Raw genomic sequence first — 144,179 nt, 5'->3', positions numbered from 1 at the left:
AGGAAAACCTGCAAAACTGGCATGGCAGGTTTAAAATCAGCAGGAAACTTCCCACCCACCCCCATCCCCACCCCCCAATTTGAACAGTAAGATAGTAAAACCTGGAGCTGTGAGAAAACCTGAGATGGATCCAGAAACAAGTCAGAAGGTGAAGAGCAACTGTTGAGATAAATTTCACTCTGCGGTCCTTTCAGAACTTGTGTGTTTGTTTTGTTTCTCTTCTTTCTGTTTATTTAGTTTTTGTTTTGTTTGCTTGTTTTTATTGTATGATTTGTTTTTATTTATTTTTTATGTTTATTACTTTTTTAGATCTCTTTCCCAAGGTTTATTGATACATTCTCTTTTTTTAAACATTTTTTCTTGTTGTTCCAGTACAGTTTTCTTCCATTCCCCCCACCACTACCCACCACTCTAGCCCTCCCACCTCCCTCCCCTATTTCCACCCCCCCCGTTCTTATTGTCCGTATGTCCTTTATAATTGTTCCTATAAACCTTTCACCCTTTTCCCCCATTATCCCCTCCCTTCTCCCCTCTGGTCACTGTCAGTCTGTTCTCAATTTCAGTGTCTTGGGCTATACTTTGTTTGATTGTTCATTTTGTTGATTAGGTTCCTGTTAATGGTGAGATCATATGGTATTTTTGTCTTTCACCACCGGGCTTATTTCACTTAGCATAATGCTCTCCAGTTCCATCCATGCTGTCACAGAGGGTAGGAGCTCCTTCTTTCTCTCTGCTGTGCAGAATTCTATTATGTAAATGTATCATAGCTTTTTGATCCATTCATTTACTGATGGGCACTCAGGTTGCTTGCAGAACTTGGCTATTCTAAGTTGTGCTGCTATGAACATTGGGATACATAGGTTCTTTTGGATTGGTGTTTCAGGGTTCTTAGGATATAATCCTAGCAGTGGTATTGCTAGGTCAAAAGGCAGTTCCATTTTTAGTTTTCTAAGGAAATTCCATACTGTTTTCCCCAGTGATTGTTCCACCCTGCAATCCCACCAACAGTGTCCTAGGGCTCCCTTTTCTCCACAACCTCTCCAACACTTGTTTGTTGATTTGTTTATGATGTCCATTCTCACCAGTGTGAAGTGGTATCTCATTGTGGTTTTAATTTGCATTTCTCTCATGGCTAGCAATACTGAGCATCTTTTCATATGTCTCTGGACCCTCTGTATGTCCTCCTTGGAGAAGTGTCTGTTTAAATCCTTTGCCCATTTTTTAAATTGGGTTGCTTGTCTTCTTAGAGTGGTGTCATGTAAGTTCTTTATGTATTTTAGAGATCAAACCCTTGTGTGAGGTGTCATTGGCAAATTTGTTTACCCACACAGTTGGTTCTTTTTTCATTTTAATGCTGTTATCTTTAGCTGTGCTGAAGCTTTTTTGTTTTGATGAGATCCCACTTGTTTATCCTTTCCTTTATGTCCCTTGCTCTAGGGGACGTATCAATGAAAATATTGCTGTATGGAATATCTGAGATTTTCCTGCCTATGTTCTCTAGGATTTTAATGGTGTCATGACTTATATTTAAATCTTTTATCCACCTTGAATTCATTTTTGTATATGGTGTAAGTTGGTGGTTGAGTTTCATTTTTTTTTTGCATGTAGCTGTCCAGCATTCCCAACACCATTTGTTGAAGAGGCTATTTTTGCTCCTTTTGATGATGCTGCCCCCTTTGTTGAATATTAATTGACCATGGAGACTTGAGTTTGTTTCTGGGCCCTCTATTCTGTTCTATTGATCTATGTGTCTGTTCTTATGCCAGTACCAGGCTGTTTTGATTACAGTGGCCTTGTAGTATAGCTTGATATCAGGTATTGTGGTCCCTCCCACTTTGCTCTTTTTTCTCAAAATTGCTGCAGCTATTCGGGGTTGTTTATGGGTCCATATAAATTGTTGAAGTATTTGTTCTATATCTGTGAATTTTGTCACTGGTATTTTAATAGGTATTGTGTTGAATCTATAAATTTTTGGGGTTGATGGACATTTTGATGATATTAATGTTTCTAATCCATGAATATGGTATATGTTTCCATTTGTTTGTGTCTTCTTTAATTTCTTTCTTCAGTGTTGTGTAGTTTTTTGAGTACAGGTCTTTTATGTCCTTGGTCAGGTTTATTCCTAGGTATTTTACTTTTCTTGTTGCTATATCAAATGAGATTTTTTCCTCATTTCTTCTTCTGATGTTTCACTGTTTTTGTTATACAGAAATGCCTCTGATTTCTGGATATTGACTATGTACTCCACTGTTTGCAAAATTCATTTATTAGGTTGAGTAGTTTTTTAGTGGAGTCTGTAAGATTTTCTATGTACACTATCATGTCATCTGCAAACAATGACAGTTTTTTTTCCTCCTTTCCAATTTGGATGTCTTTTATTTCCTTTTCTTATCTGATGCTGTGGCTGGGACTTCCTATACTATATTGAATAGAAGTGGTGAAAGTGGACAGCCTTGTCTTGTTCCTGGTCTTAGTGGAAAAGCTTTTAATTTTTGCCCATTGAGTATGATGTTGGCTGTAGGTCTCTCATATATGGCCTTCATCAGGTTGAGGAGTGCTCCCTCTGCTCCTACTTTGCTGAGTGTTTTTATCAAAAATGGGTGCTGTACCTTATCAAATGCTTTTTCTGCATCTATTGATTTCTGCATTTATTGATCATGTGATTTTTATCTTTGATTTTGTTTATGTGATTTATTATGTTTTTTGATTTGCAAATATGTTACCATCCTTTCATCCCTGGGATGAATTCCCCGTGGTCATGGTTTATGATCTTTTTAACATATTGCTGGATACAGTTTGCCAAGATTTTGTTGAGGATTTTAGCATCTATGTTCATCAGTGATATTGGCCTAAAGTTTTCTTTGTTTGTTGTGTCTTTTTCTGGTTTTGGAATTAGGATGATGCTGGCTTCATAAAAGCAGTTTGGGAGTCTATCATCTTTTTGGATTTTTTGGAATAGTCTGTGAAGAATAGGAATTAGCTTTCTTAAATGCTTTGTAGAATTCGCTTGTGAAACCATCTGGTCCAGGGCTTTTGTGTGTCGGGAGATTTTTGATTACTGCTTCAATTCGTCAGCTGTCATTGGTTTGTTCAGGCTTTTTGCTTCTTCTTCATTGAGTTTTAGAAGATTATATTTTTCTAGAAATTTGTCCATTTCACCTAGGTTTTCAAATTTCTTGTCATAGAGTTCTTCATAGTAATTTCTTACAATCCTTTGTATTTCTGTGGTGTCAGTTGTAATTTCTCCTCTTTCTTTTCTGATTGTGTTCATTTGGGTTCTCTCTCTTTTTTTCTTGATGAGCCTACTTAAAGGCTTGTTGATTTTATCTTTTCAAAGAACCAGCTCCTGGATTTATTAATCCTTAGAATTGTGCTTTTAATCTTTATGTCATTGAATTCTTCTCTGGTATTGGTTATTTCCTTCCTTCTACTTGCTCTGGGCTGTTCTTGTTGTTGTTCCTCAAGTTCTTGTAGATGTAGGGTTAGGATGTTCATTTGAAATGTTGTTGTTTTTTTTTCCTAGGTAGGCCTGTATTGCTATGGACTTCCCTCTCAGGACTGCCTTCGCTATCTCCCATGAGTTTTGGGTTATTGTGAGTTCATTTTCATTTGTTTCCAGAAAGTTTTCGATTTCCTCCTTGATCTCATTCTTGACCCATTCACTGTTTAATAGCATGCTTCAATCTCCATGAGTTGATTGTTTTTAGTTTTTTTCCTTGGTGTTGGTTTCTAGTTTCAGTCCCTCGTGGTCAGAGAAAATGTTTCAATTATCTTGAATTTGTTGAGGCTTGTTTTGTGTCCTATCATGTGGTCTCTCTTTGAAAATATTCCATGTGCATTTGAAAAGAATGTATATTTTTCTTTTTTGAGATGAAAGGCTCTATATATATCAGTTAAGTTTATTTGATCTAGGACATTGTTCAATGCCACAATATCTTTGTTGATATTTTGTTTGGAAGATCTATCAATTTTTGATAGTGGGGTATTCTAATCCCCTAGTATATTTGTGTTGCTGTGAATATCTTTATTGGAATCCTCCAAGATTTTCTTCATGTATTTGGGTGCTCCTATGTTAGGTGCATGCATATTTACAATGTTTGTATCTCATTAATGTATTCTTCACTTGAGTATTATGAACTGACCTTCTTGGTCTCTCTTTATGGCCCTTGTTTTGAAGTCTATTTTGTCTGATATAAGTATTGCTATCTTGGCTTCTTTTCCCTGTTCAGTCACTTGGAATATTTGTTTTCAGCCTTTCAGTGTCAGCTGTGTTATTCTTTTGTTCTGAGGTATCTCTTGTGGGCAGCATGTGTTAGGGCAGGCCCAGCGGCCTCCAGTTTGGCAGTGGGTAGGGTATAGTAACCTTTTAAGAAGATAATTCTGCAATTCGCAGGAAGCCACAGGACAGTATTTACAGCATTTAAAAGATACAGTTTTGTTGGCCATTAAAGTGGGTCTTCTTAGAATGAGTTTATAGAATACATTGAAGAGAAAAAAATGCTGAAGAACTACCCTATCTTATTTGGACCAAACTTCTGCACTTTCCACAGCTTATTCATTCAGAGGTGGGGTGTTCAATTATTATTCAGCTTTTCAGGGTGTGGACAGTAGGGGAAGTAGGCATGGGGCCTGGAAGCTGGGAAGCCTGGTATCCTCATTTGGACACGTTCCCAAGTGCCTTTTGGGCCTTCTTGCAGAACTGTCTTCACTGTCCAGCAGCTGGAACAGCTGGAGAAGGGATTTAGCAAGGCACACTACCCTGACATTTATGCCTGGGAAATACTAGCCATGAAAACTGAGCTCCCTAAAGACCAAATACAGGTGTCTGGCGTTCACTTCTTCTTGAAGACACCATAGAGAATATGTTAATAGTATACACAGTGTGACCCACAGCCAACTGTAAGCAACCAAATACATTCCCTTGCACAGGCAAACTGAGGGTTACACAGCTGCAGGCACCATAGTGCCAGAGCCTTCCTTTGCATTTATTATAAGAAGATATCCCCTGTAATCTTCTTGCCTTTTTTCCTTTTATTGAATCATTCTTTAAAATCACAGCATTGTGTGCTGCAACTAGAAACTACATAAAGATATATCAATGAAAGAAAGTGACCATTGTCCACTGTAAACCCTCAAAGAAACCAATATAAGTAGCCTGATATGGTCTTTATGCACATTGTCTCCAAGTCATATATATCTGGCCATGAACTATGTAGATTAGATAGATCTACATAGATGATAGATTTATTTATATTCACATACATATAAAATTTTGTTTTGTTTTTCCAAAAGGTATTTTGTTATAACACTTTGCCTCTTTGCTTGACAACACATCTTGGACATTTGTCTAAGTCAGAAGATAGGCCACAAATCACTCTTTTAATAGCTATATAATATCTACACCAGGGGTGTCAAACTCATTTTCACTGGGGGCCACATCAGCCTTGTGGTTGCCTTCAAAGGGCCAAATGTAATTTTAGGACTGTATAAAAGTAACTACCCCTTAACTAGGGCAAAGAGCTTGGTGCTGCTGCTCGGTAGAAACAAGGTTCTGGGTCAGATAAAATGAGGTGGAGGGCCAGATTCAGCCCACCAGCCTTGTGTTTGCCACCTGTGTTCTATAGTATTTCTTAAGCTAATAGTTTTCCATAAGAAATATCACCAGCAACACAAGAAGGGATAATCTTTTCCCTTCCCTTCCCTTCCCTTCCCTTCCCTTCCCTTCCCTTCCCTTCCCTTCCCTTCCCTTCCCTTATCTTCCCTTCCCCTCCCTTCCCTTCCCTTCCCTTCCCTTCCCTTCCCTTCCCTTCCCTTCCCTTCCCTTCCCTTCCCTTCCCTTCCCTTCCCTTCCCTTCCCTCTCTTCCGATCTCCTCTAATCTCTTTTGAGATTTGAAGGACCATTGACTGAGTGAACTCTTTCCAAGCCATGAGAAAAATCAGAAAAAATTACACTTGATTTCTTTGCATAATGCAGTAAAGAATAATTTTATTTTTATCAATTCCATGGGAAACTTCAGTGGAAGCTAGTCACATAATGATGAGTTCCTGTGCATTTTGAGTGAATGGTGGGCACAGTTCCTGAAAGTTGTGTGTACTATGAGCTTCCCCAGTTGACCCATTTTATTTATTCATCTTTTTAGGAAGACTGAGGAAGGAAGAGAGAGGAGGAGTCAGGGGGAGAAAGAGAGAAAGCAAAAGATACATTGATTTTTGTTTCACTTATTTATGCATTCATTTGTTGCTTCTTATATGTTCACTGACTGGGAATTGAACTGCAAGTTTGGCATATCAGGATGATGATCTAAATAACTGAGTTAGGTAGGCTAGGTGTCCCATTTTAGAATTCTCCACTCAGGGACACCTTCAAGCACCTTAGTCACAATGTTTCCTTCTGCCTCATACCAGATCTGGTTTCAAAACCAGAAGGCCAAATGGTGGAAGCAGGAGAAGCACTGGGGTGGCAGCAACGTGATGGCCCATTACAGGTTTTACAGAGCCATGGTGCAACACTGTTATCCCTTTGCCTAACTCCATCCTCAACTCTGCCGAAGGCAGCGTGGAGTTTCTGTGAGCCTTAGCTCCTTAGTAAGAGGGTCCTGCAGTCAGCAGAAGAGCCAGAGATGTTGGGAGTGGTGTCCCCATGTGAGGCAGCCACTTGCAAAGCAAAACAATTTAAGTGTTTACTCAGATCCAGGCCCAGAATATCACATCAGATAAGTTTTGGTCAATTGCTTTATTTTTCATTGGAACTTTGTAGAGAGTGTGTGGTAAGTTTACAACAGGCCTTGGTTTTAAGAGTGAAATTATATACTTCTATTATATAAAACATGTTCTCAAAATGTAAGTGCTTTAGAACTTTTTAAAACTACAAGATTTAGAGCTCATGGTAATAAGAAACAGGACAGTGAAGAGTAAGCAGTGAAACCTGGAGATGCTGAACATCCTACATGCTCAAGTCAGGTCTGGTTCCTGGCAGAGGTTTTACCGTTAAAACCTGCCACATAACTTTTGTTTCCCTTAGATTTTTGGTACTAGAACAAGGTGTACTGGTGAAGTTCAAGTTTTGGGGCTAGGAGCTCTGAGGAAATGCCACCCTTATTGGTCTATTTGTTATTACTAGAGACCAAGGGGTAGGGATCACAGGTTGGAGAAATGAGTCACAACACCCTGGGTAAAGTGGGAGATTAGAGTTAGGGGTCTGGGGTTGACATTTTAGGTTTGAAAGGGAGAAAGTTTTTGTTCATCAAACATTTTTTGAGCCTGTTCCATCCTGACACTATGCCGGAACTAGAGATACTAACTGTAAATACAGCATTGACTTTGCCATCAAAGACTGAGGAGACCGAAAGAGAAAATGTTCAGTGGGAAATTAAGCCCACCCCTCTGAATTTACAGGACTGGAAGGGAGGATGGAAGGGCTACCTACTAGCATTTGCAGGTCCATGACAATGCAAAGAAACTGGGCTCAGTGCTGCCAGACATTTTGGCTTTTTGAGAGAAGCTGGAGGTCTAGCTTTTGATGTATAATCTCCTGATTTTAAAATGTTGGTCACAATTTTTTAAATAAAATTAAAAAATCACTGTGTCACACACTTCAGTGGAAACTGGTCACACAATAATGAGTCTCTGTGCATTTTGAGTGAATGGTACGAAACAAGGAAAATTTGCTGGCTGCATCTGGCTGGCACACACCAGTTTCAACTCCTAAGAGTGAGAGTAACCTACATGACTCTCCTGAGGACGCAGAGAGAGGTACTGACAAGGACAATTCTAATGGGACTTAGAGAACAAGAACATAGAAGACATTTATTTAATTGCTGGACTTAGAAATACTGATTTTTAATATTTTCTTTTTCTTTTTTGAAAGGGATGCATAAAAAAATCCATGGGGATGATAAGAAAGTCAGAAAATGAAGAAAAGCTCAGTGGACTCTGGGGCCTTGACAACCTCAAGGAAGGCTCTAGTCTAAGTCAGGCAAGATCCCAGAAAGTCTTCAACAAAGCCATCCCTGAAAACAATTTGGAAGATGTTGCCATTGAGCTCCATGTGGCAGGAGACCAAGAAAGTGCACCCGGAAGCCAATGCTTAAGGATGCTCAGATTCTGAGGGGCTGGAGGAACTCCAGCCTGGGAAGGTGGGAGCCTTATGAAGCCCACAGGCCCCACTCTCAAAGGTTGGAAGTATGCAAATTATTCAATTTGGCTTTTTCAAAATATGAAAGTTATCTAAGACAAATCATCTCAGTTGTATATTTTTCCTACCGTTAGGATAAAATTCAATACTACTTGCTTTAAGAAGACAAATGGGTGACTTAGGGAAAACTCCATTTCCTTCTAGAGTGCAAACCACTCTTTAAAGGCACTTGAATTTGGTATAAAAAATTATTGTCTTCTGTAGAACTTGAGGAGGGAAGATTTTTATTCAAACAGCATTTTCCTGCTTGGTATAATTTGAGATTTGGTTCAATATGCTGTATCATTTAAAAGGTTAGGTCTGATACACTCACTCTGAAGTCAAAAATAGAAAATACTTAACCTCCAGGGAATCAGGTATCTTTATAAAGAGTGAGGACCCCATACAGACATATGAATGAATTATCTTTGTCTTGAACTTGATTTCAGATATTTCAGTTTTCTCATTAGGCAAATATTTTGCATTCTCCTTAGGAAAAAAAAAACATAGAAAACCATGTTTTCCCCTTCCTTTCTGAAATAATGTGGGACCATATTTAAACAATTGTTGACTATTTATGAACAGTGTTTTAAGATTGGACCAGGTTTCTTGGTCTTTTAAAATTTATGTTTGAAAGCACTTTAATGACTTGGATTTCATTATTATTTCCTTTCATGTATTTCCTTTGCCATTTATTTATTATGTAAAAATAAGTACTGCGTAATGTGTTTGCCTTTCAAGGTACTCCTTCTATTACACACTTGCATGTCTTCATATCTTCGCTGACCCCTGACAGCCTCCCCCACCACTATCCCCTTTCAGTCGAGGAACATCTAAAGCATTTCATTCTTCAGGCTGCAGCACACATCATTTGTTGCTTTGTAAACTCCTATGAGGCAGTGACCATATCTAATTCACCTTTTAGGGTTCGGAGTCCAGAGAAAGCTGAGGGGTACATGTAGAGCTTCTTGAAGGAGGCAGAGCTTGAAAGGAAAACAGAAACACTGCTTGCAAGGGTTTCCTCTGGAAATTGGTGCAGTCATCTGTCAGTTGAGGCCAGGTTCTCTCATTTTTCTGGATGAAAAAATAAGGACTCCCTTTCTTTGGCCTACTTCCATACTATTGTAAAAGTTAAATGTCATCTATCCTTATTGTAAAATCAGGAAATGAAAAATTTGTCTCATTTGTCAATATTTGTCTTCCTCTGTTTGACTTACTTGGTTAGCATAATGCCCTCAAAGTCTATCCATGTTGTTGCAAATGGCAAGATTTCCTTTTTTCCTCATGGCTGAATGCTCAATTGTGTGTGTACAAGCATATGTGTGTGCATGCATGTGACATTTTCTTTATCCATTTATCTGTCAATTACCACTTAGTTTGTTTCCATGTACTAGTATTTTGAATAATGCTGCAATAAATGTAGGAGTGCAGACAATGCTTATAGATCATGATTTCATCTCCTTTGGATATAAACCCAAAAGTGGGATTACTGGATTATATGGTAGTTCCATTTTTAATTTTTTGAGGAACTTTAATATTGTTTTCTATATGGCTGTATCTGCCTCTTTATCTCATAATATGTGTACTTCCTAAGAATAAGGATGGTATCTTATGTAATCTGGGTAGTTTTCAACTTCAGAAAATCTGAATACAATATTTTAATGTAAATCTAAGTACAATGATCTAGCTCTGGCAGTGTGGCTCAGTTGGTTGGAGAATCATCCAGTACATCAAAAAGGATGCAGGTGTGATTCAGGGATCAGGACATATACCTAGGTTGATCTCCGGTTTGGGAGCATATAGGAAGCAACTGATTGATGTTTCTGTCTCTCTCCCTTCATCCCTTTCTCTCTCTGAACATATCCTCAGGTGAGGATAAAAAATATCTAAATACAGTATTCTAAACTTGAATAGAATACAGTATTCTAAAACGGAATACAACACTTTAATATAATATAGAATTAATTTGATATAATATCTAATAATAAATACAGTATTTTAACAAATACAAAGCTTTTATTTAATACAAAACAGTATTAATTGCAATATTATAAATCTGAAAATAATACAGTATTCTAAATCTGATCAAATTTTGACAATTGACTCAATAATGTCTTTAACAGCAATTTTTCACATATAGGTTCCAGTCTAGAATTATGTATTGCATTTAGTTGGCATATCCCTTAAATCTAGAACATTTCTCAGCCTTTCTTTGTCTTTCAAAACATTGACATTTTTGAAGAACACAGATCAATTATTTTACAGAATATTCCCTAAATTTGGGTCTGTCTAATGTTTCTTTATGATTAGATTTTAGGTTATATATTTTTGGTGGGAATACTCCTCAAGTAATCAGCAAAAGTATTGAAAGGTTGATTCAGCTAGAAAGGTGGGGTGGGAGATAGGAGGGCAGTTTCTCCTGTTATTGTTACTGAACTCACAGGAATTTATGCTTGGGGTGTTCTATTCAAGAACCCGCTATAGTTGTTGCAAGGTAGTTTTATTTACTTGCAATAAGTAAAAGAGGGAATTCACACTCAAAACCTTGTCCCCCTGAAGGGTGATTAGCCACTGCTTATATACACTGTTTGATCAATTATACATTGATTTCTTCTTTGCAATTGACTACACTTATCAGGTTGAATTCCTGTCAAGCTAATCCTGTTTACAACTGTACTGCAGAATAGCACTTAGTGAAAAAATCCCAGACCTTGAGACCCTTGTCCTATCTAATAATTCCTCTCTGATATTTTTCACTCATCCTTGAGGGAATGGGGACAAGGGTCATACTTTTGTAACTACCTCCCGCTGAACATGGGTGGAGTACATACTTGAATCAGAGGAGTGACATTCTCTGGCTGCCTGACTTATAGGTCCCCTTGGTTCTGGGATTTCTGAGAACAGGAATACATATATTCATCACTTATATTGTCTTTTGAAGAGCAACTTGAGGTAACATAGAAGTTGGTAGGAGTACTGTGGATCTGGTTCATTATTCTCACTTGGTGGTATAGTTGGCTTACTTCAAGAGTGGTATATCCAAGAAGCTATAGCTTGTGGTTTAAGAGATGAGTGAATTATTAATAACACCAAATAAGAACTTGTCCATATTGGGTTTGGTTGATCTTGTAGGAATCCTGATTTCTAAGGTTTTGTTTTGTTTTTGTTTTTAAATATCCAGTCTCCTGAATTATATAGGTGTATCTTAGTATTAATTGGTGTGGGTGAAATCAGATTAGCACATTTGTTTGTGTCTAGTTACTCTTCATAATTGGATACTATATTTAATAGCCTGTTCTATCAATGAGTCTGGACATCCTAACATTTGAAAAGAGCCCAAAAAGGGCCTACTATATGTAAATTCAAAATTACTTAATTTAAGCATTCCTTTAGGCACTGCCCTGATCTGGATCAGGGCAACTGGTAGTAATTTAGGCCAGGTCTCATGGATTTCCTGGCACAATTTGGCCAGAGTCTTTTTGAGTATTTGATTATATTATTTTATTTTTCCTGAGGACTATAATCTCCATGAAGAACATAAGGCCCGCTAATTTGGAGGTTCCAGCCAAGATGGAGGCATAGGCAGAACTGCTTCATTTTCTTACACAACCAAAAGAAGGATAACAACCAATTTAAAAACAAAGAAAAACCAGAACTGACAAGAAATCAAACTGTATGGAAGTCCAACAACCAAGAAGTTAAAGAAACATTCATCCAGACTGGTAGGAGGGGTGGAGATGGACATCCAGGGTGGAGAGGACATGCAGCAAGGCAAGGTGGCAGACCACATGGGGGATACCACATTTGAGGCAGAAAAACCAGGATAAACAATGAGGGAACAAGACAGACAGTGCAACCCAGGGTTTCAGCACAGAAAACTAGAGTCTCAAAACCCCTGGCTATAAAAAATCTGTGGGGGTTGCTGAAGCAGGGGAAACTCCCAGTCTCACACAAGAGTCCATTGGAGAGGTACACAAACCCACCCACCTCTGATTCAGAACTGAAAGGGCACAATCCACTTGTAGAAAGTAAGGGACATGACAGAAAGTGGGATGAGAGCCCAGGGAGTGGCATTGTTCACTCTCTGACCCCTCCTCTATAAGAGCACCACAATGAAGCAAAGAGGGTTGCCCCATTGTGGCGAATACATAAGGCTCCACCTCTTATCACATAATAGGTGTGCCAAGAAAAGAAATATGGTCCAAATAAAAGAACAGATCAAAACTCCAGAAAAAGAACTAAGCAATGGAGAGATAGACAACCTATCTGATACAGAGCTCAAGACACTGGTAATCAGGATGCTCACAAATGGATTGAGGTTGGTCACAAAATGAAGGAAGAAATAAAGGCTATACAAAGTGTGAAAAAGGAAAATACACAGGGAAATAACAGTGAAAGGAAGGAAACCAGGACTCAAATCAATGATTTCAAACAAAAGGAAGAAACAAACATCCAAATGGAATAGACAGAAGAAACAAAAATTCAAAAAAAAAAATGAGGAGAGGCTTTCACTTAGCATAATAGTCTCCAGGTCTATCCAGGAGCATCTGGGACAACTTCAAATTCTCCAAATCAGAATCACAGGGGTGCTAGAAGAAGAGGAAGAGCAAGAGCAAGAAATTGAAGACTTATTTAAACAAATAATGAAGGAAAACTTCCTCAATCTGGCAAAGGAAATAGACTTCCAGGAATTCCAGGAATCCCAGAGTCCCAAAGAAATTGGTCCCAAGAAGGAACACACCAAGATACATTATAATTACACCACCCAAGATTAAAGATAAGGACAGAATCTCAAAAGCAGCAAAGGGAAAGAAGAGAGTTACTTACAAAGGAGTTCCCATTAGGCTATCAGCTATTTCTCAAAAGAAACCTTGCATGCTGTGGGAGGCCACTCTGCATGGCATGGGCCCAGCTCCCACTGGGAGATGCACAGGACCCATGCCCACAGACAGGTTTTCCTGTGGGGAATCAGGCCTGCAGTGTAGGTAGGCCGCTATGAGCCTTGCTTTCTGCTAAAACTCCCTCACTCTGCATTGAGGGCATTTACTGCAAAGCAACTTTCTAAAATCCATGCTAAACCTTCCAAGGAGGAGTGTAATTGGCCCAACTACTTTTGCCCTTTCATTTGCAAATATCCCTCTTCTGTGATGTGATTACCAGCATCCTCTCCTTTGTTTTCTGTATAAGGTAGCCACCTAAAATGAGCCTGTGCATAGTTAATGAGGGCCTCCTTGTAATATGCCCAGTAAGACAATAAAAGCTCATTGGAGTGAGGGCCAAGGCTTTTGCTCCCCTTGAGAGAAAAGCCATGCTGCCCTTTTCCTCCACAGGACTCAGTAGTCCGTGTGAATTTGTTTCATATTTCATCCATAATGACACGGTCTACATCAGCATGCAAGAAGCAGCTGGAAAGAAATATTCAAAGTCGTGAAAGACAAGGACTTACATCCAAGATTACTATATCCAGCAAAGCTATCATTCACAATGGAAGGGCAGATAAAGTGCTTCCCAGATAAGGTAGTTATCAAGCCTTTATTTTATGAAATGTTGAAGGGACATTTAAAATTTATTGTACATTACATATATTGAGTTGATTATGCTATTACAGTTGTCCCATAATTTCCACTTTGCCCTCCTCTGTCTGGTACCCCTGTTCCCTCCAGCAATTGCCCCCTTAGTTCATGTCCATGGATTGTACATGTAAGTTCTTTGGCTTCTCCATTTCCTATAATATTTTCAACCTCTCCCTGTCTATTTTGTGCCAATGAATTATGTGGGTTTTGGGTTTTTTTCCCCATTTATTGTTGTTCAAATACAGTTGTCTTCATTTTCTCACCACCACTTTCCCCTACTCCACCAACCCCACCTCACACCCATCATCCTTTCCACCTTTGGCTTTGTAGATGAGTCCTTTACATGTACCTTGTTGAGGTACATCCTATTCCTTTTTTTCCCCTGTTATTTCCCTTGCCTCTGCTTACTGTCAGTATGTTCTTTATTTCAATGTCTCTGGTTATATTTTTCTTGCTTGTTTGTTTTGTTGATTAGGTTTCACTTATAGGTGAGATCAGATGGTATTTGTCTTTCAGCGCTTGGCATATTTCAATTAGCATAATACTCTGCAGATCCATCCATGCTGTTGCAAAGGATAGGAGCTCCTTCTTCTTTCTGTTGTATAGCATACCATCATGTAAATGTACCATAGTTTTTTGATCCATTCATTTACTGATAGGCACTTAGGTCGCTTCCAACACTTGGCTACTATAAAATGTGCTGCTGTGAACATTGGGGTGCATGGGATCTTTTGAATTAGTGTTTTGGGATTCTTAGGGTATAACCCCAGCAGTGGAATTGCCAGGTCAGAAGGAAGTTCCACTTTTAGTTTTTTTGAAGAAATTCCATACTGTTTTCCACAGTGGCTGCACCAGTCTTGATCCCACCAACAGTGTCCTAGGGTTCCCTTTTCTCCACAACCTCAGCAGCACTGATTTGTTGATTTGGTTTTGATGGGCATTCTGACTGGTATGAAGTGGTCTCTCATTGTGGTTTTAATTTGCATCTCTCTGATGGCTAGTGATGCTGAGCATCCTTTCATTTGTCTGTGGGCCCTCTGTATGTCCTTGGAGAAGTGTCTGTTCAGGTCCTTTGCACATTTTTTAATTGGATTGTTTGTCTTCCTGGAATGGAGGCATGTGAGTTCTTTATATATTTTGGAAATCAAACCTTTGTCAGAGATATCATTGGCAAATATATTTTCCCATACAGTTGGTTCCCTATTCATTTTGCTGGTATTCTTTAGCCATGTAGAAACTTTTGATTTTGATGAAGTCCCATTTCTTTATTCTTTGTTTTATGTCCCTTGTTTGAGGTGATATATCAGTTAAAATGTTGCTGTGTGGAATATCTGATATTTTCTTGCTTATGTTCTTCTCTAGGGCTTTTGTGGTGTCGTGTCTTATATTTAAGTCTTTTATCCATCTTGAGTTTAGCTTTGTGTATGGTGTGAGGTGGTGGGAGAGTTTCACTTTTTTTCATGTAGCTGTCCAGATCTCCCAACACAATGTGCTGAAGAGGCTATTTTTACTCCATTTTAATCTTCTGGCACCTTCTTTGAATATTAATTGATCATAGATACTTGGGTTTGTTTCCGGGCTCTCTTTTGTGATCCATTGATCTATATGTCTGTCCTTATGCAGTACCAGACTGTTACTTTTTTGATTGGCCTTGTAAAATAGTTTCATGCCAGGTATGGTGATCCCTCCTACTTTGTTCTTTTTTTCTCAAAATTGCTGTGGTTATTTGGGGTTGTTATGGGTCCATATATATTTTTTATTTTTTTCTTCTATATCTGTGAATTATATAATTGTATTTTAATGGGGATTCCATGGAATCTATAACTTGCTTTAGGTAGTATGGACATTTTGATAATGTTAATTCTTCCAATCCATGAACATGGTATATTCTTCCATTTATTTCTGTCTTCCTTAATTTCTTTCTATGGTGTTTTGTAGTTTTCTGGGTACAGGTCTTTTACCTACTTGGCTAAGTTTCTTCCTAGATACTTTATTTTTCTTGCCACTATAGCAAATGGGATTTTTTCCCCTGATATCTGTTTCTGACATTTCATTGTTGTATACAAAAATGCCTTTGATTTCTGAATATTGTCTTCGTATCCTGCTGTTTTGCCAAATTCACTTATTAGGTCAAGCAGTTTTTTGGTGGAGTCTATAGGGTTTTTCTATGTACACTATCACGTCATCTGCAAACAATGACAGTTTTACTTCCTCCTTTCCAGTTTAGGTAACTTTTATTTCTTCTTCTTGTCTGATCTCTGTGGCTAGGTGTTCCAATACTCTCTTGAATAGAAGTGGTGAAAGTGGACATCTTTGTCTTGTTCCTTATCTTTGTCAGAAAGGTTTTAATTTTTCCCCATTGAGTATGATGTTGGCTGTAGGTTTTTCATATATACCCTTTATTATATTGAGGTATTGTCTCTCCTCTTCCACTATGTGATTGCTTTTATCATAAATGGTTCTTTTACCTTAGAAATGTTTTTTCTACATCCATTGATATGATCTTGTGGTTTTTGTCTTTTCTTTTGTTTATGTGATGTATTAACATGTATTGATTTGTGAATATTGTACCATCCATGGTGTATGGTCTTTTTGATGTATTGCTGAATTTGGATGGCTAATATTTTGTTGAGGATTTTAGCATCTACATTCATCAGTGATATTGGCCTGTGATTTTCTCTGTTGAGTCTTTAGCTTGTTTTGAAATTATGATGATGCTGACCTCATAAAAAGAGTTTTGGAGTCTTCCCTCTTTCTGGATTTTTTGGAATAGTCTGAGAAAAATAGTGGTTAACTAGTTGTTCCTTAAATGTTTTGTAAAATTCTCCTGTGAAACTGTCCAGTCCTGAGCTTTAATGTGATAGAAGTTTTTTCATTACTGCTTAAATTTTCCAGCTTTTATTAGTCTTTTTAGGTTTTCTGCTTCTTTTCAACTAAGTTTTGGAGGACTATATGTTTCAAAAAAATTGTTCATTTTGCCCTGTTCAAATATCTTGGCATATAGTTTGTAACAATACCTTACTGTCCTTTTTATGTCTGTGGTATCATTATAAGTTATCCTTTTTCATTTCTGATTTTGTTTATTTGAGACCTCTCTTATTTTTTGATGAGTCTGGTTAAAGAATTGTCCATTTTGTTTATGTTTTCAAAAAGCCAGCTCCTGGAATAGTTCATCCTTTGAATTGTTCTCTTAGTCTCTATATTATTTAAGTCAGCTTCTATCTTCATTATGTACTTCCTTCTATTTATTCTTGCTTTTGTTTGATGTTTTTCCTTCACTTCTTGTACATGTCGGTTTAGGTTGTTTATTTGGAGTGTTTCTATATTTTTTAGGTAGGCCTTTATTGCTATCAACACCCCTCTCAAGACTGCCTTCTCTGTGTCCCACAGGTTTTGGACTGTTGTAAGTTTATTTATATTTGTTTCCAGAAACTGTTTGATTTCTTCCTTGATCTCATTTTTAACCTGTTCATTGTTTAATAGCATGCTATTCAATCTCCATGAGTTTGAGTGTTTTTGAGTTTTTTTCCTTGAAGTTGGTTTGTAGTTTCAATCTCTTATGGTTGGAGAAGGTTCTTGGTATGATTTAAGTATTCTTGAATTTGTCAGGGGTTGTTTTGTGTGATATCATGTGGTCTATCTTTGAAAATGTTCCATGTGCATTTGAGAAACATGTGTTTTCTTTTTTCTTTGGGATGAAAGATTCTTTATATATAAGTTAAGTCCATTTGATCTAATGTCTTTCAGTTCCACTATATCCTTATTGATATTTTCTTTGGAAGATCTATCCAGTTATGATAGTGGGGTGTTAAAATCCCCTACCATGATTGTGTTGCTGCCTATACCTTTGTTGAAAAGTTCTCTAAGATTTTCCTTATGTATTTAGGTGCTCCTATGTTGGGTGCACATATGTTTACAATATTCATGTCTTCTTGATGGATTCTTTTCTTGACAATTGTGATGTGTCCATCTGTGTCTCTTCTTATGGCCTTTGTTTTGAAGTCTATTTTGTCAGATATAATATTGCTACCTCAGCTTATTCCCTGTCTGTTTGCTTGGGATATTTTTTTTAACCCTTCACCTTCAGTCTGTATAGGTCTTTTGTTCTGAAGTGGGTTTCTTGTAGGCAGGATTTGTGCAGGTCATGTTTTTATCCATTAAGCTACCCTGTATCTTTTGATTGGTGCATTTAATCCATTTACATTTAAGGTTATTATTCATAAGTAGTTATTCATGACCATTGTATTCCCTTTGTACCTGTGTTCCTCTCTCACTTGCTGTTTTTCTTCCTTTTCTTAAAGCAGTCTTTTTAGCATATCCTGCAATGCTGGTTTGGTAGAGGTGTATCCTTTTAGCCTTCTTTTGTCTAGGAAGCTCCTTCTTTCACCTTCCATTTTAATTGAGAGCCTTGATGGGTAAGGTGGTCTTGGTTACAGGCTTTTGATTTTCATTTTGAAATATTTCTTGCCATTCCCTTCTGACTCCCAATGTTTCCATTGAGAAGTCAGCTGCTAGCCTTCTCAGGGATCCCTTGTATGTTACTCCTTGATTCTACCTTGCTGCCTTTAAGACTCTCTCTTTGTTTTTGAATTTTGCCATTTTAATTATGATGTGTCTTGGAGAAGGCCTCTTTTGGTTCCTCTTGATTGGGACTCTCTGTGCTTCCTGCACTTGTATGGCTTTTTCTTTCATCAAATTAAGGAATTTCTCCATCATTACTTTTTCAAACAGGTTTTCTATTGCTTACTCCTCTTTTTCTCTGTCTGGTATGCTTATTATATGGATATTATTATGTTTCATGTTGTCCTGAAGTTCTGTTAACCTCTCTTCATTCTTTTTAGTCTTTTTTTCATTTTCTTGCTTCTTCTGGGAGTTTTTTTCTACCTTGTTCCCCAGGTTGCTCATTCAATCCTCTGCTACATCTGGCCTGCTTTTGACTCTTTCTATTGTGTCCTTCAATTCAGATACTGTATTCTTCATTTCCTCTTGGCCCTTGTTGATTGTTTCTACATCCTTTTTATGCTGATATAGTTTGCAGTAAGTTTCTTGTAGCATCCGTATAGAGTTTGGTAATTCCTGCTGAGCTTATTGAGCTTTGTTATAACCAATGTGTTGAACCCAATATCTGATAGGTGACTTGCCTCTATTTCATTTAGCACTTTTTCCAAGGATTCTTTTTTCCCTTTCAACTGGGTGTTGTTTCTTTGTCTCCTCTTTATTTTTTAGGTTCCTTTCCTTCTGGTTCTTAATATTATCTGTTTTGCCTTCCTCACTTTATGGTGTGAACTACTATGGTAGGAGTCCTGTGAGATTCAGTGCTGCAATCTTCTTGATCACCTGAACTAGATGCTCTTGGATGCCCTTTATGCCATTTATGTTTGTACTCTGGATGTAATTGGGTTTTTATTGTTGTTTTGTTTTTCTTTGGTGGGTCCTTCCCTCCAGCTAGTTGACTGAAGGTCACTCCGCCCACCACATCTTGTATGTTGTTGTGCAGATACTTCCAGAACAGAATCACAAAGCCCAGAGAACAAACCCATCCCCCCCAAAATAACTTCCTCCCCTGTAATCTCACTATCAACAGCAAATGAATCTGTATTAATAAGGAGGTAAAGAGATTAAGACTATTATAAGAGAGGAGAGCAGATAAGAGATTACCTTCTGAAAGAAAAATGATGTTGAGTGGGTACAGGTAGGAGCACTAATGAAAGTTGGGAGTTGGAGCAATGCAGATAGTGAAAGTAAAATTTGCATCAGGAATAAAAAAGGGAATGAAGAATGTAGAATGGAATACAAGAAGGGAAGCATATAATATTAGATTTAAACAGAAATTAAAGTGATATAACATAAAATAAAGTGTGAGAGAGAAAAGGGAAGGACAAGTAGTAAATAATTAATAAAATATATAGGATCCAAATTGAAGAGAAAGATCCACCATAGTACTATCAACAACAAATGATCTAAATTTAGTATAGGTGGTATGGGAGAAAGAGGGAAAGAAGAAGCAAAGATAAGCTTAAGAGATATCTAGAGGAATGGGAAGTGGTTTTGAAATGAGAGAGGGAGAGGGAATAGCAAGAGTTAGCAACAAAAACCAGGCTAAGGCAGGGAAAAATTAAAATTTGAAATGTAGGGAAAAAGAATGAAAAAATTTTAATGAAGAAAAATAAAAGGGCAGGATGACATAGAAATAGAAGAAAGATTAAAAAACAGGCCAAGATGACAAAATTAAAAATTTGATATGAAAAAAGAGTAGGAGAGGGGACCAGTAATATTTGATACCTTACGTACAAAGTTAGTGAAGCTCTGGAGATAAAATTGAAAAAAATGCAACAACTGCTCTATCCTCAACCAACTAGCAAAGATTGCTAAAGGTGGGGAGAAATGTGGGTATTTGAAGAGTGGGGGGAAAGGATGTGAGGTGATCATTGACAAGAAAATCAGTTTTGTGTGTCTGTATGGGAGAGAAATAGTGAGTGCAGAATGGAAACAAGTTGTAGTAAGAGAGAAAACAAAATTTAAAATGAAATAATACAGGGAAAGCCCTGGCTGGTGTGGCTCAGTGGATTGAGCACCAGCCTGCAAAACAAAGGGTCACCAGTTTGATTCCCAGTCTAGGGCACATGCCTAGGTTGTGGGCTGGGTTCTTAGTAGGGGGCATGTGGAAGGCAACCATGCATTGATATTTCTCTCCCTGTTTTTCTCACTGCCCTCCCCGCTCTAAAAAGTAAATAAATAAAATCTTCTAAAAAATGTGAGGAAATAGGAAGGTAGAATGGGGTAAGAGAAAGGAGGGGCAAAATATGTAATACAAATACACTGTAGTATATACTCTAGTGACTTAATATGTACAAACTTTCTGGACAAGAAATGAATTTTAAAAACCTATGCAGGAAAGAAAGTATTTCAAATCATGGAGAAGACCACAGTGGATTTTGTCTCAGTAGCCTCTTGTTTGTATCACTTTTTTCTTTCTGGATCTATCTCCAGTGATGTCCAGTGTTGACCCCATCTGACCTTAGGCAGCCTGTTCAAGACTTCCAGGGATCTAGTGTCTGTGGCTATCTCCTTCAGTTGTTAATCTAGTCACCCTGCACTCAGCAGCCACTGTAGGGTGGAGCAGAATCCCTCCTGAAATTGGGGCTATTGTTTCCCCTCAGGCTGCTGCTGCTTGGAGGGGAGTGGTCTTTCTGAGCATGAAGGCTGCTGCCTTATGGGGATGACTCAGCTCAGGGATCCCAGTGGCTACTCTCTCAGTTCTCCCCCCACAGCTTCCATCCAAAGTCTCTCCTCAAGCATCTCTACCTCATTCTGCCCCACCCCCTTTGCTGGAGCTCAGGGTAAGTGATCGCAAATGAAAATTTGTGTGTTGGTCCTTTAAATGGTTCTTTGTGTCTCCAGCCATCTCTTTCTGACAGACAGTAACCCTGCCACTTTTCACTGCTGGGTGTTTTCTGTGTACTTTTCAGGCTCTGGTGCTCTAGGCTGAGGATCCCAGCTCAGGGTATAGACCCGACACTTCTCAGGGGGATCCAGCTGGGTGCTTAAGTATCTCTCTGGCACTGCTGCCTGTGGGTTCCCAGCCAGCATTCTTGTGTCTCTACCACATTCCCTTCCAGTCAAGTTGTGCTGAAGCTAATTGTTCTATCTGCCTGAGGTTATAAGGCTTCTCTCTCACTATTATTCAGTTGTTTGTTTTGGGTGATTTCTCCACATTTTAGTTATAATTCCAGATTGGTCCTAGGATGAGGTTAGTGTGACTTCCATTAACTCCTCCACCATCTTGGGAGATCTCTTCTATTGCCATTTTTAAAAACTATGTTCCTCTTCTTCCTTCCTTCCTTCCTTCCTTCCTTCCTTCCTTCCTTCCTTCCTTCCTTCCTTCCTTCCTTCCTTCCTTCCTTCCTTCCTTCCTCCCTCCCTCCTTCCCACCTTCCCTCCCTCTCCCTCCCTCCCTCCCTCTTTCTTTCTTTCTTTCTTTCTTTCTTTCTTTCTTTCTTTCTTTCTTTCTTTCTTTCTTTCTTTCTTTCTTTCTTCCTTTCTTCCTTTCTTCCTTTCTTCCTTTCTTCCTTCCTTTCTTTCTTTCTTTCTTTTTCTTCTCCTTCTCCTCCACCTCCTCCGCCACCTTCTTCTTCCTCTTCTTCCCCTTCTTCTTCTTCTTTCCCTCCTCCTCCTCCTTCTTCTTCCTCCCCCCTCCCCTTCCCTCTCTCCCTCCTCCTCCCTTCCTCCCCCCTCCTCCTCCTTCTTCTCCTCCTTCTTCTTTTCTTCCTCTTCCTCTTCCTCCTCCTCCCCCTCTCCTTCCTTTTCATCTTCCTCTTCTAGCAGACTCTTTAACATTTCTTGTAATCCTGACTTGGTGGTAACAAACTCCTATAGCTTTTTATTATCTGTGAAGATCTTAATTTCTTCTTTAATTTTAAATGATAGCCTTGCTTATTAATTGTCTTGGTCAGAAGTCCTTGCTTTTCATCATTTTAAATATATCATGCCAACCCATTCTGACCTGAACTGTTTTTATTGAGAAGCAAGCTGACTCTCTTGTGGGAGCTCCTTTGTTGGTAACTAACTCTTTGTCTTGCAGCTTTTAAGATTCTCTGTCTTTGATCTATGCCAATTTAATTATGATGTGTCTTTATATGATCCTTTGTCATTCATCTTGTTTGGGCCTTTCTGCACTTTCTGGACTTGTGTGTTGTTTCTTCATCTGGTTAGGGAAACTTTCAGTCACTATTTCTTCAAATAGGTTCTCAATCCCTTGCTGTCTCTCTCCTTATGGTACTCTTATAATGCAGATACTGTTATACTTCATGTTGTTCCAAAGGTCCCTTAAACTATTTTCATTTTTAAAAATTCTTTTTTTCTTCTCTGTTAGGGTGTTTTTTTCTGCCTTGTCTTCCAAATCATTTATATTATTTTCTGCTTCATTCAACCCATGGTTAATTTCTTCTGGTGTATTCTTCATTTCAGATATTGTGTTGTTCATTTCTGACTCATCCTTTTTATGGTTTCTATGTCCTTTTTCATGCTGTTGACCACTTTAATAGCCATTGCTTTAAATTCTATATCTGATAAGTTGCATGCTTTCATTTCATTTAGCCCTTTTTTTCTGGAGATTTCTCCTGTTCTTTTATTTGGGTTCTGTTTCTTTGTATCCTCATTTTGGCTGCCTGTTTGTGTTTGTTTCCATGTATCAAATAGATCTGCTATGAATGCTAGTCTTGATGGGGTGGCCTTATGTTGTAGGTGCCCTGTGGAGTTCAGTGGTCACCTGAGCTGGGTGCTTCAGGAATATTCCTTGTGTGGGTAATGTGGACTCTCCTGTTGTAAGTTAGCCTTATTGCTATTGGCCTTAAAATCTTGTGGATTTTAAGATTCTCTCCTTATTTTTTAAATATATTTTATTAAATGTATGGTACATTGGATTGACTCTCAGGCTGTCTATCTGTGAGGTTCAGCTTAACCATGGAATAGAAGGTGATGTGCAGGTGCTGACCACACAAAGCAAAATTTGCCTCACAGGGTTTGGTGCTTGCTGAGCTCTCCATTTGGAAATACTGCTTGTGATAGTTATTGGATCCTGATCAAATTTTTTCTAAAGTTGACCATTAGGAGACTTAGTTCTTTGCTTCTTGGGAGGGACTCTGGAGTATGCCACTGTAAGATAGTACCTGTGACTGACCCTCAGCAACTTGTTTGGAGAAATCTTAATGTAGCTGCTTCTGTAAATTCATGGTTATAAGATTTCAGCTTTTCTAGTTTTCAGTTGGTTATTTCAAAACTACCACTTTTATAATATAAATGATCCAGTTACTTTTCCAATTTTAAGTATATTTTATTGATTTTTCTGTTACAGTTGTCCCATTTTTTCTCTTCTTTTCCCCATCTGTCCTGCACTCCTCCCCTCCAGCACCCCCCCCCCACCTTAGTTTATGTCCATGGGTTGCACATGTACGTTCTTTGACTTCTCCATTCCCTATACTATTCTTATTCTTTCCCTGTCTATTCTGTACCTACCAATTTTGATTCTTATTCCCTGTAACTTTTTACCTATTCTCTCTTTACCCCCTCCCTGCTGATAGCCCTCTGCGTGACCTCCATTTCTGTGAATCTGTTCTTATTCTAGTTGTTTGCTTAGTTTTAATTTTTTTATGTTCAATTGTTGATAGTTGTGAGTTTGTTATCATTTTACTGCACATAGTTTTGACCTTTTTTTTTCTTAGATAAGTACCTTTATCATTTCATATATTAAGGGCTTGGTGATAATGAACCCTTCTAACTTGCCCTTTTCTAGGAAACACTTTATCTGCCCTTCCACTCTAAATGATACTTCTGTTGGATAGAGCAATCTTGGATGTAGGTTCTTGCCTTTCATGACTTTGAATACTTCTTTCCAGCCCCTTCTTGACTGTAAGGATTCTTTTGAGAAATCAGGTAATAGTTTTATGGTCACTCCTTTGTAGGTAACTCTCTCCTTTCCTCTTGTAGATTTAAAGATTCTCTCCTTATTTTTTAAAATATATTTTATTGATTATGCTATTACAGTTGTCCCATTACCCCCCCTTCATTCCCCTCAACCCTGTACACCCTTTCCCACCCACATTCCTCTCCTTTAGTTCATACCCGTGTGTCATAAGTTCTTTGGCTTCTACATTTCCCATACTATTCTTGCCCTCCTCCTGTCTACTTTCCACCTACCATCTATGCTACTTATTCTCTGTACCTTCCCCCGTCTCTCTGCTTCCCACTCCCCTGTTGCTAACCCTCCATGTGATCTCCATTTCTGTGGTTCTGTTCCTGTTCCAGTTGTTTAGCTGCTTAGTTTGTTTTGCTTTTGTTTTAGGCATGGTTGTTAATAATTGTGAGTTTGCTGTCATTTTACTGTACATGTTTTTTATCTTCTTTTTCTTAGATAAGCACCTTTAACATTTCATAAAATAAGGGCTTGGTGATGATGAACTCCTTTAACTTGATCTTATCTGAGAAGCACTTTATCTTCCCTTCCATTCTAAATGAAAGCTTTGCTGGATAGAGCAATATTGGGTGTAGGTCCTTGCCTTTCATGACTTAGAATACTTCCTTCCAGCCCCTTCTTGCCTGCAAGGTCTCTTTTGAGAAATCAGCTGATAGCCAGATGGGAACTCCTTTGTAGGTAACTGTCTCTTGCTGCTTCTAGGATTCTCTCCTTCATTTTTATCTTGGCTAATGTAATTTTGATGTGCCTTGGTGTGTTCCTCCTTGGGTCCAACTTCTTTGGGACTGTCTGAGCTTCCTGGACTTTCTGGAAGTCTATTTCCTTTGCCAGATTGGGGAAGTTCTCCTTTATTATTTGTTCAAATAACTTTTCCACTGTTGCTCTTCCTCTTCCCTTTATGGTACCCCTATAATTCAGATGTTGGAATGTTTAAAGATATCCTGGGGGTTCCTAAGACTCTCCTCATTTTTTTAAAAATTCTTGTTTCTTCATTCTATTCTGGTTGGTTGTTTTCTTCTTTCTTCTGGTCCATTCTTTTGTTTTGAGTCTGTTTCCTTCCCATCACTATTGGTTCCCTGTGCATTTTTCTTCATTTCTCTTATGGTAGCCTTCATTTTTTCATCTAATTTGTGACCAAATTCAACCACTTCTGTGAGCATCCTGATCACCAGTGCTTTGAACTGTGCATCTGATAGGTTGGCTATCTCTTGGTTGCTTAGTTGCATTTGATGTGAAGCTTTGATCTGTTCTGTCATTTGGGCCATTTTTTCCTTGTTTCTCCTCTTACGTAGTGAGCAGCACAGCCTTAGGTGTTCAGCAGGGCAGGGCAACTCAGTTGCTGGTTTGTGATGCTGTATGTGAGTGCAGGGTCCGAGAGGGAACAATGATGCTTGCTCCACTCTCCATTGGACTTGAGTCCCTTCTGCCATTTCCTCCAAGCAAACTGGGCCTTTCTGGTGATAATTCCCATGTGGGTGGACTTGTGCATACTCTAGGACCCCATAGGTCTCTCCAATGAACTCCCCTGTGAGGCTGGGAGTCTCTCCCTGTGCCTCAACCCCCATAGGTGTTTTCAGTTAGTGCCCTGAGACTCTATTTCACATCGCTGGGACCCTGGGTTGTGTGTAGTTCCTTGCTTCACAATTGCCAACTTGCTGGGTCTGCAGGTTAGCCTGGGGTCTGCCAACCACTGCCTATGCATCCAGGGTCTGCCTGCTGTGGTCTTGCATGCCAGGATGCCTTACTCTCCCAGTGCCACCAATCTTTGTGCCTGGACCCCTCTCCACCAGGCTGCTTGACTCCGCCCTTCCTACTGGTCTGGATGAATGTGTCTATTTTAACTCCTTGGTTGTCCAACTCTCATATAGTTCAATTTTCTCTCAGTTCTTGTTGTTCTGTTTCTAAATTGTTGTTGTCCCTATCTTGGTTGTGCGAGGGGGCACAGTGTGTGTACCTACCCCTCCATCTTGACCAGAAGTCTGTCTCCTTATTTTTAATCATGGGTAATATAACTATGATGTTCCTTGGTGTGTTCCTCCTTGGGTCCAACCTTTTTGGGACACTCCGAGCTTCTCGGACTTACGTGTCTATTTCCTTCACCACATTGGGGAAGTTTTCCTTCATTATTTTTTCAAATAAATTATCAATTTGTTACTCTTCTTCATCTCCTTCTGGCACCCCTCTTATTCAGATATTGAAACATTTAAAGTTGTCCCAAGAAGAGGTTCCTAAGCCTCTTCTAATTTTTTGGATTCCTTTTTCTTCATTCTTTTCTCATTGAATATTTATTTCTTTCTCTCGTTACAAATCGTTGATTTCAATCTGTTTCCTTCCCTTTACTATTGGTTCCCTGTGTATTTTCCTTTATTTCACTTTGCATAGCCTTCACTTTTTTCTCTATTTTGTGACCATACTCAAGCATTTCTGTGAGCACCCTGATTACCAGTGTTTTGAACTCTACATCTCATCAGTTGTCTATCTCCTCATTGCTCAGTTTTTTTTTCTTGGATTTTGATTTGTTCTTTCATATCGGCCATATTTATTTTTCTTGGAGCACCTGCTACATTGTAAAGGGCAGATCCTTAGGTAATCACCAGGACAGGGCAACCTACTTGGCTGTTTTTTGTCAGTGTATGTGAGAGAGGGACCAGAGAGAGAGCAATACCACTTGCTTGGCTCTCACCCTACTTTCAGTCACTTCCCCCCCTTTCCACAGCAGTTTGGGCCCTTCTGTTGTTCACTCCCTGGTGGGTGGGTTTGTGTACATTTTAGGATCCTGTGGACCCCTCCAATGGACTCTATTGTGAGAATGGGAGTTTTTCTCGCTGCCACAACTCCCACAGGTTTTTACATCTAGAGGTTTTGAGGCTTTGTTTTCCTGTGCTGCAACTCTGGGTTGTGTGTTCTGTCTTGCTCCACAGTCATTCCTCCTGGTTTTCTGCACTTAAACATGGGACTTCTACCAGTTGCTGCCTTGTCTATCTTGTTGGCTGGTCACTGCCTAGCTACATGTCCTCTCTTCCCTGGCTGCCTGTTTCCTCCCCTCCTACCAGTATAGATGAATGGTTATTCTTTAACTCCTTTGTTGTTAGACTTCCATGCAGTTCAACTCTCTGTCAGTTCTGGTTGTTTTTTGTATGGAAGGAAGCAAAATGTATCTACCTATGCTTTCATCTTGGCCAGAAGTCACCACAATCTGTTTCAATTTTCAAGAGAAAGTTTTGAGTTTCTGTATACATGGCCTGAAAATATTATGATGGTCAATTTGTAAGTTTCTTTCTGTGTTTCTCTCCATTTTGATTTATATTTTTGAAGCTATATTATTCAATACATGCACATTGCAAATTGTTAACATCTCCCTGGTGGCAATTTACTATTTTTAGTTTTTCTTTTTATTTCTCCTTTTACATTTTGAGTCACTTTCCACTTTGTCTAATATTTTATTCATATTTATTTGGTAAATATTTTCCAAATTTTCACTCTCAATATTTCTGGATGTTTATATTTTAGGTTTAGGTATATCTCTTGCAGGAGTATGTAGTAAAGACTTAAAAATACACTGAAACAATATTTGTCTTTAAATAGAGAAATTATTCCATTTACATGGGATTTAATTATTAACATTTTCCATTTTAAGTTCATTGTCTTATTTTTGTATATATTTAATTTTTCCCACCTTTTTTTTCTGTTTCTTTTTATTGGGTATTTTATTATTCAGTTATAGTTTTCCTGCCTTTTTCACCATTGCTCGCCCCTACTCCATTCCCTGCCACTCCAATAGTCAATCTCCCACACTGTCCATGCCCAAAGTCTTCTATTTGTGTTCCTTTGCTTGCTCCTTCCCTTTCTTCCCCCATTATCTTCCTCCAACTTCCCCTCTGGTCACAGTCAGTTTGTTCTTTATTTCCATGGCTCCAGTTCTATTTTGCTCATTTGTTTGTTTTGTTCATTAGGTCCCACTTATAGGTAAGATCATATAGTATTTTTCTTTCACTGTCTAGCTTATGTCACTTATCATAATGCTCTCCAGTTCCACCCATGCTGCCATGAAGGGTAGGAGTTCCTTTGTTCTTTCTGCTACATAGTGTAAATGTACTACATTTTGTTTTTTTATTCTAAGTCAGCTGTGAAGTAGCTGGAAAGTACACCCTCTTCTTCCTAGCCCCAAACAAGATTTACCACTAAATTACAGAGCAATCAACCTGAATAACCAACTGAAGAAAAATCAACTGAGATATTATAAACAAAGACTTTCAGAAGAAGTCATATAAAGACTGATAAGAAGGACAGAGACATAGAAAATGATAGCATCCAGATGCAGGTGTGATGGTCCTTAAAAGCCAGAAGGATATCATAGCTGAAGAACTCCCTCCCCCTAAGAGCACTGGGTCTGAATCCTACACAGGGATCCTCAACCCAGAGGAACAGAAATGGAAATTGGAGCCTGTGTAGCACTTGGTGGTAGTAATGGGTGGGAATTCAGTCTGTCTGGGAGACTCAGACTGAAATTTTCCAGGAATGAGCATTCCCTATTATTACAGTGCCAGCCTGGAGAGCTCACAGTTTGGACTCCAACTTCTGATGAGGCTGCCCTGCCATACTTGGGTACTACAAAGGGGTCTGATGGCTACACACAGCAGTGACTTTAAGGGGTCTATTTTTTTTCCTGGGGAGGATTTTTGTGGAGATCCAGACAGGGACTAAACTGTATGGCTGTGGAATGAGGGCTGAATTATTCACCTAAAGTGTGTAAATAGATTCCTCATCCCCCTGAGTCCAGTAACATAGAGAAATCAGTGCTGCATGGAGCTGGAAACTTTAGCTCCTCTTTGCTTGGTTCATTGGCACAGGGGAACCAGAAAGCCATGTAGAGCTGGGGTTTTCAGACTGTTTCTCAGAAAGGCTTCTGTCCAGGTGCCAGATGTGTGAGTGCAGGTTCTGTGACTACATTGTGGGAAGGTAAATTCAATATCCCCTGCAAGTATTACTATCACTATCTCAGAAAAAAGAAGTGCTAGACTCCTTCCTAAAGGCTTCTGGACACCACTTCAGTGAGAGACTGGGTCAGCCCTGCCAAGTCCCCGAAACCCCCACAGAGTGCAATGTGTGGGGTGAAGGGAAAGCAGCTCAGAGCAGGAACATTCAAAGTGTGAGACCACAGGAGGCTACTGTCTGGGACTGAGACATAGTGTTTGGCCTTTTCCTGTGGGATGGGCCATAATCACCATAAATGGAAGATTGTTTGATCAATCCTTCTGAGCATAGGGTAGCTGAGTATTCATATGCAGAGGGAATGACTGGCTCCACTCAAAATGAACCTGCAGTAAGCTCTCCTTAGGAGTAACTAGAATTGGAGACTCTGACAGAGACTTAGTGATTAGGCTTTCAAGCAGGAGCCATTTTCCCCCCATTGAGTTCCAGACAATGTGATTCCCCAGGAAGGGCACCCATTAGCCCTGTCCTCCAATTTTAGTTTTTCTGTCCAGTGAATCTCAACCTGGGGAAGGAACTGAGTACTGCATCTAGCCTGGGCTCATGCTACAGTTTTTCTTCAAAAGGCTCTGAAAAGACTAGGAAACCTCAGGGAAAGAAAAAGTAGTAGACAGGTGGATGCAGACCTCAGAGACCCTTGTTACTTTTGTAGATAGTTTAAGTTGGAGAAAGCCAATCCTTTTACACAGATTGGCCCCTACTATGTACATGCAAGTCCATTAGATACAAACAAAAATGATAAACAGCATGGTAGCCCTAGAGAGGTAGCCTGAGGCCAACTGCATACAACATCTGACAGCAACCTGTACCTGAATCACACTCAAGTAGTCCCAAAATGAATACAACTAGTGGTGGGCTTCAACCACATCAGAGCCCAAACCAACTAGCCACTGAAGCAGCACATACAAGGTTCTAGCACACACCAGTTCTTCTGAGAAGAACTCCACCTTGGGGGCAGCCCAAGACAGTGCTTCATACATGGTAATTGAGTTTGCCATTACAGTCACCCAACCTGAAGGGTTACCTCCATCCTTGAAAGGGACAACAGCATTCAAAACTTAACTACAGCAGGGGGTGCACAGAACCCACAAGAATATTCCTGAAGCACAGAACTCAGGTGATTTGGAAGATTGTGCCACTTAGCCCAATTAGACACATTCATATTAAAATCATCATAACAACTAATGGTGTCATAGCAGACCTACCTAATACAAAGAGACTAAATGAAAAGATAAAGAAAATATCCCAAGTGAAAGGACAAAATAAATTTCCAGGAAAAAAATAAATGAAATAGATAAAATGGAATTAACCAAAATAACAGATGCAAAATTTAAAACAATGATCATAAGGAAGCTCCAGGACCTTAGGAAAAGAATGGATAATCTCAGTGAGAACTTAAACAAAGAGAGAGTAGGCATTAAAAAAGGCATAGAAACCATAAAAAAGAACAAGCCAAAAATAAAGAATATACTATCTGAAATGAAGAAGACACTGGAAGAAATCAACAACAGGTTAAACGAAGCAGAGTATTGAATAAGTGATTTACATGGCAAGATAACAGTAAGTACCCAAGCAGAGCATCTAAGAGAAAAAAGAAATTTGTTTAAATGAGGAAAGTATAGGGGACCCCTGGGACACCACCAAACACAACAACATCTGCATCACAAGGTTACCAAAACAAAAACAAAAAAAAAAAAGAAAAAGAGAAGAAGAAGGAGGAGGAGAGTGAGCAAGATATAGAGAATCTGTTTGAAGAAATAATAGCTGGAACTTCCCCAACCTAGTGAAGGAAAATGTCATCCAAGTTCAGGAAGCACAGAGAGTCCCAAAAGATAAACCCAAAGAGACCTACACCAAGACACATTACAGGAAAATGGTGAAGGTTAAAGATAAAGAGAAAATCTTAAAGGCAGCAAGATAGAGACAGTTACCTATGAGTGAGTTCCTATAAAGCTCTCAGTTGATTTCTTAACAGAAACACTTCAGGACAGAAGGGATTGTCAATGAAGTATTCAAGGTGATAAAAAGCAAGAACCTACAACCAAGATTACTGTGTTCTAAAAGGTTATCATTTAAAATTGAAGGCAAAGTAAAGAATTTCCCAGACCCACCCCCCAAAAACAAAATACTAAGGGAGTTCAATAGCACCAAACCAGTATTGCAATAAATGTTGAAAAAGAAAAAGAAAAAGTAGAGACAGAGGAACAGATGTGTAAAGGAAAAAATGAAAATACATAAGTACTTATTAATAATAACCTTAAATATAAATGGATTAAATTCTCCAAGAAAAAGACATAGGATAAATGAATGGATAAGAAAACAAAACCATATACATGCTATCTATGTGACCAAATTCAGAGTTAAAGATACACACAGACTAAAAGTGTAGGATGGAAAACATATTTTATGCAAATTGAAACAAAAAAGCTGTGGTAGCAATCTGACAAAATAAACTTTAAAACAAAGACCATTACAAGAGACAAGAAGGTTACTTCATAATACTAAAAGGATCAATCCAAAAAGATGATATAGCTCTTGTAAATATATGAGCACCCAATAAAGGAGCACCTAAATGTTTTTTTAAAAAATCATGGTACAATTTAAAGGAGAGAATGACAGCAATGTAGTCATAGTAGGCAATTTTTTAACAACCCAGTGTGATCAATGGACAAATCATCCAGGCAAAAATAAAAAACAAAACAGCTACCTTGAAAGACACACTAGATTGGATAGATTTCATTGGTGTTTACAGAACATTTTACCCCAAAGCAGCAGTATAGACATTGTTCTTAAGTGAACATGGAACATTCTCAAAGAAAGACCACATGTTAGGACAAAAAACAAGTTTTAATAAAGTCAAGAAGATTGTAAGGAGAAGGAAAAGAGTGAGAGACAGAGAGAGAAACAAATTACAAAGTGAAAAATAAAAATTAATAAGAACCTATTAATAATAACCTTAAATGGAAATAGATTAAATGTTCCAACGAAAATATAGGGTAACTCAATCAATAAGAAAACATGACCCACACATATGTTACCTACAGGAGACCCACCTCAGAACAAAAGACCTATACAGACTGAAAAGGAAGGGTTAGAAAAAAATATTCCAAACAAATAGACAGGAAAAAAGAGCAGGGTAGCAATATTTATATCAGGCAAAACAGATTTCAAAACAAAGGCCATGGAAAGAGAGAGAAGGACACTTGATAATACTTAAGGGAAGCAGCCATCTAGAAGATATAACTATTGTAAATATATATGCATCCAATATAAAGGAGCACCCAAATACATAAGGAAAATCTTGAAGGACTTCAAGAAAGATATTGACAGCAACACAATTATAGTAGGTGATTTTAACACCCCACTGTCAACAATGGCCAGATCTTCCAAAGAATCATGAGGATATTATGGCACTGAACAACACACTAGATCAAATGGACTTAACTGATATTTACAGAAACTTTCACCACAAAGAAGGAAAGTATTCAGTCTTTTCAAATCCACATGAAACATTTTCAGATAGATGACATGATAGGATGCCAAACAAGCCTCAACAAATTCAAGAAAATGGAATCATATCAAGCATTTTTTGGACCAGAAGGGCTTGAAACTACCAACCAACCTCAAGTAAAAAAATTAAAAACAATCAAATCCATGGACACTGAATAACATGTTATTAAACAATGAATGGGTAAATAATGAGATCAAGGGAGAAATCAAAAGCTTCTGCAAACAAATGAAAATGAACATATAACAGTCCTGAACTTATGGGAAACAGCAATGGCAGTCCTGAGAGAGAAGTTCATAGCAATATAGGCCTACCTAAAAAAGACAGTAAAATTTCAAATAAGCGAACTAACCTTATGTCTACAAGAACTACAGGAACAGCAACAAACAAAACCCAGAGCAAGTAGAAGGAAGGCAATAATCAACATCAGAGCAGAATTAAGTGACATAAACATTAAAAGAACAATTCAACTATCAATAAATCCAGGAGCTGGTTCTTTGAAAAATTAAACAAAATCGACAAGCTGTTAATGAGACTCATTAAGAAAAAAAGAGAGGACCCAAATAAATAAAATCAGAAATGGAAGAGGAGAAATTATAACCAATACCAGTGAAATACAAATGATTGTAAGAAAATTACTACGAACAACAATATGCCAAGAAATTTGAGAACCTGAGTGATATGCACATATTTCTAAAAATATAATCCTTCAAAATTTAGTCAAGAAGAAGCAGAATGCCTGCACAGACCAATAACTGTTAGTGATATTGAAGCAGGAATAAAAAAAACACCCATCACACAAAAGTGTGGGACCAGACAGCTTCACAGGAAAATTTTACCAAACATTTATAGAAGAGCTAACTCCAATACTTCTCAAATTATTGCTAAAAAAAAACAAGAAGAGGGAAGACACCCAAACTCTTTTAATGAGGTTAGCATAATCCTAATTCCAAAACCAAATAAAGACACAACAAGTGGCTATCATAAATCAACAAACAACAAGTGCTGGTGAGGTTGTGGAGAAAAGGTAAGCCTTGTAAACTCTTGTTTGGAATGCAGACTGGTGCAGACACTGTGGAAAACACTGTGGAATTTCCTCAGAAAACTAAAAATAGAACTGCCTTTTCACCTGGCAATTCCACTGCTGGGATTATACCCTAAGAACCCTGAAACACCAATTCAAAAGAACCTATGCACCCCAGTGTTCATAGTAGCACAATTTACCATAGCCAAGTGCTGGAAGCAACCTAAGTGACCATCAGTAAATGAATGGATAAAAAAACTGTGCTACAATTACACAATGGAATACTGCACAGCAGAAAGAAAGAAGGAGCTCCTACCCTTTGCAACAGCATGGATGGAACTGGAGAGCATTATGCTAAGTGAAATAAGCCAGGTGGTGAGGCACAAAAACCATATGATCTCACCTTTAGGTGGAACCTAATCAACAAAACAAACAAGCAAGCAAAATATAACTAGAGGCACTGAAATTAAGAACAAACTGACAATAACCAAAGGGGAGGTAGGAGGGGATAATGTGGGTAAAGAAGGGAAGAGTTTTCAGAAACAACTATAGAAGACAGATGGACAAAACCAGGGGGTGGGATGGAATCAGGAAAGGGAGGTGAGGATTGCTGGGGTGGAGGGGGGAGTGGTAGAGGGAAAATACAGATAACTGTACTTGAACAAATAAAATAAAATAAAATAAAATAAAATAAAATAAAATAAAATAAAATAAAATAATAAAATAAAATAATTAAGGAAATGGTTATAAGAGTGCTCAAGGAACTCAGTGAGAAGTATAAGGAACTGAGTGGGAACTACAACCACATGAAAAAGAAAATAGAAACTGTAAACGACAACCTGGAAGAAGTGAAGAATACAGTGTCTGAAATAAAAAATACACTAGAAGCAATTAAGTGCAGGCTGGATGAAGTAGAGGACCAAATTAGTGAGCTGAAAGACAAGGTAGAAATAATACGCAGGTAAAGCAACAGCATGAAAAAGTCTCAAAAAGCATGAGGATAGCTTAAGGGAACTTCAGAACAACATGAATTGTAACAACATTTACATCATAGGAATACCAGAAGGAGAAGAAAAAGAGCAAGGGATAGAAAACCTGTTCGAAACAATGACAGAAAACTTCCCTAATCTGAGGAGGGGAACAGCCATGCAAGTTGAGAGGGTTTCAATCAAGATAAACTCAAAGAGGCCTACTCCAAGGCACATCATAATTTGACATAATTAAAATGCTAATACTAAAGACAAAGAGAGAATCTTAAAGGCAGAAAGGAAGAAACAGATAGTAACTTACAAGGGAACTCTAATAAGGCTAGCAGCTGATTTCTCAACAGAAACACTACAAGACAAAAATGAATGGCAAGAAATAGTCCAAGTAATAAAAAGCAAAGGCCTGCAACCAAGACTACTCTACCCAGCAAGGCTGCCATTTAAAATGGAAGGTAAATTAAAGAGTTTCCCAGACAAAAGAAGTTTAAAAGAATACACCTCCACCATACCAGCACTGCAAGACATGCTAAAGGACTGCATGAAGATGCAGTTATAGATGAAGGTGTAGAGTGAAAGTGAGAGGAACACAGGTACAAAAGGCAAAAAATGGCAATGAATAACTACCTTTCAGAAGTAACATTAAATGTAAATGGATTAAATGCCCCAATTAGAAGACATAGGGTAGCTGAATAGATAAGAAAACATAACCCACATACATGCTGTCTACAAGAGACCTACCTCAGAACAAAAGACCTAAACAGGTTGGAAGTGAAAGACTGGAAAAAAATTCTACAAGCAAATGGACAGGAAAAATTACAAGGGTAGCAATGCTTATATCAGACAAAATAGATTTCAAATAAAAAACCATTAAAAAGAAGAAGAAGGTCATTTCATAATTCTAAAGAGAAAAATATATCAGTAAGCTATAAACATTGTAAACATATATGCACCCAACACTGGAACACCCATATATAAGGGAAAGCTTGGAGGACTTCAAGAAAGATGTAAACAGCAACACTCTTATAGTAGAAGATTTTAACATCCCACTGTCAACAATGGACAGATCTTTGAAACAAAGAATCAACAAGGACATTGTGGAACTGAATGACATGCTAGATCAAATGGACTTAACTGATATATACAAAACTATTCACCCTGAAGAGGCAAAATATATATTCCTTTCAAATGCACATGGAACATTTTCAAAAGTAGACCACATGATATAGGACACAAAAGAAGCCTCAACAAATCCAAGAAAATTGAAATCATGTAAGCATTTTCTTGGACCACAAGGGCTTGAAACTAGAAACCAACCACAAGGAAAAAGTTCAAAAACAGTCAAATCCATGGGGACTGAATAACATGTTATTAAACAATGAATTGGTAAACAATGAGATTTAATAAGAAATAAAAAAGTTTCTGGAAACAAATGAAAATGAACATAAAACAGTCCAAAACTTATGGGGCACAGAGAATAAAGTCCTGAGAGTCAAGTTCATAGCAATACAGACCTACCTAAAAAAAAAAAGAAAAATTTCAAATAAATGACCTAATTGCACATCTACAGAAACTGGAGAAATAACAACAAACTAAATCCAGAGCAAGTAGAAGGAAGGAAATAATCAAGGTCAGAATAGAATTAAATAACATAAAGACTAAAAGAATAATTCAAAGGATCAATAAATCCAGGAGCTTGTTCTTTGAAAATATAAACAAAGTTGACAAGCCTTTAACCAGGTTCATCATGAAAAAGAGGGGGAGGAACCAAGTAAATAAAATAAGAAACAGATTTCCAGCCAAGATGAAGGCATAGGTAGACACACTGTGCCTTTTCACACAACCAAAAGAAGGACAACAAATTTAAAAACAAAAATAACCAGAGCTGAGAGAAAAATCAAACTGTATGGAAGTCTGTCAACCAAGGAGTTAAAGAAGAAATATTCATCCAGACCAGTAGGAGGGGTAGAGATGGGCAACCAGGCAGAGAGAGCTCTCAGCAAGGAAGTGGCCAGAGAACTCGGGCAGGCAGTGGATTGCGGACTGGGTGGTACCACATTCGCGTGCAGATAAACCAGGAGGAACAACTGGGGAGCAAGACAGACCAAGTAACCCAGGGTTCCAGTAAAGGGAAATAAAGATTCAAAGCCTCTGACTGAAACCTGTGGGGCATGAGGTGGCAGCGGGAGAAACTCCCAACCTCACAGAAGAGTTTGTTGGAGATACCCACAGGGTCCTAAAATGTAGACAAACCCACCAACTGGGGGAATCAGCACCAGAAGAGCCAAATTTGCTTGTGGGTAGCTGGGGAAGTGACTGAAAACTGGCAGAGAGCAGAGTAAGTGGCACTCTTCCCTCTGGGACCCCTGCCCTACATACAGCATCACAACACTACAAAGTGCATTGCCCCACCCTGGTGAACACCTACAGCTCCTCCCCTTCCTACATAACAGGCACACTGAGACAAAAAAAGAAAGAAAGAAAGAAAAGGCCCAATGAAAGAACAATTCAAAGCTCCAGAAAAAATACAACTAAGTGATGAAGAAATAGCCAACCTATTAGATACATAGTTCAAAACACTGGTTATCAGGATGCTCCAAGAACTCACTGGTACTTCAACAGCATAAAAACAAACAAACAAACAAACAAACAAACAGACAGCAATAAATGTTGCATTATGTGAAACAAAGAAAAATCTACAGGGAACTAAGAGTGATGGGAAGGAAACCAGGACTCAAGTCAATGGTTTGGACCAGAAGGAAGAAAGAAACACTCAACCAGAAGAGAATGAAGAAACAAGAATTAAAAAAAAAAATGGAAAGAGGCTTAGGAACCTCCAGGACATCTTTAAATGTTAAGATTTAGGATTTGAATCCATCTTTAAGATTTGAATTATAGGAGTCTCAGAAGGAGAAGAGGAAGAGCAACAAATTGAAAACTTATTTGAATAAATCTGGCAAACAAATAGACTTTCAGGAAGTCCAGGAAGTTCAGAGAGTTCCAAAGAAGTTGGACCCAAGGAGGAACACACCAAGGCACATCATAATTACATTATCCAAGATTAAAGATAAGGAGAGAATCCTAAAAGCAGCAAGAGAAAAGGAGACAGTTACCTACAAAGGAGTTCCCATTAAAACTGTCAGCTGGTTTCTCAAAAGAGACCTTACAAGCAAGAAGGGGCTGGAAAGAAGTATTTCAAGTCATGAAAGACAAGGACCCACATCCAAGATTACTCTATCCAGCAAAGCTATCATTTATAATAGAAGGACAGATAAAGTGCTTCCCAGATAAGGTCAAGTTAAAGGAGTTCATCATCACCCAACACTTATTATATGAAATGTTAAAGGGACTTATCTAAGAAAAAGAAGATAAAACATATGAACAGTAAAATGACAATGGACTCACAACTATCAACACTGAACCTAAAACAAAAGAAAGAAAGAAATGAAAGAAAGAAAGAAAGAGAAAGAAAGAAAGAAAGAAAGAAAGAAAGAAAGAAAGAAAGAAAGAAAGAAAGAAAGAAAGAAAGAAAGAAAGAAAAAGAATTAGGAAGAAAGAACAACCAAACTAAGCAAACAACTATGGCAGGAACAGAACCACAGAAATGGAGATCACATGGAGGGTTATCAACAGGCGAGTAGGAGGGGGAGAGAGGGGGAAAAGGTACAGAGAATAAGTAGCATAAATGGTAGGTAGAAAATAGTCAGGGAGAGGTTAAGAATAGTATAGGAAATATAGAAGCCAAAGAACATATGTGTATGACCCATGGACATGAACTAAAGGGGGAATGCCAGTTGGAGGGGGTTGTAGGGCAGAGGGGAGTAAAGAGGGAGAAATGGGACAACTGTAAATAGCATAATCGATAAAATATACTTTAAAAATCAGAAACAAAAGAGCCAATACTTCAGAAATACAAATACAAAGGATGATAAGAAATTAATATGAAAAAATATATGCCAAGAAATTTGAAAACCTGGGTAAAATGGGAAAACTTCTAGAAATATATTATCCTTCAAAACTGAGTCAAGAAACAGAGTTCTGACCAAGACGGAGGTGCTGGTAGAAACGCTTCGCCACCTCGCATAACCAAAAGCAGGATAACAACCAATTTAAAAACAATAAACATCCAGAAATGCCAGAAAATACAACTTCATGGACTTTCATCAAATAAGGAGTTAAAGAAACACTCACCCAGACCATAGAAGGGGAAGAAATGGGAATTGGGCAGCTGAGTGAAGAGCATGCACAGCAAGGCAGTGGACCACACTGTGAAGCAGGGCTGGCTGAGAGGACTCATGGCAAGGCAGCAGACTGCGTGGGTGAGGTAGGGATGGCTGAATGAGAAACTAAAGCCTCAAGGTAGCTGTAATCTACTGTGGAGGTTGCCACAGTGGGAGAAACTTCCAGTCTCACACAAGGAAGTTCCTTGGAAAGTGGGGCTACAGCAGAATGAGCAAGCAGCATTATTACCTCTCTGACCCCTCCCCAACAGAGATTGGCACAATGCAGCAAAGAGGGTTGCCTTGCCCTGGTCAATACCTAAGGCCCCAGCTGCTTACAACATAACAGGTGGGCTGAGACAAAGAAATGTGGCCCAAATGAAAGAACAGATCAAAACTCTAGGAGATAGCCAACCTATCTGATGGAGAGTTCAAAACCCTGGTAACTGAGATGCTCACAGAAGTGATTGAGCTAGGTCACAAAAAGAAGGAAAAAATGAAGGCTACCCAAAGTGAAATGAAATAAAATATACAGGAAACCAACAGTGAAGGGAAGGAAAACAAGACTCAAATTGACGATTTGTAACAAAAGGAAGAAATAAACATCCAACCAGAACAGAATGAAGAAACAAGAATTCAAAAAAATGAGAAGAGGCTTAGGAACTTCTAGGAAAGCTTTAATGACTCTAACATCAGAATCATAGGGGTGCCAGGAGGAGAAGAGCAAGAGCAAGAAAACAAAAGCTTATTTGAACAAATAATGAAGGAAAAATAACCCAATCTAGTGAAGGAAACTGACTTTCAAGAAGTCCAAGAACCCCAGAGAATCCCAAAGCAATTGGACCCAAGGAGGAACACATCAAGACACATCATAATTTCATTACCGAAGATTAAAGATAAAGAGAGAATCTTAAGAGCAGCAAGAGAAAAGAGGAGAGTTATCTCAAAGAAGTACCCATAAGACTATCAGCTGATTTCTCAAAAGAAACCTTACAGGAAAGAAGAGACTGGAAAAAAGTATTTGAAGTCATGAAAGGCAAGGACATACATCTAAGATTACTCTATCCAGCATTATTTAGAATAGAAGGGCAGATAAAGTGCTTCCCAGATAAGGTCAAGTTAAAGGAATTCATCATCAACAAGCCTTTATTATATGAAATATTAGAGGCACTTATCTAAAAAAATAGAAGATAATCGACATGAACAGTAAAATGACAACAAACTCACAACTATCAATAACTGAACCTAAAAACAAAAACTAAAACTAAGCAAACAACTAGAACAGGAACAGAACCAGAGAAATGGAGATCACATGGACAGTTTTCAGTGGGGGAGGTGGAGGGGAAGAATGGGAGGAAAGGTACAGGGAATAATAAGCATAATTGAAAGGCATAAAATAGATGGAATGAGGTTGAGAATGGTATAGAAAACAGAGATGTCAAAGAACTTATATGTACAACCCATGGACATGAACTAAGGTGCGGGTAACGCTGGAAAGATGGGGGTGCAGGGTGGAGGGGGATAAAGGGGAGAAAAAATTGGGAAAACTGTAATAGCATAATCAATAAAATGTACTTTTTAAAAAAGCAGCAGCAGAAACCCTGAATAAACCAGTATCAGCTAGTGAAATTGAAACAGTAATCAGAAAACTCTGGGCACACAAAAGCTGTGGACCACAGATTTCACAGGAAAAATTTACAAAACATTTAAGAAACAGCTAACCTTTCTTTCTCAAATTATTCCAAAACATCCATGAAGAGGGAGGAGTCCCAAACTCTTTGGATGAGGCCAGCATCATCCTAATCTCAAAACCAGTTGACACAACAAAGAAAGGAAATTAGAGGCCAATATTGTTCATGAATATAGACGCTAAAATCCTCAACAAAACATTGGCAAGCCGCATCCAGCAGTACATTGAAAATATTATCCACCATGATCAAGTGGAATTCATTCCAAGGATGTAAGGATAGTACAACATACACAAATCAATAAATGTTATAAACCACATAAACAACACAAAAGACAAAAACCACATGATCACATCAATAGATGCAGAAGCAGCATTTGATAAGGTACAACACCCATTTATGATAAAAAACACTTCTCAGTGTGGGAGTAGAGGGATCATACCTCAACATAATAAAGGCTATGTATGGGAAACCTACAGCCAACATCATACTCAATGTCCATACTGTCAGTTTGTTCTTAATTTCAATGTCTCTGGTCATATTTTGCTTGTTATTTGTTTTGTTGATTAGCTTCCACTTAAAGGTGAGATCATAGGGTATTTGTCTTTCATCACAGGACTTATTTCACTTAGCATAATGCTCTCTAGTTCCATTCATGCTGTCACAAAGGGTAAGAGCTCCTTCTTTCTTTTTGCTGAGTAGTGTTCCATCGTGTAAATGTACCATTGTTTTTTGATCCATTCATTTACTGATGGCCACTTAGGTTGCTTCCAGCACTTGGCTATGGTAAATTGTGCTGCTATCAACATTGGGGTGCATAGGTTATTTTGAATTGGTGTTTCAGGATTCTTAGTAGAGTGGACAGTGGAGACCACATAATATTTTGTTTTCTATCACATCTTTACATTCAATCAGTCAATAAATATTGATTGAGCACTCAATCAAAATACATCATCTTGGATCCCCACCTGGTCTATCTGGGGTGCCTGTTTAATTTCTCCTTGAAATCCACAGGGTCTGGCCTCAAAGATAGCAATGTCCCTCCAGGCAGCCCCTTCCCTGTTATGGTCTTTGTCTCAAAGTCATTCCCATATCTTAAACCCTCCCTTTTTGTTTGAAAAGCTTAGAGGCTGGGGCCATAGGCAGCAATAGCAACCGTGAGAGCAGGAAAAAGGGGCCCCATAGCTCAGACCTTCCCAAAGGCTGCTTCCTGGGTCCCCTCCCTCCCTTCATAGCCTTTTATGAAGGAACCAAGCAACCAGAGTGATGACTGCCCAGCAAGTATCTGAGCAAGGATATCTGCAGCACTGAGACATTGAAGGGGTCAGGCCAGGCACTGGGACCATGGGCTCAGAGAAAGTGGACTGTACAGAGTTCTGCCAGATGATGAACCTGTAGGATGAACCACAAGGACAAGTGTCCACTGAGCCTTTCTGGCATGTGTGACAAATCCATGTGCTGTTCAATATGACTTGAATGTTTGGCTTGTAAGTCTGCTTCTTCAAGTAGTGTTGAACTTGGCCATTCCATCCTATTTGCCCTGTGATGTATAAACATCTTCCTCCTCTCACCTCTCCACTGTGAATCCTCACTCAAACTCAAATTAAAGGAAACTCCAGGAGGTATTTGAAAGCCCCTTTTCTAGCTTCCCACCACTTTGTTTGTTTGTTTGTTTGTTTAATGCAAGCCAAAATGCAAACCTTCTAAGTCAGACCTGGATGCCATTCTTGGAAGCTACTGGACCAAAAATTCATCAAATCATTAAGTGAATTGAATTCAAAGATGGAGTCTGTTCTAGTTGGCCATCTTTAAAAGAAAACCACAAAGGGTATTCCTGACTGCTTCACTAGAGTCATGTGATTCATCTGGAGCAGTGGCTGGTCCAGAGACTGCACCCTTCAAGGTGGGGTGGGGCAGTCTACTGAACTGGAAATTAAGTCAAGGAATGGGGAAGGGGTTTGGGTTTGAACTCTCCAAAGCTGAAACAAAACACCCCTATACACATTCACAGAGTCCCTACACTGGCATTAGCTGAAACTTATGGAAACAGAAGAAACTTGGATACTAAGGCTAACAAACCCTTATTGGGATGAATGCAACACTTGGAATTTTAGAGCTAAAGGATTCAGAATTTGGATCACATTTTTTTTATTATGTAGATGAGAAAATTGAGAATTAAGATATTTGGAGACTGGCCCTATGGCAGGCTGGGTCAGAACCCAGAACCTAGTCCAGGTCACCTGGCTCCCTGTCCAGCACTCTGTCCACTCATCTTCCTCAGGCTATTAAGACAGGGTTTTATCCATGTATGAGGGTAGCCACTTATAGCTTGGCCTTGGAGTGACTTGTGTGTGTCTGTGTGATCACCATTAACAATGTTGGCCTGGCCTTGAGTGAAAGCAGGAGCTGGAGATGCTGTTGCCCCAGCAAGAGGGTCCACTCAGGAGATCAAGGAGGGGGGTATGGCATTGGGGTCCTGACTCCCCTTTTCCCTGTACACCTGGGAGTTAGGGGACTGGTTCTTCCAGAGGTCAATGATTAGCAGTCACAGGAGATGCAGTGGTCTTCTCTAATGGTTCTCTCAACCACTGTGGGCCAAGGGTGTCTCATAGAGGCCACAAGCAAATACAAAAGTGGAAGTCTTTTCAGTGAGTTCCTGAATGAATGACATCCAACCTAACCTTTCATACTCATGGAGGGTTAGAGCAAGTTAAGAGTTTACAGGATTTGATTTGAGAAAATTTAGCATGTTGCTAGAACTGATAGAGAACAAGCCTCACTATCAGGTCTGGCTATTCCACATGCAGCTATGCCTTCAGATGGGGGACTCCCAGTTCCAGGAGGACACCCAGCTGCCAGCCTAGTGCCACCTTAAGTTGCTCCTGGTTTTCACCTCCTGTCTTTCTGCTCTTTGATGAACACGCTTATCCTGGAATTGCTGTGTGTTGTTGAAATCTGATGTGGTTTTACAAGACACAACGGTTTTGCAGCAGCCGTATGGGAGTCCTGGAGCCCCCACCACTGAAGCAGATTACATAGACTCCCCTTCATGTCATTGCTACCACTGAGTTCATGGGAACATCAGAAAATGGCAACTGGAAGAGGTGAGCCCTTCAATCTCATGAAGCTACTCCCAGGCTCCTAAACAACTGGGTCCTCTCCTCCAAACCTCTTCAGTGTTCCAATTATGGATTTTTTGTTTTTGTTTTGCTTTGCATTTCAGCTATTTGGGCTGGTGTCTGTCTCTCTATTCCTCCCCACACTCCTCCCCCAGTCATAACCTTGACTTCAGGGACTGTGTTGGGTTCATTCTTGTTGAGCTGACAGCCCCCCCCCCCCCCGGGCTGTGCACACAGAAGGTTCTACACAGATATCCTTTTTGTGTAATTGAAAAGAAGAAATGGGGAAATGAAGAGAAAAGAAAAGTAATAATGTAGGGGAGAGGAAGGAGAGAGCTTTACAGGTTCTTTGAAGGCACCTGGCTATGGTGAATGGATTTGGTGACTCCATGTTAGTGTTACTGCATAGGGCCATACCTGGAGCAGGTCTGCCTCAGGTGGGCATGGAGTGTGTGTGTTCTTGACTTAATGTGGGAAGGATTTCACAACACAAGTCCAGGTGATTTTGAGAATATGTTTATTAAAGCTGGGGAGGGTGAAACAAAGACAGGGCTTAGGGTAGAAGAAGCAAAGGAGACAGCCTAGACTGTGCTCTGCTTTAGCTCCTTAGAAACATTATAGGAAAGAAGTGAGCCAAAGTGGGGAGGCTATTAGCTCACTGGGAAGTCAGAGGAAAAGGGGGCCTTGGAGACAAGATTGAGGGTAAGCCCAGGACAAGTTGCTAATGCCCATTGCTCTCCTGGTTGCCAAGGGTCTCATGAGGACCTTTAGAGCTTATGAGGAAGTACAAAGTTCATGCCCAAGAAGAGACATGGGCATGCTCTGGAGGAAGCCCATCCCCAGTCTTTGTCATGAGGGATTTTATCTCTTTTCTGTGGGTGAGAATCTCAGAGGAGGGTTTCAATAGAATATTCATTCGCTTTCCAGGTGTGTTTTTAATATTCTGATGCATCAAAATGAACATAGAGAGGAATTTTGGATTATTCTTTGGTCTGCTTTATTGTTTTATTTTTAATCTTGAGTCTGTCTGAGTTTTAATTGAGATTTTGTTATTTGTTCCCTGATCTTATCTGTCCTTGGGTTTAGCTGACACAAATAGTATTAATTGGGTCTCTGTTCTCTATTTCCAGACCAGAGTGATTTAACCTATGTATTCTCTAGTGAGGGAAGAAAGGTATAAACCATTTTCTCTCAAATGTCCTTGTTAGGGAGGAGAAGGTGTTGCAATTCATGAGCTGGTTGTAAGTTCAAATTGTTTGGCCTTATTTAATTTTCTTGTCTTAGTTTCCATATTTCACTTGCCCAGGAATTTTCCTAGCTTTTTCCTATCCTTCCACACTAGGTCTTTAAAAAAAAACAAAAAACGAACAACCTTTTTTAAATTAATAGTCGAATACAGCTATCTCCATTTTCCCACCACCACTTTTCCCCATCCTACCCACCCCGACTCCCACCCTCAATCCTACCCTGCTCTGGCTTTCTCCATAGGTCCTTTATACATATTCTTTGAAGATCCTTTCCTTCTGTCCCTAGTTTTCCCCCTCTGTATCCCCTCTGGTTGCTGTGAGTTTAATTTTAATTTCAATGTCTCTGGTTATATTTTGCATACTTGTTTGTTTTGTTGATTAGGGTCCACTTAAAGGTGAAATCATATGTTATTTGTCCCTCACTGCCTGGCTTATTTCACTTAGCATAATGCTCTCCAGTTTCATCCATGTTGTTGCAAAGGGTAGGAGCTCCTTCTTTCTCTCTGTTGCATAGTATTCCATTGTGTAAATGTAACGTAGTTTTTTGATCCACTCATTTCTTAGACTGCTTCCAGCACTTGGCTATTGTAAATTGTGCTGCTATGAACATTGGAATGCATAGGTTCTTTAGAATTGGTGTTTCAGAGTTCTTAGGATATAATCCCAGTAGTGGAATTGCCAGGTCAAAAGGCAGTTCCATCTTCAGTTTTCTGAGGAAATTCTATAGTGTTTTCCACAGTGGCTGTACCAGTTTGCATTCCCACCAACAGTGCACTAGGGTTCCCTTTTCTCCACAACCTCACCAGCACTTGTTGTTTGTTGATTTGTTTATGATGGCCATTCTGACCAGTAGGAAGTGGTATCTCATTGTGGTTTTAATTTGCATCTCTCTCATGGCTAGCAATACTGAGCATCTTTTCATATGTCTCTGGACCCTCTGTATGTCCTCCTTGGAAAAGTGTCTGTTCAGGTCCTTTGCCCATTTTTTAATTGGATTGTTTGTCTTCCTGGAGTGGAGGCATGTGTGTTCTTTGTATATTTTAGGGACCAAATAGTTTGATGTCAGGTATTGTGATCCCTCCTACTTTCTCAAAATTGCTGAGGCTATTTGGAATCCATTTTAGTTCCATATACACTTTTGAAATGTTTGCTGTATATCTGTGAAATATATCATTGGTATTTTAATAGGATATCATTTGTCAGAGATATCATTGGCAAATATATTTTCCCATACGGTTGGTTCCCTTTTCATTTTGCTAATGTTTTCTTTAGCTGTGCAGAAGCTTTTTATTTTGATGAGATCCCATTTGTTTTCTCTTTCCTTTATATCCCTTGCTCTAGGGGACATATCAGTGAAAATATTGCTGCATGGAATATCTGAGGTTTTCCTAACTATGTTCTCCTCTAGGATTTTTATGGTGTCCTGACTTATAATTAAGTCTTTTATCCATCTGGAGCCTATTTTTGTGTATGGTGTGAGTTGGTGGTCCAGTTTCATTTTATTTGCATATAACTGTCGAGCTCTCCCAACACTATTTGTTGAAGATGTTATTTTTACTTCATTTTATGCTTCTTCCCCCTTTGTCAAATATTAATTGACCATAGAGACCTGGGTTTATTTATGGGCTCTCTATTCTGTTCCATTTATCTATGTGTCTGTTCTTATGCCAGTACCAGACTGTTTTGATTACCATGGCCTTGGAATACCTGACATAGTTTGATGTCAGGTATTGTGATCCCTCCTACTGTGTTCTTTTTAAAAATTGCTGAGGTTATTTGGGATCCTTTATAGTTCCATATATACTTCTGAAATGTTTGCTCTATATCTGTGAAATATATCATTGGTATTTTAATAGGATTGCACTGAATCTATAAATTGCTTCAGGTAATATGGACATTTTGATGATGTTAATTCTTCTGATCCATGAACACAGTATATGTTTGCATTTGTTTTTGTCTTCCTTAATTTCTTTTTTTAGTGTTGTGTAGTTTTTTGAGGACAGGTCTTTTACTTCCTTGGTTAGGTTTATTTCTATGTGCTTTATTTTTTTTTGTTGCTATAGCAAGTGGGATTTTTTCCCCCTGATTTCTGTTTCTGATATTTCATTGTTGGTGTACCAAAATGCCTGTGATTCTCAATATTGACTTTGTATCCCATTATATTGACAAATTCACTTATTAGGTTGGGCAGTTTTTTGGTAGAGTCTATAGGGTTTTCTGTGTATGTACACTATCATGTCATCTGGAAACAATGATAGTTTTATGTCCTCCTTTCCAATTTGGATGCCCTTTTATTTCTTCTTCTTGTGTGATTGCTATGGCTAGAACTTCCAAAACTATGTTGAATAGAAGTGGTGAAAGCAGACACCCTTGTCTTGTTCCTGATTTTTGTGGGAAAGCTTTTAGGTTTTGTCCATTGAGTATGATGTTGGCTGTAGGTTTTTCATATATGGCCTTTATTATGTTGGCGTATGACCCCTGTACTTCCACTTTGCTGAGTGTTTTTATCATAAATGGCTGTTGTACCTTACCAAATGCTTTTTCCACATCTATTGATATGATCATGTGATTTTTGTCTTTCTTTTCTTTATGTGATATATTACATTTATTGATTTGTGACTATTATACCATCCTTGCATCCCTGGGATGAATCCCATTTGATCAGGGTATATGATCTTTTTGAAATACTGTTGGATGTGGTTTGCCAGTACTTTGTTGAGGATTTTAGCATCTATGCCTTCCACACTAGGTCTTGGTGACTGGTGGCAGGTGATTCTCCCAGGGGATCAATTATCAACACAGACTGTTTCTTAGGGATAACAAACTACTGCAAATCTCTGAGTAATGTCAGTTGTAGAACCTATGAAGACAAATAGCAAAAGGGGTGTTGGTAGGCTGTATCGCTAAAGCTGTTAAAACTATAAGCTTTGAAGGCAGAAAGCTGAAGCTCTACCACTGACTAGCTTTGTGGCCTTGAGTGAACATCTCCCTGTGCTTGTGTTCTCCTATATAAAGTGATGATCAAAGCATCTATCTTTAAGGATTATGAGTGTCAGCAATCATGGCTGTACCATGATTGCTGACACTCATCTTGAACTTAAATAGCAGGCCTGAGATATAAGGGTCCTGCAGGAAACCTCCCCAGTCCTTCCTAATTTCTGTGCCTACCAACTACAGCTTTCAGTACTGGAAGGTTCTTCTCATGTTAAGGTCGAGGGTGTGTTCTGGGGGAGAAAATGTGATGCACGTAGTTTGGATAACCTGCTACCCTCTCAGAATTACCCAGGCACCACAAGACACAGCTGGCTAGGGCAGGGGCTGATTGGCTCCACTTTGTTCTAGTTTAGGGAGATATGCTTCTAAGACATAGGAGGGATGGCCCTTGGCCTCAGAAGACTGTGACATTCAGGAGGAAATTCTTGTAACTTGGGCTGTAGGAAGTGCAATTCTGTACCACCTGATGGGTTTTGAAATGTTTTTGAAATGTTTGTGTATACACAATCATTTCTTCATCCAACCAGAAGGAAACGGGAACTATGTAGTTCTTTATTTTAAAGAAGAGTCAATTCTAGATATAGTTTTTATTGTTCTCTCCATGGGGTCTTCTCCTCTGGAAAGCTATCCCCACTCCCTTACAGCATGGCAGCGAGTTCCAAGACAGCAGGGGCTGCAGCTGTGGCTTCACAAGGCCCAAACCTGGGGTTGTCAGAGGGGCACTGTCACCACATTTTGTTAGAAAAATCCAACAGGCTAGATTCAAAGGGGGATCAGCTCCTCCTCTTGGAGCGCACCTCTCACACATTTACACAAGGGGATGCAATATTGGTGGCCATCTTTGGGACACCCTGCCACAATTATGGCCTTTCTCTATTTACAATTTTGTATATTTCATTTAAAATGAGGACTCTGCCAAGTGGTGATATGATATTGAATAGGAGGAGTAGAAGATGCTGGGTGTTGATGTTGCTACCCCATCAGGCAGGTGTTCTTTAGTAAGTCTACTGATTCATTGGGTCTCAGTCTCCTCATTTGTTCCACTAAGGGTTAATAGTCGGCAACAGTTGATAGCACTAAATAATTTTTAAATTCAGTTAAAAGTGCAGGTCAGGTACTGGGCACAGGTTTAGAGCTAGGTTTTATCACTGGTTCTCCAGCCTTAAAGTCCTCTCCTCTCTGGCAGGAAGCAGGTATTCAACATGGCCTGGGCCTAACTGGCAGCAGAAGCTCCTTGGAGTGGTAGGGACTTTGCCTCTGCAGATCTCACTAAGAGGACAGAATCTTTTTCAAACCCAAAGAACTCAACAAACCAGTTTTCAAAAATCCTCTTTCCTATGTGCTTACCTTCTTTATTATGTACTTATTCTTGGGTGTTGAAATATTTAAGAACCTGGTTGAGGCAAGTTTCTGTGAGTTCCCTTCTGTCCTTTCTGGCTTGACAATATAAACACTGCCTCCACTATTAAGCTCCCTATGTGCTGATTCTAAGTGTGGACCCTGAGAAAGATGACTATTAAGAAAGGCTCCTGGTGGCTAACTGGGTTCAAACAAACACAGAGCCCAGCAGTTATTTCTGTGCAGGGGCATCTCATGCAAATGGCACTTTAGGGAGAAACCTGCACTGAACTGCTTGCCTGCACTGTCTTCCTGCCATCTGAGTCACCCAATATAATATACAAGAGGTTTTTTTAAAATTTTTTTTAAAATATGAGGTTTCTGTTGTTCATATATTTTTAAAGATTTTATTTATTTATTTTTAGAGAGGGAAGGGAGGGAGGATGAGAGAGAGCGAGAGAGCGAGAGAGACATCAATGTGTGGTTGCTGGGGGCCATGGCCTGCAACCCAGGCATGTGCCCTGACTGGGAATTGAACCTGCGATACTTTGGTTCGCAGCCCATGCTCAATCCACTGAGCTATGCCAGCCAGGCAATATACAAGAGTTTTTGGAATCCTATTTCAACCAATAGGACGGAGACTTTTCCTTTCCAACTGGAGCTCCCTATCCAGTTGGAGCTGCGGGTTATATCCCTGGCAGCATCTTCACTGACCAATCACAGAAGCTCCATTCTGACCAATTAGGACAGTGCCTTTTGGGCCAACCAAATTGGGAGGATTTGGAGTCCTCATTTGTATGAGGATGGACCAATCAGGGACCTGATGAGGGGACTTCTATCTATGTAAGTCAGCTTTCCTCTGGGTCTGGGAGTGCAGTTTTGCTTTTCACATCAAGACTTCCTTTTCCTGGAGCTGAAATATGGAAGGTGTCTCTCTGGAGAGTGAGCAGAGCTGTCTAGCTGGAGAGGTGCTACTGTTCCATAGCTGTGTTGTATCACAATTCATCTGTTTGTGTTGAACAGTCTCCTCCAATGCACCTCAGACTGAGGATTCTTATTGGGCTTGATGCTTCAGACACAATCTCATTTATTCTTTACTACAACAGGGAAGGGAGATATTACTTCCATTTTTCTGTAAAAGTAAAATGAGGTATGAAGAAATACAGGAACTTGCCCAATGTCACAAAGCTAGAATATTCAGGGTTTGGTCTTGGGCCACAGAAGCTGGAGCAATTGGTGAAAACTCCCAAAGTTACTCAGTCCCAAACCAGTGTACCTTAGTGGAGCATTTGCTTGTCTGCTACTTTCCCCCTTTCCCATACCTTTCGTCCCTCAGGAGAAGACTCCCTTTGGGCTGAGGTGACAGCTGGGTGATAAAAGCATTGGATCCCAGGTCACCACAGTCTCCTTGCCCTTGGGCCCCAGATCTGCCCATTTAGCCCACAGGGGGCTTACCTGCATATGTGTTTTAGGAGGTACAGACCGGCCTGGCAGATGACGTATTCTCTCTCAAGGACACACAAAGGAATTAATATTTTCACTTTAGCACCAAATGCATACCGAACTAACTTTGGTTCTCGTACCCACCCGTGCGCTTCGCTGCATCATTTGCTTCTGTTCTGAGGAGGGCTCAGAAGACTGAGAGCGCTGAGCCAGACTGCCTCCCGGATGCACAAGTCTCTAATTGTTGGCTGCGTGGCGCAGTTGAAGGAACTTGAAGAAACATGAACTGAAACCAAAACGGCCCCAACGCCCCATAGGGCGATAACACAGATGAGGGGAACCCCACCCACAGCCCGGCCAGGGCCGAGACCCCGCTCTACACGGCTCCCCAACGCCCCTCCCCAAGCTACTTATCCTCCTTCTTTGGGGTCCTCTTCTCTACAGCAGTGAGAGAGGAGGTGAGGACAGGCAAGGCCCCGCAGGCAGCTTCAGGCAGAGAAAGGGCCTGAGGGGTGGGTGGTGGCGGGAGGGCGGAGACAAGGCGGGTCTTCCTAGAGCGACTGCTGCCCCAGCCCCTTCCAACAGGGTTGGCAGTCCGGCTGCAGAGACAGAGGCCTTGGGGCGTCGGGGAGATGGCGGTGCGCAGTCTGGGCTGCAGCGTCAGGCGGCTCCTGGACATCCTGCAAGGGCGTGCGGGACTGCGGGGGTGGCCGCTGCCTGTACTGAACTCGCCGTGCAGGGCCACCTCCCGGCCCCCAGGCAGCACACCGGCCACCGCAGACACCACACACCCTGCCTCCTACCACACGCTGAGAGAGCAGGCGGCCCGGCAGCCTGCAGCCTTTTGGGGGCCGCTGGCGCGAGACTCGCTAGTGTGGGACACCCCCTACCATACAGTCTGGGATTGTGACTTCAGCAGTGGCAAGATCGGCTGGTTCCTGGGAGGCCAGCTAAACGTGTCTGGTGAGTGGGCTACGGGGACCCTGGGTGTCCCCCACTCTTGCGTCCAGAGGTGACTCACAGAACATAGCGGCGCAGCGGTCCCAGGCAGATCACTGGCCAGTGGGCCTTCACCTCCGGGGCCCAGAGGATCCAGCTTTCCTGTCCGCTGCAACTCCGATTGCTGATCCCACTTTCCCCGCTCCAGCCAGCGCCCGCGGAGACCTGGCCCAGCGTCAGCTCGGGTCGCCCAGCTGCTGGCCTTGCCCCAGCTGCCTCCTCCAATGGCGGACTCTCAAGTTTAACCTCGGGGTTCCACCGCCGCGCAGAGCGCAAGCCAGCGGGGAGCAGCAGGAGACACTTGGGCCAGGCTGGGGTGGTGGGTTTCCGGCGCCCAGAACTGGGGACTAACATACTCCTGTCCCCCGGGCTGGAGGCAAAACTGAATAGCATTAGGCTGTTGCTACCTGCTGCCTGCCAAGCGACTGACCTGGGGAGAAATGTAAACAAACCAGGCTGTGGAGTGTGGCTGGGGAGCAGGAAAACCAAGGCCAGCAGCTGGAATCACTTAATCTCCTTGCTCCCAGGCAGCGCCTGAAGGAGGGAAGAAAGGAGTGGAGGGACTCTCTCCCCAACCCCTCTCCCACCCTCTAAAATGACCCAAGGCTTGTTTTAAACTTGGTTCTAATTGAGGTCCTAGAAACCAGCTCCACCAGCCACTCAGTCCTTTGGTATCTGCTGAGATAGAATTTACTACTTTTTTGTTAGGAATTGGGAATTGCATGGTGGCATGAGTAGACTGCCCTGAGGCAGCAAGGAAAGAAGGCCCAGGAACTGGAGGCAGTAACCAGCCAAGCAGAGTAGGTGGAGTGTGGGCAGGCAAGGCAGCCTAAGGAGTAGGGGACTCACAGCCAGGTAACCCACCTGGCTCAGGGGGCTCCATGGTCAGGGAGACTGGGGTATTGAGTCACCTGGGGTTTAAGGGGTGTTTCAGGGAAGAACTTGCAGATTGTAATAGCAGGGTCAGGCCCTGGCCAAGTCCTGGACATGAAGCACAGGATCTGGCATGTGGCACAACTCCACCATTTACTGGGCCTGTAATTACTCCTCTGAACCTAACTCTCATTTGTAAACTGGGAACAGTAAGCCCTCCTGCTAGGCTGATTGTGAGGACAGAGTGCTGGAGGTGTGGAACACGCCCAATACTTATTGGTGATCAAGAAGTCGTAGAAGTTTTCATTTATACTTAGAAGTAGCAAGACAAGGTAGTGTCTTGCAATTATTTCTCAAACAAAGAAACTTAGGAAAGAACTTTGGACCAGATGTTTTTTCGTATTGTTACTACTTTGATGGTTTAATCAAAATCACTTATTAGATAAGTGCTTTCTCTAAAATTGAGTCAGCAGCAAGTGTCCTTGAGTTAGTGGGAAAACAAAACAAAACAAACCCTTAGGTTTGTAAAGTTGGTGACATGTACCCTTGAAGGGAGGAGAGCAACTGATTGAAGTACAGAGCAGAAAATGTGCAGCTTCTATGCAAGCTGACTGAGACTGGAGGGCCTGAGACTGCTGTGAATGGTCAGGTTTGGTGGCTCATGCACACTTGTAGCCTCTCAATACCAGATAAGTCACTGGGGATGGACCTCACGAGGAAGACAGAAAGGGCCTCTTGAGCCTCTCTTGGTCAGAATCAACATGTGCTTGGCTAGCAGAAGTGCTTTTTTAAAAAAAATTTATTTCTCCAGAAATTGAGCTTCAGAAACTGCCTTGTGGAAAAAAATTCCAGCAGCATTCTTACCCTGAATGTGTGTATATGTCTACCCTCTCATCTCAGAAATATCTGTGCCCAAGAAGGGGCTGGAAGTCATGAAAGGCAAGGACCTACATCCAAGATTACTCTGTCCAGCAAAGCTATCATTTAAAATGGGAGTGCAGATAAAGCACTTCTCAGATAAGGTCAAGTTAAAAAAGTTCATCATCACCAAGCCCTTATTATATGAAATGTTAAAGGGACTTATCTAAGGAAAAGAAGAAGATTGAAAACTATGAACAGTAAAATGACAGCAAACTCACAACTATCAACCACGAAACCCCTCAAAATCAAAAACTAAAACAAACTAAGCAAACAACTAGAACAGGAACAGAACCATGGAAATGGGGATCATATGGAGGGTTATCAACAGGGGAGTGGGAGGGGGTGAGAGGGGGAAAAGGTACAGAGAATAAGTAGCACAAATGCTAGGTAGAAAATAGACAGGGGAAAGTTAAGAATAATATAGGAAATGTAGATACCAAAGAACTTATATGTATGACCCATGGACATGAACTAAAGTAGGGAAATGTGGATGGGAGGGGATATATAGGGGGAGGGAAATAAAGGGGGAAAATGGACAACTGTCATAGAATAATCAATAAAATACATGTTTTTAGAAAAGAAAAAAGAAATATCCTGCATACCCTCTTGACCTGTTTCCCAGTGTCTGCAAACCACAGAGGTGATGATATAAAAAAAGGCTAAACCCAGCCATAGCTGTCCTCGGAGCCCCCTAGAATGTTGTGGAATGGTGGGTGTGTTTTGGACTGATCTGATCTGTGTGATAGTATGATGATGACTTATTCCAAAGGAGTATCACTTTTGAAACCCCCATTATCCCTTCAGGAAAATCTGTACCAGTAGTTCTCAAACTCTGGTCCCCAGACTGGCAGCATCAGCATCGCCTAGGAACTTTATTAGAAATACAAGTTCTCAGGCCCCATCTTAGACCCACCAGAACCAGAAACCCTGATGGTGGGGCTCTGCAGTCTGTGTTTTCAAGCTCTCCAGGTGCTCTTGAGGCATATACAAGGTTGAGAACCACTGACCTCTGTCCCCTAACCTAGGGCAGACAGAGACATTTCTAAATGGGTAGAATTGGGATTAGTGTCCTGGTAATGACTCTAGTAAACAAACAAAAATAGCAGATGGGTGTAGCACAGCTTAATGGTTCTTGGTGTGTCAAGAATTTCATCTAGGTTTGAATCCTTGCTTTCCCTTTACTGTTCTTTGCACTGGTTTCCTTGTTTATACAATTAGGACAGTCTGAATTCGGTTCTATTTGCTACTATTGCATATCAAATGACCCCCAAGTGTCGTATTATGCTCACAGTTCTGTGGGTCAGGACTTTGGACAGGGCCATGTGGGCATGACTTGCTTCTGCTCCCCACTGGTCTATGTCTGGGGCTGTTGTTACAAGTCTGGGACCTTGACCAGGATGATTCAGGCTGGGTTCAGCTGGAACTGTGTCCCAAAACACCTACATAGGGCTTCTCACAGCTTGGCAATGGCTCAATGAATGTCAACCAGAGGTCACAGATACCACAGCAGGAGCTGCTAGGTGTCTTTGGACCAGCAGTGGATGGCCTGGGAAATCCTAGGGTTGTTGTTAGCATTAAATGAGAAAATACATAATAAAGCTCACTTTATAATCCATTTTTATATAAATTTTGTATTTATTGATTTAAGTGAGAGAGAGGAAGGGAGAGACAGAGAAACATTGATTTTGTTGTTCCACTTATTTATGTATTCATTGGTTGATTCTTGCATGAGCCCTGGCAGGACCAGGGATTGAACCCACATCCTTGACATATTGGGGATGGGATGGTGCTCTAAACAACTGAGCTACCTGGTCAGGGTTCTTTGCACAGTCTTTAGTGTGTTATTCATGCCCAATCACTGGTCTTTGTTATTTATTAATGAATGCTGTAGGGGTAGAGAGGTGTGTGTGTGTGGAGGACTATGACATTGAGCCTGGTCTTCAGCAGTGCTGCTGAGAGTGCTGTGTTTCCTCTGAACAGGACCACATGGGCTTGTGTCTGATAAATCTGGGATAGGCAGGAAACAGGTCAAGAGGGTATGCAGGTGGCCAACAGGGCTCAAAGACCATTCTGGAACTCTGGATTGGTAGCTAGGTCACCAGGTTTGTCATGATGTCAGAGATGGGCATAAAGATAGTCACCACCCCATTCAGTGTCTTGCTTCTATTACCTCTACATAAAACTGCTTTACAAAAGGTTCTTTGGAAAGCCAAGATCTAAAAAAAGATTCTTTCCAGTTTTTGAAATTTGGCTTTATCCTCAGTTATGGCTCAACAGATGTTTTGCTCTGTGGCGTATAAACTCAAAATGTCAGGAAGTTGCAAATGCAGAACCAGAAGGTAACAACATGTGTTGATTTTAAACACACAACTACACTCTATTTTCTAAACACTGGGTTCTGAGTCTGATGTTTTTTTAAAGTGTGTGTATTCTAACTCTCAAACAAGGGTATAGAGTAATAATTTTTAACTAAGCGTTGAACACAGAGATTTCTGGATGCTTTTTGAAACATTAGTTGCAGCAATGGGAACCATTTTGCTGTACCTTTCTCTTCTTTATGACATGCTTCCAGTAATTTAGAAGGCAGATACACTGACAGTTAATCATAAGATGCTATACTCCTGTGCTTCACTTATTTCTCAGTGATTGAAATACCTTATCTAAGGTTTTTCAAGGAACTCTAAATGAAAATAAAACCCCAAGTCTTAAAAGAAAGTCCTCCAGAAGAGACTGAATTCTCCATAGTTGTCAGAAGCCTGACTTACTTTATAAAGCACATGCAATGGTAATGGAAAAAAAATTTAATTAATTTGTAAAAATCAGGTGCTTCTGGAAATTTGGAAAACACAATTTTGTGATTGATGAAATATCTTAAATTGTGCCAGGAAGATTTTTTATTTAAAGAAAACTCATTGTGAATTCTGTTGTGAATATAAACTCCTGTGTTTCTTTTGATTAAAGTAGAATTTCTGTATGTGGGTTTACTTAAAGTTGGGGAGGAGGATTGGTGCGTTTAAATAACTGACAAGATTTCTTGAAAATTCCTATGCAAGTGTGTGCCATCTTTATAATGGAAATGATAACCTCTCATAGTCTTTATAAATTTTGTTTACTTACGTATTTATTTAGAGAGAAACATTGATTTGTTGTTCTACTTATTTATGCATTCATTTGTTGATTCTTGTGTATGCCTCAACCAGGGTTCAAACCTGCAACCTTGGCATATCGGATAATAGTCTAACCAACTGAGTTACCCAGCCAGGTCCTTGTAGTCCAAACAAACAAACAAACAAACAAACAAACAAACAAAAAATGCCAAACCTATGAACAATCAGCAGGCATTTACTTAGCTTTTTGCAAGGCTGTGCTTGTCTCTATGTTAAACTGCCTTGAGGTGAACATGATGGAGCCTCTTCTCATCTCATTGTCATGACACCAGTGTGAAGTGGTCACATTGTACAGGTGTGGGAATAAAGGCTCCAGCTCATATACAATGGTGAACAGTGCAGAGAATGCCCTAATGCCACAGAGTCTGCATTTTAATGAAGAGATGAATCACAAATTAATAAATGAGCAAATCCATACTAGGGTAACTTGCTCAAGGCATTTATAGTTGCTAAGGGAAGAATTATGATGTCACTCCCCAACCCACACCTATGATATGTGAAACTTTTTTTTTAAGATTTTGTTTATTTTTAGAGAGGGAAGGGAGGGAGATAGAGAGAGAGAGAGAAACATCAATGTGCGGTTGCTGGGGGTCATGGCCTGCAACCCAGGCATGTACCCTGACTGGGAATTGAACCTGTGACACTTTGGTTTGCAGCCCACGCTCAATCTACTGAGCTACGCCAGCCAGGGCGATATGTGAATCTTAAGGGACATGGTTCCTACTCTCAGTGATTTTGTGACCCAGACTGCAGAGAGTTTAACAGAGCCAGCATTGTGTCCCAGAATGAGACCACTGGGCAGATTAACCGGACCACTGATCGATGCAGAAGGAGAGATTACTGTGTGCTGGGAAATTTGGGAAAGGCTTGAATTAGGAGGTGAGGCTTGACTTGTGCCTTAAATTGCACCTAGGGCCCTTCCCAACTCTTCTTGGAAATGCTTGTAAATGTAATTTTCTTGTCTTACTTCCTAGTTCTCTGGGTGGAGACTTTTTTTAAAATGTGGAGAAATAAGAATTTCTTCTTTTTATCCTCACTCTCTCCCTTCTTTTTCTCCCTGCAATTGAGGCAATAGCAGGACCCATAAATATGGGTTAAAAGCCAACATATACATGTGTTTTAGGGCCACTGTAACCCGGACCCCACACTGTGCTTTCTCTAAGTGTCCATGTCATCTGAGTGTCAACCATAGCAGCTGTGAAGTGCGCTTCTCTTGGGAACATGGCCACAAAATCTGACACTGTGACCAGAAACTCTCCAATGGCATCTAATTCCTGCCATCACTCCCAGAGCTAGAAACTGTTATCCCAACTTCAGATTAGAAAAATGAAATTTAGATTAAATAATAAGAGTGTTATTTCTGCTTAGTGAGTGTTTGGACATGGCTGGACTCTGGAGGATGGATTTGACCTGTGACTCATGCTGCCATCTAGTGAGGGTGTGGCCAAATGTCTTACAGAGCTGGCAAGTGTTTTTGATCACTCCAGTCCCCATAGGAGAAAGAAAGTGCCCTGGAATTTGGAAAATATGTATAAAATAGAATGTGTTTAGATGTGCACATGCATGCTTGTCTGTGGGAGCATGGTCCTGGACCAGCAGCAACGGCATCACTGGGATCTGTTAGAGGTGAAAAGCTTAGGCCCACCCAGACCTGCTCATTCAGACATCCGGTTGGGGGGCGGGGGCTCACAGTCTGTGTGCTAAGAAGCCCTCTAGGAGTTCTGGGAGATTTAGAAGTGCTGATTTAGACCAACAAGAGAACTTCTTGAGGAACAAAACCATAAAGACAGGAAGAGGTCTGTACCCTCCCTGGGGCATGGTGCCAACTTAGTGCCATTTAGATTCCATTGTTGCCCTTTAGCTCAAGGACTTGAGTGGGCTGTCCATCATCCAGAGCTGTGGTGCTTCTCTGCTTTCTGCTCTCTGATCTGCATTAGGCCACATGTATACAAACATGAACAGGATATCTGGTCCCTGTCCACAGAGGGACAGCAAGTGCAAACATCACAGGTGAGTGAATTAAAGGTCAAAGGGATGCAAAGCGCTCACCAAGAGAGTGAGAATGTGTAGGTTGGGACCCGCAGGAAGTTGGGCACCAGGTGAGAATAGCAGTAGGGAGAGTGGTACAGTGTGCCCCAGGCAGGGAGAAACCATGCAAAGGTCTCAAGGCAGGAAGGTGCTTAACAAAATTGGCACTGCCAATGGGGAGAGGTACATCACTCAGGGCCTTAGTGGTCATTTGTTCAGCACTTCCCATATGCAAGGAAGGGAACTAGGGACACTGCACCTGGGGCTCAGTGCTGACCTGCCTGAATTCCTGTGACTTGTCAGCCTCAGGAAGAGGTGGACATAGGGCTCTCTTGCTCTCCACCCAGCCACATGCTGGATGCTATCAATCCTGGGGCAGGTCTTTCCCCTCCACCTTCGGCCCCTCTGCCCTCCTGTTTGGTGTAAACCATGCACAGGATGCCCTGCTGGGCTCCAGGCCACTGAGGATCTAGGTTAGAAATTGGGCAGTCATGTGTGGGCACCCTAGCTGCCATGGGAGCAGGCAATGTGGGTACATGAGCCCCAGCAGGGGCCCATCTTTGCTTTGAGCCCTTTTGCTTTGAGGCCCTTCCTATTGCTTCCTGGCTAGGCCTTGGGCGGGCCAATCGACCACCTGTAGATTGTTTCCTAAGCTATATCTGAGCCAGCCTTTTTCCAAGGTGACTCAGAAGGTACAACTCAAGGTGGAATAAGATGTTTTGGAGCAGGCTTCTCAGATAAGAGTATGCACACCTCTCATCTGGAATTTTCTCAAGGCTGCTCTGGAGTGGCACCAAGGTTTTGTATATGTTCCCCATTAATGCCTAGGGCAGCCAGGGTCCAGTGAACACTCATGTACACATAGAAGCAACACTCTTCTGCTCAGGGCACAGTTTTAACTCACTCTGTTTCTCTCCTCCATCCCTTCTTAGTATCTGTCCTTAGCATCAAGGAGCTGGGTGCTCCAAGGCTTGTCATGACCTGCTTAGGGTCACTGCTTCCTGTTCCATCAATCAGGTCCTCCAGGGCCAGGCAGTTGGAGGGGGGACAGGACCTGCTCTGCTGAGGCGTGACTACCACCTCAGCTCCCAGGGTAGGGTGTGTCCTCATCTGCTGCTTGTTCAAGAAAAGTCAGAAATCCCCAGTTTTAGTGTGAAAACTTCATATCTCAACTTTGGAACATATTGAGACACACACAAACATACACACATTGATTTTGGGTTTATTATATAAATCGAGGTTCTGCCACCAAGCGCCTTCTCAGTTTCTCTTCTTTCTCTTCCTCTCTTCTGTTTTTGGGCATTTCTTCTCATCTATTTGTTTAATAAGTCAAAGAACTTTTCTGAGTCGATAAATAGTAACTTTTTTCATGACATTTATCTTTATTCATTGTATATTTTTGCCATATAATTTATATGCCTGTTAAGAGTCAGAAATGAAAATTTTATTATAAGAATAAATAATAGATAACATAACCCAAGAGGGAAAAATGTAATTCACACACACTCACACACATATTAGCTAAAGTATATAAATATTTTCATGTAAGTTCACCTTCTCAAGAATTAAAGAAATCATGATTTTTTGGTATCTCCCATAAATTTTGTCAGAATGGTTATATCCTATTTAAAACTTTCTAACTCACCCTGGATGGTGTGGCTCAGTGGATTGAGTGCTGGCTTGCAAACCAAAGGATTGAGAGTTGATTCCTAGTTGGCACATGCCTGGGTTGCAGGCCAGGTCCCCCAGTAGGAGGTGCGAGAGAGGCAACCACACATTGATGTTTCTCTCTCTCTCTTTCTCCCTCCCTTCCCCGTCTAAAAATAAATAAACGAAATCTTTAAAAAAAAGTTTCTAACTCATAGCATGGTATTTATCAGTTGGCAATAGTACCTTGTATTCATATAACAGCATTTTAACATTCAGTATTTCATTTGTTTTTGGCCATAACCTTGTGAGTTAGAAATGATAGATAATGCAGCTCCCATTTACACAGGAGGAGATTGATTTGAAGAAGATAAGTAACTGCCTTGAAAAGAAAACAAACCATTTATATACCTGGACATTGGGGTGACCTTGAAGACATGATGGACAGATAGCTGCTGCCCCCAGCAGATATTTGTGGTGATCATTTTCCCTATTGATGGAGAGGTGAGCAATGAAAGCCTGGCTTTGGAGGCCAGCATTGACAACCACAGCTAAGCTCACTTTGAACAGGATGTCAGCAAATGAACATGATTCTACTAATCTTCAGGTTTACAGTAAACTGGCAGAATTGACCTGTTTTTTATGGGCAGTCATGTGACCAGAGTTTGGGTAATGGAGGGGGAGGGGAGCAGAGTCTTTTGGAAAACCAGCATTGCATTTCCCCATTGCTGCAACACTCCTTGGAAAAGAGGCTGGTTTTAGGGTGTTGGCTGGACACCTGAGAAGGGATGTGGCTCCTTGACCTGGACAGTGTGCATCTCTACCACTTGTGAGAGCCCCTTGCATGAATGTTGTATTGGATCAGAGACATCCTATTTGTATTAAATATTCTTTCCAGCCTTGGCCAGGTGGTTCAGTTAGTTGGAGTGTCATCCCATACACCAAAATGTTGTGGGTTCAATCCCTAGTCAGGGAATATACCTAGGTTGTGAGTTTGGTCCCCAGTTGGGGAGTGTAGTGCAGGCAACTGATCAATGTTTCTCTCTCACATCAATGTTTCTCTCTTTCCTCTAAAATCAATAAATATATTCTCAGGTGAGAATTAAAAATATATATATAAACATTCTTTCCAACACCATGTATAGCTATGGTGCTCAGCCCCAGCTATACAACAGAACCACCCAGGAGCCTTGAAAATTACAGGGTCTTTTGGGTCAAGGTTTCTGGGGGTGACCCAGACAACACCAATGTGTGGCTGGGATTGGGACTGCTGGTGTGAAGTGTCTGCTTTATACCATTCACAGGGGATCAATCACCCTGTACCTGTGAGATTGTATTTGTGTAGTTATTATCTTATTTTTACAGGCTTTGACAGTCACCCTTCTCCTTGCAAGGAAGTAGAAACCTCACCTTTGATGAGGGAAATGAAAGTATCCATCTCAGCAGAGAGTAGTGCAAGTCACAGCACACAGACCCTCCCCTGATTCTGACTCCAAGAGCCCCAAGTTTAATGTTTGTTAACATGTTTTTGTGCAGTCAACTGCTTGGATCAGCATGTTCGGAAGTCCCCGGAGAGCATTGCTTTGATCTGGGAGCGAGATGAGCCCGGAACTGAAGTGAGGATCACCTACAGGTACTGTGTGTCCCCTGATGGCAGGCATCTCAGTACCCCACAGGGTCTCCTGGGCCTTTGTGTCTTTGCTGTAGATGCTGGCACTACACCTCTGCTGGACTGTGTTCCAGGAGCAGGATTGCCCAACTTGGAAGAGGCCTGGCCTTCCTGTTCACTTGGCAATACTTCAGATTCCCGTAGAAGGAATTGGATCTTTGAGAACAACTACAATGAATGTTCAAGGTATAGGGAATCTATGGGTGCAGACCCATCAGTGTGTTTGGTCCTGGGCAGGGGTTGTCTGAATACCAAGGAGCATGTTCAGCTTTGGAAATGTTCTCTCATCCCAGGAAAAGTAAGCATGAATGCAAGCTGAATAAAATAGATGCTGGCATAATTATTGTAAGATCAGCCTGCTCAGCCTTTTATTCTTAGTGCACTTATAAAAGTGAGACTGAAAATAAAATCAAGTCTTTTACAGAGGGGTACACCTGACATTCGTATTCTTTGATTACTTAAATTCTTCACATATTCTAAGTGCCATGCACCTTTCTGGATATTATGTGTATGTCAGAGGATTCAAATAAACCCAGTGTCCAGGAATAGTAACTGGCCTCCTGCAAGTGCTGCCTCCTGTGGGGAATGGCCTTGCTTGGGGTTTCTGTGGCTGGTCACTGCAGAGCTTTGAGTCTTCTTTCCTCAGGGGTAAAACTCCCTTTTCTAAAGCCTCTAGTTCCCTTCACAGTACTATCTCACATCCACTATGAACCTTAGTTGTGTGTCCTTTCTCACCACTCCCACTCCCCATCAAGGAGTCATGATCATGATTATGCTCCTGGTAGGTGCTTACAGCTTTTCTTGTATAATCATTTAACAAGTTTTATTGTGTGCCACTATATTAAACAATCCCCAAATACATAGCAGTGTGGCTGGACATCTTTGAAGAGGTGATATTTAAGCCGAGATCCTATTGCTTAGGAGAAGTAGCCATGAGAAGAATGGGGGAAGAACTTCTCAGGCCAATTCAGAACCCTGAGGGGGAATAAGCATAGGTACCCCAGAAACAGAGAGAAGGTACATGTGGCTAGGGTGATGGGAGTGAGAGAATGCAGTAGGAATGTTCAGAGGAGTAGATCCAGGTCCAGGGGCCTGAAAACAGCAGTTCTTCCCTTGCCATTTGGATGATTAGGGAGCCACTGGGCACCCCTAATTTCTTGCATGTCTCTTAAACTTGGGATTTATCACCAAAGATGGTAAAATTCACCAAAGATGATAAAACTACTCAGGTTGACTTTTGGATGTGCTGCAGCTTTTAGTGGGTACTGCCCTACTTGTTTTCTCCTGTTTTTGTCAACACCCTCAGCATTCATAGTCCATCATGGCCTTTCCAGCTTCTGTGTGCACCCATCTTCCACCAGCCAAACTCATAGCCTATACAGATAAATGTTGGGCCCTACTCAGACAACTGAGGCAGATCCCCAGGACCCCTGTGCACACTAGAATTTGAGGAGCACTGCTCTAATATATAAACTGTCTCCATTGTTCCTTACTATTATTGGCCCAACTTGATTCGTGTGTGATTCTTTAGTAAAAGATTGAGACTCTATGGGTCACAGTGGAGGAGCTAACCAACTGGATGCTGGAGATAAAGTGGGTCAAGCCACAGACTGATTTCCTTCTATCACTGCCTCAGGCATGCCTGGATCCTTGGAGGGAGGGGGTGTGGCGATGTGTGACATCTCATTGGCTGGACATTGCCCATGCACACACCTAGTGAATGTTCAGTAGTCTTTTATAGTCTGAAAGGTGGGCTGGGGCTGGCCTGTTGAGATGTGTGATTAATTGCAAACCACAGGGGAATTTCCAGTACTGCCGCCAGTGTGTTAAAGCTGAGAACAACTTTAGTTCCAACATACCAAAGTAACCCTGGGCAAGGGACAAACTTACAAGTGTAGGCAAAGTATTTATTGTTCTCTCTCCAAAAAATTTACAGATTGAACTTAGAACAGTTTTACAGACTTCAGCCATCTTAGCACCAGATGACTATTACTGTTTAGTGTTTAAGTAAAAAGAAAAGTGTGCATACAGGTTGTCTATAATTGCAGTTAGTTTTTGAAAGACTTGGGCTAATTATTTTCCTGGTCATTTTAGTTTTTTGGTATGATTTTCTTCCTCTCAGTATAGCCACCTAGACACTGGTGCTAGCTGTCCTCCAGCATACAAACTTTCACTAAAATAAAGTGCTTTCCTGCCCAGTGTTCCATGTAGTGGCACCCAAGGTTCCCCAGGATGACCACAAACACAAAGACCAAGTTCTAGACTCACAGCTTGAGTCCTTTATGGAAACCTTTTGGGGTTGTGGTTCTTATAGGCTGGGGTGCTGGTGGCAGTGCAGTTTCCTGGGGGCTATGTTTACCTTGTCTGTCTCAAGCTTGGGTGACATGTCTCATTTCTTGGGTGCCCAAAGCCTCTCACTCCTGTGCCTTCTTTTGACAAGGCACATTTCTGAAGCCACTGTTGACTTTGTAACATGAACCGACAACTCCTGCCCCAATAGTTACCATTAGTAACACCTTCAACCCACTTGCAAGAATTGCCACTGTTTTCCATGTGTCTAGGCAGACACACATGTGCATGCCCACAGGGGTATGTATATATGTGTGTGTGCAGTACATATACTTGCACACATATATTTTAAACTGTCCACATGCTCATTCTCCAGGTATATTTCTACAAGCTCCTGTTAGTGTTAAAGGATCTGTCCCAGTAATGTTTTCCAGGTTGCAGGCACAGCCCTTCTGCTCTGTTAGTCTTGTCTGCGATTGCTTACCTGTGTCCTTCAAGTATCCCCTATTCTGAATACTGCCATGTGTTTGTAACCTTATTTCCCTTGGGTGGAAGAGGCCTGGCCGGTTGGCCTTGGGAACCTAGGGGAGGCCCCATGTCCTAATCCTGTCTGCCATCCTCCCTGCCCCCCATGCCCCATCAGGTCCTTCCTTTTGTGCCACCAGTTCTGAGATGGGCCAAAGCTGCCAAGATGGGGCTACCTGCTGTCAGCAGTGAAGGTAGGCCTTATGCTGGTGCTAGCCACCTCTCTGGTAGTAGAACCTCATTGACTGGTTTTCTCGAGCTTCCTCCTTCAGAAGTGTAATGCTCACTTCCCTATAAGAAGTGAAGGAGCAGGAATGCTTTGCTTGGTGAGGATCAACCTGGGATGGCCTGCACACATCTCCCCATCTTCCAAGAAAGAGGGCAGCCTGTGACCTGAGGCAAGAGCCAGGGTCAGAAGGCCACCCCATCCCAATTTCAGATGTGTGTTTAGGGATGGCCTGAGGAAGCTATTCTCTCCTAGTGAACCAGCAGGACTGCAAACCCTGGGCCCCTTTTGTAATGCTTGAGGCCTTCTAGATAGGGTATACAAAAGCCAGGTGGGCCCAAGTAACCTGGGTGGCTCCCCAAGGCTTTGCAGCCGGATAGCCCTTTGGGCTCTGCTTCTTTCAACTGTCCACGTGAACTTCTTCAGCTTGGTGCCTATTTTACAAGATTGTCCTTCACATGTAATTCAGGTTGGCATATTCCAGAGGCCCTTGGGGGTGGGATTGTAGAGAAACATATATCTCTTTCCTTTAGGAAGGTGGTAGGTTCATGAGGTTAAGACTCGTGGTGTGTGTGTCTGGATGCCCAGAAACAGAGGGGAGTAAAGACTGTGGGTTCCATGCTGAGAGTATTTACCAAAGATCTTAACCAGCTCATCTTTTGTCTGAGTCCAGATGTGACCCTTTTAATTAAGCTGTAACAGGTTTTAACCCTGGCCAGTACTGTAGACTTCAGCATCCTCACCTGTTATACCAGGGATTAGAGGAGACCAGTGATATTCCATTACCAGTGGCTATGGGGCAGCACATAGTAACATGCCCAATGTAAACACAAGACTAGTAGAGCTGGGCATAGTGCTGCACCTGAAAGGGCAGTCATCATCTTGTGTGTGCCCCCCTGCCATGTGAGCTGAGTATAGTTTTCACTGTGAGTTAAGTTCCTGGAGGGGTATTTCTATGGTTATTCCATGTGGGCCTTTTTATTAGGTAGGGGCTCTCCAAAATAAGGGTCTCCTATCCAGAGGACCAGGGGGATGTCAGGCCCTCCTCCCCCTGTCTGTCCCAGAGCTCAGGTGCTGAGCGGATGGCTTTCTCCCTATGTGTGTTGGGCCAGGCATCAGATGTCATTGAGACTTAATGTAGCCTGGTACCTAATGTGGAAGCCTGCTGGGAATATAAGAAGGGGCCCAGCCCTTCGGGATGACCCTCTGTGTGGGGTAGCTAGACCAGCACACATGGGCAGAAGGAACCAGTTTTGCCTGTAGCCTGGAGGCACCTCCCCCAGAGGCTCGTTTGTGTCCTTGGGCCTAGGCTTCAAACTGGGCCACTTACTAAGGCCATAGGAGTGGCTGGTCCCTGTGGATACCAGTGGTATGAAGTAGGAAGTCTCACTGTGGACACCTGGTTGATAAGTCTCTGGGGAAGTCCTGTGGAAGGTTAGATTTTGGAAGGCAGCAGAGTGGGGAGATGTGATGATGGAGGCAGAGGGGCAGTGGTATGTGAGCAAACCATAGGGTGAGGCACCCAGCATGGGTGTAGGAGGGAGGTTGGTGCTCCACGCCCACCCTGTCCCCTGGCTGTGTGTGTGTGTGTGACCTTAAGGAAATCACTCCAGCTTTCTTTCTCTATTTTTTATTTTTTAATTTTTATTTTTATTTTAGAGAGAGGAAGGGCAAGAGGAAAAAGGAAGAGAAAGAGAGACATCAATTTTTTCAGTTTATGTATGTATTTGTTGGTTGCTTCTTGTATGTGCCCTGACCAGGGACTGAACCCACAACCTTGGTGTATCGGGATGATGCTCTAACCAACTGAGCTAACCAGCCAGGGCCACTCTAGCTTTCTGACCCTCAGTTTTCTCATCTGCAAAGTGGAAACACTTCTCTATTAGGAAGCAGGACATGGGGCATTAAAGCCCAGAATAGTGTCTGGGATGATGAGGGTCAGTTGAAGGGAGGTCAGTAGAGGATTTCAGATTTGACAATGGGAAGGGCACAGGGTATTCCTGTGGCTACTGGTGTTTGGAGGATAGGGTGGCATTTTCAAGGTGAGGACTTCAACTCAGGAGAAAAATCTCATTAGCTAACAGGCTGCTCTTCCCTCTTCTCTTATGCCTGACCCTTGCACCTTGCTCTTCTCATCCCCAAAGTAATTACTTTAGTGAGCAGACTCCTTTATTAAAATATTGGGGCAATTGAGAGAAGGATCATAAACTGGCGTAATGAGGTTGATGGGTGTGGTGAATGGCCACCTGTCATGCAAGGCAAAGTTGATTTGTTCAATGGGCTCCCCTGGGTAGGGCAGAGAGGCCAGTGGATTCTGGACTTCTGTGTGCTGTTCCAGCTTCTAGCCTAAGAGGTATCTGCATGCTGACTCCCAGAATTCAGCAGAAACCTGCGTTACTTGGATTGAACTGGTTTTAAAGACTTTCCTTAAGACTTTGGCTTCTGATTTTGAAGCTGGGAAGTGTTTTGAACCTTTCTTAAATGACCACTTATTTTTTCTTTGTCCTTTTGGGCAAGCTAAGGCTCCTGGAATTTCATGTTTTAGAATGACCATATCTTGAGACTGCTGCAGAAATGACTCACACTGACAGAATCTGTCTATGTCCAGAGAAACCTAATGGGGGCTTTCTGAGCACAGTAGTAGAGACTTACTTGGGAGCATACCTAGCCAAGCACATCTCCCTTGGTATTGGATCTTTGCCTTTCTGAACCACTTTCTGCCACCCAGAGGTGTTGGGGATTGGTTGATTTTGAGAAGAGAAGAGGCACAGCCTGGTGAGGGCAGAATGCAAGCTCTAAGGGTGTTGGTGAGGGCTGGTGCTTGCCTTTGGTAGAGGGCCGGAAGTGTGATTGCATGGGCTCTGGGGTGTGAGGGGAAGGGTATAGGCTTTGCTGTAGCTGGCACTTGGAGCTGTGGCTTCTAGGAAAGTATTTTGTTGTTCCCGTTTGTGTTTGCCTTTCTGCTTCTGGAGGCTCAAGACAGTGGGGTAAGCCTGACTCATAGCTTTGCTGTGGACCTCACTGTTGGGTCACACTGTGCTGCCTGCTGTCTTGTCCCCATCAGGACTTGCCTAGACAAGGGCTGCCAAGAATGACTGGGGAAGGTTGCAGTAAAAATCCCACAGCTAAGCTGGAAATAGGACATCCCAACACTCTGTCCTCCTGAAGTTATTGGCTGATCCTTTGGCCTGGGAACAGGACTGGACATGAGCTCACACTGACAATCTTAGTTCACATTCATGGTGACCCTTAGTTTTAAAGCCCAAGACCTGACACCAATGAGTTTTAGGAGCTCTCAAGCTCACTCAACTGGAAAGGCCAGAAATAAGATTTGGACTAGCTTTGCCTCACTCTTTGGCTGTGCTGAGGAACCTGAGTCTTCTATCCCCATCTGAGAGAGAGGTAAAGATTCAAATGGGGACCCTGCTGCTTTACAACACTAACTTGATGACAGGCTCAGAGGCAGTTTTGTCTTTCTTCAAGCTATGACAGAAACACCAGGAAAACAACTTGGGCCTGAGGCAGTCACACCAAGTTTTTGTGCCATCTGGATTCCCCTCTGTGTGGCTGTGTCTGCAAAGCAAACTGTCCCTTCTTAACCTTCCTCTGGGTGTTAACTTGGAAATCTCTGTGGATTCACCTTCAAGCCTAAGAAACAGAGCCATCTCCACCTGTGTCTGTGTGAACTCACTTGCTTTGTTTTGTCATTGCTGTTGGGGCCCAGGGGACTTGCATGCAGCAGTGTAGAGAGACTCACCAAATTACATGTGGGCATGTAAACCTGAGGAGGAAACTGAACAACATCCTGTCGCATTTTTTTTCCTTAACTACAAGGAAAAGTGCATGTATTTATAAAGTTAAAACCTATATCCTCTCCCATACACTGCCAGGGAAAGACTGTTACTTTTGTGGCTTCCCTGGGAGGTAAACAAGTCTGCCAAGCAGTAGAATGCCTTGTCAGGAAACCAGGAATTTTCAGGGATGGGTTCCAGACTGGAATCTACTAGTGTCTCCTGTTCAGGCTGCCAGTGTGATGACTCCTCTGGAGCTCTTTGTGCATGGGTGCCCTCAGTGATAGAAGCTGGGCTTTGTTTGGTTCTGGAAAGGAAAGAACTTATTTTCAGGAGACAAGACTCTGGCTGAAGGCCAACTGCTGGGGTCTGAGGGGAATTATGCCAAGTGGGAAATTAGGCATTAGTTGCAGAGGAGGACAGAGATATTCTGAAGTCTGACTGTTACTTCCATTCCACAAGGTTAATCTAGAGGCCAACAACATACTAGGCTGTCAGAGTAGAAGAGAAACTATTGAGATATAGCATTTGGCCAGACATGCCTAGGGAGACATACCCTGGAGGAGGTAGTCCTGAGTATAAAACCAAACACTGAATTGTGAAGGAAAAGGTTACTTCATCCTCAATCTCACTCTCTCCATTCTTCAACCTGATTACAAGAAAGGGTGGATGTAACTGCAGTGAGTTGGCTTTTAATACTTCCTAAATTCCTTTTTGAATAAGGTTAGCTTCAGGTTCAGAGCCTTTGGTTTATTTTTTAAATAAATTTGCATAAGAATAAACCACCTCCCAATATATTACATAAATAACAATAAGGGGCCAGATGACAAAAAAATTCATGAAATCTAGGCACCTTTGTAGTAGAAAGCAAGCAATTCTGATGCTGAGGGTTATAGAGGAACTGGTTAAAACCAGACCACTGGAGCCAGGTCCTTTCAGTTGAAGAGTTATGAAAAAGTCATTTAAGTGTTGTGTGCCTCAGTTTTTTTTATCTGGAAAATGTGGGAAGGAGATGGTAACTCATAACCCATAAGTTGTGAGGGTTATATGGATATGCAAAGGATTCAGAGCTGTACTTGGCACAGGACAGTTACTGTACTTGGCACTTAATATCAGTTACTGTTGTCATTCCATGAGCAGGAAATGTGAGTGGAGGGTAGGTAGATAGGAGGAGGGTGTTCTAGATAGTAACATGTAGGGCTAGGGAAGGGAGCAGCCCCCTTGATGCTGAGGAGGTAGGAGATGGTGGTCCTGATGGTGCTGCAGTGGCTTAGAGAAAAGGTTTCTTGTGCTCTAGCAGATGGTGAGTCTGGAAGAGGTGGGGTTGTTCATGCAGACTGTGGGATGACACAGAAGGTGATGGATGGGTGGGGTGCCCAGAGCATGGCAGGATGGGGATATCTGCCTTCCCTCCAGCCTTTTAGAACCACGGGTTATTGGCTAAGTGCCTGGAACCTGCAGGTCAGTAGCAGCCTGACTGTGAGTAACAAACCCTTTTCAAATCCTCCTGCTACATGCTAAGGTGTGGGCTTCCCAACAGCACCCACCACAGGGATGCAGCAGATGGGCCGTGTAAGTTAGGGCTTCATGCATGGCATTTAAATACTTGTGAGCCTCATTCACTCTGAGTCAATGAATGACACAGATATTTGTAACTTACACAAAACTAAACTGGCATTTTCCTTCTCCCTTCTGAGAAGAGGCACTTGAGGTGACCATCTTTTTTTAAATTTTTTTCTTCCACTTTCTGCAATAATTGTGCCTAGGGCCTCACATTAAATTCTTAAGTCTTTTCCAGCTGCTGTAACAAAACACCACAGGCTGGGGCCTTACAAATAACAGAAACCTACAAGGTGTATCCAGAAAATGCCCAGTCATTGTTGGAGTTCCAGCCAAGATGGAAGTGTAGGTAGAAAACTTCAATTCCTCACACAACCAAAAAAAGGATAACTACTTTAAAAAACAACCAAAATTGCCAGAACATCAAACTGCATGGAACTCTGACAGTCAAGAGTTAAAGAAACATGCATCCAGACTTGTAGGAGGAGCAGAGATGAGCAGCCTGGTAGAGAGGATGCAAGGCAAGGTGGTGGACAGCATGGGTGAGGAAGGGGCTGGCTGACTGGGAAAATAAAGACTCAAAACCTCTGGCTGTAAAATTCTGTGGAGGTTGCAAAGGCAGGAAAAACTCCCACTGTTACAGGAGAATCTGTTGGAGAGGCCCACAGGATCCTAGAATGTACACAAATGCAACCACCTGGGAATTGGCACCTGAAAGGGCAAAATCTGCTTGTGAGAAACAAGAAAAGTGATGGAAAGTGAGGCTAGAATGGAGTGAGCAAGCAGCATTGTTCCCTCTGAACCCTCCCCAACAGACAGCGCCACAAAACAATGATGTGGGTTGCCCTACCCTGGTGAATAACTAAGGCTCTGCCCATTACAGTATAACAGGTGCACCAAGGCAAAGAAATGTGGTCCAAATGAAAGAACAAATCAGAACTCCAGACAGAAAAAGATCTAAGCGACGAGGACATGGACCACATATCAGATGTAGAGTTCAAAACACTGATAATCAGGATGCTCACAGAAATGATTATGTTGCGTTGCAAAATGAAGGAAGATATGAAGGCTATACAAAGTGAAATAAAGAAAAATATACAGGAACCAAAAGTGAAAGGAAGGAAACTGAGACTAAAATCAATTATTTGGAGCAAAAGCAAGGAATAAATATCCAACTGGAACAGAATGAAGAAACAAGAATTGAAGAAAATGAGGAGAGGCTTAGGAACCTCTGGGAGATTTTAAACACTTCAACATCTGAATCATGGGGGTTCCAGAAGGAGAAGAACAAGTTATTGAAAACTTACTTGAACAAATAATGAAGGAAAACTTCCCCAATTTGGTGAAGGAAATAGATTTCTAGGAAGTCCTGGAAGCCCAGGGAGTCCCAAAGAAATTAGACCCAAGGAGGAACACACCTAGGTACATCATAATTAAGTTACCCAAGATTAAAGATAAAGAGAGAATCTTAAAGCAGCAAGAGGAAAGGAGAGTTACCTACAAAGGAGTTCCCATAAGCCTATCAGATGATTTCTCAAAAGAAACCTTATAGATAAGAAGGGGCTGGAAAGAAGTATTCAGAGTCTTGAAGGGTAAGGACCTTCATCTAAGATAACTCTATCCAGCAAAGCTATCATTTAGAATGGACGGCCAGATGAAGTGCTTCCCAGATAAGGGCAAGTCAAAGGAGTTAGTAATTACCAAGCCCTTATTATATGAAATGTTAGAGGGACTTACTTAAGAAAAAGAAGATAATCAAAAATATGAACAATAAAATGGCAACAAACTGACAACTATCAACAACTGAATCTAAAACAAAACAAAGACAAACTAAATAAACAACTAGAACAGAAACAGAGTCACAGAAATGGAGATCACAGGGAGGATTATCATTAGGGAGGGAGAATGGTTGAAAAGGTACAGGGAATAAGAAGCATAAGTTGTAGCTACAAAATAGACAGGGGGAGGTTAACAATAGTATAGGAAATGTAGAAACCAAAGAACTTATATGGATGACTTATGGACATGACCTAAGGCAGGGGTGTCAAACTCATTTTCACCGTAGGCCACATCAGCCTCCCGGTTGCCTTCAAAGGGCCAAATGTAATTTCAACTCCATAACAGTCAAGGAGTAGTTACATTTCTACAGTCCTAAAATTATTTTGGCACTTTGAAAGCAGCCACGAGGCTGATGTGGTTCCTGGTAAAAATGATTTTGGCACCCCTGACCTAAGGGGTGGGAATGCTGGTGGAAGGGTAGGTGCAGAGCAGAGGGGAATAAACAGTAGAAAAAAACTGGAACAACTATAATAGCATAATCAATAAAATACATTTTTTAACAAATTATTTATTTATTTTTAGAGAGAGGGGAAGAGAGGGAGGAAGAGAGGGATAGAAACATCAATATGTGGTTGCCTCTCATGCACCCCCAAATGGGGACCTGGTCTACAATCCAGGCATGTGCCCTGACTGGGAATTGAACTGGCAGCCCTTTGCAGACCCGCACTCAATCCACTGAGCCACACCAGCCAGGGCAATAAAATATACTTTAAAAAGAAAAAGAAAAAAAATGTTTTGCATCTTTGCATGTAGACCATGGAGCTGATCCCTCCCCTGTAAGCACCCAGGCTTAGTGAAAAGAAGTAACTGTCTACAAAATGCTTTGTGTCTGTCACAGGCCTTATATTCGCATATCAACACAGTTTCCTGGGTTTAATTCTCTTATTGGCAGAAGAAATTGAAGAAAAAAGTAGCCATGAGTTGGTTTAACAGTGGGAGATAGTCCTTTCTATTTGCTGTCTCAATGGGGCAGTACATTTTCCTGCCAGTTTGACACTGAGGTTATGGCCAGCCTTGCCTGTTCTCTGTTCAGGAAGGTGGAAGTCATCTGCAGAGTAGACTGGTACTCACGCGTAGAGCACAAGCTCTCATTTCAGGCTTGCCTCCTGTTCCCATTTATTTAACAAATATTTGTAGAGCCTCTTCAATGAGCTAGACTCAGTTCTAAACACTGGTAAGAAGGCAATAAATCTCCAAATCTCTGCCTGAGTAGAGATTGTTCTCAGTGGGGCAAATGGACATTAGGGGAGATGAATCAGATAGCTGGTATTTATTTAATGACCACTAGGAGCCAGAATAATTTTAAGAAATAAACAAATCATGCATTCCCCTTAAATACAGGAACACACATGGGTTACCTTACTCCCTTGGGCTAGTATCAGGAAATAGCTAGGAAGGAAAGATACTTTCAAATAGTAACCATGAAAAAATACCTCTGACTTAAAGACAGATTAATAAATACCAGTATATTTCTCTCTTTCTTCTGAACTCTATTTCTGGCTGTGTCCTGTTCTAGAGTGAGCTGGGCCAGCGGTATCTTTATACTATCTGAGTTTGGGCAGGTATCATCATATCAGTTATAAATACTTGTAGTCCCTATGTCTTTAGCATTGGATAAACATTACTCCCAGTTGATGCTTAGGAGCTGACTTAAATATAAGTCGTGACACCATAAAAATCCTAGAGGAGAACATAGACAGGAGAATCTCAGATATTTCACACAGCTATATTTTCACTGATATGTCCCCTAGAGCAAGGGACATAAAGGACAAAATAAACAAATGGGATCTCATCAAAATAAAAAGCTTCTTCACGGCTAAAGAAAATAGCATTAAAATGAAAAGAGAACCAGATGTATGGGAAAACATATTTGCCAATGATATCTCGGACAAGGGCTTGATCTCCAAAATATATAAAGAACTCACATGACTCCACTCCAGGAATACAAACAACTCAAATAAAAAAATGGGCAAAGGACTTGAACAGACACTTCTCCAAGGAGGACATACAGAGGGCCTAGAGACATATGAAAGGATGCTCAGCATCTCTAGCCATCAGAGAGATACAAATGAAAACCACAATAAGATATCGCTTCACAGTGGTGACAGTGGCCATCATAAACAAATCAAACAAGTGTTGGAGGGGATATGGAGGAAAGGGAATCTTAGTGCACTCTTGGTGGAAAGGCAGACTGGTGCAGCCACTATGGAAAACAGTATGAAATTTCCTTAGGAAATTGAAAATGGAACTGCCTCGATTCCCAGTCAGGGTACATGCCTGGGTTGCAGGCCATGACCCCCAGCAACCACACATTGATGTTTCTCTCTCTCTTTCTCCCTCCCTTCCCTCTCTAAAAATAAATAAATAAAATCTTAAAAAAAAAAAAAAGAATGGAACTGCCTTTTGACCTGGCAATTCCACTGCTGGGGTTATATCCTAAGAACCCTTTAACACCAATTCAAAAGAACCTATATACCACAATGTTCATAGTAGCACAATTTACAATAGCCACGTGCTGGAAGCAGTCTGTTACTTCTAGCAGTTACTTCCAAAAAACTGTTACTATGCAGCAGAAACAGAGAAGGAGCTCCTATCCTTTGCAAGAGCATACATGGAACTGGAGAGCATTATGCTAAGTGAAATAAACCAGGCAGTGAGGGACAAATATCCTATGGTCTCAGTTTTTAGTGGAACCTAATCAACAAAACAAACAAGCAAGCAAAACTAACCAGAGACATTGAAATTAAGAACAAACTGATAGTAACCAGAGAGGAGGTGGGAGGAAATAATGGGGGGAAAAGGGGGAAGGGTTCTCAGGAGCAACTATAAAGGACACAGACCAAACCCAGGGGTTGAGGTGGTGGGATCAGGGTAGGGAAGTGAGGATGGCTGGGTGGGTGGCGGAGTGGTGGTGGGTAAATGAAGACAATTGTACTTGAACAATAATAAAAGAAAAAAAAATGAGTTGGCTGTAGAAGATCTTCCTTTCCGCAAGGCCAGTCAGTATTTTACTGGTGTGAAGCATTATGGGCATAAGGCAACATTTGTATATTTGGGGACATTATTTGCATATGTCCATGTTGGAGGCTTGACCCTGAAGAGTCTATGTTGTGGGCAAACTTAGATATCTTGTTCAGTACCTGAAGAACAAGTGTTATATTTTTCCTTGCACTGGAAAATATAACTTTAAATTACTTTAGTGAGATTTATTTCTCAGAAATTTGTACCTAACTCTCCCTTGGAAAGATGCCATAGGCAAGGAGAAAGCCAGTGTTTCCTGCAGTGATAGCTCAAAGCACCAGTCACTAAGTGGCTACATTATCTTTTGGTACAGAAACAGTAGCATTTAAGTGTGTGGAAATCTTTAAGAAGTCATGAATATCCAAAAACATGCTTTTAAACAATCTTTGAGTACTTGGAATGAGTACTCATTTTAATAATATTGTTTTATAATGATTTGAAGACTTAGGTTTGCTTGCCATAATTTCCAATGGTTTAAATCTGGAGGCAATTGCTAATAAAAAGCAAAAGTTTAACATGAAAAAAATCCAAGTTTAAAAAATAATGGGCTAGCTAAAAAGATGAATAGAAATTGAAATATAATTAAATAGGGAGAAATGTAAAATTCAGAAAGTCTACTTTAAAAAAAAATAATTATCTGATTAATATGGGAAAGCTCTGGTTAAAGAGTGACTGTTCCATATATTGGGGGCTAGGGGTGGATTAGTGAACTCATTGAATTTGAGCCACCTGTGTCAGTGTTAAACAGTTGATATACTCTTAGTTTACAGGGTTAAATAGAGTTGAGGGGAAGGTTTTGGGTACCTATATTCTGCTCTGAGCAGATAACCATGGGAATGTGGGGGTCCATTTGGTAACCTGGAGGTATGTAGTGAGTGAAAGTGGAGTCATGAAGGTCTGGATAAGAGAACCTGTGAGATGAAAGGCTTCATGGGATAGTTGTGGGTGTTCAGGAATTTAAAGGGCTGTCATTCAGTGACAAATTAGATTTATTCAGGGGAGCATTAAAGGGCTGAGCTAGGACCAAGGGGTGGAATTTGAACAGCAACAAATCTTGGTCCAATTTTCAGAAGACTTTCACTAGTCAAGTGACAAAGAGGCAGCCTTGTAAGGTGGTGACTTCTAGCGGTGTAATGTTTAACAGAGCCTGGACTACTGTGGTCAAGAATGTTATAGTGAGATTTCTGAACCCCAGGGAAGCTGCACCCTCTGACCTACAAGGATTCCTTCAACTTTGAAGTTTATGGCCTTTGCAGACCAGATAGGAAGGGGTATGAGCTTAGAGTTTTATGTGGATCAAATTCTTTATTAGAAATTTCTCCTCTGGATACAATAGGAGTGTGGGACCCACTGGACCTTGCTCTAGCTCAAAGACACATGTTAAATCCCCTTGACCCTTCAGGGAGCACAAAGGTTGCCTCAGTGTGGTCTCCAGACCCTCCCCCAGAACTATGGGTCAACTGCTCAGCTCTGACAGCCAAGCAACTTCTGCCCTTGTAGCAAAATTCACTCATTCACTTCCTCTTTGCTGCCTTGCTCCTCCTCTCCACAGCTAACCTTTCCAGAATGCATTCCCTGCTGCCCTGAGCAATGTACCACCAAGATGAGATGATAAATGCACTTAAACTCTTGTGCATGTGCCCTCACTTCCCCACTCAGCCAAAGCTGTACTCCTGGAGGACACATTCCATCTCATTTCCATTGTCTAATGCCCCATTCACCCCTATGATCCCTAGAAAGGAATTTTTAGCATCTTAAGAAATCACTGAGCCCTGGCTGGTGTGGCTCAGTGGATTGAGCACTGGAGCAAAAGGTCACTGGTTTGATTCCCAGTTCAGGGCTCATGCCTGGGTTATGGGTCAGGTGCCCTGGTGCAGGGTACATAAGAGGCAACCATGCATTGATGTTTCTCTCCCTCTCTTTCTCCTTCCCTTCCCCTCTGTCTAAAAATAAATAAATAAAATATTTTTTAAAAATTCACTTGTGGGTTAGCTGATTTTAGTCATTTTAGAAAATGGTTTCAAACAAAGATGTCTAATGAGAAAAATAATACCTGTTGATTATTTAGCAGGGTCCCAGGTGGGTAATAATTTTCATTAATACTTATAAGTTATACAAGGTAGATGGTGCCTGCTGTTTCTCTGATGGTTGTATAGCATCCAAGAAAGGTAAGATTCCATGCTTAGGCAGATGCTGTAGAAAGCTAACACAGATCTCTGTTGATACAGTTCACATTTGTTCCTTGACTTCAAACTGCTGCATTTGGTCAGCAGAATGACTGAATTTCATCACCATTGATCTGTGACACACACTCAAGCCTCCATCTCTCTAGGCACTGCCTGGAGGCTTAAATCCTTAGAGCTATGAACATGGTACCTGTACTGAACTTGAGTTACACTTCTGCATCGTTGACCATAGTTGCCACTTCAGCACTGTCAACAAGCCATCCCAGCCTCTGCCTCTGGAGTAGCAGAAGTGTTTCTGGCCCCTGGATTCTGGGGGCTTTGATATTAGGGGCTGTTGGGAGGCTTTTTCTTTCATCATAAACTTAGTAGGCAAGTGGTGGGTGGGGTACTAATGAAAGGTGCCTTTGTCTTCCTGAAAGCTTTAAGGAGAAAAGATGAAATCTGACAGAAAATGCATGCTGGGGGCAGCCTGGGCAGCAGTTGCTGGTGATGGTGGGGTGAAGTGCACAGTGGCCTCATGACTTGGTTCTCTTCTGGTCTCCTTGCTTGATGGCTTTGGAAAGAAACAAAGGCCCCCTTGAGGTCCCTGCTTGAGATAAGGACCTTTCATTTTCATTCTGCTGTAGTTTCCTGGGCAGCTTTTGTTGAGTTTTGCCTTTCTTTGGAACACTTTCCTTGATTATCCTTTGAATAGAGGGGAACTATGCAGATACTTGTAGGGGCCTTGAAGAGCTTGAAGGAGAGCCTGACCTACTGGCCTGCAGAAGCCATTGCTGCCCCACTAGGGACCTCTTGGAGCACTGCAGAGGACAGGAGTGCATTCCCACCAGTGGCCTTCCCCAATCAGAGAGAGTGTCACCAAAACCCTATGTGTCAGGGACCCCAAATAAGGTCCTTCTGCCTAATGTTGCTCAAACCAACAGAATGAGACTATATTCAGTAAAGCAGAGGAGAAATTTTATTCTTTGATCAATGCACAGGAAAAGGCAAGGTTATTCTCTAAAGACACTATTTGTCTAATTTGAAGAAATTAGGAGAGTCTTAAAAGGGTTAGTGGCAGGTAGGTCGATTTAGGGGGGTAGGGATTTCCAAGGAAAAGGTGGAGATCTAGGAACTGCAGAGGAGCATCACAGTTTCTAAACATATTGGGAAGATACCTGACCATAAATAACATCTCTTTACTGTTAAATCTCCACCCATGGGCATGATTTTTAACATGCTGATGAAGGAATGTTTGTTAAAAGGTCACTTGGGAAGGGTTGCCAGGGCCATCTTGGATCCTTCCAGCACAGACCAATTTTTTAGCTGTGCTCTTGGGTTTTTTATCTGGTTCTTGCCTGCAGGCTTAGTTCCTCCTGGAATTCCACCTTTTCCTGACTTGTTCAGCTAGTTCTTGTCAGGGGATGTGTTGGAAAATAAAGAGAAGACAAGAAAGTCAAGCTCAGATCCTGATGGTACTGCAAACTGCATCCTCAGCCAGGGAGTCCCAGATGCTTTCATTGGAGAAGTTTGGCCAGCCACAGACTCTGCTCCATCACAGCCACTACCACCTACCCAACAGCAGCAGCAGCAGCAGCTGTACCACCACCACCACTATTATTATTTCTACTACCACAGCCACAACTACCATCACCAGCAACCTCACCGAAACCTGCAGCTTGGAGACAAGGGCAGCTCCAAGGCCCAGCCAAAGCTGCTGAAACATGAGCAGAAATGCTCTCCAGCAGCACCTGGGAACGTGCAAAAGGAAAACAGGCTATGATGAACTAAATGGTATTGCTGAAGAAAGAGAAATATCTTTAAAGAACCTGGTTCTGATGAAATTACCAACCCTATTTCCATGGTCCTCAATGACAATCTACATGTTGTAGACATTAATCTGAAGCAGACTTTAAAAAACAGCACCTTTGGGAAAGTAGGAATTAAAATGAGGAATTTAATTCAGAAAAACAGTATGGACAAAAAGAATGGAAAATCTTATGAAAATAAATCTGGAACCAGTCTGTAGATAAGAGTGATACTGTAGCAATTCCAAAAGTGTTGTAACAAATAATTCTGGCTATATTACTAATGGTTATATGGGCAAAGCAGCAGATAATTAGGTGGTGGATCTAGAGTGGATATGCCACTCCTTGAAAAAGGAAAGCTAGATGCAATAATTTCAAGGGTTGTGAAAACCTTATGTTATTAGTGTAGCACAAAACAATGCAACAAGAAACCAGTGTCTCAACCTTCCAACAGAGATTTGAAACTAGAGCCTGACTACAGTGAGCTAAAGGGAAACCGAGTAAATGATTCAAAGCCCATTTAGAAGTATGAAAATAGGCCTGGAGGAACAAATTGAGGAAAGCCTGCTATGGGTGATATATTGCAGAAAAGATCTGATATTAATACCTGGTACTGATTAATGATTAATGATTGGCTCAAAGGAAAGTATGCTTCTGTTGTTGCCTCCAAAGAGGACTTTTGGACCCTATTTAAACTTCCTCGGGTTTTTCCAGTGTACAATTACAGTGCTAAAATATTTCTTAAAATAAGTTATGCAAGCAAAATTAAGGAAAACCTAAACAAAACTACAGAACAATTGTGTGTCACCATTTTCATCTTTATCCTCTTCTTTATCTACTGGGAAAACTCAGACCCTATCTTCAAATTGTTTATCGCAGGTCCCTGTGTTAGTGCTGAAATCTGTTACTTCAGCCAACTTTTATAATGGGCTTCTTTTAGCAGGGACTGATGCAAGTGTGTATTCTGCAGGGGCTCAGCAACTACTAATTACTGCTGCTAATACCCTAATACTCATCTCTTCTGGCACTGATTGTTCTCTGGGACAAGTCCTCCCTTCAGCAGCTGGTGAACTAATTAAGTCGAACCTTTTAATCTACCCTTCAAATATGCAAACTATGCTGTTGAGCACAGTCCAAGTGAATCTACACTATTAGACATATCAGCAAAACCTGGGGGATATCTTCCAGAGTTAGTGGAGTTTATCATTTAAAATGAGTCCAGTGCTGCCCCTGAAATTGTTATTGGGAAATCATCAGATCATAAAGTGATGGACGAGACTTTTCAAGGGGAATATCTCCTGTATTTCCAAGGCTTATGAGCTGGAAAAATTGACTTGTCCTTAAGTTCTGGGTAGCATTCTAAAATCTGGGACTACTAGTGAGAGTGGAGCCTTATTCTTGGAACCCAGTAGTATAGGTAATTTGCAAAAAGCAGACCACAGTAGTGAAGGTGCTTTAGTGTTTCTTTTAAATGACTACAAGATAGAAAATCAAAATCCTCTGGCATCTCCTACAAATACTTTGTTAGGCTCCACCAAAGAACAGATACCAGAGAAGTCTAGAAAGGACTGATAGATGGGGTCCTTTTGACCTTAGGGCTGCTATTGTATATAACACTAAAGAAATGGATTCTGTTTGGAATTTGCAGAAGATCCCAAAAGGATAATCGCTTACAATGAAACCAGACTGCCACTTGTAACCTTTCTGCATTATTAGAGTCACTATTCAGTGGGGTACACAATGCTTTTATGCCCCTACATCTTCAGTGCAGTAGAGGAACCAAAGTAGAATCATAGAATAATACATACAAATATATGTACACATAGTTATAGTTATATATATGTATATGTATAAATATATATACATATATATTTATTAAAGACAACAGGAAGTAATTAGACTTCTTAAGGAATCAAATTTATTTTGAGACTATACATAGTTATTTAGTCTCCTGTACTGAACAGTATTTTTTTTCTTTTGTTTTTGTTTTTAAGTGTGAATGCAAACTTGTTAACAAGCACAAAAAAAGGAACTCAATAGTATTTTATGGATTTACTAATGTAGTGGCACAACCTGGTGACAAGAGGAGAGCCTTGGTTTCCCCTTATTCTGTCCTCCTGTGTTAGTTCTTTTTATTAAGTAATAAGTTAAAATCAAACCATGTATAGCAAAAATGAGAAAATGGCCCTGGCTGATGTAGCTCAGTAGATTGAACATGGGCCTGCAAACCAAAGGGTTGCAGGTTCGATTCCCAGTCAGGGTGCATGCCTGGGTTGTGGGCCAGGTCCCCAGTGAGGGGCGCATGAGAGGCAACCACACATTGATGTTTTCTTCTTTCTCCTTCCCTTCCCCTCTCTCTAAAAAGAAATAAATAAAATCTTTTTAAATTTTTTTTAAAGATTTTTTATTTATTCACTTTTAGAGAGGGAAGGGAGGGAGACAAAGAGAGAGAGAAACATCAATGTGCGGTTGCTGGGGGTTATGGCCTGCAACCCAAGCATGTACCCTGGCTGGGAATCGAACCTGCAATAAGTTTTTTTTAAATGAGAAAATGGTTATTTCCAAAGTCCAGGTTCAGCTAGACCAGGTACTGGAATTGACTGCCATAAACTCTGCATGGGCCAGGTTTGGTCATCTGATAATCCCTAAGCCAATCATGTTGTTCAGGGAGACACAGAGTTCTTATTGACAAGCTGAGTCTTGATGTAAGTAGAGAGTGGGGTTGTGCAAGAGGGGAGAGGTATGGAATAGTGGGCCTTTGGCACAGTTGGACTCCTTCCCACTGTGCCCTATCAGCACGTAACATAAAGGGAAATGGGGTGCCCTTGCTACCCACCAACCCTGCCTCAGGGCTACATGGAGTGTTACTGTTCTGCAGTTTCTCTTCCTTCCAGACTCACTGTGGGTTCAGAGTTGGGGTCTGCTGCATGAACCTGGGTCCCTGCCTGGTAAGAGCCTTGATTGGTGCTATGGTTTGTGTTGATTCAGAAAACTGGGCCTTGCTTTTTCCCACTAAGTGTTTTACTTATAAAATCTTTATTTTGGAGGTGAACATTTTGAGAAGTCTCAGGGATATGACAATCTTCTTTTTGGACATTTGCGATCTTTGAGAAGCCATCCCCTAAACAGACGCAAGGACAGTTATTTTACCTCAGCAGTGACAATGAGTCTTTGTCAATCACAGTCTACAAAGTTAAAAGCATTGTTTTCTGGAAAAGACTACCATGCACTAAGTATTTAATTGTCTGCTATCCTCCAGGCATTAGCTAAGTATACAGTACATGCAGAATCACTCCACTCCAAATTTTTCTGAGTTTTGGGCCTCCTCCATCTGTCATAGCCATCTCTTCTCTGTGCCATAGGGAGCTATTGGAGACCACATGCCGCCTGGCCAACATGTTGAAGAGGCATGGAGTTTGTCGAGGGGACCGTGTGGCCATCTATATGTCTGTGTCCCCAATGGCTGTGGCTGCAATGCTTGCCTGTGCCAGGATTGGAGCTGTCCACACAGTCATCTTTGCTGGCTTCAGTGCAGAGTCCTTGGCTGGAAGGATCAATGATGGTGAGCATATGGGCAGGGAAAAGGAGGGAGGAACCAGAGTTACCTGTCCTTGTTCCCTGGACTCAGAGTACAGATAGGCATTAATGAAAGTCACAAAGACAAATAATAGACACTACTAGGGATAGACCCATTGCTGAATGAGCATTTGTTCTATAAGCTAAGATATGAGCATGTTGTACTTAACCAGGTGTAGGGAACAGCATAGGTACCAGCTGAGTGATGGGAGGAATTGAGTGTGTAAGAGCCTGGGGTAGGCTGGTGTGGCTCCAGAAGAGAAGGGAAGAAATGGATAGAGTGAGATAGGACTGGGAATATACAGATGTACAGGGAAGGTCCCACAGATCAATAGCTGAAATGAAGCCTTCCAATGTGAAGAATGATGGGGAACCATCCCCGGAGGCCAAGAGTCAGGTGTGGGAGCTTGTGATGTATCTTTAAGGCTTTCTGTCTACAGATGGGTCAGAATTTCCCAGACAAGTTGCAGAAGACTATCATCTCTTTCCTTTTTTGGGTGTCAGAGAGCCCATTGTAATAATGGTGCCCTGTGTTCATGTGGTCAGAAACCTTCTCCAATGAGATTCTAGAAAGAATCCTTTCAGTGGCTCCCCAAGGAGGATGCCAAGTTCTGGGGGGCAATTGGAGTTCTTTGTGTCTCATGGAAGACTTACTTATGAATAATATACAGAGCTAAAAGCTAGAGTTCTCTGACTTTTGCTGACCATCCTCTTTAAAAAAGGCTGGTAAGCCTTTGAATCCCTTTTAACATTTTCTTCCTCCACTTCCAAGGGTTGGTGCTGCCACTTCTTTCTCTAAAGTGAAGCATTTTCTATGTGCCAGGCAGTTTCTAAGCAGTTTACAAAGGTCATTGACTTTATTTATTTATTTTTCAAAATTATTTTATTATTGTTTAAGTACAGTTGTCCGCATTTACCCCCTACCACTCTCCCTCCACCACAGCAATCCCTCCCTCCCTCCCTCCCCTGCTTCCCCACCCTTTGGTTTTGTTCATGTGTCCTTTGTACATGTTCCTAAACACCCTTCTCCCTTTCCCCTACATTATCCCCTCCCACCTCCTCTTTGGTTACTGTCACTTGGTTCTTAATTTCAATGTCTCTGGTTGTATTTTGCTTGCTTGTTTGTTTTGTCGATTAGGTTCCACTTAAAGGTGAGATCATAGGGTATTTGTCCCTCACTGCCTGGCTTATTTCGCTTACCATAATGCTTTCCAGTTCCATCCATGCTCTTGCAAAGGGTAGGAACTCCTTCTTTCTTTCTGCTGCATAGAATTCCATTGTGTAAATGTACCATAGTTGTTTTTTTAAATTTTTTTATTTTAATTGTTTGTCAAGTACAGTTTTCTGCCTTTTACTCCCATCTCAGTCCACCCTCCAGCCCTCCCCACCTTGCTCCCACTTCCACCCTCTCCTTGTTTTTGTCCATGTGTCCTTTATACTTGTTCCTGCAAACTCTTCCCCTTTTCCCCCCTGAAATTCCCTCCCCTCTCCCCTCTGGTCACTGTCAGCCTGTTCCCTATTTCAATGTCTTTGGTTATATTTTGCTTGCTTGTTTGTTTTGTTGATTAGGTTCCTGTTAAATTATTTTATTATTTAAAATATGGTCATAGCATACCAAGATCATATGGTATTTGTCTTTCACAACCTGGATCCACTCATTTACTGATGGGCATTTAGACTGCTTCCAGGACTTGGCTATTGTACATTGTGCTGCTATGAACATTGGGGTGCATAGGTTCTTTTGAATTGGTGTTTCAGGGTTCTTAGGATATAACCCCAGCAGTGGAATTGCCAGGTCAAAAGGCAGTTCCAATTTCAATTTCCTAAGGAAATTCCATACTGTTTTCCATAGTGGCTGCACCAGTCTGCCTTTCCACCAAGACTGCACTAAGATTCCCTTTACTCCACATCCTCTCCAACACTTGTTTGATTTGTTTATGATGGCCACTGTCACCACTGTGAAGTTGTATCTTATTATGGTTTTCATTTGCATCTCTCTGATGGCCAATAATGCTGAGCATCCTTTCATATGTCTCTAGGCCCTCTGTATGTCCTTCTCAGAGAAGTGTCTATTCATGTCTTTTGCATATTTTTATTTGGGTTGTTTATATTGACAAACCCTCCTGGAGTGGAGTCATGTGAGTGCTTTATATATTTTGGAGATCAATCCCTTGTCTGAGATATCATTGGCAAATATGTTTTCCCACACATTTGGTTCTCTTTTCATTTTAATGCTGTTTTCTTTAGCCGTGCAGAAGCTTTTTATTTTGATGAGATCCCATTTGTTTATTTTGTCCTTTATGTCCCTTGCTCTAGGGGACATATCAGTGAAAATATAGCTGTGTGAAATATCTGAGATTTTCCTGCCTGTGTTTTCCTCTAGGACTTTTATGGTATCACTACTTATATTCACATCTTTTATCCACCTTGAGTTTACTTTTGTGTATGGTATAAGTTGGTGATCAAGTTTCATTTTTTTTTTTTTTGCATGTAGCTGTTTAGATCTCCCAGCACCATTTGTTGAAGAGACTAATTGTACTCCATTTTATGCATCTGCCCTCCTTTGTCAAATATTAATTGGCCATAGAGACTTGGGTTTATTTCTGGGCTCTCTATTCTGTTCCATTGGTCTATGTGTCTGTTCTTATGACAGTAACAGGCTGCTTTGATTACAGTGGCCTTGTAATACAGATTGATATCAAGTACTGTGATCCCTCCTACTTTGATCTTCTTTCTCAAAATTGCTTCAGCTATTTGGGGTCATTTATGGTTCCATATAAACTTTTTTTACTTTAACCTGCAAGGTCAGGTTAAAGTAAATTTAATTAGCAGGTCAGCACTCAATCTGCTGAGCCACACCAGCCAGGGCTAGATAGTTTCCTTTGATATATAAAAATTTAAAATTGTAATAAAATCCAATTCATGGATTATTTTCTTTTGTTGTTTGTGCTTTTGTTTTATTTTTAAAGAATCCATTGACAAGTCCAATGCCATGAAAATTTGCTTTTATGTTTTGTTGTAAGAAAATTATAGTTTTTCCATGTTTTACATTGGGATCTTTGGCCCATTTTGAGTTAATTTGGGGTAAAATAATGGTTCAATTTCATTCTTTGGTCTGTGGATATTCATTAGGACCAACACTATATGTTGAAAAGACTATTTTTCCCCCATTGAATGGTCTTAGCATCCCTAGTTAAAAGTAATTTGACCATATTTGTAAGGGCATATTTCTAAATTCTCTATTCTAATCTATTGATCTAAATGTCTGTCCTTATGCCAGTACCAAACTGTTTTGATACTGTAGCTTTGTAGTAAGTTCTTTTTTGGTGATGATTTATTTTATTTTATTTTTTAATATATTTTATTGATTATGCTATTACAGTTGTCCCATTCCCCCTTTCACTCCCCTCCACCCTGTACACCCCCTCCCACCCACATTCCTCCCCTTTAGTTCATGCCCATGTATCATACATATAAGTTCTTTGGCTTCTGTGTTTCCCATACTATTCTTACCCTCGCCCTGTCTACTTTCTACCTACTGTTTATGCTACTTATTCTCTGTACCTTTTCCCCCTCTCTCCCCCTCCCACTTCCCTGTTGGTAACTCTCCATATATTCTTCATTTCTGTGGTTCTGTTCCTGTTCTAGTTGTTTGCTCACTTTGCTTTTGTTTTTGTTTTAGGTGTGGTTGTTAATAACTGTGAGTTTGCTCTCATTTTACTGTACATGTTTTTTATCTTCTTTTTCTTAGATAAGTCCCTTTAACATTTCATATAGTAAGAGCTGGGTGATGATGAACTCCTTTACCTGAGAAGCACTTTATCTGCCCTTCCATTCTAAATGAAAGCTTTGCTGGATAGAGCAATCTTGGGTGTAGGTTGTTGTCTTTCCTGACTTGGAATACTTCTTTTCAGCCCCTTCCTGCCTGTAAGGTCCCTTTTGAGAAATCAGCTGACAGTCTGATGGGAACTCCTTTGTAGGTGACTGTCCCCTTATCTCTTGCTGCTTCTTGGATTCTCTCCTTCATTTTTACCTTGGCTAATGTAATTATGATGTGCCTTAGTGTGTTCCTCCTTGGGTTCAATTTCTTTGGGACTGCCTGAGCTTCCTGGACTTTCTGGAAGTCTATTTCCTTTGCCAGATTGGGGAAGTTCTCCTTTATTATTTGTTCAAATAACTTTTCCACTTGTTGCTCTTCCTCTCCTGGTACCCCTATAATTCGGATGTTGGAATGTTTAAAGATGTCCTGGAGGTTCCTAAGCTTCTCCTCATTTTCTTGAATTCTTATTTCTCGATTCTTTTCTGTTTGGTTGTTTCTTTCTTCCTTCTAGTCCATTCTATTGTTTTGAGTCCCAGTTTCCTTCCCATCACTATTGGTTCCCTGTGCATTTTTCTTCATTTCTCTTGTGGTAGCCTTCAGTTTTTCATCTAATTTGCGACCAAATTCAACCATTTCTGTGAGCATCCTGATCACCAGTGCTTTGAACTGTGCATCTGATAAGTTGGCTATCTCTTAGTCGCTTAAAAGTATTGGCTCTGGGGCTTTGATTTGTTCTTCTGTTTGAGCCATTTTTTGGAGGGGGGTTGTCTGGTCGCACCTGTTACATAGTGAGGGGCGGAGCCTTAGGTGTTCACCAGGGCAGGGCACCCCAGTTGCTGGGTTGTGATGTTGTATGTGGGGGTGGGGTCTGAGTGGAAACAGTGGTGCTTGCTCCACTCTGTCGGATTTCAGTCCCCTCTGCTGCTTGCCCCATGCTAACTGGGCCATTATGGTGCTGATTCCCATGTGGGTGGACTTGTGCACGTTTTAAGACCCCATGGGTCTCTCCAACACACTCTCCTGTGAGTCTGGGAGTATCTCCCTGTGCCTCAACACCCCTCAGGTGTTTTCAATCAGTGTCCCGAGGTTCTCCTTCCTGGAACTGGGACCCTAGGTTGTGCAGTCTATCTCACTGCCCAATTTCACCTGGTTTATCTGCGTGCAAATGTGGCCCCTTCAGCCAGGTGCCTTGTGCGCAGTGCCTCACCTCACAGTCGCAGCCTCGCCGGGTCTGCCAGCTGCCTGTGCGCCCAGGGTCCACCCGCTGCAGTCTGTGCTCAGGATGCCCTATGTGCCTGGGATGCCTTATGCATCCGGTGTCACTGCTTTTTGTGCCGTGACCCGTCTCTGCCTGGCTGCCCAACTCCGCCCCTCCTACCCGTCTGGATGAATGTGTCTATTTTAACTCTTTGGTTGTCTGACTTCCATACAGTTCAATTTTCTGTCAGATCTGGTTGTTATCTTGTTTCTAAATTGTTACTGACCTTATTTTGGTTGTGCAAGGAGGCACAGTGTGTCTACCTACACCTCCATCTTGGCCCGAAGTCCTATCTGTGGGTTTTCATAGATGCCTTTTATCAGGTTGAAGAAGTTTTCTCTATTCCTCATTTATTACATTTTTTTCTTCATGAAAGATTGTTGTGTTTTTGTTAAGTGCTCTTTCTCCATCAATGGTGATGTGGTTTTCATCCTTCAAACAATTAGGGTAGTATGTTACATTGATTGATTTTCACCTGTTGACCCATTCTTGCATTCTGGGAGTAAAACCCACTTCATCATGATGTATGATCCTGTTACTATGCTGCTGAATACAGTTTGTTAGCATTTTGCGTTGAGCAATTTTTAAAAAATCCTCTCCCAAGGATATGCGTATTGATTTTAGAAAGAAAGGAAGAGGCGGGGAGAGAGAGAGAGAGAGAGAGAACTATAATGTGAGAGAGAATCATTGATTGGTTGTCTCCCACACATGCCCTAATTGGGTATCAAATCCACAACCTAGGTATATGCCTTGACTGGGAATCTAACCCACAGCCTTTTCGTGCATAGGATGACACTCCACCCAGCTGAGTCACCTGGCCAGGGCTTGTGTTGAGCATTTTTGCATCAGAGTTCATAAAGAATATTGATCTGTGGTTTTTTTGTGATGTGTTTGGAATCATACAGATACCAATGTGTGTTGGTCACATGGGATGAATTAGGAAGTGTTTCTTCCTCTGCAATTTTTTTTGATATTTGAGCAGGATTGGTGTTGATTTGTTTTTAAATGTTTGGTAAAATTCACCAGTGATGCTATCTGGTCCTGGAATTTTCTTTATTGTAAGGTTAGTATTCACTTTTTTAAAAAGATTTTATTTATTTATTTATAGAGAGAGGGGAAAGAAGGGAGAAAGAGAAGGAGAGAAACATCAATGTGTGGTTGCCTCTCATGCACCCCCCATTGGGGGACCTGACCCACAGCCCAGGCCCGTGCCCTGACTGGGAATCAAACCAGCAACCCTTTGGTTCACAAGCCAATGCTCAATCCACTGAGCCACACCAGCCAGGGTGAGTATTCACTTTTTAACACAAGGAAACTGAGGCACAGAGAGGTTAAGTGACTTGCTCAAGGTCAAATCATTAGTTAGTGACAGATCCAGGGTTTGAATGCAGGCATTCTGGCACAAGAGTCCATGCTTTTATCATTACATGAGGCTGCTAATTTTCTTTCTTGCTGATGTGCCCATAGCTACCAAATGTTTCTGTTAAAATTCTTGGAAATGGGTAACAGTTTGATTCTGGAAATTTAGCATATGGAGATTTAGTAGTTGCCTGCTGGGGCAGTACCCAGAACCTCAGAAATCTTAAATAACCAGACCATGGGAGGACAGGGGCTGAGGGTCTGAGGGCCTCAGTAGGGGACACTCCTACTGAGTGTCATTGTCATTACAGGGGCTTTGTCATTACAGGGGCTCCTCCCCAGTACCTTTCAATCTCTGTGTCTAGCTATTTAGATGTCAGGGTCCTTAGGGCAGGACTCTGTTGGGACAGGTATCTGTACCCACTTTGGTCAGTGAGGGAGTGCTTTGTGTCACTGTGTAATTATTGCTGAGTAGTTTATTGGTATCTAATAAACTATTTCACAACTTAGTGCTTAAAACATTAGCTTAAACTAAATATTATTCTTGTATTTCATGATTCTGTGAAGCAGGAGTTAGATGGGCATATTGGGAATGGCTTTTCCTCTTTCATGATGCTTAGGGTATCATTAGGGTTGGCTTGAATGGTGGGGGCTGGTCAGGCACTGCTTTCTCTTTGTGTGACACTTTCCACTTGATTAACTTGTTCTTCCTCACAGTGTGGCAACCTCAAGTAGCTATACTTGTTAGATAGTAGTGCATGGCTCCAAGAGGAAGGAAGTGGAAATTGCCAATTATACTAAAGGCCTGGCCCAGAATACACATGGCGTCATTTTAGCTATACTCCAATGGTCAAAACAGTTAATGCCCATTCGAAATTCAAGGGAATGAGACCTGGAACCCACTTTATCATGAGAAGTAGTATGAGACCAGGTCAAGAATTTGTAGTTATCTTTAATCTGTCCCTGGGAGAGTGGGAGTATGAGCATGGCCACCAAGTTCTCACCATGAGCTGGGTGGTCACCTCAGGTAATATGTACTATTCTAGAGTTCTAGTCCCCTGGAATGGCCTGAACACTACTCTTCCCTTTACCGAGTTTCTTGCTTTAGGCTGTATGAGGAATGGAGAGAGAGGGAGGTGTGGTGAGGAGGGTTGGGGTCAAGAGAATGGCTCTGAGAGATGCTGTTGGGACAGAATAATGGCCTGCATAGATATCCATTCCCTAGTTCCCCAAAACCTGTGATTACGTCAACCTAACATGGCAGAAGGACTGTATAGATGTAATGTACCTTAAAGCAGAGAAACTGTCCAGTGGGCCCAATCTAATCACACAAACCCTTAAAAGCAGAGAGCTTCCTTTGGCTGGAAGCAGAAGATATGGCAGAGGGGTGGTTTGAATGGTGAGAAGGAGCTGACTTGCTTTTGCTGCCTTTAAAGATATTAGGGGTCACAAGCCAGGAAATGAAGGTGGCTCTAGAAGCTGAGAATGACCGCTGGCTGACAGCAAGGACATGGGGACTTCAGTCCTGCAAGTCACATAGAGCAGAGTCTTCCCATACCCTAAATAAGCCTGGAAGTAGATTCTCCCAGAGAGCCTCCAGATAAGAGCCCAGCCCCCTGACACCTTGATTTTGGCCTTGAGATTCTTAGAACAGAACCCTGTGGAACTCACCTGAACTACAGAACTGTGAGCTAAAAAAACTGAGTGTTCTAAGCCACTACATGTATAGTAATTGGCTATGGGAACCATAGAAAACTAATACAGATGCTGATACTTGCTCAAAAACCATGAAGATAAATCAAATCCTCCAAGACAAGCATCAGGCTGATACTGCCTATGCCCCAATGCTATGCACTCACCCTTTACCTGTTGCTCAGCAACAGGGAACCTCAGGGCAATATGTGCTCCCTGCATACCTCCTAGGGGCCAAACCTATACACCTGCCCTTTAGAACCACCCAAGTGGAGGCTTTGGACAAATGAGCGGCCAGGAATAAGACATGAGCCAAGGGAGTCTGGGGAGGAGCTAAAACCTACATAACACAATACTAGCATGTTGAATAGGCCAGGCCAGTGTTTTCTCCTGGGGCTTCCTTGAGAAGAGTCCCTTTGAATCTACTAGGTCATTTCCTTTCCTTCCCCACAGGGAGCTCACCTGGACCAGTCCTAGTTCTGAGGGACATAGTCCTGAAGAATCTGTGACAGGCTCTATCATACAGAATTTGTTTTCACAAGGTGACTGATTGTCAAGGCCCGAGGAGCAAAGAGTGTGTGTGGCCAGGGTCCCTTGGTTATGCAGAGCCAGATGGCACTGTCCATGACACCCGACAGTCTAGATTATCTCTTTGACCCCTGTATGACTTTGCTGAGTCATCCAGCTGCAAAGATCTGTCTGGAGAATTCTCAGGTAGCCCTCAAGACTATTTCATTTTCTAGGGCTCTTGAGAGGTAGAAAGAATGTGTGTATGTTGCTAGAAATTGCTTTTCATACTGAAAAGCTGAGTGAGATTTGTACGATAGGGCTCCCCTAGAAGCAGATCCTGAGATGAGAGTTTAGGTTCATTTTGCAAGTGCTTGAGGTCTGTGGGATTGAGGCTGGGAAAGGGAATCAAGTAAGATCAGCTTTTACAGTGGGTGACCAGAGCTCAATCCCACAGGGAAACGCTGTAAGATGATAGAACTGTTGGGTTGGCTGAAAAGTCTGTATCATTTTTTCTGTAACATAAAAGACACAGTTTTCATTTTCACCAATAACTTTATTGATTTGGATATTTTGAGTATGTTGGCTATCTCCTGCATGGTATAATGTTAATTGTTCTCAATTAATATCTCGATTCGATTGCTATCAACTGGTCTACTGAACTGTGGAGCATTACCCAGAGAGAAATCTCTGGCACAAAACCTCACAAATCACTTTTGACATATTCCATCAGTCATAGCACCTTCTTCATATACTGCACAAGCCTTTTTTTGTGTGTTTCAGTTTCATTTTTATCTTTCTTGAAATAATAAAATATTAATATGCCGAAATGTTGCATATTTTCTTCCATCTTCAATATTAAAATAGCTACACAAAAATTCACCAATTATCATAAGTTTTTTTAAATGCATGCTGATATGACAGCTTTCACAATATAATATAATAAAATTGTTTTTAATGAAGTTAAAGACAACTATGTGCTACTAGAGCCATCTTACAAGAAAAGAAACAAATGACCTTTTTGGTCAACTCAAGACATGTGTCAGGATAACCCCTCTACCCTGGGGTGAGGGAGTGGGGGTATTTATACACCAGCTCTTGAGAACCACTTTTATTGTGGGCTGCTAGAGTTGAAGTAATTCCCTAGCACTTCTTCCTGTGGCTCCAAAAGAAGACCTTAATTAAAAGTTTCGAGACTTCCGGCCAAGATGGAGGCATAGGTGGATACACCATGCTTCCTCTCACAACCAAAATTAAGGACAATAAAAATTTAGAAACATAAAACCAACCAGAACAGACAGAAAATTGAACTGTACGGAAGTCCTGACAACCATTCATCCAGACTGGTAAGAGGGGTGGAGTCAGTGGCCGGCAGAGAGTGGTCATGGCAGGAAAAAGTGGTGGCTGGCAGACCCAATCATGCAGGGCGCAGGCAGCGGCTAGCAGACCCCGGTGGCAGACCCTGGGTGCGGCAGACCCTGGGTGCGGGCGTGGGGAGGAAACAAGCAGACCCAGTGAGGCGCGCAAGGCAGCTGGCTGTCCACAGTCACACATTCGTGCGCAGATAAACCAGGTGAAAACGGGCAGTAAGACAGACCGCGCAAACCAGGGACCTAGCGCCAGGAAATAAGGCCTAAAGCACTGATTGAAAACACTTGTGGAGGTTGAGGTACTGGGAGAGACTCCCAGGCTCACAGGAGAGCTTGTTGGAGAGATCCACAGGGTTCTAGAACATACGCAAGTCCACCCACCCAGGAACCAGCACCAGAAGGGCCCAATTTGCTTGTGGGAAGCAGCAGAGGGGACTGAAATCTAACAGAGAGCAGAGCAAGAGCCATTGTTCCCTCTCTGAACCTGCCCCCACATACAGCTCACAACCCAGCAACTGGGTTGCCCTGCTTGAGTGAACACCTAAGGCTCCACCCCTCACTATGTAACAGGTGTGACCAGACACCCCCCGCCCCCCCAAAAAATGGCTCAAATAGAAGAACAAATCAAAGCCCCAGAGCCAATACTTTTAAGTGACTAAGAGATAGCCAACTTATCAGATGCACAGTTCAAAGCACTGGTGATCAGGATGCTCACAGAAATGGTTGAATTTGGTCGCAAATTAGATGAAAAACTGAAGGCTACCACAAGAGAAATGAAGAAAAATGCACAGGGAACCAATAGTGATGGAAAGAAAACTGGGTCTCAAATCAATGGAGTGGACCAGAAGGAAGAAAAAAATATACAGTCAGAAAAGAATGAAGAAATAAGAATTCCAAAAAATGAGGAGAAGCTTAGGAACCTCCAGGACATCTTTAAACATTCCAACATCCGAATTATAGGGGTACCAGGAGAGGAAGAGCAACAAGTGGAAAAGTTATTTGAACAAATAATAAAGGAGAACTTCCCCAATCTGGCAAAGGAAATAGACTTCCAGAAAGTCCAGGAAGCTCAGACAGTCCCAAAGAAGTTGGACCCAAGGAGGAACACACTAAGGCACATCACAATTACATTAGCCAAGGTAAAAATGAAGGAGAGAATCCTAGAAGCAGCAAGAGATAAGGAGACAGTTACCTACAAAGGAGTTCCCATCAGACTGTCAGCTGATTTCTCAAAAGGGACCTTACAGGCAGGAAGGGGCTGAAAAGAAGTATTCCAAGTCAGGAAAGGCAACAACCTACACCCAAGATTGCTCTATCCAGCAAAGCTTTCATTTAGAATGGAAGGGCAGATAAAGCACTTCTCAGGTAAGGTCAAGTTAAAGGAGTTCATCATCACCCAGCTCTTACTATATGAAATGTTAAAGGGACTTATCTAAGAAAAAAATCTAAAAAATATGAACAGTAAAAAGAGCAAACTCACAGTTATTAACAACCACACCTAAAACAAAAACAAAAGCAAAGTGAGCAAACAACTAGAACAGGAACAGAACCACAGAAATGGAGATTACATGGAGGGATAGCAACAGGGGAGTGGGAGGAGGGGGGGAATGGGGAAAAGGTACAGAGAATAAGTAGCATAGATGGTAGGGAGAAAATAGACAGGGGAAGGGCAAGAATAGTATGGGAAGTGTAGAAGCCAAAGAACTTATGACACATGGACATGAACTAAAAGGGGGGTATGTGGGTAGGAGGGGGTGTGCAGGATGGAGGGGAATGAAGTGAGGGAAGTGGGACAACTGTAATAGCATAATCAATAAAATATATTAAAAAAATTTTGAGTGATGTGCCTGGACCCCGCTAGACAGTACTATACTGTATGTTTGTTCCAGGCTCTTCCTTAGAGAAACATGTAAAAACCCACTGTAGCCTTGGCAGAGTGACTCAGTTGGTTGGAGTATCATCTGGGGCATGTACCTAGGTTGTGGATTTGATTCCCAGCCAGGACATGTACGGGAGGCAACCAATCAATATTTCTCACATTAATGTTTCTCCCTCTCTCTCTCCCTCTCTCTCTCTAAAATCAATAAACATATCCTTGAGTGGGGATTAAAAAAAATACTGACTGTAGCCTGATTCCACTGGTTCATTCAAGTTAAGACACAGTGTGGAGGATCATTCTTTTGTGGTCCTGAGGTCTAGTTGTGTCTGTACCTAATTCCCTGCTCTGCCGTCAGCCTAGCATTGCCCTGAGCCTGGCTGAGCCTGCCTGCATCATTGAAGAGCAGGTGTGGAACCTGCACGGCCTTCCCCTAAAGGTGAGGGTAGGGGCCAACAGCTCCTGGAGTCCACCTGGGACCACCTGTGTCCTGGCAGTTTGGTCCTAGACAATTTAGGGGCTACACAGGACATGTTGGGGTTTGGTCTCTGGCTGCCCGGCTATCTTGGTCCCCTCCTCTTGGTGGCTATGGCTGGGGGCAATGTGATGGCTTGTCACCTGGAAAAGCCTCTGGGGCAGGTAGGAAGAAATGGTGAAAGGCTGGAAGAATTCAGCTTCAGTTTATCTCCTGTTGATTCTTGCTCCTCCTCAGAGCTAGGAAAAGACCTGGTGCTTCTGTATTATGTACAAAGATTGCACAGTAGGCTTACCCTTCACTTTTTTGTTGACTCTTTTCCTCAATATTGAACTTTCTCTATCATGCTCCTGTGCTTGCAATGTGTGGCTGCCAGTCTGGGCTATGAGGCTCAGTTGAAAGAAAACTGATCAGAAATGTCCATTGTCTCTATTAGCAAAGTGTAAGGTGGTTATCACCTTCAACCAAGGACTACGGGGAGGGCGTGTGGTGGAGCTGAAGAAGATAGTGGATGAAGCTGTGAAGCACTGCCCAACCATCCAGCATGTCTTGGTAGCTCACAGGACAGACAACAAGGTCCACATGGGGCATCTGGATGTCCCACTTGAGCAGGTGGGTTTACCTTGCTTTGTATGGTTTGAGGAGAGGTTATTATTGGGTTAACTGGGCCTGAGTCTTGTTAGATTGTGGTTCTGAATGTGGGTTGCTCAGAGGTTTCCAGCGTTCCCCTGTAGTTTTGATAGGCTTATATCCTGGTTGGGACGGTGGAACTCAAATACCACAAATATAGTGTAACAGTTAATGTGACAGAAATGATTGGATTCATTCTTTTATTTTGTGTCTTCTCTGCATCTGGACTTCAGCTAGGGCAGGCCAGAGAAGTGAGCTCTAATCCAGTCAGCCTGAGTCTCACAGTAGCCAGGGAGAAGTGTTCTCAGGGAAGCCAAATGGAGAGGAGAGGCTAACTGCCCTGGGTGGGGCTGTTTTTGTCTTTCCCCTTACAGGAAATGGCCAAGGAGGACCCTGTGTGTGCCCCGGAGAGCATGGGCAGTGAGGACATGCTCTTTCTGCTATACACCTCTGGGAGCACCGGGATGCCCAAGGGCCTTGTGCACACCCAGGCGGGCTACCTGTTGTATGCTGCCTTGACGCACAGGGTATGACCTTGGTGGCAAGTGGAGGGTGGGAGGTGCTTGCCTCTCTGGCGAGATTGAGCAGGGGACAGGTGAGGCTGAATTTAGGGCTAGAACTCCTCCTGCTATAAAGCAGTTCCCGTGGGTAAGAGGGGCTCATGTTTTCCCACAGTGCTCTCATGCTAGCCAGGACTTCAAGGAAAGAAATCTCCAGCTTCTTAAAAGACTTGACAATTTGTGTCTGAGTTGTATTAAAAATCCTTTTTCAAAATGCTGTGGGGTTTTTGGGTATGGGTATGCTGATCCACCAGGGCAATGCAAGTACAGTCTTTCTTGAAAGAATCCACCCTCTCTGATCCCCTGCTTGGACATGACTCCACAGGGACCTAGCCATGTCCAGACCACCACTGTGCTGTCTGGGAACTTTTGGAGAATCTCACCTTTTGTCTCTGGCAGAAGACTAGAGCCCCATGTTCCCTAATTTAAAAAAAAATTATTGTATAATAGAACACATACAGAAAAACATCCACATAAAATATGTGGCTTAATAAATTATTATAAGGTAAACACACTTCATTCAAGAAATGGAATGTCACTATTCTTACAGAAGTCCTTTCACAGCCCTTCCACCCTCAGCCCTCTCTGCACATCCTGACTTGTATAGCATAGCATCAGTTCCTTGTGTTTTCCTTTTTCTAGTTATCACCTGGATGTGCATCCCTAGATCCTGTAGCTTACTCTTGCCACTGACATTTTTTTGCTATGTCTTTTAAGCTTTTTTTAAAAAAAGATTTTATTTTTTTACTTTTGGACAGAAGGGAAGGGAGGGAGAAAGCGAAGGAGAGAGACAACAACTGTGTGGTTGCCTCTTGTGCGCCCCCTACCAGGGACCCGGCCTGCAACCCAGGCATGTGCCCTAGACTGGGAATTGAACTGGCAACCTTTTGATTCGCAGGCCAGAACTCAACCACTGAGCTACACCAACCAGGGCTCTTTTAGGTCTTTTTTACCCTAAAGGTTTCCCTCCATTCCTTCCATTTCCTTCAACTTTGTTGTAGCATCTGGCCATTCTTCCCTCTGTCCTCCATGTTTCCTGCAAAGGGCATGTAGGTCCAGAGATGTGACCAGGCTCAGGTTGGACCCTTTGGCAAGAATGCAGGAGACACCCATCTCTCCTCTTGGGTTCTTCGAAGCTAATGATGCTTGAGGTACCTCTAGGTCTTTTTTATTTTAATTTTTTGCAGTTTTTAAATGATTTTTAAAATTGTGGCATAATTTAATTCAGAAAGATTCCCTTTTACATACCATTAGATAAAGTTTTTTTTTTTACTTGTAAGTACATGTGGGCATGGGGCATCTTCAGCCCCTGGAGGGCCCTGACCTACCTCTCAAAAGCAGGACCCCAGCAAGACCAGCTGTGGTATGACCTCTGCATACATATTGGCTTTCTCAAGCTGGGAATCATGCAGTGTACACTCTGAGGTCTGGCTTCTTTCATTGTCCTCTGAGTCATTGTGTTGCTCTTTTACCAGTAACTCTGTCTTTTAACTTACTCCTTTGCTCTTGGTGGCCATGGAGCAGCTGCATCTTATAGTTATAGAACACTCTTAGTGACATGTGGGAATGTGGGGTCATAGGCTTCTGACAGCCTCTCCTGTTTCTGCAGCTTGTGTTTGACTACCAGCCAGGAGATGTCTTTGGCTGTGTGGCAGACATCGGCTGGATCACTGGACACAGCTATGTGGTATATGGACCCCTCTGCAATGGAGCAACCAGTGTCCTTTTTGAGAGCACCCCAGTTTACCCTGATGCTGGTGAGGACTGAAAACTCAAATAGGGTCCCTGGGAGGGACCTTGAGGAAGTAGAGATGCACAAGAGGGTGGTGTAAAGGCCTGCTCTCTGGCCTGGCTGTGGTTCGTGATCCAATCACATAGCTGCCAAGCCTTGGGCCCTGCCGAATGGGCCAGAGCTGGGGGTCTTGTCCACAACAAGATCAGATGAGCAATAGAAGGGGGTCTAATTTGGTACTGGAAGCTGTCTCAAGACCACCCACTGCAGAATTCTTTAACTTAAACTGCGTGTCTCAGGCTGTTCCTCTTACCTCTATGGCCACCAGATCAGGTCCAGTCTTTCCTTGAAGTCCCTGCCACTGCCAGTCTCTGCAAGTCCCCCAGGTGAAGGACAGCCTTCCACCTGTGCCTCCAGGGCTGTTCTGTCAAAGTGTGTCATGCATGGCCTGGTGCCACCCCCATGAATTGATTTCACTTGGAGGACATGGCTGTGTCTTGCTTACCTTGGCCTCTTCCTCCCACTCAGCTCAGTGACCTCAAGTATTTTTTTAATGTAATCCATTGGTGGTGGCCCTGCCAGAGGGCTTTTGCCCAAACATCCCACAGCACTGTGTGGAACATCTTTGTCATTACCCCTTGCTCCTCTCTAGCCTCCCAGTGGGACTGTATACTCTTTAGGAAGGATATGTAGGAGGCATAGCTAGGGATTAAAAGCCATGTTTTAGATGTGGTCACTTCCACCTCTTTAAATGCAGCTTCCTGTGTGTAGAGCAATGGTGGTAAGTTGAGGGGATGGGCAGGCAGGGAGAGCAACTTACAGGAAATGAGATGAGTGCATACTAGGCAGTTACCCTTCTCCTGGGATGCATGCATTCATGGCCTGTCCACAGTATTCCAGGGGAGCACCAGTCACCACTTTTGAGACCATTTTAATGCAACTAAACACAAGTTCTGTTAATGCTACATGGGTTATTTTTAAATTCACAGTAACATCTTTTTAACTGATTCCTCACTATATCATATGAGGTACACTGTGTAGGTGTGGCTGTCTGGAGCCAGGTAAAGACTCTTTACAAAAGGGCCAGCCTATAAATGGCTGTGTGCTGGGGGACAACTGCCACAGGGAACCCTTCTCAGAGATCTCCCTTCCAATCCTGTGATAGGTATTGAATCCTGTTTTTGCAAACAATGCAGGTATTGCATGTATTCAGTACCAAGTTTGTTGACTGACCTCTAAATTAGGTTAAAATAGGTACTGTTTGGTGGGCTCTCAGACTGACTGAATTGGAGCCTTTTTGTAGGTCGGTATTGGGAGATGGTACAGAGATTGAAGATCAATCAATTCTATGGTGCCCCAACGGCTATCCGGCTGTTGCTGAAATATGGAGATGCCTGGGTGAGGAAGTACGACCGCTCATCTCTGCGGACACTGGGGTCAGGTGAGCACTGCTCTGCAGCTGGAGAGGGCATGGGTACTGTCTGTCAGAGCCACTGCAGGTTTCTAAATGATTTTAATCATGAAAGCTATGTGTCCGTGTCTGTGATGCATTCAAACAATGCCAGTCTGCATCAAGAAGAAGAGAGGCCTGTCAGCCCCTCCTCAGAGCCCACAGCTATTAACAGTATGGAGCACAGCATTCCAAACACTTTCTGTATTTATTTTGGGTTTCATCCTCATGAATCCTTACCAACTCTGTAAGTTAAGGCCTGAGCCCTTTCTTCAGTGACTGCATGGGATTGCTCTGTGGAAATCAATTACTGTACACTGAGTATTCCTGTGATGTTGGGTGATGATTATTTCCAAGCACTGTAATAAATATTGTGTGCTGTGCACTGCTCTCACTTTAGATATTTCCAGGCAGGTAGTTGTGAGATCAAGGGTTATCTTCAATTTTAGTTTGACAGAAATTGCCAAGTCATATGAAGGCTTTTGGTAAAGGTGAAATTGGGTTAGTTCAGAAGGTACTGGGAGGTCCTGACTGTTCTCTCTGCTTTTTCCTGGTGTATTTCACTTCTGCCCCAATATGCATTGTCAGGTGTAGTCAGGAAGAGAAAATGGGGAGAGGCCCTCCATACTCCTTGGTGAATACATAGATCTGCTTTGTAGTTTTTCATGGGATGTGTCTTTCCACCAGTTTTGTCCATGGAAAAGGGAGCTCAGTGACAGTGTGCACACTTACTTGTCAGTAATGAGGGCAAGCAACACTGATACAGGACTTAGAGCCTTGGTTTACTTTGTCTGCCTTGCCTACAGTGCCCCATTGCCCCCTACCACCTCAGGATCCCAACCCTCCCTCAAAGCCTCTCTCTATGCTGCTTCTCTTGGGGATTTCTTTAGCTGCTCTGGACCTTGGGCTATTGGCGGCCAAATGAGCTGTATGCTTCAAACCTAGGCAAAACCAGCTTGGTGCTAGTCTCCTGCTGTGGTAATAGATCAGGACTATTCTAGGCAGGTGGATTAGCCCTCACAGCACTACTGGCTTTGGGTGTGTTGACTTCATTTAATCTTACTAGTCATTAGAACCCAGCTCACTCAAGACTTCTACCCCAAGATATGTATTTGTTAAAAGAATTATTTTGCCCTGGTTGGTGTAGCTCAGTGGATTGAGCACGGGCCTGCGAACCAAAGGATCACTGGTTCAATTCCAAGTCAGGGCACATGCCTGGGTTGTGGGCCAAGTCCCCAGTAGGGGGCACGTGAAAGGCAACCACACATCGATGTTTCCCTCTCTCTCTTTCTCCTTCCCTTTCCCTCTCTCTCAAAATAAATAAAATCTTTAAAAAATGTTTTAATAAAAGAATTATTTTAACTTTCAATTTTATAGGTACCACGTAGGTATAATCTTATTGTAAAAAGCAAAACTCTGCACTTTGCAATGAAAGCTCTTGTCCTCCATGAGTGCTATTCCAGGGAACCCTATTTATTGTTCCTTTATTGTTCCTTGTATACCTTTCAGCATATTCTTCAAAGTTATGTTCCTATGCAAAGACACAGCTCAGCTCTGAGATAATTTCTTTATCATGAGCATGATCATACTGTACTATTATAATGTGATATTTACTTAACACAACCATAGACAGAGGTTTCCATATGGCTCTGCCATGTTTGAAAACTTGCTCACACATCCTGTGGGGATTGCCATGATTCTTGTAGTCACTTCCCTGTGGTTGGCTATTGGGGCTATTGGCAGTTTCCCAGTATCAATCAGTGTTGCTTTGGCATCTTCCTGCCTCCTTGTGGGCATGCATGAGTGCAGGGGGATACACACAACCCCCAGCCACCTGTGTGACCAGTATGGGAGACCCTGGTCAGGACAGACCTTGGTTAGCTGCTACATCATAGAAGGTCCTGAACAAGAGGCAATCATCATGAGAGTATTTAAGTGTTTTAGCAACAGTATATCTAAACCTGCAGCTTCTGGCTGAATGCTAGTCTGGTGTGAGTATAGTGTAGTGTCTTAGTGTTAGGATTTCAACATAAACTTGGGAGGCATACACATTCAGACCACAGAAGGTAGACATTGAGAATTGGCAACAGAGTCATAGGGCATAAGCACTTTTCCCTCTCTATTAAGGTATAAAATACAATGAAATGCACAAATGTCAGGTGTTCAGCTTGAGAACTATTTACGTATATACATATATGTTACCATACCCAGATAAAGCCATAGAAATGTCCAGTCCCCAGAAGGCTCCTTTATGCTCCCTCCCAGTCAGGAGCCCTCAGATATAACCACTCCTTGGCTAGTCTCAGTGGATTTATTTGCTTATTCTTGAACTTCATATACATGGGCTTATTATTCATGTGTTACTGTTGTGCCTGCTGCAATTGTTTGGGGCCATGACTCTGAGGTTTGTCCCTATGGTAGTAATGGCTTACTTGTTTTCATGCTGTATGGTAGTTCACTGCATGAATATACCACTTTATTTCTCCATTTGACTTTTGATAGATAGCATTTTAATTTTGGGGCACTGTGAACATTCTTGTATGTGTCCATTTTCGATTTGTTTTTGTGGAGTGTGTGCCAGGAGTAACATTTTTGCATAATAGGATAAATCTATATTAACTTTAGTGTAATCCATGCCAAACAGTTGACCAAAGTAGTTGTATAGGGTGTATACACTCTTAAATATTAAGAGAAGTATCCAAATTGCTATATCAAATTACACTCCTAAAGTGCATGTGATATTCTTTCTCCTATATTCTTGTCAATTTTTTTTTAAACTTTTTGACTCTCCAGTGGTAAAAATGAAATTGAAATTTGTGTTTCTTTCATGGCCATAACATGAGTTCTCACTGCTTTTTCAAACCACCTTTTATGTCCTTCAGAAAAATTATAGAGCTGTTTTCACCTTAATAGTATATTCCTTTTTATTTAAGGTTTATTGTAGTCTATTAATATCTTTTTCTATTTTTTGTGTGGTTTCAGTGGGAGAACCAATCAACCACGAAGCCTGGGAATGGCTCCACAATGTGGTGGGGGACAGCAGATGTACACTGGTGGACACGTGGTGGCAGACGGGTGAGAGCATCTCCCGGGAGGAGGGGTTAGGACATACTTGGGAATCAAGTACAAGTGGGTCCCCTCTGCAACAGCTCTGGTCTCAACATTACTGCACTGAGAACACATAGCTAAACACTGAGGAGTGGGGACAGGTGTGAGGCTCTGTGAATGATACCAGCATCACTAATGCCTCAGTCCTCAACATATGTTCTTGTTGAAAATCTAGTGTCTGAAGCTCAGAGGTGGAGCCTGGCTTTGCAGCTGTAAGACTTGGGACTTCTCTGAAGCTTGGTTTCCTCATTTGTAAAATGAGTTCTAGATGAGGACAGAATGAAATACCACTAATGCATGTTGCCCAAGGCCTGACATGTAATAAGTATGCAGCTAAATATTTACTTTCCTCATAAGCCACTTTTTGAATGCAAGTATGTATGGTGAGAATGAGCCCCATTGTTTAAGGAACTGTAAGTCTAAATCTAAATTTTAGTGGGAAAATGAATTTTCTGTGGCATTTTGTTTAGATTTTCCCTCTCTTCTCTTGGGTATCTGACTTAGGATGTTTGGGGAGGGAGACCACCACAGATGTAGCTGACATCTTGTCTTTCCAAAAGCCAGAAAGTGGGATATTCCAAATTGCTTAGTCCTCATTCATTCAGGAGAGCTTTTGGAATAAGATTACAGCTGTGTTTTGTGAGGTATTTCCATGCAGGCTGCTAGATAATGTGAAAAAGGAATTTGTGAGCATCTGTGTTTGTTGTTTGGTCTGTGTGGACATGAGCACTGGTCTGGAAGCAATTCTTCATCTTCCTATGCAAGTAGGTGGACTCCACTTTTCCCACTGAATCAGACTAGACAAGCAGGGCTTAAAGGAGGAGAGGCAGCACCCACCCTACTCCCATTCCACTGTGGAGGAGACCAGAAACCAAGTCTAGTTTTGCCTCACAGAAAAGTCCTTGTGACTGTCGGGGCCATTTCCTTGCCCCATATGGGCAGTTCCACCCACCTCCCATCCTGGGAGAGCACCAGCCAGTGTGTTTGTTCCAGATTCTTGACAGCATGGCCTCGATAAATGTGCCACTAGCTTCTTGGTCCATGAGTGTTTCTTCCCTGTCACCCCACAGAAACAGGTGGCATCTGCATCGCACCACGACCCTCAGAAGAAGGGGCAGAAATCCTCCCTGGAATGGCGATGAGGCCCTTCTTTGGCATTGTCCCAGTTCTCATGGATGAGAAGGTGTGTGAGGGCCTCACAGAGGTGACTCCCTCCTCCATGGGCACTCTAACAAGCTCCCTGGTGTTTCTTTTGTCTTCCTGGCCTCCTTTGCCTACTTACCCACATCACATGTGCCCAGGGTCTGGTGGTTGGTGTAAAGGGCCTGTGTTCTCATGCAGCATGCATTGGAGAGCTTCCTCTTAAAGAGAGACACAGTGGATAAAATCACCACATTGGGTGAGTCCAGGTTATCCTCAGAAGCCCTCTCAAGGACAGTTCCTTCAGATCACACTTGTCATTTTTCTGCCTCTAGCCAAGCAGTTAGGGGCATGATGCTGATTATCAGTTCTTTACTTCTCAACCAGAATCTGTCCGTATTCTCACATACATGTCTCTCTGGTCTGCAGGGGAATGTTGTAGAGGGTGGCAATGTCTCTGGGGCTCTGTGCCTCTCCCAGGCCTGGCCAGGCATGGCCAGGACCATCTACAGAGACCATCAAAGATTTGTGGATGCTTACTTCAAGGCTTATCCAGGTGAGGTTGCTAACGTAGTTGTGTCATGCCTTTCCACACACTGCTGGAACCCTATAATCAGAAAACATTTCTAAGATAATGATAACTGTGAGTATAGTGCAGGCACTTTGGAGGCATGCATTTGAGTCCTATCCCTGTCCCCTTTACGCCCCTGACTTTATGTCTAAAATGGAAAAAGACTTACCTCAGGAACCTCATGGGGTTATGTGGGAAAGCACACAGAACTCTGATCACATGGCCCATGGTAAGTACTCCTTAGGCTGTTAGGAAAGAAGATTGAAGAAACCACCTTGGAAAACTATCATGATGACTGTAAGTTTTCTTCTGGCTTATTCCCCCCACCCCCCACGCTTTTGTGTCATTGGGTTGGAAATTTACATATACGGCGTACCTGTTGTAACCCATAATCTTCAGTGTCAAGCCTGTAAATGAGTCTCACTTTGGGGGAAGCTTGAGTGCACTCCTTTTATGTCCTCTGCTTCCCCGACATTTGTAGTCTTGATTGCTTTGTCAGAGCCCTTTCCCCTTTCACTAGCATACAGCCAAATAGCACATCTAGAGAGTATTTCCATGTGGGGTTGCAAAGAGGACCAGCAGGCAGGATGTCAGCAGAACTCAGGGCTTCATAGCTTTCTTCTATAGAGCAAGGGTGGGACATGGGTACTCTTATGTCCCTTCTGGAAGGACAAGAGCCCCTCTGGGTCCTGGTTCAGAGGTACTGGCTCTGAATTCCTTCACTGTGGTACAGGCTACTACTTCACTGGAGATGGAGCTCATCGAACTGAGGGAGGGTACTACCAGATCACAGGGCGGATGGACGATGTCATGAACATCAGTGGCCACAGACTGGGGACTGCAGAGATCGAGGATGCAATGGTGAGCACAGGCCATGTTGATCTGAGATTGGGGGCTGTAATTTGCAGTCAGGTGTTCTAGCTCCTACATATTTTGCCTTTTTATTGTTCTGTGCAGGCTAGCCACCCTGCAGTGCCAGAGACTGCTGTCATTGGCTACCCCCACAACATCAAAGGAGAAGGTGAGTGCTAGGGAAGGAACTCCTCTAATCTCTGATCTCACTCCCATCATGGAATCTTTGTAAAAAGAACAGACTCTGGAGGATGGGTGGCAGGGTGTTTATGGGTGAAACCATTGGTTTTCTTGTCTTTCAAGTGTAGATTTTGGGTGAGGAGGCTGAACAGCATGCTTGTTAGACTAAGATCAAATTTCTGAAATGCTCTAGCTCTGCAGTCCTAAGCTCTTTGGCTTCAGCTAAGCTTGGGGAGTTCACTGCTGTGTCCATGATGACTCTGGCAGCCCTGTTACAAAGGATTTATGATGAAATGCTCTACACTGCTCGCAGTATCTCCTTGCACATGCTCATACACAGCATCCAGTGCCAGCCCTGCAGCTATATGTCCTAGAGTGGGCTCTTTTGCTGCTCTGGGACTCTTTAGAAAAATTTGACCTATGGTTCCTACTGCACACCAACATGCAAAGGGGAATGCAGAACAAGTAATCAGTATTATCTTCTTTACTGAGGACACACTTTATTTCAAAGTCTGCCCTCAGACTTTCTAAGCAGGTGGAGCTGGGAAGGGGCAGATTCACCTAGGTGTTGTAATGGCAGGTGCACAGTGGCCATATTGGTCTGGCCTGGCGTGACCGGGACTGTACTGCTCAGTGATCCTGGGCTGTACTGCTGGAAAGACTGACCTCTACTACTCTACCAAGTGTCTGTGATTGGGTACTCTCCCTCCTACTGTCAGATATATTCTGTGTTAAGTATGTCCTTAAGGTCACCTGCCTCCCTTCCAAGTTTGTGTCCCACTGTTCCATTATTTACTCAAGACTTCCTCTAAATTGACCCATTGTAAAAATTAATATTTATTTCAGTGCTCTAAAAAAACATGTTCAGTTGCCATAAGAAGGATGTGCCCATGAAGTTGCCTTCCCTTTTTTAGCAGAAGACTGGAATCTATGGGGGAGCTGTTAGGGATCAGAAAGGAATGGAAATGGGAGGAGCAGGTGTGTGACTCTCAGAAGCCTTGGGCACTTCATGCTCTCATAAGCAGCTCTCAGCACTATTTTCTGGATCCTAAGTTACTTTGATATTGCCAAGCCTTTTAATGTCTGCCAGGCTGGTGAGAGGGAATTTGTATATCATCGGTATGATGATATGTATTTTCCTGATTTCCTACAAATTTGAGCATCTGTCCATTTGTAATACATGAAAAACCCATTAGCTGTTCTTGATAAACTCTAAAGCCATCTGCAAAAACTGTTGTGCATTTATTTGTCCCTGCTCCTTCTGTATTTGATCTGACCAATGTGCTGCTCCTCTGCCATCCTCCTGTCCCATCAGTACTTGATCTCAGCCTTGTTCACCTACCTCCACTAGGCTCTCAGCCAGGCTCCTCCTTTCACGTTGAAGCTTTCCTGATCCATTTCTGCTCAGGATTCAACAATCCAAGCTAAGTTCACTCCCATCTCATTAGAGATACAAGTGATACAAGATACAAACACTCAGGGCAGCACGTCCACTGTGATCCTACTAGGGTTTAAGGATGGCAACATAAACCCTATAAACCCAGAAGTTAACTTTAAAATTTGGGTCTGGGGAGAGCAGCCAGCAGCCCCCGAGAACCTACTTATTATAGGTTTTATGCAGGGGCTGTCACCATTTAATCCTGACACATAGCTGTGAGGTAGGTACTGTTAGCTCCCCATTGTACAAGTAAAAAACTGGCACAGAGTGGTTAAGTGGCTTCCACACAGGTATCAAGTGGCAGAGCCAGGATATAGAGCTAGAGCAGTCTCTCCCAACCATCATTCTGCAATTCCTTTAATGGGAATTGGGGTGGGGGATGAAGGGAGAGAGGCAGGGAGAGGAAGTGCAGTTTTATTTTATATATTCTACAGTGTTTTTAATGTTTGATAATCAGTATATGTTGCTTTGGTAGTTTTAAAATTTTAATTAAACCCACAATAGACATCTCTCAGTGGGTGCTCCCAGCTGGCTCAGGTGTTAGCTTTGTCCCTTTCCTCTGAGCCCCTGTAGTGTGGGCCTAGACTGCCTAGAATCTCAAATACCAAGGGGAAAGAAAAATGTAGTTCTTTCCCTGAAAGATCTCACAGTCTAATGAAGTAGGCATGGGAAATCAATAGCTGTTCATACATAGCAAGTGCCACAGCTGCATTTATGGACAGAGTCAGGAAAGGCTTCAGAGTACAAGGTAGCTGAACTGGATCTTGAGGGATGAATAGGATTTTGCCAGGTAGGAATGGGAGGGGGCATCTTTCAGGCAATGGCTGTAGGTCTCTACAGACTACAGTTTATTCAGGAAAGTCATTCATTGATTCATTTAACAAAATTTGTTGGGCACCTCCTATGTTCTGGGCACAGTTGTAGATTCTGAGACAAAGCAGAAAGTGAAAGAGACAGAAGTCCCTGTTCTCTAGAGCTGACATGCTATAGTGGTTTGGGATTAGAGTAGAGAGACAGACATAAACAATAAACATAATTAATGAGGAAACTATGTAATATATTAGGTGATACATGCCAGAGGGAGAATTCATTACGATGGAGTGGAAGTGGTACAGGAATAAACAGACAAATGAACAATAAGGAGGGCTACATATATATCAAACTTTGTGTGTGAGAAAGGGGACATTGAAGGTCAGTGGGGGAAAGGACAGACTCTCCAAGATGGTACTGGGACAAGTGACTGCTCATATGAACAATAAGTTCAATTAGGACCTGATTTCACACCATATGCAAGATTATTCCTGATAGATTAAAAAGAAATGCATTTAGAGACCTGTGGGAGCCACTGTAACTTTCTTCTGGAACATGGTAGGATATTGACAAAGTATCTGTGCTAAGATATGGGATGGCCATTGCCGCCCAACAGACTTTTTGCCATGATGGAGCTGTTCATGTAACAAGTGGCTTGTGTAATCAAGGAACAACATTTTTAACTTAATTTAAATATAGATAGCCACTGTAGCTAGTGCTTACAATGTTGGACACATATGTATGAAGTTAGTACCATGTGCCGTGTTCCCTTGTATCATCTCACAGGAGCTGATAGTAAATCTCTGATGAGTCCATGTTACAGGCTATTTCACAGGTGCTGGTATAGTTAGAGAGGATTAGTCCTGTGTCCAATGTCACACATGTAGCCAGTCAACACCAGAGCCATGGTGCCAAGCTCTCATCCACGCATGTCCACCCACTGGGATGTTCAGTGGAGCTGACAGAATCACTGCCACTTTGAAAATGATAATGCATCTTTAGGGATGCAACTAAAGAAACCAGCTGCTACAAAGTCACCAATATGTGATTTGAAATCCTTTGAATTTACAGCAATTTGTCTACAACACTGGCTAACATCTTGAAATATTGTTTTCCGTTCAGCTGCATTTGCCTTCATCGTGTTGAAAGAAGATGCAGGTGACTCAGAGGTAGTGATGAGTGAGCTCAGGTCTATGGTGGCCACCAAGATTGCTAAGTACGCTGTGCCTGATCAGATCCTGGTGAGTGCACTTCTGCCTCTGGTTCAACTGCACTGCTCATCTTACACCTTCTTCTCCACTTCCCATAATTCACATCACAGTAAAACTAGCACTAGCTGTTTGTTTTCCTGGGTGGTAGATGAGGGTAGCAGATGGCTGTATTTTCAGAAGAAGAGGGAGAGGGGCAGGGAGACATAGCAACAGAAGTTTCACAGCTCACCTGTTCAGGGGGTAGTGCTGGTCCAGATTAGATACCCTTAGTTTGGCACATGGAGGCCAACATAAGGAGTTTTTAAATAGAGAAACATGTGGAAAGTATCAGTGTTCTTTAGCCCCTGTGTGGTTTCTGACAGCTTTTCCTGTGCCAGCAAAGGAGATGCTATCAGATCCTATCTGAGGAAGCCTGTGTTGTAGTAGGTTTGTGGAAGAATTGAGCCAGCCTCTCCTGTGTTAGCTTTTCATTCCTTTGTTAACATTTCCCCCATGATGTTCTTTTGAGCTGGACGTGGTCCTCTGAAGCCTCACCTGGTGTGACACTAGGTCAAACTGTTGGCCTTGGAACCAGAGTTTCTAAGGGAGATCTGAACTCTCCTTAGGTGAACTGTACTCTTTTGAAAGACAGATCACTATTAAAGTGCCCAAACACAGCTCCTAATGTATTACCACTGACTTCGAATGGGCTGTGGCTTTTTGAAGATGTAAAATGCTAAATTTTCAAACACTAAGCAAGACTGTTTTTTTCTCTTAAGTAACTCTTATCTCATATGTAAGACAAAACCAACCCAGACCCAGGCCTGGGGGTGGAGATGAGGTGCTGTGGCACATGCTTTGTTCTGTTGCCACCTGAAGGCCCTCAGTAATGTAGCTGATGGGAGAAATGGGTGTTGGCAGTGAGGTGAACCCTGGCCTGGTAGAGGCTTCAGCATGATTCACAGTTGATTCTGCCCTTTTGGTTGATTATAGCTTTAGGTCCAGATTGTAGGAGGATGAAACCAGAGTCATGTGGGCCCCACAATCCCCTAGGAAAGAGCCCTTCTTATTTCAATGTAGTCAGATGCTGGCTGGGAATCTGGGCACCTTTCCAGATTTTAATGTTGCACCTCTTTTTTGCCAGATAGTGAAACGTCTTCCAAAAACTCGGTCTGGAAAAGTCATGCGGAGACTCCTGAGGAAGATAATCACAGGCAGAGCTCAGGATCTGGGGGACACCACCACTCTGGAGGACCCTAGCATAATTGCGGAAATACTGAGTGCCTACCAGAAACACATAGACAAGAGGGCTGCTGGTCAGTGATGGGCTGTGGCCGAGACCCAATACCCAGACCCCTAACTTGTCCTTCTAGAGCATAGCTCTCACTTGGCTTCTTTTCAGACATCCCAGAGCATTCCCCTCCTAGCACATAATCCACACTTCCTGAAATGTAAAGATCATGCTAAACCTTCTTCCTTCTTTCTGTTGGAGAACCCATTCAGGGATACTGTCACATGTGGTTGGTGTTTGTTTTACTTGTCTTGAATTTGGTTTCCTGGAGTGAAGAGTTCCTGTCTTCTGTTTCTGTGTCCTCTCCAGACATCACAGGCAGGTGAAACATCTGGCAGAGTATGTCTACTCAGATGACTGAGAACTAGAAGAAATCATGTTTTTTCCAGATGTTTCTGGATACAAAAGGCAGAGATTTTATTTTTATACTTTTATATTTTTGAAGAATAACATGCAAGTCCATGTGTGAAATGTGTGGATTTGCTTGTACATGCTCTTCGTAACATTTAAAGTTATGAAAACATTCCTTTCTGCCTTTGCTTGTGGAGAAACATGGAGAGGATTGGAAGGTGCACTTTCAATTATTGTTTGGCATATATGGAAATCTGAATTGGAAGTGTTGGTACCTCAGTTTAAACAGTGCTATCCTGAGAACACTCAGGCCCGCAACATCTTTTTTTGGTGTATATTTCTACTTCCTTTGGTTTGTGTACAATGAAACTCAACTGGTAAATTGATGATATGAAATTCCTCACCTTTAAATTCTAAAGCTACTCCAGTCATATGTTCTGTTTCTCCAAGCTGTGATCTAGAAAGATTTCTCCTTCTCTACTTTGGATGCCTCTTGTGGGGAAATTCAGGGCAGCCAGTGAAAATTAAGGTAACTTAGAGCACTAATCTGGCTATAACCAGGTCCTTGCAAACTCTGTCTGTTCTTCATTCTGTGCTTGGGGCATAAGAACCATATAGGTCCAGTGATGAGAACTGGAGCTCTGAACCAAGTTTCTTTCTTTCAATGTGCCTTAAGTCCTCTGAAGGTTAGCAAGACGATGTAAATCATCAAGTCACAAAGTGTCTCTTTATTATCCAAGCATGCCAGGGTTGATGGTGTTGGGTGCAGGGGAAGGTAGCATGCTGAGTTAGATCTTTGAGGACAAAGAAAGGTTGTCCTTGTCTTGATCTCACAGTCTATGGTGCCTTGCACTGGTGTAGGTGTTCAAGGGGTTTGTGGAGTGCTGAACACTTACTGTAGACTGTAGCTGCACTGGCCTGTCAGGTGATTAGGCAATTGCCCCTGTAACACCCAAAAGGGTGGCCATAGACTATAGCACACACATATACTGGGTGATGGTCTGTTGTTGCAGTGTTAGCCACAGAGAACCATGTACCAGTGCCTGTCACATTTGTGGTAGACTTGGCAGACTGTAGTTATGGTGTTATTTATAAAATGACTTAGATGTAAACTTGGACAGTGACCAAGGCCTCAGAATGATTTGTAGGGCAGTTCAAATAAAGCTTTATTTTGCTCATTTTCCTTTGTTAGTGGTGATGTTTTTGATCAAATAATACTATTCTTTGTTGCTGAATATAATCCTAAGAACAAAACTGGAAGGAACCTATTCACTCAAAAGAGACCACTTAAAAAAAATTAATTGTCTGATTATTGTGCTGTCCAATAAGCACTAGTCACATGTGGCTAAATTTAAATAAAGACAATAGAATAGATGAGAATAAAATAGAATATAATAGAACAAACAGAACAGAATAGGATATTCAGTTCCTTCATGGCAGTAGCCACAGTTCAAATACTCAGTAGCTGCATGTGGTCAGTAGCTACCAGATTAGATGTGTGGGCAAGTACATTCCAGTCATCTTTCTTATCTAGAATGTAGGTGAGAATGAGGACACAAAAATACCTTTAGGTAGCTAAATCAACATCACAGACTGCATATAGGAGAAGCACAGGCTTGTGTGTAAGACATCCCATTACCCAGGTCATCCTTATACTAGATGTGGGTGGATGAGATTTTCCATGTCCTTCACTAGACAGAAAAACAGAGGACACATTGAACTGGTGCCATGAGAGGTGAGATGTGAAAGGTTGATTCAGCTCCCACAAAGCCTGAACCTATCACTGCCTCTAAAGCAGGAGCTGGGAATGGATCTTTCTAGGGATGGTATTTGTAGTTCTTCCTCAGGGATAGGGACAGGGGGGCTGAGGGGGTTTCCAGGTGCCCACCTGAGGTAGTCTGAATGCACAGAATGCCAACTCACTGGGAAAGATATACTTGTGTACCTCTAGGGAAGTCATGGCAGGACTGCTTTTTTAGAGAGTAGTCTGTATCCACAGCATCCCAGGTGGGGCATCACAGCAAGCTTATAGATAGATTTATAACAGATTAGGTTGTCCTTATTGTCCCTCTCTGGTAAAGCCCTGATTTATTTTGGGGACCATCCTGTCTTCTATTTTTTCAGGGGACCACCCTGCCTGCTAAGGGTTTTGTGATAGTTATTCCCAGCATCATAGTCCCTGGCATAAGTGACAAGTTCATGCCTGGCCACTGAATGTTACCAGGGCTTCTAGGAAGGAGGCACAAAGACCCAGTTGGGAAAGGGACTATTGCCCACGCACCCACCAGATAAGACAAGATACAGAGATGGGCTACAGTAGCCTTTTAGTCATTATAGGGCAGGGTCTGCCTGGGAACAGAGCAGTTCAGAAGACATGGAGCCTGGGGGAGATGCACAGAAGCCTGGCCAAGCTGCACCAGGCCCACCCTACCTCTGAACTCCAATTCCTACTTTGGCTTTTCTGTCTTAACTGAAACATCCTGACAGAGACTGAAGTCAGTGCCACTGAGGATCAGAGAGAGCAGACAGATAATCTGAACATTCAGTATATCCCAGGATGGCATGAGATTACATTCATAATAACCATAAGTCCCCAAGGCAAATTAAATTCATACTCTGAGAAGCAGTAGGCAGTGCATTTTCAGAATACTTCCCTTTTAAAGTGGCTAAAAACAAAAGTTGTCATGCTCAAAGGGAAAATTCAGCCTTCAACGTGATTAATTCCCAAAAGGAAATACAATCACACCTTGGCTGGCAAACATCTCCCATCTTGAATAATTCAGTTCTCCACCAAGTTGTTCATGGAAGAAAATGTCTTGGTTGTCAAAGAAAACTTTGGTTCTCAACCCAGCAACCCTTTCATGCTGATACCTGTATAATCAGTCACTCAAATGATTCAGTTTTTGAACAAATTGCTTCTTGAACAGCCTTCTGGAACAAATTCTGAAAGTGTGAGAACCCAGGTTCCATTGTATGTCCCTATTAAATAGAAAAATAGAAAAAAGGAAATCATGGCTAATGTTCATGATTTGTACATTTATCTAGAAGTAAACCATAAGGTGATACTAGCACATACTCATCCCTGGTTCTCTGACAGCAGCTGAATTTATGGTGAAGAAAATATAATGAACTTGAAACAGGTAGAATAAAATGTTCCCCCAAATTGCTCCACTGAGTCAGATCCTACCAGAACATGTTCCCCCATCTAATTGAGTTAAGCCCTGCCAGAACAATGTCTGTGATATCAGAAGACAAGAATCCAAGCCCATTGGTAAGAAACATTTCCTCAGTTTGACAGAGGAGTAGAGATTTGGCTGTACAATCACCATGAGTTGTGCTAGTTCTTGCAGAACTGACTTACACCCACTACCGTCATGACACTGAACTCTGGGACTGATGACAGAAATGCTTACATTACTGAGTGCCATGTGCAAGGAGGTTTTGAGCAGGTTCATGATTTCATTACCCATTTCACCCTCACACTGCCTTTCAGGTAGCTCAGTTGGTTAGAATGTTGTTCTGACATGCCAAGGTTGCAGATTGAATCCCTGGTGAAGACACATATAAAAATTAACCAATGAATGCATAAATAAGTGGAAAAACAAATTGATATTTCTTTTTCTCTCTTCTTTCACTCTAAAATCAATATATATATATATATATATATATTTAAAAAGGTCACATACTAAATCCAACAAGCTCAGTGGAGTCCTGCGTGGTGGGTCTTACAAATTGAGAAACCTAAAGTAACCACATAGGATGGTCTAAAATGAAAACTTCCTAACTAAAAGTGAATCATGGTGAACTCCACTCCAGGAAGACAAACAACCCAATTAAAAAATGGGCAAAGGACTTGAACAGATACTTCTCCAAGGAGGACATACAGAGGGCCCAGAGACATGAAAAGATACTCAACATCACTAGCCATCAGAGAGATGCAAATTAAAACCACAATGAGATAGCACTGCACACTGGTCAGAATGGCCATCATAAACAAAGCAACAAAGTGTTGGAGAGGATGTAGAGAAAAGGGAACCCTAGTACACTGTTGGTGGGAATGCAGACTGGTGCAGACACTGAAAAACACTGTGGCACTTCCTCAGAAAACTAAAAATGGATTTGCCTTTTGACCCAGTAATTCCACTGCTGGGATTATATCCTGAGAACCCTGAAACACCAATGCAAAAGAACTTATGCACCACAATGTTCATAGCAGCACAATTTATAATAGCCAAGTGCTGGAAGCAACCTAGGTGCCCATCAGTAAATGAGTGAATCAAAAAACTATGGTATATTTACACAATGGAATTCTATGCAGCAGAAAGAAAGAAGGAGCTCCTACCCTTTGCAACAGCATGGATGCAACTGGAAAGCATTATGCTAAGCGAAATAAGCCAGGCAGTGAAAGGCAAATACCATATGATCTCACCTTTAATAGGAACCTAACCAACAAAACAAACAAACAAGCAAAAATATAACTTAAGACACTGAAATAGAGGACAGGCTGACAGTGACTAGAGGGGAGAGGGGAGTGAATTTCAGGGGAAAAGAGGAAGGGTATACAGAAACAAGTATAAAGGACACATGGACAAAAACTGAGGGGGGATGGAAATGGGAGGGAGGTGGGGAGGGATGGGTGGGTGGGCTGGGATGGGGGTAAAGGATAGAAAACTGTACTTGAACAATGATTAAAATAAAATTTTAAAAAGGTGTTTATTTTTTTCAAAAAAACAAAAACAAAACCCTCTTACATGCCTCAGTTTCTCTCCCTAGCTATCTAATACAGCCATGAGGACTCAGCTCTAAGTGACCAACCTTTATATGCATGCCCCCAGATGCGTCAATTGCGTAATTACAGTTGGGTTGGAATTCCCTATGGGGCTTCTACACATTATGGGGAATGACCTCTGACATCTTCATGAGGATTCTTAGTCATCTAAGAGCACCCAACATTTGGGCTGGACAAAGGAGGTGTCCCTTGTCTTCAAAGCCAAGCTGGTTCAACCTCTCATTTCAGCAAGACTTTATTCAGACTTGCAGTTAAGTAATTCCAGTTGAAAAGCCAAAGGTAATATCAACCACCCATCTCAACTCCTACCTTGTATCTCCACCTGGAGGATTTTCTAAGAACAGCTCAAATAAAGTCAGACCCTGTATCACAAGGAAGACAATTTACCCAAGTTCACCTGATGTGTCAGAGAGCTGGCAGGGCTCAGTCCCTTGATGAATCCCAGCACTGGGTCTGGGTTCCTGGGGTGATCCTGGGTGGGCTTCATTGGCATCCTGTCTCATTATGTGAAATAAATGTCAATGTAAGAAACATTCAAACCTGTAGAGAATTTTTGTGAGTTTATTTCAGCCAAACTGACAATTGCCAGAAAGCAAAATCCTAACAGGTTGAGAAAATGCTCCAGAAAAATGGCAGTTGTGCTCCCTGCTTTATAAATTACAATCAAAAGAGAAGATGTAAGTGAGTGACATGACATCCATTGGTAATAGGTAGGGGATGGGAGGGAGAAAGCAAAGTGGGGAGACCTCTAGGATTGGATTCAAAAGTAAAATGATAGACATATACTTTTATGTAGGTGGGTACAGTATAGTTAACAGTCAATCAACATGATAACAATAACAATGAAAGGATTTGTGTTTTGAGGGGTCTTAAAGGAAATTACCTTGATATTCCAAAGGTATGTTAACCCTGGTTCCAAAATATAATAGACCGGCATAATAAAGACAAAGATTGATGTTTGTCAGGTAAGATTCTAGCCTAAGACATGACTACCTGTCATGAACTACTTTTCCTTTGTGGTTACTTTAGGGCTTTGGGTTTGTAAGGCTGCCACTTAGGCCTCCCCTGAGATTTTCGGGTTTAGTATGTGGTCACTTTTCATGCACACAGATTTTCCTTCCTTCCTTCCTCCCTTCCTTCCCTTTTTTTTTTTTTTTTGAGAACTCTAAACTTTTCAAATGTTGGAACTTCTGCACATTCTATTTTTTATATCTATTACTGCCGTAGACTTAATTGCGCTGAGAGCAGAGCCTCAGATAAAGGCTTGCATGTGGTAATATACTTAGGAATGTGATTCCAGGAACAGGTGTGAGTGATGAGGGCTGTAAAAAAGGAGGAAAAAGCAACACAACAATCATGCTATTGTGTTAGCCAGCACTACTGGTAACTGCTGCTTGATCTTGCAGGACACACAAGGAATCTTACCAAATATGTCTCCAAACCATATAACTCAGAACTAGCTGTCAGAAATGTGGGCTGGCCTCTCAACATTGTCTCTGGTATCTGCAAATGCACTCAGAAAAAGTGGCTCTGACTGGACTCATCTTCCTGGCCTCTGACCATCCTGGTCACCAAGTTCAGTTTCTGCAATGTCTTCTAGCTAATGTTTTAAGTACAGTTCATCATTTTCTCCATTGAGAATATGAGTTTCAAGTATCTAATCCGAAATCACACAAAGAGAATGCCATGCATATAGTTTCTAAAATGCAAGAGATTCTGAACTTCAACATACTTTTCACCCAAGTACTTTTCATAAGTTATTGAGGAACTGTATTACTGGTTTTTTTTTCTCCTAATATAAGGTGAATATATACTCTTAGTTTCTCTTCAAAACACACAAATCTTTCATCTTTTACCAATATAAGGTGAATATATACATATTGGAATATCTTATTCTTTGTAATGACTGACTATGGCCAAACATTAAATTTGAGCATTTATTTTACCATTATTATTGGATATTTAAGGTGATTACAATTTGGCTACATTAGAAACAAGACTTAAATGAACATCCAAGCATATCTTTGAGTCACAAGAAATGGACCAGGCTCAGAGCAGGTCTGCCAGCCTATAGTGTGTGGGTTCCTGACTTTGTATAGGAAAGAGTTCACAAAACAAGTCCAGGTGATTTTGAGAGTACATTTATTAAAGCTAGGGGTAGGAAAACAAACATAGGTCTTAGGATAGAAAAAGCAACAGGAGATAGCCTAGGCAGGGCTGCTTTGACTCTCCATAAATGTTATAGGAAAGAAGTGAGCTAAAGTAGGGTTGCTTTTAGCTCACTGAGAATGTTACTGGGCAGCCTTTTGCTGTCCCAGAACAGTCAGTGGGGTTCTATTGCTTGTTGCCTAGAGGCATAACTCTGGAGACAGAAATTAGATGAAAAGGAAAGGGATTATTTATTTAAAGGTTAAATAGGTTTGGAATGGTGACAGGTTTGTGCCTCAGGGCCCAGCTCCCTTTTAAAATACCCAAAGAAGAAGACTTCTGGGTCAAGACCTTGACATAGGCAGACATGGTTCACCTCTTCACACAATCACATCAAAATTACACCTAGAATACAGAACAACCATCTCTTAGGAACATCAGAAATTGAGCTCAATGGAAGTCTGACAAGTTTGGAATTAAAGAAACCACATCCATCCAGATGGGTAGGACAGATGCAGATATCAAATTGGCTGGTCCCACACCCACATGGATAAAAATTTAGGAGTAGTATCTTAGGAATGAGGAGTCCCAGCCCCACACCAGGATCCCTAGCCCAGGGTTTCAGTGCCAGGAAGATAAGTCCCAAAACTTCTCACTGCAAAACCTAGCAAGGATTGAGTCAGGGAAAGAAACTGCTGAAGCCCAAAGCAGTTCCTCTTAAAGAACCCACACACAGACTCACCTACACAGACACACTCTCTGAGCTTCAGTACAGGGTAGCAGCTTGAAAGGCACCAGTGGTATACTGGGAGAAACTAAAGTATCTGGCATCAAGGTGAGCAGAGGACATTGTTCCTTTGCTAAATACTCCCCCCATCCACGCCAGTAAGCTGGTGCCCTATATGAGACTCCGACAAACTGGCTAACACTGTTTGACCCACCTTGAAGATCCCCAGAGGCTCTGCCCCATACAACTTATTGGCCCACCCAAACTGCTTTTCCATATGAATGGCTGGACTCGACTCATAAATCCTATCAAACAAGCAGTAGCTGGCTTCTGTGAGCCCCAGGCCCAGAACAAGCAGCCTAGATTCACAGCTTGGCTTTGCCTGGGAATCTCCAAGCCCAGCACAAGCAGCAACCATCTCAGATTGCTTTACAGCTCAGGCAGGATGGCCTCAGGCAAAAACACAGGTGGGAGATGACCTTGGCCTGCAACACCCAGGAAACACCAGGGTCAGCACACCCAGTGCACAGCTACAGACCATGTTGGAGCCACCACCCTACACCTGCACAGCTGATCCTCCACAGAGGGTGGAAGTTGGTGGCCAGTGGTCACAGCCAGTCTTCGCAGCTAACTGGCCAGGGTAAATCCCTCCCATTGATCTGCCAACAGCAACCAAGGCTCAACTACAAGAGGATAGTGTTCTCAGCCCACATGAAAGGTGCACCTTGTGTACCCAGCTTGGGTGATAGGGGAGGCTGTGCCACTGGACCCTACAGGACACTTACTACCTTAGGCCACACGACCAAGACACAGAATCAAAGCAGCTATACCTAATACATAAAAACAAACACAGGGAGGCTGCCAAAATGAGCAGGAAAGGAAACATGGCCTAGATGAAACAACAGATCAAAACTCTAGAAAAGGAGCTAAACAAAATGGAGATAGGCAATCAATCTATCAGATACAGAGTTGAAAGTGCTGTTTGTAAGGATGCTCAAGGAACTTAGTGAGGACTTCAACTGCATAAAAGATTCCATCAGAAAACGCTGTGGCTGCTGTAGCTCAGTGGATTAAATATGGGCCTTTAAACTGGTTCAATTCCCAGTCAGGGCACATGCCTGGGTTGTATGCCAGGACCCCAGTATGGGCCAGGCAAGAGGCAACCACACATTGATGTTTCTCTCTCTTTCTCCCTCCCTTTCCCTCTGTCTAAAAATAAATAAATAAAATCTTTTTTAAAAAACAGTAGAACTGCATATGGTCTCCTGGAGTCAAGATGGGTCATACCTTCAGTTACTGAAACAATAGCTTTTACATACATTGATTTCTAAGCTTATTAGCAAGTACCTAAAAATTTCCAGCATTTGAGTTTCCCATCACCTTGATTCAGTGACCTCTGGTTGATCTACCCCATTACAAACATTAAAGAACACATCTGGAAAGCTAATGAATATTCTGCTGAAACCCTCCCCTGAGACTTCCCCTAAAATCCCTGCCCCCAGAAGAGACATAAAAGTCCTTGAGACAAAGAATGTCTGCCTGGGCACTCCCTTCAGCATGCCTTTTCTTTCTCAGAGTATGAATTTTCTCCTAAACTCTAAGGGTCCCCATGAGATTTGCAAACAGGAGAGCAGTGGGCAGTGGCAGCTTGTCTCTTGCTTACTCCCTGTACCTACTCCTAGGCCTCTTTTTCTGACTTCTTGTAACAAAGGGGTCAGGCCAGAGGCCAGGAGAAGGCAGGTTACAGGGAGAAAACACCAGGTCAGAAATGAAGATGAGAAGGGGCTTGCTCTCCCAGTGAAGGGAGGGGCCACCAGAAAAGATCTCCTGAGGCTACTATAAGCAAAAGGAATGTGTCTACAGTAACCAGCCCAGCTGCACATCATAGTACATGGCTGTGGGCACCAAGCAGTCTTCACTCAGCAGAAGGGAGCTATACTGAGCATGCATAGTTCAAGACTTCTGACCCCTTGCACAAAATGGCAGTGAAGAGAGGCAAAACGAACATGGTGGATATTAGTGCACATTGGTTAAAAAGCCAGATGTTCCATCATGCAGGGATTTCTGGATGGAGTCTGTAAATCAGGACACGTTGAGATGTGCATTCTCTTTCCCCTCCCCTGGCTAGCCTAGGTGGTATTCAAACACCACAGGTGATAGGGGACTCAAGAGTTGGAAAATTTTAGTTTAGGTAATAGATAATAAACTTAGTAATCAATGAATGTAAAAGCTATTGTTCCAGGAACTGAAGGTATGACCCACCCTGACTCCAGGAGACCATAAGCAGTTCCACCTTTGTACCTCAGGAAGACTGCAAGCAATTCAAGATGGTATCTGAGCCATTGTACTCCAGGGTGAGATGACCACTGCCCAGGGAGAGAATGCTAGTTTTGTTTTGTTTTTAATCCAATGAACTTTTCACTTAATTCCAAGCCTCATACGTACACTTTGTTCTTCTTAACAAAGGGGCCATTTAAAAACAGAATTTAAGACCGTCTGTTAGGGTATGAACTTACTGTTTTCTCAGATCACTGGCCCTCTGAATGAAGCACTCATAAAGATTCAATCCCTGTCTCTGCTTATTGGGTTCAGTATGTGACAGGCAGCATAAACACTGGTCTTTTCCAGTTTCACAGGGAGTCTGAATTTCTCAGACTGGCAGATGCCTTGGAGACTGCATGGCTAGGCTCCAAGCTCCTGCACTCCTCCTGCACAGAAAGCAGCAGCACTAGCTGAACTGTGGCCACGCTGCCTGGATAATCCTGTTGCAGATATCTGAATTTCATAAAGGATGGTACTTTTAGGAGTGGGAAAAGTGATTTAAGGTACATTCTTGAACTGGCAGGGTGTGGCAGGTTTATTTTTCTTTGGGTATATTATTTACTTATATTTTATTGATTATATGATTACAGTTGTCCTGAATTTTCCCCCATTTCCCCCTCCACCAAGCACCCCCTGTGCCCCTGACTTCCTCAGACAATACCCCCACCATTGTTCATGTCCATCAGTCATGCATGTAAGTGTTCTTGGCTACTCCATTTCCTATACTGTACTTTACATCTCCATGGCTATTCTGTAACTACCTATTTGTACTTCTTTTTTTTTTTTAAGATTTTATTTCTTTATTTCTAGAGAGAGGGTTAGGGAGGGAGAAAGAGAGGGAGAGAAACATCAATGTATGGTTGCCTTTTGAACACCCCCAACTGGGGACTTGGACCCAATGGGGACCTGGCCCACAATCCAGGCATGTAACAGGACTGGAAATTGAACCAACAACCCTGTAGTCTGCAGGCTGGCACTCAATCCATTGAGCCAGACAAGCTAAGGCCCTATTTGTACTTCTCAATACCCACACCTTCTCACCTATTCTCTTCCTCACTCCTTGCATCTGGCAACCATCTGGTAACTAACTTCTTTTCTCTTGCTGCTTTTAAGAGGCTCTCTTTATCTTTAACGTTTGGCATTTTAATTATGATGTGTCTTGGAGTGGGCCTTTTTGCATCCATCATAATTAGGATTCTCTGTGCTTCCTGGACTTGCATGTCTATTTCCTTCACCAAATTAAGGAAGTTTTCTTTCATTATTTTTTCAGATAGACTTCTAATTTTTTGCTCTTTCTCTTCTCCTAGCACCCCTATGATACGAATGTTGGACTTCTTGAAGTGGTCCCAGAGGCTGTTAATACTAGCCTAACTTTTTTTTATTCTTTTTTCTTCTTTTTGTTCTGCATGGTTGTATTTTTCTTCCTTATGTTCCAAATCACTGATTTGATTCTCAACTTCATCCACTCTACTGTTGTTTCCCTGTAAATTGTTCTTTATTTCAATTAGTGTATCCTTCATTTCTGATGGAATCTTTTATGCAGTTGAAGTCCTCACTAAGTTCCTTGAGCATCCTTACAAACAGCACTTTCAACTCTGTATCTGATAGATTGATTGCCTATCTCCATTTTGTTTAGCTCCTTTTCTAGAGTTTTGATCTGTTGTTTCATCTAGGCCATGTTTCCTTTCCTGCTCATTTTGGCAGCCTCCCTGTGTTTGTTTTTATGTATTAGGTATAGCTGCTTTGATTCTGTGTCTTGGTCGTGTGGCCTAAGGTAGTAAGTGTCCTGTAGGGTCCAGTGGCACAGCCTCCCCTATCACCCAAGCTGGGTACACAAGGTGCACCTTTCATGTGGGCTGAGAACACTATCCTCTTGTAGTTGAGCCTTGGTTGCTGTTGGCAGATCAATGGGAGGGATTTACCCTGGCCAGTTAGCTGCGAAGACTGGCTGTGACCACTGGCCACCAACTTCCACCCTCTGTGGAGGATCAGCTGTGCAGGTGTAGGGTGGTGGCTCCAACATGGTCTGTAGCTGTGCACTGGGTGTGCTGACCCTGGTGTTTCCTGGGTGTTGCAGGCCAAGGTCATCTCCCACCTGTGTTTTGCCTGAGGCCATCCTGCCTGAGCTGTAAAGCAATCTGAGATGGTTGCTGCTTGTGCTGGGCTTGGAGATTCCCAGGCAAAGCCAAGCTGTGAATCTAGGCTGCTTGTTCTGGGCCTGGGGCTCACAGAAGCCAGCTACTGCTTGTTTGAGAGTATTTAGGAATTTGTGAAGCATGAGTCGAGTCCAGCCATTCATATGGAAAAGCTGTTTGGGTCAGCCTATAAATGGGTTGGGGGAAGTCTCTGGGGATCTTCAAGGTGGGTCAAACAGTGTTAGCCAGTTTGATGGAATCTTAGATACAGCATCAGTCTGCCAGATCTGTGGGGGAAAGGCACAGAAAAGGGACAGTGGGTTCTGCTCACCATGATGACAGACACCTCAGCTTCCTCCTGCATGCCACTGGTGCCCCTCAAGCTACCACCATGGTGCTGAAGCCCAGAGGGAGTGAGTCTGATTAAGTGAGTCTGTGTGTGGGTTCTTTAAGAGGAACTGCTCAGAGTTCCAGAAGTTTCTTCCCCTGACTCAATCCCTGCTGGTTTTGCAGCCAGAAGTTGTGGTAACTTATCTTCCTGGCACTGGAATCCTGAGCTGGGGGCTTGGTGTGGGGCTGGGACTCCTCACTCCCAAGATATCCCTCCCAAATTTCTATCCACCATATTTGGATGTGGGACCAGCCTGTTTTGTGTCTGCATCTGTCTTATCAGTCTGGATGGATATGGTTTCTTTAATTCCATAGTTGTCAGACTTTCATTTTTTTTGGTGTTGGTTGACTGATGGTTGTTCTATATTTTAGTTGTAATTTTGTTGTACTTGTGCAAAGAGGCAAGCCATGTCTGCCTACACCACCATCTTAACCAGAAGTTCTAAGCCCCATATTTTTGATTCAACACAATCTCATACACACACACACACACACACACACACACACACACACGTGTATATAAAGATCATCCATTATACAATGTTTGAAGTGTGCACTGAGCATTAGAAACAATTGATAAATTCCAATGTGTGGGTTAAAACACCCAGAGTACCTCTGCTCAATGTCTGCATAGAGACACCTGCTACTCCTGAGAGATTCCTGTTTGCACTTGATTCTGAATCTTTGCAAGTTCCTCCCTGGGGCAGGTTGAAATTTCTAGAAAATTTATTTTGATAGAAATATATGTATACAAATAAAATAATTATTATTCTGCCCTGGCTGGTGTTGTTCAGTCAATGGAGTCCTGACCTATGAACCAAAAGGTTGTTGGCTTGATTCCCAGTCAAGGCACATGCCTGGGTTTTCAGCCAGGTCCCTGACTGGGGGCATGTGAGAGGCAACTGATGGCTGCCTGTGATGAATGCGTGATGGATGTTTCTCTCACATATTGATGTTTCTCTCCCTCTTTTCCTCCCTTCTCCTCTCTCTAAAAGTAAATAAATAAAATCTTAAAAGTTATTATTCTGTTTGGCAAAGCTTCCCAAGTAATTTTGAGCATATTAAACAGGCCTAATTACTTCAAAAACTTCTTATGTAATGAGAGAACAAACATTTGAGGTATTCCAGGGGTCCACTGGAATAATTCAAAGTCACTTCTCAGTTTTTAAATTTAAACTTTGGGAAGGTTGTCATTTTTAACCAATAGATTCTAACATAAACTTTTTGTAAAACAACACATTTTGGGGAGGTAGTAGCCCAAAAAGACATTAATTAAACTTAAAACCAGGTTTGATATCAAATATTTTGTCCAGAACATAGGATCCTGCTTAATTTTTTATATGAGTACTTCGTATCTTTAAGCCAATAAAATATTACACCCTACTTATGTCATCCAGAGGCAGAAAATGCACCAGACGTAGTGCACTAAGACATACCATATAAAGACTACATGCATGAAAATGAACACATAAAGACCACACACATAATCTGAATTACTAATTATTGTAGAGAAAGTATAATATTTTTCTTATTTGCTTTTGACAACTTTAAGATGACTGAAAAGGGGATGGAAGGTCTTGTAACAGGGTGCAGCCAAGGTTGGGGGGGACCCAAATAGGGATTTATAATGGGGTCCAGTACTCGGTGTCCAGGAAATACTAGAAAAAAATATATATATAGGATGTCCTCACCCCTAGGAGTCTGAGCTGGGTTTGGGACACATAGAGCAAGGACATTGAGAGTTGTTTTGAATAGCAACAATTTTACAGATAACCTCTAGAATGGTCATTTAACATATCTATAACCTTTAACTGTTTTCATAGATATGTTAAACAGCTGTGGCTGTGCTTTGTGGCAGGGGCATGGGAGTTACTTCCACCCATGATGCAACTGGGAGGCAACTCCCCCTGGTTACAGAGCCTGTGTAAGAACTTGGAGATTATTGGCTCTGCACCACAGGGCCACACATGCCTGGACTTACTATGGCAGCCCAGTAAAGCTGGAAGAATATGGGAATGCTGGCAGCTGTGGCCAATTGTGGGAGCAGTCAGAAATGGTGCAGAAGAGGAAGATTGGTGCTGGGATTTAAACCCAGGCAAGGCAGCTTTTTGGGACCTCGTGGCTTTGGCAGAGAAGAATCGTGGACTTCTATTTCTTTTTCTGAGATACAGTACTCCGGACTGGGCAGAGGGGGAAGGAAGGACTGTGCATTTGAAGGCATTCTAAAGGACTTTGGGATCTCAATGAAGACATTAAGTTATTACTCTTAAGTTTGTGTAACTCTTTAAATAAATAATCCCTTTCTTTCACCAGTCTCTGGCATTGAAAGACATCTTTCCCTGGTGGCTGGCAAGGCAAACCTAGTACAAGGTGGGGGACCCCCAGAGCACAAGGGTGGGTCCATTCGGTAATAGCATATAGTTGCCTATGCAAATGAAATGAAAACAACTATATGCTATAGTTGCCTATATATGCTATAGTTGCCTATGCAAATGAAATGAAAACAACTATATGCTATAGTTGCCTATATATGCTATAGTTGCCTATGCAAATGAAATGAAATCCCAAAGTCCTTTAGAATGCCCTCAAGGCAATTCTAAAGGCAACACTGGAGTCAAAGAATGTCACTGGAGAGAAACTGCAGTCTGACTGAGATTTTTTCTTTACAAACTAAAAAGTTTTACACACTTTTACAAACTTCTATGGTCTTCACAAACCTTTCTGCAACTTTCCCAAACTGTCTTATCCCTTTAGACATAACCATCTTTAGAATAATTCCTTTTCGATCCTTGTCCTTCAACATTGCATCCCCATGCTTTATGCCTTCTATTATTAAAACCATACAATTTCTTTCTAACTTAATTTGCACGTAACTTTTAAAAACCTCAATTTCCAATGATGGCCAAAAAGTAAGCAACCAGTATTCCTTAGATTGACTTATGAACATGTAAGAGGGTGCAGCCAGGGGTACCTCAAAAGAAGGATTTATAATAGGGTCCAGAAGTCAGGGTGTCCACGAAATATTAAAAATATGGGATATCCTCACCCCCACAAGTCTGAACTGGGGGATGGGACACATGAGGCAGGACCATTGAGACTTGTTTTGCAAAGCAACAGTTTTGCAGATAACCTCTAGAACAGTCATTTAACACATCTATAACCTTTAACTGGTTTGATAGATATATTAAACAGCTATGGCTATGCTTTGAGCAAGGGAGATGGGAGTTACTTCCACCCAGGATATAACTGGGCGGCAACTCCCCCTGGTTACAAAGCCTGCATAAGAGCTTGAAGATGATTGGCTCCACACCATAGGGCCACACCTGTCCAAACTTACTACAGCAGCCCAGAAAAGCTGGAAAAACAAGGGAATGCTGGCAAATGTAGCCGATTGTGGGAGGCGTCAGAAATGGGGCTGCAGAGGAAGATTGGCTCTGGGATTTAAACCCAGGCATATCAGCCATGACAGGAGAAACTTGCTGCTTTAGTAGAGAATCACCATGTGGCTTTGTCAGAGGAAAAACCATGCAGCTGCAGCAGGTGAGAACCTTGTGGCTTTTGGTCTTTCTTTGTCACTCAGCTTGTAAAGCCAGAAAGCAAGATGTAGCAGCGATGAAGAGCTCTCTCTTAGTAGTTTGGAACAATGCAGGAGACACACTGCAGGAAGGAAAGGGGTGAAAGGACTCTTGCTGGTGGGCCATAAGAAGGTGCCATGTGGTTTTGGATTAAGAACTGGAGATCCCAGCGACACAGCTGATGGTTCCAGGAACTGAGGGAGGCCTACCAGCTGAGCACGGATTACTGGGAAGAACCTGGGGCTACCTGAGCCATGGACTTCTATTTCTTTTCCTGAGATACAGTACCCCCGATTGGGCAAAGGAGGGTAGGGGAAGGGAGGACTGTGTGTGTTTGTGGGTGTTTTAAGGGACTTTGGGATTTTAATGAAGACATTAAGTCATTAGTCTTAAGTCTGTATAACTTTTGAATGAATAATTCCCTTCCTTTTCACCAATCTCTGACATGGAGAGCTATAATTAATTCCCTGGTGGCTGGCAAGGTGAACCTAGTACAGGGGAACCCCAGGAGGAGGGGGAGTCCATTCAGTAACATTGTTTGATGCCTTCTGTGGTGGCCAATCAAGGAAAATCATGGGAGACCACATGTGCAGTAACTTTAAAGTAATATAACTACTTGCACACATGTAGTAAAAGCCTGCCAAAACTAGCCAGGAAGGATCAGCCCTATAAGAATAGAATCCCTTCATCCCATTAGGTCAATCTCTGCTTGGAGCTGGCCAGCTCCCATGTTCTCTGCTATAAGCTTTGTGTGTTTCATTCAATTCTTTGTCCTGATCACCAAGAACCTGGTTCCCTGTGCCCACCTGTGACAAACATTTTTCATGACCTTTAGAAACATAGGTTTCTCTATTGGCAATGACACTCTCACTCTCAAGAAACACACCTCCAATAAAGCACAAAACATTTATCTACAACTCCAAATCCACTAAACAATCTCTTTGTAATAAAAAGCCAAAAGCAAGTCTAGCAACCCTTGTTTCAGTATTTCATAATACCTAATAACCCTTGTTTCAGTATTTCATAATACACTCAATTACTTGCATCAGAATTTACCAATTTAGAAAGGAATAGCTGAAATAAATTATTAATTTGCTCAGCTATAGCTAAGATTAGCTCCTTTTGATATGAATTATCTCCCCTGCTGCAATTTTGAGAAAGAAGAGTAAAGTAGGAGGGATCACAACAACTGACACTAAACTATACTACAAGGCCACTGTAATCAAAACAGCCTGATACTGGCATAAAAACAGGCACATGGACCAATGGAACAGAGCAGAGAGCCCAGAAATAAACCCAAGTCTCTACAGTCATTTAATATTTGACAAAGGAAGCAGCAACATAAAATGGAATAAAAATAGCCTCTTCAACAAATGGTGTTGGGAGAACTGGACAGCTACATGCAAAAAAATGAAACTCGAGCACCAACTTACACCTTATACAAAAATAAATTTAAGGTGGATAAAAGACTTAAATATAAACCGTGACACCATTAAAGTCCTAGAGGAGAATGTAGGCAGGAAAATCTCAGATATTTCACACAGAAACGTTTTTATTGACATGTATCCTACAGCAAGGGACATAAAGGAAAGAATAAACAAATGGGACCTCATCAAAATAAAAAGCTTTTGCACAGCTAAAGAAAACAGTATCAAAATAAAAAGAGAACCAACTGTATGGGAAAACATATTTGCCAATGATACCTCAGACAAGGGTTTAATCTCCAAAATATATAAAGAACTTACACGACTCCACTCTAAGAAGACAAGCAACCCAATTAAAAAATGGGCAAAGGACTTGAACACACACTTCTCCAAGGAGTACATACAGAAATTTCATCCAAAGACACATGAAACGATGTTCAATATCGCTAGCTATCAGAGAGATGCAGATTAAAACCACAATGAGATACCACTTCACACCAGTCAGAATGGCCATCATAAACAAAGCAACAAACAACAAATGTTGGAGAGGTTGTGGAGAAAAGGGGACCCTAGTGCACTGTTGGTGGGACTGTAGACTGGTACAACCACTATGGAAAGCAGTATGGAACTTCCTCAGAAAACGAAAAATGGATCTGCCTTTTGACCCTGCAATTACACTGCTGGGACTATATCCTAAGAACACTGAAACACCAATACAAAAGAACCTTTGCACCCTGATGTTCATAGCAGCACAATTTACAATAGCTAAGTGCTGGAAGCAACCTAGATGCCCATCAGTAAATGAATGGATCAAAAAACCATGGTACATTTACACAATGGAATTCTATGCAGCAGAAAGAAAGAAGGAGCTCCTACCCTTTGCAACAGCATGGATGGAGCTGGAAAGCATTATGCTAAGCGAAACAAGCCAGGCAGTGAAAGACAAATGCCGCATGATATCACCTTTAACAGGAACCTAAACAACAAAACAAAAAAACAAGCAAAATATAACCAAAGACACTGAAATAGGGGGCAGACCGACAGTGACCAGAGGGGAGAGAAGAGGGAATTTCAGGGGGGGGGGAATGGGTAGGGTTTACAGGAACAAATTTGGAGGACACATGGACAAAAAACTAGGGGTGGGGGGGGGGTAAGGGGGGGAAGAGGGGAGGGTTGGGTGGGTGGGCTGGAATGGGAGTAAGTGGGAGAAAACTGTACTTGAACAATGATTAAAATAAAATTTTTAAAAAAGAATTATCTCCCCAAATTTGTATTTTAAATAATGGCCTAGAGAAGAGCTCTTGAAGAAGACCAGGTGTCTGTGTTGCCAAAATGTAGGAAAAGAAAAGCTTCCCCCTGAAGGACTTTAGTTTCATAAAGCCAATTACCCATAAGACACAGGTGGCAAACCCAAGGCCAATGGGCCAAATTCAGCCCTCCACCTTGTTTTATCCAGCCCAGCACCTTGTTTCTACCCAATGGCAATGCCCAGCTCCTTGCCCCTAGTTAAGGAGTGGTTACATTTATACAGTCCTAAAATTACATTCGGCCCTTTGAAGGCAACCATGAGGCTGATGTGGCCCCTGGTGAAAATGAGTTTGACACCCCTGCCATAAGATTTAAGGATTAATATTGGTTTTGGAAAGGTAAAAGGATTTGGTGGGCTTTGATGTTCTGGAACCACACCTCTGGCCCTGTAAACACTATTCATAAAACAAAGGTGAAAGGATAAAGCTGGCACCATTTGCTATTGAGGCACTATTTGGCTAGTAGGCCTATGATCTTGTTAAACAGGACTGCCATTTTACTCTTTTGAGCTTGTTTCCATGACTGGAAATTACTAGAAAGCAGGAACAGAAGGTGATTAACCAACTACTCCCTATAGCCACAGGCAGAAGATAACATTGGAACAAACTGCAGCCTCCCATTATAATACCCTCAGCATCCCAGGGGCCTCACAACAGCAACCTTCCCCACCCTTTTTAAATTCAATTATTCAATAAAAGCTCAAAGACTGCACCCCTCAATGCTGGTGTATCCCTCTACACCATGCCCTTCTCCTTTGTTGGGGAGTGAATAAAAATCTTTACTGTGGCCCTGGCTGGTGTAGCTCAGTGAATTGAGTGATGGCCTGTGAATCAAAGGGTTGCCAGTTTGATTCCTAGTCAGGGCACATGCCTGGGATCTGAGCCAGGTCCCCACTAGGGGGTGAATGATAGGCAATCACACATTGATGTCTCTCTTTCTCCCTTCTTGTCTCTCTAAAAAATAAATACATAAAATATTTTTAAAAAATAAAAACAAATCTTTACTCTCTACACTTCCCTCTTGTGAATTCTTTCAGAGCAGAAGTCACCAAACACCCACAGGGACAGTCTCTATTTCCCCCTCTTCTCCTGCTTCCTGAGACTAGCAGTGGGCAGTGGAAGCTTAACCTGGGCTAACCCCCTAACCCTGTCTCTGCGAGGTTTGGAAAAAGGATTCTAATCCTTCTCTGTCTCCCCAGACTTGGCAGGCAGCCTCCTCCTCCTCACCCATCTTTATGGTCAGCAATGGATAAAAGTCTCTCTGAATCTTGAGACAAAAACATCCTATCCATCTCTGGCACTGGGTCTATCGCTTTCCCATGGTTTCAGCTGGAAAGACTGCCTCCAACTGTATTCCTACTAGTTCAGTCTGTCATGGGGCTCAGGAACACCTAGCTTTGAGAAAGTTCTTCAAGGTTTGGTCTGGATCCCAGCTCTGGCCACAAATCTCCAGGTCCTTTGAGTTGGGGACATCCTTCTCAAACCTTCACCCATGATTAGTTCTCATCCCTGAGATATCCTTCCCTTTTCTTTTCACCTTCCCTTCATAGTTTTCACCATGGGCAATTCTCAAACTCTCAGAAGGACTCTATTGGGATGTCTAATTAAGAACTTGAAGGATCTGGGACTTACCAATGTCAAGTCCAAGCACTTGATTTTTCTATTGCAACAAGGCCTGGCCTTAATACAAACTGGGTGACCAGGAAGTCTGACCCGCAGAAAACAAATACTATAGTTAAGATAGGTCTCTTAACTACAATATTATTTTCCAACTTGATCTTTACTGTCACTGTCTTGATCTGCTCCTTAGGTTTAGCTCCAAAGGGAGGAAAAAAGGTTTTAACTCTCAGTGGGGATTCTAGGTCTCTTTCTATAGGAGACCAATCTGCATGATGTGGGCCCAGCTTCCACTTGGAAAGGCCATTCTGGAAAGCGAAGTCCGGTACTCAGGACCGACACCCATGGATGGGTTCTCTTGTGGGGAATCGGGTCTGCATTGTCCCTGGGCTGCTTTGACATTTGCTTTTTGCTAAAACTCCCACACCCTGAATTGAGGCAGCAAATGTTTACTGCATATCTTTAAAGTGACTTCCTAAAATTTATGTTAAGCTGTCCAAGGATGAGTGTAACCAGTTCAGCCACTTTTCCCTTTGCATTTGCAAATATCCTTCTTCTGTGATGTGATTAGTGCCATCCTCTCCTTTGTTCTCTGTAAAAGGTAACCACCTAAAGAGAACCTGTGCATAGTAAATGAGAACCATCCTCAATGTAATGTGCCCAGAAAAGCAATAATAGCTTGTCAAGGCAAAGGTTGGCGTGCTCTCCTCTTGAGAGAGTGGCTGTGCCATCCTTTTTCTTCCACAGGACTTGGTAGTCTGTGTGAATTTGTCTCATCTCATCCATAATGCCAGGGACCCTGTGAGCCGGTGTCCACATCATCTTTCTCCTAACTTTGCCTTTTCATTCAAATTTACCTCACTCTACCACCCCACCCGCACCCCAGTATTTGTTTTCTAGTTGATTGGCACTCTAATCCTTTAAGGCCAGTCTTTTTAAATCAATATTACTCTGCAGGGGATGATGCTATTACATACCTGCCTAACCCAAGTCCTGCATTCAACTCCTGTTTGGAATTAGGCTTGGCTCCACTATGCCCATGGTATGTAATAACAAGTGTATAAAGAGGGAGAAATCTCACCCCTCTCTGAGACTGTAAAACACTATATTCTCCTCCTGGAGCCCTGGAACTGCTAAATCCTGAGGAAAACTGGGCCTGCCTCTCAATGCAGGGAAAGAAAAGTGGCATTTTTAAGCTCAGTCTCCCCTGCCTCCCCCTTCAGATTGGGTATCTCTTGCCCATTCCATTCCTGTTATAGTGAGACGTCCCTTTCAGGAACCCTCTGAACCTGTGACCCAACTCCCTCTACATGAGGTTGCTGCTGGATCAGAGGGAATTATTCGGGTCCGGGCTCCCTCTTCAATGTTAGACCTCTCCCAAATTGAGGTCAGACTTGGCAGTTTTTTGGTAAATTTGGCTAAATTTACGAAGGAGTTTGAATATCCCACCCTCTCATATGGCATACTTGTGACTGGGGACTGCCAATTTGTACTTCTTAATCCCTTCACTTTACTCACTTAAGCTCCCATTTATCTCTAGTAACTGTCATCCTCCTTCACAGTAAGATTCTATACAAATGGTAGAGATAATTATCCAGGCTGTTTTTAAATCAGAACCTCTTTCCTTCCAAGTAGGAAATGTTATGGGTCAACATAGTATATTTTTTACCAGTCAAATCTGCCCTGATTTGTTTGGTGCGGGTGGACTTTCTTTAAGCCAATGATGCCCAAATATGTTTTTTCCAGAATGTATTTAGGACTGCATGAACCAGATACTGTAAAAATGGGAAAATAATGATTTTAAAGGAACTTCCCAAGAGGAAACTAATCTTGAGACTAACTGAAAATTTGCTAACCACATTTTCTTCATTATTAACTTCCATGAAATCCTCAGGGATAGCTTAACAGGGTACCTACTCTACTCAGAGTAGCCCAGAACAGCCCAGAGATTTATAGGAAGACCTCTAACTCTCAGCTTGCTGCATATCTGTCTCTCTGTAGACAGAGAACCAGTCCACAGTGCCTCAAGACTCCCCTTTTCGGCTTCATACTCACCAATTGGGAGGAATTTGACCATGACTTCCTCAAGACAGAGGCTATTCTCCTTTTGTAACACAATCTGGTCTCAATATAAAGTGGGTAATGAGGAGGCTTGGCCAGTCAATGGCACCACTAATTTCAGTGCTATCTTGCAACTGGGCTTGTTTTACTATTCCCACAGGAATCTGACAGAGGTTCCATACATTTAGGCCTTTATGGCCCTCAAAGATGACCTAAGGTTTATGCTCTCAGTAAACTGAAAAATATACCCAAGTGGGGAAAAACATATCAAATATGGGTAAATGAATTTGACAGTCTTTTCAGACATTGGAATGACTACTCAGATGTCAAGGATTTGAAAATAACTCTTTTGTAAGGGGGGGTTGGTGGTGCAAGATGTGAAAGAATTCATAAAGAGAAGAAGATGTAGAAAGTAATGCTTGTATTCACTCTCCAAGAAAGAAGGGGGGAATGTTGTGGAACGATAAGCTAACATTGAGAGTTGCGGCTTTGAGTATTTACTGGATTATAATTGGATTAAAAATGGGAAGAGGTTACTGTTGTGAGGCTCCTGGGCTATTGAGGGCCATTTTAACCAGGAGGCTGCAGTATGTTCCAATGTTATCTTCTGCCTGTGGCTGTAGGGAGTCATTGGTTAGTCAGTCACCTTCTATTCTTGCTTTCCAGTAATTTCCAGTCCTGAGGACAAGCTCAAAAGAGTAAAATGACAGTCATGATATGAGAAAAAACAAGTTTTCTTACCTCTGGAACATGAAAAGATTTAAAATTAGCAATATTTTTAACAAAGTCATAAGAATAACAATTATCTTTAGTATAACCATATAACCTATATGGTTAACCATATAACCTATTTTGTTGGTCTTAATTAATTGCTAGCATTTCCACGAAACCAGTTATTCTAAGGGTGTTATAAATCTTCATTTACTTTAAAGATAGGACCTACTTAGATACCTGTAATTTAGAGTAAGTTAGAGTCCTTTTCATGAACCTATCCAAAGATACATTTGCAAGTGCATTAGAGTAAAAGAGTGACTGTTTAAAAACGACCAAATTTCAAATAACATGCTTATAGAGATGAAAAAAATGCAATTGATAAAAAACTTTGCCTCTTTGTAAAATATATTTTAAGATAGCAATTTCTTGATAAGAAAAATTACTATTAAATGACATAAAAGAATAATACAAAGTCCACATTTTTAGATTTAACACATTATCTTGATATATTTAAAGACATAACTGTATGCAAGGTTTTAAAACACTATACAGGACTTACTGGAAGTGTGCATTGAGCATTAGAAACAATTCATAAATTCCCAATGTGTGGGTTACAAATACTAAGGGTACCACTGCTTCATGTCCCTGTAAGGAGCCATCAGTCTTGATTTGTCCAGTGTCAGTGACAGGATGCCTGTTACCCCTGAGAGCTCCTTATTTGAACTTGATTCTGAATCTTTGCAAGTTCCTCCCTGAGGCAGGTTGAAATTTCTAAAAAACATATTTTGATAAAATATATAAATACAAATAAAAGAGTTATTATTATTCTGATTGACAAAGCTTCCCCAGTAATTTTGAGCATATTAAACAGGCCTAATTACTTAGGCCTTCTTATGTAGAAGTTCAAAAACTTCTTATGTAACAAGAGAACAAATCCTTGAGGTATTCCAGGGGTCCACTGGAATAATTCAAAGTCACTTCTCAGTTTTTAAATTTAAACTTTGGGAAGGTTGTCATTTTTAACCAATAGATTCTAACATAAACTTTTTGTAAAACAACACATTTTGGGGAAGTAGTAGCCCAAAAAGACATTAATTAAACTTGAAACCAGGTTTAATATCAAATATTTTGTCCAGAACATAGGATCCTGCTTAATTTTTTATATGAGTACTTCGTATCTTTAAGCCAATAAAATATTACACCCTACTTATGTCATCCAGAGGCAGAAAATGCACCAGATATAGTACACTAAGACATACCATATAAAGACTACATGCATGAAAACGAACACATAAAGACCACACACATAATTTGAATTACTAATTATTGTAGAGAAAGTATAATATTTTTCTTATTTGCTTTTGACAACCTTAAGACAACTGGAAAAGGGATGGAAGTTCCTAAAGACCAAGCAAGGAGACCTGTTGAGACTCTCAATAAAAGCTTTAAGGACTGTTAATGAGTGGTAGAAATAAAGAAAGTCTTGGCTCCAATTCAAGGAACTGAGCAGCAAGAAAGAGCCTGGGCAGGGCTACTTGACCCCCAGAACTATACCCGGTCAGAAACCTGGTAACAGAAGATATATGCTCCAGATTGAGAACTGGGAATTAGAGTCCACGACAGCAGAGAAATACAAAGAGATAGATTTTTCTACCCATTTGAGAGAGCTACACTGGCAGAGAAAAAGAAAGCATGTTTGTGAGTGAAAACCCATTTGACTGATAGATGTGTTTACCTCATGCCCTGAGGGTGGCCCTACCATGACAAGAGCACCAAACAAAGACGAAGGAATGGGTCCCTTCAGACATCAGGGGTGATTGGTTCCTGACTTACTAGATCCAGGTGTCACCTGTGGACAGATGTGTAGGGTAATTCCATGATCAGAGGGCAGCCTTACCTTCTATCTTGGCATTGACAAAATACATCTTGATGAAGGATTTATTCCACGGCTGACAGGTAGGTTACCCCACACTGATTAGGGGAAAAGAAAGTATAATAAAAACAACTCCAGGTACCATCCGAGTCATCAAAGAATGTTACCAGAGGGAAATTAGGTGGAAAAGGAGTACTAGAGCCTGAGCTTTCTTTTTTCACAAATTTAAAAATTTCACAACTTTCACAAACCTTTCTGCAATTTTAACAAACTTTTATATCCCTTTAGAAATAACCATCTTTAGGATAACTCATTTTTAATCCCTGTCCTTCAAAATTACATTTCCATTCCTTATGACTTTTATTACTAAAACCATACAAATTTTTCCAACTTCATATGAATTTTTAACTTTTAGAAATTTTAATTCCAATAATGATTAAAAAGTAAGCAACCAGTATATCCTAGATTGATCTCATGAGCATATCTAATGGCCTTTAGAAACATAGGTTCTTCTCCTGGCCAACTCACTCTTACTTTCAAGAAATACACTTCTGGGACTTCTGGCCAAGGTGGAAGCATAGATAGACACACTGTACCTCCTCGCACAACCAAAAGAAAGACAACAAATTTAAAAACAAAAACCAACCAGAACTGACAGAAAATCGAGCTGTATGGAAGTCTGACAGACAACCAAGGAGTTAAAAAAGAAACATTCATCCAGACCACTAGGAGGGGCAGAGATGGGCAGCCAGGTGGAGAGGATTTAAGGCAAGGCAAGGAAGTGGCTTGGGGACTGGGCAGTCTCAAATTCACATGCAGATAAACTGGGAGGAACAACTGGGGAGGGATATAGACCAAGCAACCCAGGGTTCCAGTGCAGAGAAATAAAGCCCCAAAGCCTCTGACTAAAAACACCTTGGGGTTTGAGGCAGCAGCAGGAGAAACTCCCAGTCTCACAGGAGTTTGTTGGAGAGACCCACAGGGTCCTAGAATGTACACAAACCCATCCACACAGGAATCAGCACCAGAAGAGCCCAATTTGATTGTGGGTAGTGGGGGAAGTGACTGAAAACTGGCAGAAAGTGCAGCAAGCAGCACTGTTCCCTCTCGAACCCCTCCCCCCACACAGAGTCACGGCACAGCTACGTGGGTTGCCCTGCTCTGGTGAAAACCTAAGGCTCCACCTCTTACTATGTAATAGCTCCTTGGACACATAAAAAGATGGCTCAAATGAAGGAACAGATCAAAGCTCCAGAAAAAATACAACTAAGTGAGGAAGAGATAGCCAACTTATCAGATGCACAGTTCAAAACACTGGTAATCAGAATGCTCATAGACTTGGTTGAATATAGTCACAAATTAGAGGGAAAAAATGAAGTCTATGCCAAGTGAAACAAAGAAAAATGTATAGGGAACCAATACATTTTTGTATTGGAAAGGAAACTGGGACCCAAATCAACAGTGTGAACCAGAAGGAAGAAAGAAACATCCAACCAGAAAAGAATGAAGAAACAACAGTTCAAAAAATATGAGGAGAGGCTTAGGAACCACCAGGACATCTTTAAACGTTCCAACATCCAAATCATAGGGGTGCCATAAGGAGAAGAGGAAGAGCAACAAGTTGAAAACTTATCTGAACAAGTAATGAAGGAGAAAGTCCCTAATCTGGCAAAAGAAATAGACTTCCAGGAAGTCTAGGAACTCAGAGAGTCCCAAAGAAGTTGGACCCAAGGAGGAACACACCAAGGCACATCATAATTACATTGCCAAGGTAAAAATGAAGGAAAGAATCTCAAAGCAACAAGAGAAAAGGAAACAGTTACCTACAAAGGAGTCCCCATAAGCCTATCAGCTGATTTCTTAAAAGAAACCTTGTAGGCAAAAAGGGGCCGGAAAGAAGTATTCCAAGTCATGAAAGGCAAGGACCTACATCTAAGATTGCTCTATCCAGCAAAGTTTTCATTTAGAATGGAAGGGCAGATAAAGTGCCTCTCAGATAGGCTCAAATCAAAGGAATTCATCATCACCCAGCCCTTATTTTATGAAATGTTAAAGGGACTTAGAAGAAGATTAAAAATATGAATAGTAAAATGACAACAAACTCACAGCTGTTAATAACCAAACCTAAAAAAAAAAATAAAAACAAACTAAGCAAACAACTAGAACAAGAACAGAACCACAGAAATGGAGATCACATGGAGAGTTATCAGCAGGGAGGAGAAGGGGGGAATGGGGAAAAGGTACAGAGAATAAGTAGCATAAATGGTAAGTAGAAAATAGGGAGGTTAAGAATAGTATAGGAAATGTAGAAGCCAAAGAACTTATATGTATGACCCATGGACATGAACTAAAGGGGGGGAATGTGGGTGGGAGGGGGTGTGCAGGGTGGAGGGGAGTGAAGGGGGGAAAATGGGACATCTGTAATAGCATAATCAATAAAATATATAATAAAATGTCTTGAGATTAAAAATAAAATATACAGAAGGAAGAGAAAAAGGATGGTTATTTTTCCATTTTTTTCCAGTTTCTGGTTCATCTAGTTCTAAATATGTTCTGGAGAACATATTTGGGCAACATTGTTTTCACGAAAGTCTCACCTTATTATGGGACAAACTCCATTCTTGTTGCTAATAAAGAATTACAGATCAGCAAGCCTATTACCATGCACGCAAAAAGTATTAATGCTAAGTTCTAATGGGAAAACTAAAGCAAGGGTGGCAAGAAGCAGGGTTTCAAAGAACAAGGTGACCAGAGAGAAGTGGGCAGAGGCCAGGTGGCCAGGGGTCCCTGTGTGGCAAGAGAAAGCCAAGAGAGTGTGTCCTTTTTTCTAAGGACTTAGAGTTGGCAGGTTGGGTGTGAGGAAGTTACATATTGATTGAAAGGTAAAGGTGGTGCAAGCTTCCCTCCCCCGCCCCCCCCGTGCAGACATTACTACCAAACATAGATATGTATGGAAGTCTGTTAGCTCGAATCCTTATCTCACTCCAAACTCTATTTGTTCATTTTGCATACATGATGGAAGGCAGGCAATTAACCAAAGTTGTCTTATGGGCTTTTTCTTTGGGCACTATGGAATTCCTTCCAGGCCTTGGGATGAATATATAGTCTTAAGGTTTTCTTTTTTCCAGGTAGTGGAGATGATAAACACAGACTTTCAAGGGCTCCCCGCATATGCACTATCACAGTTTTATTTATATTGTTCAGAATGCCTGGCAATCTTATTTAACCAGGCTCAGGACTGCTGAGTTAGGTGGTGAGACATGTCTTCCTTTGCTTCCAGCCTCCTGTATTGTTCTTTCTTGGATTGTAATGGTGAGGACCCTACCTTTATTTTTCCTCTGGCTGCTCATTCCTAGCTGCTACATAACAATCCTACCAAGTAAATTGGGACAGATACGATTGGTAAAAATATATATTGCCCCATAACATTTCCTAGTTGGCAGGAAACAGATTCTGATTTAAATACTGACTGGATAATTATCTCTACCATTTGTATAGAAACTTAATCTGAGGGAGGGTGACAGTTGCAAGAGATAAACTAAGTGAGTAAAGTGAAGGAATTAAGAAGTACAAATTGGCAGTCCCCAGTCACAAGTATGCCATATGAGAGGGTGGGATATTCAAACTCCTTTGTAAATTTGGCCAAGTTTACCAAAAAACTGCCAAGTCTGACCTCAATTTGGGAGAGGTCTGACATTGAAGAGGGAGCCTGGACCCAAATAATTCCCTCTGATCCAGCAACCTCATGTAGAGGAAGTTGGGTCACAGGTTTAGGGGGTTCCTGGAATGGTCAGGAGAACCCAAATCTGAAGGAAGGACAGGCGGATAGGTCCAAGGAGGACAAATAGGAAAAAGAGCTGGAGGAGGTGTTAAAGAGTCAGGTCTAGGGGTGGAAAAGTGGTTGAGTTTAAAAATGGCCACTCTTTTTGCTGCAGTAAGAGGCAGTCCCTGCCCCCACCTCCTCCCCAGGATTTAGCAGCTCCTAGGTCTTTAGGAGAACTTAGAGTGTTTTACAGTCTGGAAGCGGGGATGGTGGTGAGATTTTCTCCCTCTTTGTATCCTTGTGTTTACTTAAGTGGGCACAGTGGAACCAAACCTAATTCCAAAAGGGAGTTGAATGTAGGACTGGGGTTAGTCAGCTAAGAAATAGCATCACCCTCTGCTGGGTAACATTGATTAAAAGATCTTGGCCTTAAGGGATTAGAGTGCTGCTCAGCTGGAAAACAAATAAAGCAATTAATCTGTAGGAAGATAGACAGTAGTGGGGGTAGAAGGGATGGTAAAGTGAGGCAAATTTGAGTGAAGAGGCAGAGGTAGGAGAAAGGGGCTTGGAATCTGTGTCCTGGGTGTTGGATTTCTCTCCTTGGAGCACAGTAGCTCAGATATCACTTTGACTGTTTGCAGTTCTCCTGGGGCACAAAGGTGAAATTGTGTGGTTTCCTGGAGTCAGGGTGGGTCACAGTGAAACCAGAAAAGACACTGGAGTTTGGGCTGCCTGTCACTACCAAACCCAATAAGCAGAGACAGGGATTGAATCTTTATGAGAGCTTTATTTAGTTGGTCGGTGATCTGAGAAGATGGCGAGTTCATACCCTAACAGACCATCTTAAATTCCATTTTAAAACGGCCATTTTTATAAGGAGAACAAAGTGTAGGTTTGGAATTCAGGGGAAAGTTAATTGGATTAAAAAAACAACTTCAGCATTCTTACCCTGGGCAGTGGTCTTTACTGGGTGGTGGTGGTCTCACCCTTGTGTACAATGGCTCAGATATCATCTTGCTTGCTTGCAGTCCTCCTGAGGAACAAAGGTGGAACTGCTTATGGTCTCCTAGAGTTAGGGTGGGTCATACCTTCAGTTCCTGGAACAAAAGCTTTTACATGCATTGATTGCTAAGCTCATTAGTTATTACTTAACTATTAATTAGTAACTTACTTTCCTAGTAGGTTATTACTTACTAGGAAAATTCCCGGGCAAGTACAATGGGGGAACTGAGACAAGAAAATTAAATAAGACTAAACAGTTTGAGCAATTTACAGCAAGCTAGTGAATTTCTAGACCTTATCTCCCCTAACCAAGGACAATTCAAAACCAGAAAAGCCAGTGTTCATGCTGCTTGTCACCTACCAGACCCAATAAGCAGAGACAGGGATTGAATCTTTATGGGCCCTTTATTCAGATGACTGGTGATCTGAGCAGATGGTGGGTTTGTACCCTAACAGGCTATCTTAAATTACATTTTAAAATGGCCCATTTTATAAGAACAAAGTATAGATAAGGGGTTTAGAACGCAGGGAAAAGTTAACTGGATTAAAAAAAACTGCAGCATTCTCCACCTAGGTTGTGGTCTTCAGCTGTGCCCCAGGCAGTCTTTAGCTGTGTCCTGAGCTGTGGTGCTCTCATTTTGGAGTACAAGGGCTCAGATACCATCTTGCTTGCTTGCTGTCCTCCTGTAGAACTAAAGTGGAACTGCTTATGGTCTCCTGGAGTCAAAGTGGGTTGTATCTTCAGTTCCTGAAACAATAGCTTTTTTTTACATACATTGATTACTAAGCTTATTACCTTAGCTATTACCTGAAACTAAAAACTTTCCAACATTTGCATCCCCTATCAAATTGAGAGTAAATGTTTTATACCTCCTCTCCCTAACCAGAGAATACATAACCTCCCTGGCCATAAACCTCAGGCCTCTGGGAAGAGAGGAAGAGGAATTCTAAAAAAGGAGCCAGCTTGGGAGGAAGCTGCAGACTTCCCTTTAAGCTACCCCTCCCAAGAGAAACAGCATGTTTGTGCTCCCCCCTAGAAATCCCCCAATGAATTCCTATATTTCCCCTATATAAACTTGCTTCTCAAAGCTTAAGGTAAGGTGGATGTTAGGATTTTTATCCACCATCTTCTTAGATTGCTAGTCTTTGATATTAATAAAAATCTAATTATAATTCAATCCCTGTCTCTGCTTTTTGGCTAAGCCGTGACAGGCAGCATGAGTCCAGGGACCCACGCACCTTCTGGTTTCACTACTGCCAAGTCACAGCTCCTCAGGGTCCCAACCCAGAGCAGGATTGTTTTATCATGGTTTTGCCTGAAGTTCCCCTAACTCCTTTCAGCCCAGAACTGCCTCCCAGATGTTTCCTGTTGGCAGACAGTCCTTCAGGTTGGTGGTGGAGGTGATTCTCTAACCCAAGGACACTGGTCTCAAGTCCTATTCCTCCTGAAAATTGGAATGCTATATATACTTCCCTATTTCCTCTTTAAGCATCAGTGCTCAACTTTGGCTTTTAAAAGTACCTGGGGGCATTTAAAGCTGTGACGCTGGAGCCCTATTCTTAATCAATTACATGGGAATTTCTTCAATGTGACCCAGGCATCAGCATAGTTTAAAGCTTGCCATATGATTGTTATGTAGAGTCAAAGTTGAGAACCACTAACTTAAAGTTCAGCACTGGGGGTTACATAATTCATGATGATCAGTTGAAGTATTTGCCAGTGTTGCATAACATACATTCATTGTTACTTTCATGTAATGCCTGAGTCTAGTCACTGCCACTGTGAAGGTTACAATACTCCTGTTATTGTGTCTACCACTAGGACAGTCTTCCTGGTACATCTGGTTTAAGAGGAAGCAAACTGGAAGCAACCCCATGAACCAGCAAGCGTAGGAGGAAGTACTCATCTGCTTAGTGTTGTCTCTAAGGAGGTGAAGAGCCAGAGGGAAAGAATCCTACTCTAAATAAACCTAGAGGTAGAAAAGGAAAAAGAAAGTGGGATGTTGGCTGTCCTACTATATAGTATTAACAAACCAGTAAGTACTGAAAAAACAATTGGAATAGTTAGCCTGCCAATTTCCCTTGCAATAGGGTAAGTACCAGAAAACCATTGGAATAGTTAGTCTGCCAATTTCTCTTGCAATAGGGTACAATTTTCTGCTTAAGAGCCACCAACTGGGAAACCCTGAGTCGTCTAGTCTCCCTGCTCCTGCAGATCCAAATTTCTGCTAAGTAGTCTTCTGAACAGACACACCTAGGGCCAATGCCTTTCCTGAAGGACACCACCTCACCCAACCACACATATCTTTATTTCTGAGAGTCAAGGAAACCTTTAATAGTCACAGGTGTGCATATGTTTATTCAAAATGGCAGAGCAAAAATAGGCCAAAGAAAAATGATTTATTCCTTCAAGAAATGGTTTCTGGCTGTAATGAAACATACAATTAGTCAGTGACTCGTGTCAACCACGAAATGTCAGTTTGAGTCCCAAGGGAACAAGAGATAGGTGAAGTTAGTTCACTTTTCAAGGGAGATAACAACGATGAACATCACGCCTGTGGCAGACATTGACTGCTGAATGTCTTTCCTACTGAGCACCTTTTCTTATCGAGTCTCTGTTGACCTTAAGTCTTTAGGGGTATTGAGGACTTTTCCTCTCATCAGCTTATTTATAATCCTTACCTTTACTCCTGCCTGCTTTTCATTGGGGCTAACATCAATCCATGTGACAGTTCTGTCCTACTCATGCCGACAGTTGTCTCGTCTGCTCTCCTGGCGCCCATTGAATGATTAGTGGGCCATTGGATTCTGTCCTCCAACACAGATAATCAACCAGGCATGGGCACCTCACTGAAGTTGGAAACCTCAGATTCTCAGTACAGGAATCAGGACTTTGGACAAAGAAACTGGTGAAGTAGAATACTTGAAATGGGCAGTTGTGGAGAGCTGTGCTTGAGGCAATAATTTTATGCCACAGGCATTCTCAAGCTGAGAATGTTAGCATATTCAAAGGAAAGTGTTCAGGTACAAGCATCCATTGTCAGCTGACAATGGCCTAGATGCACATGGGATTGTTTTCCTCATGCAACAAAAAGCCCAGGTGTAGGTGGTTGTTAGCAGTTGCTCAGCAGCTCAATAGTCCATCCTACCAAGGACCTCAGATTTTCTGTGCTCAGCATGTCCTTTAGACAACCACCAACTCTCAAGTGTCTCCTGCAGTCATACATTACTGCTGCCAATCTAAGCAAAACTTGGAGTTCAGGGCAGGAGAAGAAAAGGCAGGGACAACACTGTCTCTCCTTTTCATTAGAAAAGCAAGAACTTCTGGAGAAGTAAAAAGAATTCCTAGATTTCTGATTTTATCTCACAGCCAGAACATTGCCTGTGACGACCTTAGCTTCAAGAGCTAGAAAAGTGACAATGTATCTTTTCCAGCTCAAGATTGGAGGGTGGGAAAAGAGAAAAAGGCCAGCCAAACAACAAGGCTTACACAGAATCATGGAGGGGATGCAGAAATAGCACACCATGAGGCACCAGTGGGTGGAGAGGAACTTTGCTTCTGTTTGTCCAGGTCTTTGTTCCAGTGTCTGTGAGGCCTGGTTGTACTTTCTGCATTGAGTCCATAAGATATCTTCATATCCTTTCTACAGATCCATTCCTCATCTTCAACTTATTTATGGTTTTCTCTTTTTGGCAACTGAGTAATCCCTAAAATTGTTTTCTTACTGTGAACTAACTAGTCTACATCCTCTAACTTTGTACTCTCCATGGTCCTCCTTAGCTGAAACCAGAGC

General features: G+C 41.9%; 2 protein-coding genes across 2 annotated transcripts in view; both read left to right on the top strand.

Annotated features, from left to right (window-relative positions):
- Window positions 1–8,151, top strand: part of VSX1 (visual system homeobox 1) — a 9,503-nt gene extending 1,352 nt beyond the window's left edge. The window contains 6 exon segments of the mRNA XM_045832627.1: window positions 4,698–4,821; window positions 6,407–6,514; window positions 6,516–6,557; window positions 7,458–7,487; window positions 7,869–8,038; window positions 8,040–8,151. Coding sequence (XP_045688583.1) covers window positions 4,698–4,821; window positions 6,407–6,514; window positions 6,516–6,557; window positions 7,458–7,487; window positions 7,869–8,038; window positions 8,040–8,151 — 586 coding nt within the window.
- A 43,140-nt stretch (window positions 8,152–51,291) lies between these two features.
- Window positions 51,292–111,716, top strand: ACSS1 (acyl-CoA synthetase short chain family member 1). Its single transcript, XM_045833697.1, has 14 exons — window positions 51,292–51,737; window positions 61,946–62,042; window positions 82,665–82,864; window positions 95,672–95,847; window positions 96,240–96,392; window positions 98,035–98,182; window positions 99,461–99,598; window positions 102,590–102,682; window positions 103,786–103,898; window positions 104,285–104,411; window positions 105,160–105,287; window positions 105,384–105,447; window positions 108,829–108,947; window positions 110,041–111,716. Exons 1-14 carry the CDS (start codon window positions 51,407–51,409, stop codon window positions 110,218–110,220), a joined length of 2,067 nt encoding a protein of 688 aa, XP_045689653.1. The 5' UTR covers window positions 51,292–51,406; the 3' UTR covers window positions 110,221–111,716.
- Window positions 111,717–144,179: the final 32,463 nt, after the last annotated feature.

Source organism: Phyllostomus hastatus, unplaced genomic scaffold (genome assembly GCF_019186645.2).
Source record: "Phyllostomus hastatus isolate PE091 unplaced genomic scaffold, TTU_PhHast_1.1 phas_contig_17, whole genome shotgun sequence".
In the NCBI taxonomy this organism is placed as follows: Eukaryota; Metazoa; Chordata; class Mammalia; order Chiroptera; family Phyllostomidae; genus Phyllostomus; species Phyllostomus hastatus.
The sequence above is the reverse complement of the archived record's forward strand: the minus strand, read 5'-3'. Positions and strand labels throughout refer to the sequence as shown.

Bases quoted from the DNA above. Each gene is read 5' to 3' on its own strand.
- ACSS1 (XM_045833697.1), top strand. From the start codon at position 51,407: ATGGCGGTGCGCAGTCTGGGCTGCAGCGTCAGGCGGCTCCTGGACATC. The intron at 98,183-99,460 runs GTGAGGACTGAA...GCCTTTTTGTAG, and splicing joins CCCAGTTTACCCTGATGCTG to GTCGGTATTGGGAGATGGTA. The intron at 104,412-105,159 runs GTGAGGTTGCTA...ACTGTGGTACAG, and splicing joins TTACTTCAAGGCTTATCCAG to GCTACTACTTCACTGGAGAT.